The sequence below is a fragment of the Hemitrygon akajei genome, chromosome 9 (genome assembly GCF_048418815.1).
Source record: "Hemitrygon akajei chromosome 9, sHemAka1.3, whole genome shotgun sequence".
NCBI classification, from domain to species: domain Eukaryota; kingdom Metazoa; phylum Chordata; class Chondrichthyes; order Myliobatiformes; family Dasyatidae; genus Hemitrygon; species Hemitrygon akajei.
This window is the reverse complement of record NC_133132.1, coordinates 166912241-167034136: the sequence shown is the minus strand read 5'-3', so window position 1 is coordinate 167034136 and position 121896 is coordinate 166912241. Positions and strand designations below refer to the sequence as shown.

Genomic DNA, 121896 nt, shown 5'->3' with positions numbered 1-121896 from the left:
TAAGGGAGGTGCTTTACTATTTTAGCTACATTTTGGTTAATCCAAGTGCACTTTCCAGTACACTTACCATGTTACGACTTGCCTCCTCTTGTTGAAAAGTTTTTTTATGAAATTTATGGTCATTTTTCGAGGAACGTGACGGGCGGTGTGTGCGCGCTCCAGAGCCGGTTTCAGTATAATGTTCTGAAATTTACTTACTGCTAAATCCACCTTTAAGAAGTTTTTCATGCTTCTGTTCACGTGTTCTAGAAAGAGAATGTAGCCCATTTCTTCCCACTTCATTCGCTACACCTCGACCTGACGTATTGAGGGTAAAGGTCATTATGCTTACTGTTATGCCCTCATAGGGTGAGCTGACGACGGCGGTATATAGGCGGAAGGGGCAAGAAGTGGTGAGGTTAAACGTGGATTATCGGTTATAGAACAGGCTCCTCTAGGTGGGTTTGGAGCACCGCCAAGTCCTTTGGATTGTAAGCTAACGCTTGAAGAATTCAGGTGGTGTGTTAAGGTAAATTTATTTGTAACAATGTTTACGGTTAAGCCTAGTAGGGTATCTAATTCTAGTTTGGGTCTTAACTGTCGTGAGGTCAAAAACTCTGTTTATATAAAGTTACTTTCGTGAATGATGTTTTTAAGCATGAGAGCGTATGACAGCTTAATGGGGTCTTAACTTTATTTTGAGTAAGATATTTCTAATCACCTTTAACGCCGTGGAATATTAATTTGTGTCACTCGTATAACCGCGGTGGCTGGCACGAGATTGACCAACTCTTTGTAACTTTGACTGACTCAAGCTTGCGCTCAGGGAACAATGTTTATCACTGCTGAATTCCTTTGTGGGTGTGGCTGAGCGAGGTGTCCTGGGCTGCTTTGGAGTGTGCCTGATACCAGCTCCTAATCAGATGTGTGGGCTGATTAGGGCGTTCTCATCGGAATGTTGAGACTTGCCATCAGAAGCCTTGTTGAGACTTGTGTACTGTGGCTGTACACAAGTGTACGTGGCTCCAGTATCTATCATCATTGGTGTCAGTTGCCCTTCTAACATAACCTGAACAATGGGTTCCTCGTCTGCCTCCCTTGTTATCATTGGGTAATGTCCCTTCCCACTCGAGTTCTCGGGGCACCCCTAATACCTCGCATAGGGGTTCACAGGTCTGCTTGGGCCTGTGGGGGCTGGTCCTTGGCTAAACTTTAGTTCCCTTCTTATCGGTTCCTGCTGGTGTGTGACAGGCCATGATGTAAACGGACAATCTCTTCTCATGTGACCTGGCTGATTACATCCCCAGCACAATCTCTCTACCTCTCTTTCCCCCTGTTTCCTCACTGGTCCCCTCTGCCCATAGCTCCTCTGTCCCCCTCCTTGGGACTTCCAGTCCTGTCTGGGCTGTTTGAATTTAGTCTGTTCCTGATAGGGCATTTGTGGGAATGCTCCTCCAAAGACGTTGATTATTGGCATGGGGTTTTCCGGCCCTTGTCTTACAGTATGATCGGTTCCTCCGTATAGCGGTGCTTCATCCAGTTCGATGGCTGTACTTGCGGTGGTTGCTGGCAGCATCTTTTTGCTTTTCTCTTTTTCCTTCTTTTTGAGTTCTTCGAGCTGCATTTGTATTAACTTTCTTTGCACCTCTTCCTGCTGCTCAGCCAACCTTCATTTGTCTTTCCGGTATTTCTCAACCGCATGGACTACATGGTCTCTAAATTCTTGTGGGGTCATTGACGTCAGCCCAACCACTTCCTCCAGTTTGGATTTTACTTGCGGAGGCATTGCATCCAAAATGCTATGTCGGAACAGTGTGGTGATAAATAAGCTATTTTCCACCTCTTGCTCAGTCTCCAGTCTCCACCTTTTCAACTGGTTTTCTACGTAGGCTGCTGGGTTTTCAGTGTCTCCCAGTGGATCCCCCTTTAAGGCTTTGGGGTCCACTTTGGGTGGATAAAGCTTCCTGAGGGCCTGCCATACCCTCTGCCTCACTCTGACAAACCCGTCTCTATCAGTTCTCGGGTCGTTCGAGTTTACTATGCCAGCCATTTCCATTAGTTCGTTAAATTTGGAGGTTCCCATCAACCTTATCAATAGTGCCTTCAAATCTCCCAAAGCCAATAATCGTCCCACCGTTTCTTCTTCAAAGGCTCTAATCCATTTCCCTGCTCCTTCATGTAGATTTGGCAGAGTGTTTTTCAGCCCTTCTAGGTCCTGGGATCCCCAAGGGATATACTGCACTTGTCCTGATCCTTTAACTAACAACGGCATCATTCTTTCTCCTTCCCATCTGCCCTGGCTCTCCTCCTCGCCTGACTCCCCATCTGTCTCAGGGTATGTCTTTACTGCCTCCCACACAAATTTCTCCGGGGTCCTCTTCTTCCCTCGGTCTCCCTGTGGAGTCCTTCCTTTCTGTCCTGATTCAATACTTGGTTGGCCCCTGGAGTATTTTTCGCATCTCCTCTGGCAATCCTCTCTCAGTAACTTATCTAGCTCTCTCTCTACTTCCGCAAGTCGCTCCCCTACCGCCTCCTTCTGCTCTTCTAGGCTTCTGCCTCCTACCTCTTCCCCACAAATTCTCGCATCCTCTTTCTCTCCACTTAAATCTTGCTCCTCCAATGAGTCACCTTCTCTTTCTTCCTGTCCGTGTCTGTACACCTGCGGCAGGGACTCCTCATGATCCTTACTCATGCTTGATTCCCTTCTCTCTTGTGTTTCTCCAAGACTCTCATCTCCTATCTTTTTTCCACTTCCTCTTGAATGCCTGATCTCTTCCTGCCCTGATGAGCCGCTTTCTTTTCTAGTCTGTTTATTTCTATGGTATAACCGATACTCCTCATACTCCTTTTCCTCTCTCAAGTATTTCATCCGTTCAATCTCTTCTTTCATTTCTCTCTTTGCCTGTTCCACCTTTATCCTTTCTGCCTGTATCTCCTTCCATATCGCCGCTTTTTCCTTCTCGTATTGTCTTTTTTCCTCCTCATTATCCCAAACTTGTACTTCTCCCTGCATGTTTACTGTTCCCATCAGCAGGGGCACTGCTTAGGGGTTCCTTCCTCATTATAGGGAGGGGGCTTTTCTGTTTCTTTCGCATCCGGGTACGGAGCTGAAGCCAGCTTCTCACTGTACCTTCCTCTCTCTCTAACAGGCTGTTTCTCCAGCACCTTAGTGTCTTCCTCGCTTGTAATCAATATTCTACCTGTCCTCCTCAGCCTTTCTCCCTCCGTTCTGAAGAGTTTTAGCACTTCCATTTCTCGTTCTCTTTTTTGCCCTCTTTTCTTAGATTTATCTTTTGGTTTGTAATTTTTAATTAGTGCCTCCATTTCTTCGCACAAGCTTACATCAAACGTTCCTTCTCTTGGCCATTTTGTGACCAGGTTTTTGGTTCTCTTTTCCCATTTTTCTGAAGTTTTTGTGATCTCATATTTATTTACCGGGATTTTTTTGCTCAGAATCTCTACTGCCGTTCCTTTACCTGTCATGTTGTCCTCTCTTTTTAAGGTATTTCAGAGATTCACAGTTCGTTTACTGGATAATATTATTTACTCTAATTCTATGCCTAGTCTATCGACTATCTACCAGCGCTTTAAACTATATATTGGACTGTCCTTGTTTCCTATTCTGTTCTGCCTGTACAGACCTCTATTCAGAGGGGTATCCACAGAACTTTTCTCTTTGCACCTCGTCTATTCAGACCCTTATCTCTTAAGGCGGTATCCACAAGGATTTTCTCTATTTTCTTTTCCCTGCCCGTTCAGACTGTGGTGAACTAGATATACCTGTCTGACTGCTCCTGTGGCTCCTCCCAAGACCCTGCTGACTAACCCTGTGGCTCCTCCCACAGACCCCTGTATAAAGGTGACTGTGGCCTGCTGCTCTCCCTCATTTTCCCCAGGATGTAGTGTTGTTCTTCAGTCAATAAAAGCCGATATCTCACTTCCTAAGTCTCGGCGTGAGTTATAGATGGTGCATCAATTTTATTGACTGAAAGTTACAACATGGAAACCGCTTTACGCCCAGAACGCCTAGACTTGGACCCCCGAGACCCTGGAGCAGCTCTTGCCTTTGAACACTGGCTGGTGTGCTTCCAATCGTACTTAGAGGAGGTTCGTGCCACCGACTCGGCTGTTCGGCACAAACTTCTCTTCTCGAGGGTCGCCCCAAAAGTTTATTCGTTCATCAGGGACATATCCACCTACGAGGAGGCGCTTGCCGCCCTCCGAAGACAGTACCTGCGGCCAGTAAATCCAGTTTATGCACGGCACCGCTTGGCAACACGAAAACAGCGGCCTACGGAGTCGACTGCTGAATTTCTCCGCGAGCTACAGACACTCGCGCGGGCTTGTGACTGCCCAGCGCTCACAGCGGAACAGCATAAGGAACTCTTGGTCCGAGACGCTTTTGTGACTGGGGTTCGGTCAGTGTGTATCCGCCAGCGGCTGCTGGAAAAAGCTGATCTTACCTTACGCTCCGCGATAGAGACGGCCGATTCGATAGAGGCTGCGCAGTTGTACGCCGAAGAAGTCCAGCCGAGCGATTCCCCGGTTCCGAGCGAATTCGCCAACGCCGCTGCCAGTCGCGGTATCTCAAACCCCACGAATTCGCCAGGTATGAAACTCTGTTACTTTTGTGGGCTTCGGAAACATGCCCGGGAAAGCTGCCCGGCGCGCGAAGCGACGTGTTCCAGCTGCGGGAAGAAGGGCCATTTCGCCAAGGTCTGTAAATCTAAACCGCGCCCGGGGTCGAGCAGCGCCGCGTCTGAGACCTGGGGGCCGCCATTTTGCATGACCGGATGTGGACAACCATCTTTGCCGGTGTCACCAGGCCCCGCCCCCGCTTCGCCATCTTGCATGCCCGGATGTGAGCGGCCAACTTTGCCGGCGTCACCAGGCCCCACTCCCGACACGCCCCGTTCAACGCTGGCTTCCGTGACCCTCGATCAAAGCGCCCCACACCAGCTCGCAAGGTCGATGATGGACATCCTGGTGGAGGGGCACAGGACTAGCTGCCTGTTTGACACGGGCAGCACTGAGAGTTTTATTGACCCGGCCACAGTGAAACGCTGCGGACTCGTTACACGGCCGGTCCGTCAGAAGATCACCTTGGCTTCAGGGTCGCATTCCACAGACATCCGGGTGGGTTGTGTAGCGACATTGGTGGTGCAGGGCACAGAGTATCGGAACTTTGCGTTCCTGGTCATGCCTCGGCTGTGCGCACCTGTGCTATTGGGGCTGGACTTCCAGAGCCATCTCGAAAGTGTGACTATGGCATATGACGGGCCCCACCCACCACTCACTGTCAGGAATCCTCAGTTTGGTGGGACTTCGCCATATACTCCGTTACCACACGCACATACACCCCGAACCCCACATCCCGCCCAGCACCATGTCGATAGCTGTGCTGCTGACACTATTTGCAACCTCTCCACCCTCAAGATCCCTCCCCCATCGCTGTTCACCAACCTGACCCCCGACTGTAAACCTGTGGCAACTAAAAGTAGGAGGTACAGTGCGGGGGACAGGGCCTTTATTCATTCAGAGGTGCAGCGGCTGCTCAGGGAGGGGATCATTGAGCCGAGCACAAGCCCATGGCGGTCCCAGGTGGTCGTTGTTCGGACTGGGCAGAAAAATAGGATGGTTGTGGACTACAGCCAGACCATCAATAGATTCACGCAGCTTGACGCGTACCCCCTACCCCGCATCGCGGATATGGTCAACCAGATAGCTCAGTACAAGGTGTACTCGACAATTGATCTGAAATCCGCTTATCACCAGCTCCCCATCCGCCCAGAGGACCGCCCCTACACCGCCTTCGAGGCGGGTGGCAGGCTCTATCACTTTCTGCGCGTCCCGTTTGGTGTCACAAATGGGGTCTCGGTCTTCCAGAGGGAGATGGACCGGATGGTGGACCAGTACAAACTGACGGCCACATTTCCCTATCTAGATAACATCACCATCTGTGGTCGCGACTGGTCGGACCATGACGCCAACCTCCAACGTTTTTTCCAGGTGGCCGATGCTTTGAACCTCACTTATAACAAGGACAAGTGTGTGTTCAGAACCACACGGCTCGCTATCCTTGGGTATGTCGTGGAGAACGGGGTCATTGGCCCTGACCCCGACCGTATGCGCCCCCTGTTAGAACTCCCTCTTCCCACTACTCTCAAGGCCCTCCGGCGGTGCCTGGGTTTTTTTTCCTATTACGCCCAATGGGTTCCCCATTACGCAGACAAGGCCCGCCCCCTGGTCAAGTCTACCACCTTTCCCCTCTCTGCCGAGGCCCGCGCGGCCTTCAGCTGCATTAAAGGGGACATTGCCAAAGCAACGATGCATGCGGTGGATGAGACCATTCCCTTCCAGGTAGAGAGTGACGCCTCTGACGTCGCGCTGGCTGCTACCCTCAATCAGGAAGGCAGACCAGTGGCGTTTTTTTCTCGTACCCTTCAAGGCTCTGAACTTCGGCACTCCACGGTGGAGAAAGAAGCCCAAGCCATAGTGGAAGCTATTAGGCACTGGAGGCACTATCTCGCCGGCAGAAGGTTCACCTTGCTGACCGACCAGCGCTCGGTTGCGTTCATGTTCAGCAGCCAACAGCGGGGCAAAATCAAAAATGATAAAATTTTGCGATGGAGAATGGAACTCTCCACCTATACTTACGATATCCTGTACCGGCCTGGCAGGCTCAATGAACCGTCAGATGCCCTATCCCGGGGACCGTGTGCTAGTGCCCAGCTCGACCAGCTGTATGCCCTTCATGCCCAACTTTGCCACCCGGGGGTCACCCGGTTTTATCACTTCATTAAAGCCCGGAACCTGCCGTACTCCCTGGAGGACATCAGGACGATGACCAGGGACTGCCAGATCTGCGCTGAGTGCAAACCGCACTTCTACCGTCCTGACACTGCGCAGCTTGTCAAGGCCACCCGCCCTTTTGAGCGACTGAGTATTGACTTTAAGGGCCCCCTTCCCTCCACCGACCGCAATGTCTACTTTCTCAGTATTATTGACGAGTACTCGCGATTCCCCTTTGCCGTTCCCTGCCCCAACACTACTACCACGTCGGTCATAAAAGTCCTGCGCCAGCTCTTCACTCTGTTCGGATATCCCTGCTATGTCCACAGTGATAGAGGGTCCTCCTTTATGAGTGACGAGTTGCGCCGGTTCCTGCTTGCTAGGGGCATAGCTACTAGTCGCACCACGAGTTATAATCCCCGGGGGAATGGCCAGGTGGAGAGGGAGAATGCCACAGTGTGGAAGGCCATACTTTTAGCCCTTAAGTCACAAGGGTTGCCGGTCTCCCGATGGCAGGAAGTCCTCCCTGAGGCACTCCACTCCGCTCCCTGTTGTGTACGTCCACTAATGCCACCCCTCACGAACGCTTATTCTCTTTTCCCAGGAAGTCTGTCACTGGGACCACCCTGCCAGTTTGGCTGACGTCCCCGGGGCCAGTGCTGCTGCGTAAACATGCGAGGAGTAATAAGTACTCACCACTGGTCGAGAAGGTTCACCTCCTGCATGCTAATCCCCAGTATGCCTACGTGGTCTTGCCTGATGGGCGGGAGGACACGGTCTCTGTCCGCGACCTGGCGCCCGCCGGAGCAGCAGACCACTACCCCGAGCACTCCACGGTAACTATGCACCCTGTACCCGAGGTGACTCCGCACGCACCGTGCCCCACACAGACTCCGTATGCGTCTGTTCCAGGGCCCTCGCTCACACGCGAGGGATCCCTGACACCTCCTGTTGGGACAGAATTAACCCACTCTCCGCCTTCGGAGCACACACCACCTCCGGCACCTGTGCCGTCATCACCTCCGGCTCCTGTGCAATTGCAGCCGGAGCTACGTAGATCGCAGCGAACGATTCGACCACCTGATCGACTTAACCTGTAAATATGCTTGGGAATTTTTTTTAAACAAAGGGGGGGTGAATGTGGTGAACTAGATATACCTGTCTGACTGCTCCTGTGGCTCCTCCCAAGACCCTGCTGACTACCCCTGTGGCTCCTCCCACAGACCCCTGTATAAAGGCGACTGTGGCCTGCTGCTCTCCCTCATTTTCCCCAGGATGTAGTGTTGTTCTTCAGTCAATAAAAGCCGATATCTCACTTCCTAAGTCTCGGCGTGAGTTATTGATGGTGCATCACAGACCTTTGTTTCATACGAAGCGGTATCCACAGGGATTTTCTCTATTTTCCCTTTCCCTACCCGTTCAGACCTTCGTTTCATACGAAGCGGTATCCACAGGGATTTACCAACACAACGTGGAATTTTTCTTAACTTAACTTCTTATTATCTTATTTGTACTTACCCTCACTGCAGTGTTCTTGATCAATCCTCTGAGCCTCCTGTTAACCCCCAATTCTGCCAGATTCTCAGGAGCGGAGAGACCCTTCGGCAGTGGTACCACACTTCTGAGACTCCAAGACCTCCCCAAAACCAACAGAATTCTTAGTCCAAATTGTCGCAAAAAGCGCTTACCTTTTGTTTGGGTGCACCGTTAATTCTGTTAGCCTTGTGGGGGTCCCTAGAGGACTGGGAAGCGTCCCCAATCTGCCGTTTCCTTTCCGCGGGTCTCTTTCCGGTCCTGTCACGGTCGCCAATTTTGTCGTGGTTTCTCGTGCCCCACAAACGACCAGAAGACGCAGAAGATTCTTCAAGAAGTATTAAACTTTAATTTGCAAATCAAAGCTGAGAAAGTCATTGAGCTAGTCGCTGATTGCCCACCGATCCTTATACATAGCATTTTTTATAGCAATCTCCTGGTTTAGTTGCATTAGCATATCCAATTGGTCTACAGTTGCGTATCACAAGTACATCCGCCACTATTGTTTCTACCCATTGACTTAATCGTGTTCTAATCTACATCTCTTAGCTACCTCTCATTAACACACCAGTGTCTTCTACATTCAATTGGATACATGCATAGCAAATAGCAAACTCAGACTACATAATTCTGGTTACACAGCAAACAATGCAACTTTTATATTCCAATACCATCAGCCTGCAGAAGTCTTCAGTTCTACTTCAGCCCACACCCAACATCAACCCTGCAGAACCACAAATTGAGATTGAAGGCGAACAGCTCAGCAATGTTGATGGCTTCACCTGCCTGGGAAGCTGCCTCACCTCCTCCGGCAGTCTAGATGAAGAGGTCTCCAACAGACTTCCAAAAGATGGGGCATCCTTTGGCAGACAATGGACAAAGGCTGGGGAAGAAGGAATCTGACAGGAGAGGAGAGAGGGGAAGGAGGAGGGGACCCAGGGGTAGGTGATAGCAAGGTGAGGGCAGAGTGAGGAATAGAAGAAGAGGGAGAGGGGGGTGTTACTGGGAAGCGCTGTTGTAGACCCTCGCGTCGGAATGATGATCTAAAGGTTTGGATCTCTATTGGTGCTCCTCGGAGGGCTGTAGATCCACATATTCTGATACGTTATGAGCAAGAGTAAGTGGTGTCTGTGGTTAGTGATAGATCAGTTGATCGGTTTAGACTTTGCACTCGGATAAACGGTCTTCTGCCAACGTAAAGAAGGAAAAAGGCGGAGATAAAGCTGCCCAATAATCTGAGAAGGGAGGGAGCGGCAACCGGTATCCAAGTTCTATTTACTCACATCGTTCATTGCCGTCCGCCACCTCACGGGTTAGTTAGTAATTTAGGAGCGGTGCCACGGGTATCGTTCCCCTAACGAAGCAGGAGTGGAATTGGTGTACTTCGGCTAGGGAATTGGCTTTGGAGCGGAGGTGTATTTCACTTCGTCTGTTAACTAGTGAGTATTCTTACAAGAGCAAACTTTAGCATTGAACTCGTTTTTAATCCCTTAATATAGAAATGAGTTACCAAGACAAAACTCCAGCTGTTTTGATCTGCATGCTATTTGTATAAGGTTGTTTGTGATACCACGTAATCGAGAGGCACGCCACTTTGTATAATTACAGAGATGAGCGGGGGAAGGATTTGTTTTAAATTTCACCCCGCGGTGCATGGCAATGCCATCTAGTCCGATGACATAACCTGGTGAAGAGAAACGGGAATTAATCTAAATTTTACCAAGTTTCCATCTTACCTATGTTAGGAAGAAAACTTGGTTTAAATTTTTTAAACGAATTCCCGCTTTTCTAGGTGCACGCGCCGAAAATCAAAGAAAAATTGCCGGAAGCACTTTGTCATATACATTAATGATCTGGATGATAGGGTGGTAAATTGGATTAGTAAGTATGCAGATGATACTTGTAATGTTAAAATTGTACAAGGCATTGGTAAGGCCAAATTTGGAATATTGTGTACAGTTCTGGTCACCGAATTATAGGAAAGATATTAATAAATTAGAGAGAGTGCAGAGACGATTTACTAGGATGTTACCTGGGTTTCAGCACTTAAGTTACAGAGAAAGGTTGAACAAGTTAGGTCTCTATTCATTGGAGCGTAGAAGGTTGAGGGGGGATTTGATCGAGGTATTTAAAATTTTGAGAGGGATAGATAGAGTTGACGTGAATAGGCTGTTTCCATTGAGAGTAGGGGAGATTCAAACGAGAGGACATGATTTGAGAGTTAGGGGGCAAAAGTTTAAGGGAAACACGAGGGGGTATTTCTTTACTCAGAGAGTGATAGCTGTGTGGAATGAGCTTCCTGTAGAAGTAGTAGAAGCCAGTTCAGTTGTGTCATTTAAGGTAAAATTGGATAGGTATATGGACAGGAAAGGAGTGGAGGGTTATGGGCTGAGTGCGGGTAGGTGGGACTAGGTGAGATTAAGAGTTCGGCATGGACTAGGAGGGCCGGAATGGCCTGTTTCCGTGCTGTGATTGTTATATGGTTATATGGTTATACTAAGGTAAGTGGCATTGTGGATAATGAAGTAGGTTTTGAAAGCTTGTAGAGAGATTTTGACCAGTTAGAAGAGTGGGCTGAACGGTGGCAGATGGAATTTAAAGCTGATAAGTGTGAGGTGCTACATTTTGGTAGAAATATTCCAAATAGGACATACATGGTAAATGGTAGGGCATTGAAGAATGCAGTAGAACAGAGTGATCTAGGAATAATGGTGCATAGTTCCCTGAAGGTGGAATCTCATGTGGTTAGGGTGGTGAAGAAAGCTTTTGGTATGCTGGCCTTTATAAATCAATGCATTGAGTATAGGAGTTGGGATGTAATGTTAAAATTGTACAAGGAATTGGTGAAGCCAAATTTGGAGTATTGTGTACAGTTCTGATCACCAAATTATAGGAAAGACGTCAACAACTTAGAGAGAGTACTGAGGAGATTTACTAGAATGTTACCTGGGTTTTGGCACCTAAGTTACAGAGAAAGGTTGAACAAATTAGGTCTTTATTCTTTGAAGCGTAGAAGGTTGAGGGGGGATTTGATAGAGGTATTTAAAATTATGAGGGGGATAGATCGAGTTGACGTGGACAGGCTTTTTCCATTGAGAGTAGGGGAGATTCAAACAAGAGGACATGAGTTGAGAGTTAAGGGGGCAAAAGTTTAAGGGTAACATGAGGGGGAGCTTCTTTACTCAGAGAGTGGTAGCTGTGTGGAACGAGCTTCCAGTAGAAGTGGTAGAGGCAGGTTCGATTTTGTCATTTAAAAAAAATTGGATAGGTATATGGACAGGAAAGGAATGGAAGGTTATGGGCTGAGTGCAGGTAGGTGGGACTAGGTGAGAGTAAGTGTTCGGCATGGACTGGAAGGGCCGAGATGGCCTGTTTCCGTGATGTAATTGTTATATGGTTATATATAGTGGATCAGGCTGTGTCTGTGGAGAGTAAAATCCCATCATTCAGTTCTGGAAAAAATGGGTCGTTGGCATGTCTCCACTTTCGCCTTGACCTGCCGAGTTTCCCGTAACTTTTGCTCTTACTCGCATTTACTGGATACAGGAGCCGGTCTCAGAGCAGGCGGAACCAAAGTGTTCATGTGTCGCCCCGGAACGTGGACTGTTCATGCATTTCCTGACCTGCTGAGTTCCTCCAGCACCTTGTGTGATTTGCTGTTCTTTTTCCCTGGAATGTACGATCTACGATCCGCTTGGCCTTGTGGGCTTAGCTGTACGTTTTCCTAACCGCCCTTTCATCCCGCACGGCAAGCACTGGTTATTAGCCGGTGTCAAAATACGGCATAGGTGATCACGGTCTTTCCGTGACCGTGATTGCTCTTGGCAATTTTTTTCTACAGAAGTCGTGTGCCATTAACAAGTGGAAATTTGCAGACGCTGGAAATCCAAGCAACACACACAAAATGCTGGAGGAACTCAGCAGGCTGGGCAGCATCAATGAGAGAGGGGAAAAAAGTACAGTCGACGTTTCCGGCCAAGAAACGGGCTTAAACCAGAAACCAAGAAATTGTAGGGCAGTGAGTCTGATATCAGTTGTGGGAAAGTTATTATGGACAATAAAAGCAGGAGCAGGCCATTTGGCCCTTCAAGCCAGCATCGCCATTCACTGTGATCATGGCTGATCATCCACAATCAGTACCCCGTTCCTGCCCTCTCCCCATATCCCTTAACTCCACTATCTTTAAGAGTTCTATCTAACTCTTTCTTGAAAGCATCTAGAGATTTGGCCTCCACTGCCTTCTGAGGCAGAGCATTCCATAGATCCAGAATTCTCTGGGTGAAAAAGTTTTTCCTCAACTCTGTTCTAAATAGCCTACCCCTTATTCTTAAACTGTGGCCTCTGGTTCTGGACTTCCCCAACATCGGAATATGTTTCCTGCCTCTAGCGTGTCCAATCCCTTAATAATCTTATATGTTTCAATCAGATCCCCTCTCATTCTTTTAAATTCCAGTGTATACAAGGCCTGTTGCTCCAAACTGTCAACATATGACAGTCCCGCCATCCCGGGAATTAACCTCGTGAACCTACGCTGCACTCCCTCAATAGCAAGAATGTCCTTCCTCAAATTTGGAGACCAAATCTGCACACAATACTCCAGGTGTGGTTTCACCAGGGCCCTGTACAAGTGCAGAAGGACCTCATTGCTCCTATGCTCAACTCCCCTTGTTCTGAAGGCCAACATGCCATTAGCTATCTTCACTGCCTGCTGTACCTGCATACTTACTTTCAGTGACTGATGAACAAGGACACCTAGATCTCATTGTACTTCCCCTTTTCCTAACTGGACACCATTCAGATAGTAATCTGCCTTCCTGTTCTTGCCACCAAAGTGGATAACCTCACATTTATCCACATTAAACTGCATCTGCCATGCATCTGCCCACTCACCCAACCTGTCCAAGTCACCCCGCATTCTCATAACTTCCTCCTGACATTTCACACTGCCACCCAGCTTTGTGTCATCTGCAAATTTGCTAATGTTACTTTCAATCCCTTCATCTAAATCATTAATGTATATTGTAAATAGCTGCGGTCCCAGCACCGAGCCTTGCAGTACCCCACTAGTCTGTCTGCCATTCTGAAAAGGATCCGTTAATCCCTACTCTTTGTTTCCTGTCTGCCAACCAATTTTCTATCCATGTCAGTACCCTATCCCCAATACCATGTGCTCTAATCTTGCCCACTGATCTATGTGGGACCTTATTGGGATGTCTTCTGAGGGACTGGCTATATAAGTATTTGGATAGACATGGACTGATTAAGGATGGTCAGCATTGCTTCCTGTATGGGTAAAGCACCTGGTCCAGATGGCTACACAGTACAATTTCTTAAATCCTCCTCTACTATACTTTCTCCCTGGTTATGTAGAATGTGTAAGTATACTTTATTTATAGGCAAATTACCACAATCTTTTTATGGTGCCTCTATTTCCTTAATTCTTAAAAAAGATAAAGATCCCACTGAATGCACCTCATATAGGCCTATATCCTTCTTGAATGTGGATATGTGGAGTGGTGTATATGTGGAATGCTGTGCCCCAGAAGGCAGTGGAGGCCAAGTCTCTGGATGCATTCAAGAGAGAGTTAGATAGAGCTCTTATAGATAGTGGGGTCAAGGGATACGGGGAGAGGGCAGGAACGGGGTACTGATTGTGTATGATCAGCCATGATCACAGTGAATGGCGGTGCTGGCTAGAAGGGCCGAATGGCCTACTCCTGCTCCTATTGTCTATTGTCTATTGATTCTAAGATTTTTTCTAAAATATTGGCAACTAGATTGGAGAATGTACTACCTCAAATTATTTCTGTTGATCAGACTGGATTTAATAAAAATCGCTATTTGTCCTTTAATATTAGGAGATTAATGAATATTGTTTTTACTCCCTCATCTAGAATTTCAGAATGTGCCAGTTGTTTTGTGGCACTAGGCAAGGCTGTCCTCTTAGCCCATTGCTATTTGATATTGCCCTGGAACCTTTAGCTATTGCTATTCGTGACTCACATACTATACTTGGCATTTCCCGTGGGAAAGTGATACACAAGTTATCATTATATGCAGGTGACTTGTTACTATATATTTTGAATCCTGAAAAATCCATTCCTGCTGTTATATCCCTGTTCGCTCAGTTTAGTAACTTTTCTGGTTACAAACTGAATCTTAATAAGAATGAACTTTTCCCTTTAAATATGCAAGTTCCAATTTATAGACATTTACCATTTAGATTGGTTACGGATTATTTTACTTATCTAGTTGTTAAAATTACTAAAAAACATTTATTTATTTAACGTCAATTTTTTACCTTTAATTGACCAGGTTAAACAATCGCTTACCAAATGGTCCTCACTGTCTATATCACTGATTAGTTGAATTAGTGCTATTAAGATGATTAATTCTTATATCTTTTCCAAGCAGTACCAATCTTTATTCCTAAATCCTTTTTTGATACTATTGACTCTAAAATTTCATCTAACATATGGCAGAATAAAAATCCTAGGTTAAGTAAAAAATACTTGCAGAAATCCAAAAAGAACGGCAGCCTGGCACTACCGAATTTAAGATTTTATTTTACTGGGCAATTAATATTTGATATTTAATATTTTGGACACAAGATGTGGATATTAATATAAGTCCACAATGGGTTAACCTTGAATGTAATTCTGTAGAAGGATTTTCATTGGTTTCCATCTTAGGGTCTTCGCTTCCCTTTGTTCTTTCCAAACTGAATAAACAAATGGTTAATCCAGTAAGTAAACATACGTTATGAAGATGGTTTCAGTTTCATAAATTTTTTGGTGTATAGATAGGGTAAATGCAAGCAGGCTTTCTCCACTGAGGTTGGTTGGAACTACAACCAGTGGTCATGGGTTAAGCATGAAAGTTGAGAAGTTTAAGGAGGACATTAGGGAAACTAGGAAACTTCCTTCTCCTCCCCCTCCCCGTCCTCATTTTATATGTACTTGGATAATAAATTTTACTTTGAACTTTGTATTTTTAGTCAAATTGAATATCTTTCTGCCACAGTCAATCTTCGTGTCAGTGTCTCTGGGAACAGCCCATAGATACTGTTTGAGCATATTATTTTAAGCTGAGACTTTTAAGACCATAAGACATAGGTGTAGAAATAAGCCATTTGGCCCATCAAGTCTGCTTTTCCATTCAATCATGGCTGATTCTTTGTTCCCCCTCCTCAATGCTATAACCTGGCCTTCTCCCCGTAACCTTTGATGCCATGTCCAATTAAGAACCTGTCAATCTCTGCCTTAAATACACCCAACAACCTGGCCTCCACAGCTGCATGTGGTAACAAATTCCACAAATTCACCATCCTCTGGCTAAAGAAATTTCTCTGCATCTCTGTTTTAAATGGACACCCCTCTATCCTGAGGCTGTGCCCTCTTGTCTTGGACTCCGTTGAACATCCTTTCCACATGTACTCTGTCTAGGCCTTTCAACATTTGAAAAGTTTCAATGAGATCCCCCCCTCATCCTTCTGAATTCCAGCGAGTACAGACCCAGAGCCATCAAACGTTCCTTGTATGATAACCCTTTGATTCCCGGAATCATCCTTTGTGAACCTTCTCTGAACCCTCTCCAATGCCGTCACACCTTTTCTTAGATGAGGAGCTCAAAGCTGTTCACAATACTCAAGGTGACGTTCCAGCAGTGCCTTATAAAGCCTCAACATCACATCCCTTCTCTTGTTCAAGACCTCTTGAAATGTATGCTAACATTGTGTTTGCCTTCCACACCACTAACTCAACCTGCAAGTTATCGTTTAGGGGGTTCTGCACAAGGACTCCCAAGATCCTTTGCATCTCAGATTTTTGGATCTTCTCTCCATTTAGAAAATAGTCTGCACATTTATTTCTATTACCAAAATGCATGAACATGCATTTTTCAACATTGTATTTCATTTGCCACTCTCTTGCCATTCTCCAAATCTGTCTAAGTCCTTCTGCAGCCTACCTGTTTCCTCAACACTACCTGCTCCTCCACCTGTCTTTGTAACATCTGCAAAATTGGCAACAAAGCCATCTGTTCCATCATCTAAATTATTAATATACAGTACTAAAAGAAGTGGTCCCAACACTGACCCCTGCGGAACATCACTAGTCACTGGCAGCCAACCGGACAAGGATCCTTTTTTATTCCCACTGGCTGCCTCCTACCAATCAGCCATGCCAGTAACTTTCTTGTAATACCATGGGCTCTTAACTTGGTAAGCAGCCTCATGTGTGACACCTTGTCAACGGCCTTCTGAAAGTCCAAACATCCACTGCATCCCCTTTATCTATCCTACATGTAATCTCCTCAAACAGGTTCATTAGGCAAGATTTTCCCTTAAGCAAATCATACTGACTTTGGCCTATCTTGTCCTGTCACCAAGTACTCCATAACCATAAAGCAAAAGAGAATAAACTTGGGGCTTAAATGGACCACAAAGAGCTGGATGCACATCTCAGTGGCACCCCGGTTACTATTGGAGTAGGATTGAGACTTCAGTTGTGCCTTCAAAGACTTGACAGTCCATTATCAAAGCCGGGTCTTATTCTTAAGCACAAGATTCTGCAGATGCTGGAAATCATGATCAACATACACAAAATATGGATGAACAGCAGGTCATGCAGCTTCTTTGGAAATGAATATATAGCCAATGATTCAGGCTGGGACCATCGGGACTAGAAAGGAAAGGGGAAGATGGCAGAATTAAATAGTTGTGGGGAGGAGAAAGAGGATAGCTAAAAGGTAATAGGTGAAGCCAGGTGGGTGGGAAAGGTAAAGGGCTGGAGGGGAAGGAATCTGATAGGAGAGGAGAGTGGACCATGGGGAAAAAGGGAAGAAGGAGGGTGCACAGGGGAGATGATAGGCAGGTGATATCACCTTATCACCTCAAGAGTGATAAGGTGATATCACTCACTATCACAAGTGGCGTGAGTGGGGAATAGAAGAAGAGGGAAGGGGTGGGAAAAAGAGGAAATGAGAGAATAAAAAGATTACTGGGAGGAGAAATTGATGTTCATGCCATCAAGTTGGAGGCCACCTAGATGGAATATGAGGTGTTGCTCCTCCACCCTGAGAGTGACCTCGTCATGGTAGAAAAGGAAGCCACGGACTGTTATGTTGGAACAGTAATGTCAGAGCCACTGGGTGGTAGTCTTTAAGGCACCCTGTTTTTCTTTGGGTGGAGGAATGATAGTGGTCTTAATCCAGGGATGACATGTGTCTGGCCTGGATGACAGGGGTGATAGTTTTGGACAGAATCTTGTACTTTATGTACAACAGAGAGGAGGGTCTTCAGTTTCTTATCTCTGCTCCCTTTCCTCCTCTTGAGGGCTCTGACACTCTTCCTCCTGGACTCTGATGCTGTCAGTCAGAAGCTTCGCCCATGCTGAAAGTGTGTGAGTGCTGTCCTGAAGCACAGGCCTGATCTGCCCCTAGGGGCTGAGGTTCATTGCGATAAAGTTGATGGGGCTACCGAGGGAAGAACAGCCTGGTTCATGACCATTTTTGTCTCTGTCTACTTCCGGTCTAATGAGTTCATGCTCTGGACCTCAGAGCTAGGCTGCATTGCTATTGAAATTGAACTATTTCCTTCCCTTCTGGGCTGTGGTTTTCCCTCCATTCTGTCCCTCTTTGCTTTCCTCTTCCCCTTCCCTCTTCTATTCCCCAGTCTGACCTTGCCTCTTCTCACCAGCCCATCAACTCCCCCTGGATCCCCTCCTCCTTCCCTTTCTCCTATGGTCCATCCAAGGGGTCAGTGTGGACATAGTGGAGGATTACAAATACCTGGGGATACGAATTGACAATAAACTGGACTGGTCAAAGAACACTGAGCCTGTCTACAAGAAGAGTCAGAGCCGTCTCTATTTCCTGAGGAGACTGAGGTCCTTTAACATCTGCCGGACGATGCTGAGGATGTTTTACGAGGATGTGGTGGCCAGTGCTATCATGTTTGCTGTTGTGTGCTGGGGTAGCAGGCTGAGGGTAGCAGACACCAACAGAATCAACAAACTCATTGGTAAGGCCAGTGATGTTGTGGGGGTGGAACTGGACTCTCTGACGGTGGTGTCTGAAAAGAGGATGCTGTCCAAGTTGCATGCCATCTTGGACAATGACTCCCATCCACTCCATAATGTACTGGTTAGGCACAGGAGTACGTTCAGCCAGAGACTCATTCCACCGAGATGTAACACTGAGCGTCATAGGAAGTCATTCCTGCCTGTGGCCATCAAACTTTACAACTCCTCCCTCGGAGTGTCAGACACCCTGAGCCAATAGGCTGGTCCTGGACTTATTTCCACTTGGCATGATTAACTTATTATTATTTAATTATTTATGGTTTTATATTGCTATATTTCTTCACTATTCTTGGTTGGTGTGGTTGTAACGAAACCCAATTTCCCTCGGGATCAATAAAGTATGCCTGTCTGTCTGTCTGGTCCACTCTCCTCTCCTATCAGCTTCCTTCTTCTCCAGCCCTTGACTTTCCCACCCACCTGGCTTCACCTATCACCTCATAATTCACATCTTTCCCTCCACCCTTTCCTTTCCTTTCCAGTCTTGAAGAAGGGTCACGGCCCAAACATTGTCTATCTATTCCTTTCCATAGATGTTGCCTGACCTGCTGAGTTCAACCAGCATATTGTGTGTGTCCTCTTTATTTTGAAGCTGTTTCTCTCTGCGCCCTGTGGGCCTTAAGTGTTGGAGAAGTTACTGATATACAATAGGAAATACACTGCTTTTATCCCCACTCATCTCAGATGAAAAGAGTTGTGAGGTGTTCCTACCCTCCACTAGCCTGCAGGTCACCCTTGGGCAAGGGGTAGCACCTGCTTAGTCCCCCACCACCCCCGGGCAGGGTCACGTGAAGCCATGGGAGCAGGTGGTGGGTGGTCGTATGAGCAGCCGGTGCAAATCACAAGTCCTGGTTATGTAACCACTGACGTCAGTCACACAATCCCTGAAGAGTATTGATAATGGCTGGGGTCACTCGTCTCATAAAGACACTGCCCAGAAGGCAGCAATAGCAAAACACTTCTGTAGAAAAAATTGCCAAGAACAATGATGTTCATGGAATGACCATGATCACCCATGTCATATGACATGTTTTAATAATGAATGGATGATACTTCCTTAAATATTTTATATAATCACCTAGATACAGTGCCTATAAAAATATTCATGCCCCATGGAAGTTTTCCTAATTTATTGTTTTACAACATTTAATCACGGTGGATTTAATTTGGCTTTATAGACACTAATACACAGAAAAGGACTCATTTGTGTCAAAGTGAAAACAAATCTCTACAAAGTAATCAAAATTATTACAAAAATAAAGCACAAAATAATTGATTGCATAAGTATTCACCCCCTTCAAGTCAGTATTTAGTAGATGCACCTTTGGCAGCAATTACAATCTGTGTGGATAGGTCTCTATCAACTTTGCACATCTGGACAATGCAACTTTTCCCCATTCTTCTTTACAAAACTGCTCAACTGCTGTCAGATTGCATGGGGATCATGAGTGAACAGCCCTTTTCAAGGCCAGCCACAAATTCTCAATTAGATTGATCTAAACTCTGACTTGGCAAATCAAGGACATTAACTTTGTTTTTAAGCCATTACTGTGTAGCTTTGGTTTTGTGCTTGGGGTCATTGTCTTGCTGGAAAACAAATTTTCTCCCAAGTCGCAGTTCTCTTGCAGACTGCATCAGGTTTTCCTCCAGAATTTCCCTGTATTTTGCTGCATTCTCTTTGCCCTCTACCTTCACACGCCTTCCAGGGCCTGCTGCAGTGAAGCATCCCCACAGCATGATGCAGCCACCACCATGCTTCACAGCAGGATGGTGTGTTTTTGATGATGTGCAGTGTTTGGCTTACACCAAACATAATGTTTAGTCTGATGGCCACAAAGCTCAATTTTGGTTTCATGAATCTTCCAGCTGACTTCAGAGTCTCCCACATGCCTTCTGGCAAACTCTAGCTGAAATTTCATGTGAGTATTTTCAACAGTGACTTTCTCTTTGCCACTCTCCCATAAAGCTGTGACTGGTGAAGCTCCCGGGTAACAGTTGTTGTATGTACAGTCTCTCCCATCTCAGACACTGAAGCTTGTAACTTCTCCAGAGTTGTCATAGGTCTCTTTGTGGCCTCCCTCACTAGTCCCCTTCTTGCACGGTCACTCAGTTTTAGAGGCTGGCCTGCTCTAGACAGATTTACAGCTGTGCCATATTCTTTCCCTTTCTTATTGATTGACTTAACTCCAAGAGATATTCAGTGCCTTGGAATTTTTCTTGTACCCATCTCCTGACTTGTGCTTTTCAATAACATTTTGTGGAGTTGCTTGGAGTGTTCTTTTGTCTTCATGGTGTAGATTTTGCCAGGATGCTGACTCACCAGCAGTTGGACCTCCCAGATACAGGTGTATTTTTACTACAATCAGTTGAAACACATTGACTGCACGCACAGGTCTCCAAAAACAGATCTCTATTTAACTAAATATTTTCAAGATTCAAGATTCAAAAACTTTATTGTCATTCTAACTGTACATCAGCTCAGCAGGGCAGAATGAGACAGCATTTCCCAGGGGCAGTGCAATCATAATATAACAAACGCAACACTAAATAATTAACAACAATAAATAGTAAAACACAACAGCCACATGTCAGTTAAAAACAAGTTATAAGTGTCCAATTCAAGTTAAAAGTGTCCAAAGCAGAGTCAGGTAGAGCAGCTATTTAGCAGTCTGACTGCCTGTGGGAGGAAGCTGTTTAGTAGCCTTGTGGTTTTAGTTTTGATGCTCCTGTAACGTTTGCTTGATGGCAGAATAACAAACAGTTCATGGAGAGGGTGTGAGGGGTCTTTAATGATGTACCGTGTCTTCTGGAGGCATCGACTCTGAAAGTCTTGGACAGATGGTAGGGAGACCCTAATAACTTTCTCTGCTCCCCTAACCACCCTCTGCAAGGCTTTTTTGTCGGCAGCACTGCAGCTGGAGTACCAGGTTGTGATGCAAAAGGTCAGCACACTCTCAACCACGCCTCTGTAAAATGTAGTTAAGATGTTAGTGGGGAGTGATGCTTGTTTGTTTCCTCAGAAAGTGCAATCTCTGCTGGGCTTGTTTCACAATCCCAGTGGTGTTCCTGGACCAGGTGAGATTGTCCGAGATCTGCACCCCAAGGAACTTGATGTTTTCCACTCTCTCCACTGTGGAGCCGCTGATGCTGAGGGGTGCTCAGGCTGAGACTGTCTGAAATCGACGATCATCTCCTTGGTTTTGGTGACATTAAGCATCAAGTTGTTGTCACTACATCAGCTCTCTAAGTGTTTGACCTCTTCCCTTTACATTATTTCATCATTTTTGCTGATGAGCCCCACCACTGTGGTATCATCAGCAAATTTAATGATCAGGTTCCCCTTGAATCTGGCTGCACAGTCATGTGTTAGCAGTGTAAACAGCAATGGGCTAAGCACACAGCCTTGTGGGGATCCAGTGCTCAGTGTGATGGAGTCAGAGATGTTCCTGCCAACACGGACTGACTGTGGTCTCTCTGTCAAGAAATCCAGAATCCAGCGACACATGGCAGTGTTAAGGCCAAGCAGCGACAGTTTCTCCACTAGTCTCTGCGGGATGATGGTATTGAACGCTGAACTGAAATCAATGTGCAGGATTCTGGCATAAATGTCTTTGTTGTCCAAGTGAGAGAGAACTGTGTGCAGTGTGGTGGATATTGTGTCCTCCGTAAAGTGAGTTGGACGATAAGCAAACTGTAGAGGATCCAGCGATGAGGGGAGGCTGGCTGTGATATGACGCTTGACAAGCCGTTCAAAACATTTCATCACTATGACGGGACGGTAATCATTCAGACAGGCTACAACTGATTTCTTTGCTACAGGGATGATAGTGGAAGTTTTGAAGCATCTGGGGACAATCGCTTGACTAAGTGAGATGTTGAAAATGTCCATCAGGACATCTGCTAATATATCGGCACATTCCTTGAGCACACATCCAGGGATGTTGTAGGGACCTCCCGCTTTTCGTGGGTTAACCCTGGTAAGTGTCCTCCGTGTTTGCTCTGAATCAATGATTGGAGCCGGCTGGTCAGATGGTAAGAAGGGACTGGCTCTCCCCCTTGCTGTAGTGTTTGATGCTTCAAAGCGTGCAAAGAAATTGTTGAGCCTGTTAGGAAGAGAGGCGTCACTGTCATCAGTTTTCTGCCTGATCTTGGTAGTCTGTCAGAGCTTGAATTCCCTGCCACATCCGTCTGGTGTCACCTGTGTCACAGAAGTGTCCATGTATTTTGCCTGCGTAGGCCCTTTTCACTTTCCTGATCCCTAGTGAAAGCGCAGACCAGGCTGAGCGAAGCGGACTCCTGTCCCCCGATCTGTAGGCTGTGTCACGGGCCTTCAGTAGTGAACGCACCTCTGTTGTCATCCATGGCTTTTGATTAACACATGCGGTGAAGGTTTTCATCACAGTGACATCCTCCGTGCATTTGGCTCTGTAGCTGATTACTGCCTCCGCATACTCCTCAATGTCTGTATGGTCATCATAGGAGGCTGCTGTTTTGAATATGTCCCAGTCTGTGTGCAAAAAACAGTCTTTCAGTGCTGAGGCTGCTCCTTTTGGCCAGACCCTTATCTGTCTTTTCTCTGCTCTCACACGTTTAAGCAGTGGTTTATATGCTGGTGTTAACATGACAGATATGTGGTCAGAGTGGCCAAGATGGGGGCAGGGGACTGCTTTGTATGCCTGTGGGGTGTTGGTATAAACCAAGTCCAGTGTGTTGTCTGCCCTGGTTTTGAAATCCACATATTGCAGGAATTTGGGGAACACAGTCTTTAAGCTGGTGTGGTTAAAGTCCCCAGCAATCACCACAAAGCTGTCAGGATGTGTAGTCAATAGCTCACTGATGGCGTCATGTCGGCCTCCCAGTGCTTCATTAGCATTAGCCTCAGCATTGGCACTGGGAGCTACGTAAACAGCTCCTACAAGCATGATGGTGAAATCCCTTGGCAGACAGAACGGCCGGCATTTCACAATGAGAAATTCAGCCAGCGTGAGCAGTGTTTAGCAGCTACTGTAGCGTTTACACACCATCTTTGTTGATGTAGATACACAGACCCCCTCCCCGGCTCTTCCGGAGCTAGCTGCCTCACTGACTGCACGAAACGATGTAATTCCCTCCAGCTGTATTGCCACGTCCGGTATGTTGTCGCGGAGCCATACACACAGCAGTCTTTAAACTCCTTGCGTGTTTCTCTCAGCAGACGCAGCTCTACAGCTTGTTGTCGATGGAGCGGACATTTGAGAGCAGGAGGGACAGTACCCCTGGCCTGGTGGGGTTAGCTTTTAGCCTAGCATGGATGCCGGCCCTCTTACCCCTCCTCTGACTTCTCTCACAGTGCTTTCGATTCCTCCTCCCTCAGGAAGCAACCGGCTGGGTAGTGGATAGTAGTCCGTAGCGGCATAAACTGTCCATGTCACACCAGAACTTGTCAGTTAACGAGATGTTAACCTGATGTTGACGAGCATATTCCGACTGTATGTTATGCGTCTAGGACAAACAGAGCAAACACTAGATACACTTATCGCTCCCCGAGGGGCCGCTGCGTCCATGCGCACCTCCATTTTCATTTCAATACGTGACTTCTAAAACCAATTGGCTGCACCAGTGATGATTTGTTGTGTCATATTAAAGGGGGTGAACCTTATGCAATCAATTGTTTTGTTTTATATTTGTAATTAATTTATATCACTTTGTAAAGATCTGTTTTCACTTTGACACTAAAGAGTCTTTTTGTTGGTCAGATTTAACAAAGGCATGTTCAGTCCACTGTGATTCAATGTTGTAAAACAATAAAACATGAAAACTTCCAATGGGGGGGGGGGATTATTGAATTATTGTTCAATAACTTTTCCTAGAATTGTCATATACCTGACTTTGTACTTCGCAATATTTTCTCAACTTTACTGCAGCAAGTTTTATACCACTTGAATCTGGCTATTTTATTGGTTAATTTTTATCATAGGAATGTTGTTATCTCTTATCTGATTATGAGATGACTAATTATTTATTCTTTCCTTTGTTCTTGTAACATTTCATGTTACAAGAACATAAAAGAGCATAGGAGAATCGTGGGAGATTTGCTAGAGGTATACAGAATTGAAAGGTATAAATAAGGTAAATGCAAGCAGGCTTTTTCTGCTGAGGTAGGGTGGGACTCCAACCAGATGTCATGGTTTAAGGGTGAAAGATGAAAAGTTTAAGGGGAACATGGGGGGTGGGGGGGGGAGTCTTCTTCATTCAGAAGATGGAGCCAGTTGTGGAACTAGCTGCCAATGCAAGTGGTGGATGAAGGGACTATTTCAACATTTAGGAGTGATTTGGATAGGTACATGGGATGGGAAGCTTGGCTGGGGGGTGCAGTGGCATCTGCACTGGACTTCAATGTGAGTGGTTCTGGGTTCGAATCCGGCCAGCACCTTGTGCACTTTCTATCCATGCTGGGTTGAGCTTTGAACTAGCAATTTGGCCTCATTTAAAAAAAAAAGACAAAAAATGCTAATGAAGCAGCAAGGTTGCCGACCAATGTGCCACAGGGTGTGGAAAGGAACAACAGCATGGATGGGATAGGATGGATATGGGGGTATGGAGGTCTATGATCTAGCTACAGGTCAATGGGGCTATACAAAATAATTGTTTGTTAGACTAGATGGGCCAATGAGTCTAGTTCTGTTCTGTGGTTCTCTATGACTTAATAAAATGGCTGTAACCACCAATTTTTATACCTCCATGAAGAACCTCTGGATCAATATTACTAAATCCAAAAGCCCCCTGTATTTGGGGTTGTAGTCACTCTTACGGCCATGCAATTCTTATCTGACAGGTCACTTTGAGTGTAGAAGATCGTGTTGTTCATCCTTCACATTTGGAAAGCAGGTATGTGGGTGAGATATCTGAGTGAAGGTCAGGACTTGCACAAGCTGGCCCAAAGGATAACCGGTACTGCGACTGCTGTTAGAGATCTGGGGGACCTCCCTATATGGGCAGTTCAAGCTTGTGCAGGATCCTGGTTGCTGCAACATTCAACCAAATCATCTTCCTATCCTTGGAGTGAATTGGGGGTCTGGTTACCAGAAGTTAGAAAAATCAATGTTCATACCATCAGGTTGGAGTCTACCTAAACAGAATATAAGATGTTATGTTAAAGTTGTACAAGGCATTGGTGAAGGCTACTTTGGAATATTGTGTGCAGTTTTGGTCTCCTATGTACAGGAAAGATGCAAATAAGGTTGATAGAGTTTAAGAGATAAATATTTAATGAATATTTGGTGGCTGGTAAAAAGACTCTGACTAGGAAATGGTTATCACAGGAGAGCCCAACTTTAAATACATGGATGGAAATTACAATGGACATTTACAAAATGGAGAAGATAACAGCATCTGTTAATCATAAGCTGGAACAATTTGATTCATACTGGGAAAATGGTTTAACTACATAATGACTCATAGGCCTGAATTTATTCTCACAAATCAATGAACCTGTTGTTAAAAAAAAAATCACTCCCTACTTGTACATAGTTCTTTCCTTTTGCTTGTTTTTTCTTTCCACTCTTTTCTATAAGTGTATACCTCAGATAAGTACTTTGTGGAGATTTGTGATATATATGATTATATGATATTTATGTACAATGTCTGAAATACATCTTATGGAAATGTTTGTTTAATGAACTTCAATAAAAAAATAAATTACAAAAAAAAAGAGTACCGTACAGATAAAATTTACAATGAAGTTGCTGGGACTTTAGTTACAAGGAGAGATTGAATAGATTAGGACATTCCTTGGAGTACAGAAGACTAAGGGAAGATTTAAAGAGATATACAAAATTGAGGGTTAGATGGGGTAAATGCAAGCAGACTTTTTTCCACTGAGGTTGGGTGGAACTACAACCAGAGGTTACAGGTTGAGGATGAAAGGTGAAAAGTTTAAGGGGAACATGGGGGGGGGGGGGAACTTCACTCGGAGGGTGGTGAGAGTGTGGACCAAACTTCTAGCACAAGTGGTCCATGTGAGCTCGATTTCAATGTTTATGAGAAGTTTGGATAGGTACATGGATGGTCAGGGTATGGAGGGCTATGGTCCCAGTGCAGGTTGATGGGAGTAGGCAGTTTAAATAGGTGGACATGGACTAGGTGTGCGGCGCGTGGCCAAGTGGTTGAGAAATTGGACTAGCAATCTGAAGGTAATGAGTTCAAGCCCCGAGCAAGGCACTTAACCACACATTGCTCCAGTCCACCCAACTGAAAATGGGTACCGGCTAAATGCTGGAGGTTAACCTCGCGATGGACTGGCGTCCTATCTGTAAGGGGGGGAAGTCTCGTACTCTCAGTCGCTTCACGCCACGGAAACCGGCATGAGCATCAGCCTGATGAGCCTATAAGGCTTGGGACAGACTTTAACTTTAACATGGACTAGATGGGTTGAAGGGCCTGCTTTGGTGATTCTGTGTTGCTTCTCAAGTGGCAGTAGAGGTGGCTGTGCACAGACATGTCAGAGTGGGAACGGAAGGTTGTATTGAAATGTATGATGATGAGAAACATTGATTGTGTGGATAGTCAGAGGCTTTTTCCCAGGGCTGAAGTGGCCAACACGAGAAGGCGTAGTTTTAAGGTGCTTGGAAGCAGGTACAGAGGGAATGTCAGGGGTCAGTTTTTTATGCAGAGAGTGGTGAGTGCGTGGAATGGGCTGCCAGCGACGGTGGTGGAGGCGGATACGATAGGGTCTTTTAAGAGACTCCTGGAGAGGTACATGGAGCTCAGAAAAATAGAGGGCTATGGGTAACCCTAGGTAATTTCTAAAGTAAGTACATGTTCGGCACAGCATTGTGGGCCGAAGGGCCTGTATTGTGCTGTAGGTTTTCTATGTTTCTATTACCAGGACACGATTGAGATGAAGATCTGTGAGAATAACTGGCTTTGTTTTATATATTGGAGCAAGTTAAACATTTTTCTGAAAATATCAAGAGTCATGTGATTAAAATCTTAACGCTAGAGTTGGCAGTGTCCCTGTGAGTTCTTCATTGTTCTTGATCTCTTTTGTAATGTGAAACTGGTAAACAGCTTTTCATACTGTTTGGGACTCTGATCAATTTTCTAGTAATTTCTTCTGTTACGGGTTTTATTGGTAAAACCATTGTTTGTCTTGTGTGACTGTGTTTTGCACCTTGGCCTGGAACTATACTGTTTCATTTTGCTGGATTCCTGCATGTTCAAGTATGACTCTGAACTTGTTGATCAGCACCTACCTTTGAATAGTTGTGAACCACCTCTTGAACTATTGTGGTGAAATGGCTTTATAGGGTATATAGTGGTGCTAGAAAGTTTGTGAACCCTGTAGAGTTTTTTCTAAATATGAACCAAACTGTGAATACTGCAAGTCCTAAAGCTAGATGAAGAGAATCCAATTAAATAAATGACACAAAAACCATTACGCTTGTTCATCTATGTATTGTGAAAAATGATCCAATATTATATGTATTTGTTGGATAAAGTATGTGAACCTCCAGGTTAATACCTTCTACAACAGCTATTTGGGGTCCAGTGTTCCAGTCAATGAGGTGAGATTGGAGCTATGGGTTGTAGAGGCGCCCTGCCTATAAAAAAGACACACAAAGTCAGGTTACTGACAGAGCCTGCTCTTCTCCAGATCTATTTATGTGCACCAAGCCTCGATCAAAACAACTTTCAGGGGACCTTAGAAGAATTAAGGAGATGCATGAAGCTGGAAAAGGCTACAAAAGAATTTCTAAAGACCTGAGCATTCATCAGTCCACAGTAAGAGAAATCGTCTACAAATGGAGGAAATCCAGTACTGTTGCTACTCTCCCTAGGAGAGGGCATCCTGCAAAGATCCCAACAAGAGCACAACGTGCAATGATGAAGGAGATGAAAAAGAACCGAAGGGTAACAGCAAAAGACCTGCAGAAATCTCTAGAACTTGCTAAAGTCTCTGTTCATGTGTCCACTATAACAAAAACACTGAACAGAAATGGTGCTTATGGAAGGACACCATGGAGGAAACCACTGCTCTCAAAAAAAATCATTGCTGCACATCTCAAGTTTGCAAAATACCACCTGGATGTTCTACAATGCTTCTGGGACAATGTTCTGTGGATAGATGAGACAAAAGTTGAAATATTGGGTTGAAATGAACATTGCTATTTGGAGGTAAAAGGGCACTGCACACCAACACCAAAACCTCATTCCAACTGTGAAGCACTGTGAAAGGAGCATCATGGTTTGAGGCTGCTTTGCTGCCTCAGGGCCTGGACAACTTGCAATCGTTGAAGTAACAATGAATTCAAAATTGTACCTGCAGGTCTTTTGCTGTTACCCTTGGGTTCTTTTTCACCTCCTTCAGCATTGCACGTTGTGCTCTTGCTGTGATCTTTGTGGGATGCCAACTCCTACGGAGAGTAGCAACAGTACCGAGAATCCTCCATTTGTAGACACTTTCGCTTACAGAGGACACTTGGGTCTTTAGAAATGCTTTTGTAGCCTTTTCTAGCTTCATGCACCTCTACAATTCTTCTTTTAAGGTCCCCTGAAAGTTGTTTTGATCGAGGCATGCTGTACACAAACACATCTTTCTTGAGAAGAGCAGGCCCTGTCAGTAACCTAACTTTGTGTGTCTTTTTTTTAATAGGCAGGGCACCTCTACAACCCACACCTCCAATTTCATCTCATTGACTGGAACACTGGACCCCAAATAGCTTTTGTAGAAGGCATTAACCCAGAGGTTCAGATACTTTTTCCAACAAACACATGTAATACTGGATCACTTTTCTCAATAAATAAATGAACAAGTATAATGTTTTTGTGTCATTTATTTAAATGGGTTCTATTTATCTAATTTTAGGACTTGCATGAAGATATGATCACATTTTAGGTAATATTTATGCAGAAATAGAGACAATTCTCCAGGGTTCACAAACTTCTGGCACCATGGTAGGTAAGGATTGTGAGCAGTTTCCCAAATGGAAGCTCTGGATGAACCGTCAGATCTGCATTCTGCTGAGGGGTGGATCAGAGTCTGGCGAGGTCCAGGTATGATCCCCAGAAAGCCATCTCACGGGCAAAGTGCCAATTCCGGACTAAACTTGAATCCATGAACGATGCTCAACAGCTGTGGCAGGGCTTGAATGCCATCATCACTTACAAAGCGAAATCAAGTGACATAGATGAGAGCAGGGCTTCGCTTCCAGATGAGTGCAATGCCTTTGATGTTCACTGACTGTTAGAATCAGGTTTACTATCACGGGCATGTGACGTGAAATTTGTTAACTTAGCAGCACCAGTTCAATGCAATACATAATCTAGCAGAGAGTGAGAAAAATATAAATAAAACATAATAATAAATAAACAAGTAAATCAATTATGTATATTGAATATATTATTAAAAATGTGCAAAAACAGAAATACTGCATATTAAAGAAGTGAGGTAGTGTCCAAGGGTTCAATGTCAATTGAGGAATTGGATGGCAGAGGGGAAGAAGCTGTTCCTGAATTGCTGAGTGTGTGCCTTTAGGCTTCTGTATCTCCTGCCTGATGGTAACAGTGAGAAAAGGGCATGCCCTGGGCGCTGGAAGTCCTTAATAATGGACCCTGCCTTTCTGAGACACCATTCCCTAAAGATGTCCTGGGTACTTTGTAGGCTAGTACCTAAGATAGAGCTGACTAGATTTACAAGCTTCTTCAGCTTCTTTCTGTCCTGTGCAGTAGCCCCTCCATACTGGACAGTGATGCAGCCTGTCAGAATGCTCTCCATGGTACAACTATAGAAGTTTTTGACCGTATTTGTTGACATGCCAAATTGCTTCAAACACCTAATAAAGTATAGCTGCTGTCTTGCCTTCTTTATGACTACATCAATATGTTGAGACCAGGTTAGATCTTGAAGCTGCTCACTCTCTCCACTTCTGATGCCTCTATAAGGATTGGTATATGTTCCTTCATCTTACATGGAGGAACCATCTCAAACTCCCACAACCCCTGATGACTCAGTGATTTCCATCCCTGAAGCTGATATGAAAGCATCCTTCAGGAGGGTAAACTCACAGGAAGCATCTGACCCAGATGGGGTACCTGGATGAATACAAAGACCAGTGCTGATGAGCTAGCTGGACTGTTCACTGAGATCTTTAACCTCTCACTTCAGCAGACTTCAATTATACCAGTGCCCAAGAAGCACGTGGTAACCTGCCTCAATGACTATTGTCCATAACACTTACATCCACAGTGATGAAGTGTTTTGAGAAGTTGGTGATGAAACATGAGAAGCAATTTAGATCTCCTCCAATTTGCCTACCATAGTTCCACAGCAAATGCCATCTCATTGGCTCTTCACTCAACCCCAGAACATTTCAACAACAGAGATGTACATATCAGGATGCTCTTTACTGACCACAGCTCAGCATTCAATACCATCACCTCCTCAAAACTAATCAATAAGCTCCAAGACTTTGGCCTTATTACCTCCTTGTGCAAGTGGATCTTCCATTTCCTTGCTTGTAGACCCCAGTCAGTTCATATTGGCAACAACATCTCCTTTACAATCTCCATCAGTGCAGGTATACCGTTTAAGGCTGTGTGCTTAGCCCCCTACTCTATACTGCATTATACTTACGAATGAGTGGCTAAGCACAGCTCCAATGCCATATATAAGTTTGCTGACAACGCCACTATCTTTGGCTGAATCAAAGATGGTGATGACTCAACGTATAGGAGGGAGATTGGAAGTCTGGCTGAGTGATGCCCCAACAACAATGTCTCACTTAATGTCAGCATGACCAAGGAGCTGATTATTGACCTCAGGAGGAGGCAACTGGAGGTTCATGAGCCAATCCTCATCAGAGGTGGGGAGGGTCAGCAACTTTAAACTCCATGGTGTTATTATTTCAGAGGACCTGTTCTGGACCCAGCAGGTAAGTGCAATGACAAAGAAAGCACAGCAGCATCTCTACCTAGAAGTTTGTAAAGATTCAACATGACATCTAAAACTTTGATAAACTCCAGTTGATTTGGTGGAGAGTAGATTGACTGGTTACATCACAACCTGGTATGGAAACACCAACGCCCTTGAATTGTACAAAAAGTAGTGGATATGGCCCAGTCCATCAGGGTAAAGCCCTCCCATCATTGAGCACATCTACATGGTCTGCTGTTGTAGGAAAGCAGGATCCACCATTAGGGATCCCCACCACCCAGGATATGCTCTCTTCTCACTGCTGCCATCAAGAAGAAGGTATGGGAGCCTCAGGACTCGCATCACCAAGTTCAGTGACAGTTATTACCCTTCAACCATCAGGCTCTTGAACCAGAGGGGATAACTTCACTCACCCTCAAAACTGAACTGTTTCAACAACCTATGGACTCATCTTCAAGAACTCTTCCATCTCATGTTCTTTATATCTATTGCTGCTTGCTTTTTTATTTATTTCTTAATTATTCATGTTGATATTGTGTACTGAGATTTTCAGAAGGCCTTTGACAAGGTGCTCCACATGAGGCTGCTTAGCAAGCTGTGAGTTGATGGCGTTACAGAAAAGATTCTAGCATGGATAAGGCCGTTGCTGATTAGCAGGAGGCAAAGAATGGGAATAAAGGGAGCCTTTTCTGGTTGGCTGCTGACGACTAATGGTATTCCACAGAGGTTTGTGTTGGGACTGATTCTCTTTACATATTATGTCAATGACTTGGATAATGGAGTTGATGGCTTTGCTACAAAGTTTGAAGATGATATGTTTGAAGAAGTTTGAAGAAGTCTCTACTTCCTGAGGAGACTGAGGTCATTTAACATCTGCCAGACGATGCTGAGGATGTTCTACAGGTCTGTGGTGGCCAGTGCTATCATGTTTGCTGTTGTGTGCTGGGGCAGCAGGCTGAGGGTAGCAGACACCAACAGAATCAACAAAATCATTTGCATAGGAAATCATTCCTACCTGTGCCCATCAAACTTTACAACTCCTCCCTTGGAGTGTCAGACACCCTGAGCCAATAGGCTGGTCCTGGACTTATTTCCACTTGGCATGATTAAATTATTATTATTTAATTATTTATTATTTTATATTGCTATATTTCTACTCTATTCTTGGTTGGTGCAACTGTAACGAAACCCAGTTTCCCTCGGAATCAATAAAGTATGTCTGTCTGTCTGTCTGAAAATAGGTGGAGGGGCAGAAAGTTTTGAGGAAGTAGAGAGATGGATTAGGAGAATAGGCAAAGAAGTGGCAGACGGCCTACAGTGTTGGGAAATGTATGGTCACGCACCTTGGGAGAAGAATTAAAAGTGTTGACTATTTTCTCAATGGAGGGAAAATACAAAAAACTGTGGCACAAAGGGACTTGGGAGTCCTTGTGGACAATTCCCTAAAGGTTGTGGAAAGTGGCCAGTGAGTGAGTGGGCCAGTGAAGGAGTGGAGATTTAAGGCTTTGACTCGAGAGATTCTGGCAGTTTTGGCAGTTGGACTGTGCAATCAAGTCTATCCAGATTTGAATAGCTCAGCAGATAGCTGTTGATTAGACAATCAAGATTTGAATAGCTCAGACTCGGCAGAAAGCAGCTGATTAGGCAATCGAGGTCAGGTGACCAAGCAATTTGAAAAGCTCAAAGAAATTTCAATCGAAGCAAGAAGCTGAGAGTGAAAGACTGAAGCATCACGGAGAGGAGGTCGGTTTTCTTTAACTGATCAGGGAAAAGAGGCTCTACTGCACAGGTGCTTGACGTAGCGCGCCAAGGTTTAAAAGAAAGACCGCCAGATACAGTGGCCATCTTTGGAGTGGACTGAGTCGGAGTGGGACAGCTTTGGCTTAGTCAGGCTTCGGTGAGAAACAGGCAATTAACTACTTTTCTTATAGGTCCTGATAAAAATTTACTGGACGATCTTTTAAATTTAAAACCTTTTGTTAATGGTTCTATTACTGATATCTATAACTTGTTGATTGATTCTAGACAAGACTTTTTAGATAAAATAAAAAAAGCTTGGGAGGATGACCTAAATTGTCAGAATTCTGATGAAAGATGGAATAAAATTCTTAAACAGGTTAATAAATCATCTTTCTGTGCTCGTCATTCTCTTCTACAATTTAAAGTGGTTCATAGAGCTTACATTTCTAAACAGAAGTTGTCCAGTTTTTATCCAAACGTTTCTCCACTTTGTAATAAATGCAACTCTGCTGATGCCTCTTTAATTCGTATGTTTTGGTTTTGCCCTAAAATTGAAAAGTTTTGTCGGGAAGTATTCCATATCTTCTCACAACTTTTTAGGGTCCAATTTAACCCAAATCCCCTTACTGCCTTGTTTGGTGTTATTGCAAATGAAGATATAACTTTAAATACTCCTAACCTACAGGTTTTAGTTTTTACCTCCCTTTTAGCAAGGAGAGCAATCTTGCTTAAATGGAAGGAGTCTACCCCTCCTACACATCTTCAATGGCTACATGATATTATGTCTTATTTAAATTTAGAGAAGATCCGCTGCTCAGTCTTAAATTCAAAACAATCTTTTTATGATATCTGGGGACCTTTCCTAAATTACTTTTCCAATTTATAAAGTTTAACAGTGCACAGACTTTTATGTATATTTCTATCTTCTCTTCTTGAGCGAATATGTTTTTTTTTCTAATTATCCATTATCATCCATCAGCTTTTTTCTTTGGTAGTTGGTAGGGGGTTGACTTTTTTTTATATAAAAAATTTCTTTTATGATGTATGACCTATCTCTAAATTTTTGATTACAGTGGTATACCTTTATGAGATATGCTATAACATTTTGATCAATTTTATTACAATATATGAACATGTTGAAATGTATCTATATGTTGCACTCTGTAAATCTTGTTTTTCTTCTGAATAAAAATATTGTAAAAAGAAAGAAAAGCACGGCTTTGTGCGTGGTGGGTCATGTTTAACCAGTCTATTAGAGTTTATCGAGGAAGATTGGAGGTGTAGTGGACAGTGAGGAAGGTTTTCAAAGGATTTGGACCAGTTGGAGGAATGGGCAGAAAAATGGCAGATAGAGTTTAATGCGGACAAGTGTGAGGTATTGCACTTTGGAAGGTCAAACCAAGGTAGAACTTACAAGGTAAATGGTAGGACACTGAGGAGTGCAGTAGAACAGAGGGATCTGGGAGTACAGATACATAATTCCCTAAAAGTGGCATCACAAGTAGATAGGGTTGTAAAGAGAGCTTTTGGTACATTGGCCTTTATAAATCAAAGTATTGAATATAAGAGTTGGAATGTAATGGTGAGGTTGTATAAGGCATTGGTGAGACTGAATTTGGAGTATTGTGTGCAGTTTTGGTCACTTAATTACAGGAAGGATATTAATAAGGTTGAAAGAGTGCAGAGAAGGTTTACAAGGATGTTGCCGGGACTTGAGAAACTGAGTTACAGAGAAAGGTTGAATAGGTTTATTCCCTGGAGCGTAGGAGAATGAGGGGTGATTTGATAGAGGTGTATAAAATTATGATGGGTATAGATAGAGTGAATGCAAGCAGGTTTTTTTCCACTGAAGCCAGGGGAGGAAAAAACCAGAGGTCATGGGTTAAGGGTGAAGGGAGAAAAGTTTAAAGGGAACATGGGGGGGGGGGCTTCTTCACACAGAGAGTGGTGAGAGTGTGAAATGAGCTGCTAGATGAAGTGGTGAATGCTTTTGACATTTAAGAAAAACTTGGAGAGGTATATGGACGAGAGGGGTTTGGAGGGATATGGCCCAGGTGCAGGTCAGTGGGACTAGGCAAAAAAAATGGTTCGGCCCAGCCAAGAAGGGCCAAAAGGCCTGTTTCTGTACTGTAATGTTCAATGGTTCTATGGTATGGTTAATTTTCAGAGTGAGTCTGTGGTGAGGAAGGCAACTGTGATGTTGGCATTAATCTCAAGAGGGCTAGAATTTAAAAGCAAGGGTGTGATGTTGAAGCTTTATAAAACACTGGTGAGGCCTCATTTGGAGTTTTGTGAGCAGTTTTGGGCCCCTTATCTTCAAAAGGATGTGTTGAAACTAGAGAAGGTTCAAAGGAGGTTCACAAAAATGACTCAGGGATTGAATGGCTTGTGATATGAAGAGCATTTGATGGCCCTGTGCCTGTATTCACTAGAATTTAGAAGAATAAGGAGTAACTTTATTGAAGCCTATCAAATGTTGAAAGGCTTCAATGGAGTGGATGTGGAGAGGACACTTCCTATGGTGGTGGAGTGTAAAACCAGAGGACACAGCCTCAGAGTAGAGAGATGTCCTTTTAGTATAGAGATGAGGAGGAATTTCATTAGCCAGAGAGTGGTGAATCTGTGGAATTCTTTGCCACAGTCAACTGCGGATGCTAGGTCTTTATGTATATTTAAGCAGAGGTTGATAGATTCTTGATTGGTCAGGGCATGAAAGGATACAGGGAGAAGGCAGGAGAGGGACTGAGAGGGAAATTGGATCCACCATGATGAAATGGCTGAGCAGATTCAATGGCATAATTGTGCTCCGATGTCTTACCTTGTGAAATTAATTTTTGTTACAGGAGACAGTGTGTGAAAAAATAAAGTCAAGATAACCATGGGAATCAGCAGGTTTATAAAAGATGTCAGCAGACAGTTTGTCTCCAGAGATAGAGACAGGGAGATCAAGAAAGGGGAGCGAGGTGTCAGAGATGAAGTAAGTGAATTTAAGAACAGGGTGGAAGTTGCAGGCAAAGTTGATGAAATTGACAAGCTCACTGTTGGTGGATGCAGCAGCACCATTGCAGTCATCAATATAGCACAGAAGATTTGGGGGACATTGGCAGGGAAGGTTTGGAGCATGGACTGCGCCACATAGCCAATGAAAAGGCGAGCATCGCTGGGGCCCGTGAGGCTGTTCATCGCTTGTCCGGAGAAAGTGGGAGAAGCTGAAGGAGAAATTGTTGAGGGTGAGGATCAGTTCTGCCAGATGGAAGAAGGTTGTGGTGGAGGGCAGCTTGTGTCGAGAGAAAGTTTTAAATCCTCCTTGATAGGGGACAGAAGTTTATGTCATGGTCCGGTCCGTGAAATCCGCATTCCGGTTCAGTTCCTTATTCCAGGTTTTCTAGGTTTCCCCAGTTTCTGTTGAGGCATCTAATTCTTGTTTGGGCTGGCTTCATAAATAGCTTCAGGATTCAGCCTTGGGCTGCTGGATTGTTCCTGTCCAGACCCCTTGTCTGTATCCCTTCTCTTCACCTTCCTGCCTGGAGCCTCGCCTTTCCTCGCCTCGCCCTGTTTGGAACTGTCTGTCTGTGTCCATGCCTTCGCTAGGTAGGTCCGGACATTTGCTGCTACCTAGCATTGGGAACTGTCTTGTTGTGTTCAGTGTTCTGAGTAATGAGTCCCGGCCCTACGTCCTGTACCCAAGGAGGGGTCCCGGCTCAGTGTTCCATGTTCCTGTTTCTCCCTTGACCAAGGCTCTGTGTTCTCGTCACATCCATGTGCCTCGCCCAGCACAGGAGTACCTTGCTCAGCCCGGTGCTGGGTTTCCCTCATCCTGTGCTGAGGTTCCCTTGTCCTGTCCAGGAGTCTCACGTCCAGCCCTGTGCCTCTCCTCATCCTGTAGCCATGTTTTGTCCTCACCGGGTTCTGGAGTCCGAGTCTGAGTCAAGACCCAGGTTCTGGGTCCTTGTCCAGTCTCTGGCTTGGAGTCCAAGCCCAGGCTCCTAGTTCCCAGTTCCATGTCCTGGTTCCCTATCCTAGTCAGGTCCTAGCCCAGGCCCAGAGTCCTTGTCTCGTCTGGGGCCGATGTCATGTCCAGCGTCCTTTCTTCCTCTCTTCCCTTGCTTCCTTCTCACGCCTAGTTCTGTTCCTGGTAGTTCAGTGTCTGTGTCTTGCATCTGGATCCACTCCCAACGACCCCCTTATGACAGTTTAGGAACCAGTTAAACAGTACCAGCTCTGCCACCTGGTTATTTGAATGGTTGAAGCTGGTATGTTAAAGCATTGTGCTGACCACCGGAATAAGGGATCTTTGTTAGCCAGGTGATTAATCTTTTCTTCGCCCAGCTTCTGGCATGGGAGTTCTTCCTTGCGATGATGGGTCTCTTAACAAAGTTATCGCTGACAGCACACTCGAATTGTCCACTTTTATACTCGTTCCTTATCAATTCAAATATTGCATTCCAGTGTCATTGGCTGTGGGTAATTTGATTGATCTTTAACTCCTTCTTATTGGTTCTGCTCCAGACCTGCATCCATTTACTGCCCTCTTCCCAGCAAGAGACATTCAGTAATTTATGGCTCTTTGTTCTCTTCAGTAACCAGCTCACATCACTCCAGACAGGCACCAGCCCCTGTATTCACAAACCTGCATGTTATGTTATATCAAAGGACACCTCACAAATAACTTCTTATTTGGAAATCATCTCTAGACACTCAGATTACCTGAAACATAATTGAGTCTACTTTAAAACACAGAAGGCAAAGCAACTCTGTCTCTCAAAATGGAGGATGTAAAATAGTTCCACAAAATGGCAGCCTCCATCTCCAAGCATGTGACAGGAACAAAGACAATTGAGCTGTCTGTTTCCACTGTCCTTGACCCATTCGAGTTCAACGTTTTAAATCTGCCATGGCCAAGAACTGCATTAGTCATTAATGCAAAGATGCATTTCACAGTAAGTTTTGATGCACATGTAACAAATAAAGCTAAATTTTAATCCACTTATTCAGGATTGGGGGTGTTTTCACAGGTGAATGTTGGTTGCCTTTCATGGATTTTGTGGATTCTTCCCCTGGATCTTGAGGCAATTTTTTTTTACTGTAACTGAGTTGACTTTCATTGATGTAATCTTCAGTTGTCATATCAATTGTATTACAGCCACATCACAACACATTTCACAACGTATGCCAAGGATATTAAACTTGATTCTGATGCATTGTGGGATGGGAAAGTGACTGCTATTGGCTTTAGTTGTTCATCAGAACTATCAAAGGATCAAAGGTCTATTTATTCTGAGATGACTTGAGGTGACTTTGGTGTTCAAGTGTTGGAGGCCAAGGTAGCAACTCCAGGAAGCCAGTCAGATAACGCATCCGATTATGGAATTAGCGATATTCTAATCATTCTTGAAAATCTTTTAGAATCTGTTAATTATTATCCCCACAGAGGAGCTATTTCAACATGTGAAGGAAAACCTTGACAAGTAATATGCTTAATTCTTTTCTTGTGGTCTTGCACGGAGATTGAGCTGAGCAAAGATTCTAACTAATAAAATAAATATTTGCTCTGGATTTGTCATTCTCAACCTCTGGGCAATGTGTAACAGAGTGAATAATTTGATGGGAATACCTGTGGTGAACTGCATATACCTGTCTGGACACGCCCCTCTGCTGACTGCTCCTGTGGCTCCTCCCACAGACCCCTGTATAAAGGCGGTTGGAGGCACTGCTCCCCCCTCAGTCTCCAGGATGTTGTGTGGTGGTTTCTTGCAGCTAATAAAAGCCTATCGTTTGCCTCCCGTCTCCGAGAGTTATTGATGGTGCATCAATATCAAAGTAAAATTATTATCAAAGTGCGTATATGTCACCGCCTGAGATTCATTTTTATTTGAGATACAGCATGAAACAGGCCCTTCCCGCCCTCTGAACTATGCCACCAATTTACCTCTATCCTAATCACAGGACAATTTACAATGACCAGTTAACCTTCCAACTGGTACATCTTTGGAAACAGGTCCACCCAGAGAAAATCCACACGGTCACGGGGAGAATGTACCAACTCATTGCAGACAGTGGTAAGAATTGGACCAGGATCACTGGCACTTGTGCTGATCACCATGCTACTGTGCTACTCTTTCTTGCGAGCATTCAAAGCAAATGCAAAGAAACACAATATAATCTATGAGAAAACACACACAACAAAGACAGACAAATGACCAATGTGCAAAAGACAAATTGTGCAAAGACAAAAGAAACTAAGTAAGTAATAAACATCGAGACGTGAGTTGCAGAGTCCTTGTAAGTGAGTCCATAGGTTGTAGAATCATTTCAGTGTTGGGCTGATTGACCTTATCCCCTCTGGTTCAGGAGCCAATGGTTGAGGGGTAAAATATGTTCCTGAACCTGGTCATGTGTGACCAAAACTCTTGGCCTCCTTCCTGATGGACCAGTGGAAGGAGAACGTGGTCGGGATGGTGGGGATTCCCGATGGATGCTGCTTTCCTGCAACAACGCTCCCTGTAGACTTCCTCAAAAGGGTGGATGGCTTTACCTGTGCGATACACACAAAATGCTGCAGGTCAGGCAGCATCTGTGAAATTGAATAAACAGTCGACGTTTAAGGCAGTGACCCTTCCTTCATCAGGGATCTACCTGTGATAAGTCTATGAAGAGTCACAATTTACTATAAGTGTTCCCTTGGTATCAAGTAGGGCAGAGAAGGGACTCAGGTGCCTGGAAGGTATATTTTGATTCCAAAGAAAGGCACGTTTGAGGAAGATTACTCTCTCAGTAATCTGCTTTACTAATGAGATTGATGCTGAAGGGCCTTACTCCTATGAGGACAAATCCAGGCACCGTTGGATCCGCTGGGGTGGCATCTTGTCTGAGGGTGACTGGTATAATTGGAATGAGGATACACCGAGCTGGTGACCATGTGAGATTGCTAGAAAAGATGAAACAGATTCTGTTACAGCGCAAGGGATTGTGGGCATGATAAGATATGAATCAGGCTTGTGTTTTTTTTATTGACGTGTGTTATAAAATTTGTGGTCTGTGGCAGCAGTAGTTCAAAGTGCATTTATTATCAAAGTATGTAGATATCACCATTTACAACCCTTGAGATTTGTGAATACACTAGAATCAATGACAAACTGCACATAGGCAAAGACCGACAAACAACCAACGTGCAAAGCACAACAAGCTGGTTTAAGATGGCACAATTGAAGATGAGTATCAGGTTATTGGTGGTTCATAAAGTAAGAAATACATCTAAATACTGATGACGCTTTTCCTGTGGAAAATTGTGGTAAATTATCACCACAGATAATGAATAGGTGAGCGAAGGTGAGGCTAACTGGAGGGTTATGGTGTGCATGTGTGATTCAAGGCTGGAGTGAGATCAAGGAGAAGTGATCAGAGCAAGGTTGAGGCATGTTCGAGACAGAGTTGGAGTGGAGGAGTTTCAAAGCCTATCTGCCTAAACTGAGAGTGAAGTTTGGAAAGGTTGAGTAAGGGCTGGAACATGGCAGCAGTGTCCAGACCCAGAGTGTACCGATGCAACAGGGCCTGGATCATAGTTCGGGGGACAACCCATTGTTTGGACAATTGAAACGCTGGGCCAGATGGACTGAAACAGCAGAGTGTGAGGATTGGACAGTTCTATTTGTTACTCCGTGATGTTTACTCCACTCCCAGGCTGAGGCCGTGGCCTGCTCCGGCTGCCCTGGGCTTTGTGTCTGCGAGCTTTGCCATAATTTTCTCCACTGTGTGATGAGCTGAGGCTATAGGCCTACTCCAGCTCGTGGTTGAACACACTAGGGGATCAGCATCAGCTATTCTTGATTGAGTTTTATGCATGTTGTGCAATGAACCAGTATTGATTAGGGAGCTTAAGGTACAAGAATCCTTAGGGGAAGGTGATCACAATAAGATTAAATTCACCCTGACATGTGAAAAGTAGAAGCTAAAGTCAGATGCATCATATTTACAGTGGAGTAAAGGGAATTACAGAGGCATGAGAGAGGAGTCGGCCAGAGTTTATTGGAAAACAACATTGGCAGGGATAACGGCAGAACAGCAATCACTGGAATTTCTGGAAGCAATTAGAAAGCCACAGGATATATATGTCCCAAAGAGGAGGAAGTATTTCAATGATGGGATGACACAACCGTGACAGATAAGAGAAGTCGAAGCCCACATAAAAGGAAAAGAGAGGGCACATAATAGTGCCAATATTAGTGGGAAGTTAGAAGATTGGAAAACTTTTAAAAAAACAACAGAGACAACTTAAAAAAGTCCTTAGGAAAGTAAAGATGGAATACAAAGTAAGCCAGCCAATGACATTGAAGAGGATACCAAAAGTTTCTCCAGATACATAAAGTGTAAAAGAGAGGCAAGAATGGATATCGGACTGATGGAAAACAATGCTGGAGAGGTAGTAATGGGGGACAAATTAAATAAGTATTTTGCATCAGTCTTCACTGTGAAGGCACTAGCAGTATGGTGTAAGTTCCAGAGTGTCAGGTGTCAAAATTGTGTGAAGTTGCCATTACCAAGAAGAAGGTTCTTGGCAAAATGAAAGGTCTGAAGGTAGATAAGTCACCTGGACCGGATGGTACACCCCAGAGTTCTGAAGGAGGTGGCTGAAGAAATTATGGAGGCATTAGTAATTATCTTTCAAGAATCACTAGATTCTGGAATGGTTCTGGAAGACTGGAAAATTGCAAGTGTCACTCCCCTCTTCAAGAATGCGGAGAGGTAGAAGTAAGGACAGTATAGGCCAGTTAATCTGACCTCAGTGGCTGGAAAGTTGTTGGAATCAATTATTAAGAATGAGGTCTCAGGGTACTTAGAGACACATGATAAAATAGGCCATAGTCAGCATGGTTTCCTCAAGGGAAAATCTTGCCTGACAAACCTTTTAGAATTCTTTGAAGAAATAACAAGCAGGGTTGTTCTTGCAACATCGCTTTAAGGACTGTAAGCTTCATTGCTTTAAGGACTGTTTAAGCTGCCGCACAGCAGCTGATTTCCGGTTACATTAGTGATTTGTTTACTTTAGGGGTTTATTTTCAGTGTTTAATAAACGTCTTTTTGTTATAAAAACCCTTGTCTAACTCATATATTTATTGTTGCCTGAATCCGTAACATAAATATGGGGGCTGCGTCCGGATTGGATCATTTGAGTTTAAATGCTTGTTAACTTTTGAGTCGGTGTATTGGAAACGGGGAATACTCGATTCTTTTGTTTGATTGGCTTGTGAATGGTATTCGGCAACGATGAATATTGATGAGTTTCTGGCTTCGCCAGGCGCAGCGTTGTTAGCAAAGGCGGAAAAAACTGAGGTGACTGAGACAGCTAGTAAATTGCAACTTAAAGGTATTTTGCAGACTACATCAAAGGCTGTAATACAGAGAAAAATCACGTCACACTTTGTGGATTCCGGTGTTTTTGATGAATCGATTTTAGAGTCGTTTCCAATAAGTAATATAGAGATGCAGTTGCAAATTGAACAAATGAAGTTGGAACAAAGTAAAGCAGGATTGGAGCATTGTAAGTTAGCAGCTGATCAAAAGAAAAGAGAATTTGATTATGCAATGGAGGAATTAAAGTCTGGGAATCAGTCTTCTGGTTCTAAAAAGCCGTTTGTTGCTAATCAAGAAATTAAATTGGTCCCTCTATTTAGCGAAACAGAGGTGGAAAGATATTTCCAACATTTTGAAACTATTGCTCGGATGTTAGAGTGGCCGAAAGATAAATGGTCAGTGTTGTTACAGAGTGTAATTAAAGGTAAAGCACAACAAGTTTACACAGCTTTAACTATAGACAATAGGTGCAGAAGTAGACCATTTGGCCCTTCGAGCCTGCACCGCCATTTTGAGATCATGGCTGATCAATTCCTTATCAATACCCGGTTCCTGCCTTGTCCCCATATCCCTTGATTCCCCTATCCATAAGATACCTATCTAGCTCCTTCTTGAAAGCATCCAGAGAATTGGCCTCCACTACCTTCCGAGGCAGTGCATTCCGGACCCCTACAACTCTCTGGGAGAAGAAGTTTTTCCTTAAGTCTGTCCTAAATGACCTACCCCTTCTTCTCAAACCATGCCCTCTGGTACTGGACTCTCCCAGGATCTGGAACATATTTCCTGCCTCTATCTTGTCCAATCCCTTAATAATCTTATATGTTTCAATCAGATCCCCTCTCAATCTCCTTAATTCCAGCGTGTACAAGCCCAGTCTCTCTAACCTCTCTGCGTAAGACAGTCCAGACATCCCAGGAATTAACCTCGTGAATCTACGCCGCACTTCCTCTACAGCCAGGATGTCCTTCCTTAACCCTGGAGACCAAAACTGTACACAATACTCCAGGTGTGGTCTCACCAGGGCCCTGTACAAATGCAAGAGGATTTCCTTGCTCTTGTACTCAATTCCCTTTGTAATAAAGGCCAACATTTCATTAGCCTTCTTCACTGCCTGCTGCACTTGCTCATTCACCTTCAGTGACTGATGAACAGGGACTCCTAGATCTCTTTGTATTTCTCCCTTACCTAACTTTACACCGTTCAGATAATAATCTGCCTTCCTGTTCTTACTCCCAAAGTGGATAACCTCACACTTATTCACATTAAATGCTATCTGTCAAGTATCTGCCCACTCACCCAGCCTATCCAAGTCACCCTGAATTCTCCTAACATCCTCATCACATGTCACACTGCCACCCAGCTTAGTATCATCAGCAAATTTGCTGATGTTATTTTCTATGCCTTCATCCAAATTGTTAACGTAAATGGTAAACAGCTGTGGTCCCAATACCGAGCCCTGTGACACCCCACTAGTCACCACCTGCCATTCCGAGAAACACCCATTCACTGCTACCCTTTGCTTTCTATCTGCCAACCAGTTTTCTATCCATGTCAATGCCTACCCCCCGATGCCCTGAGCTTTGATTTCTTCTATGTGGGACCTTATCAAATGCCTTCTGAAAATTGAGGTACAACACATCCACTGGATCTCCCCCGTCTAACTTCCTGGTTACATCCTCGAAAAACTCCAACAGATTAGTCAAGCTGCTGTGCAAGCACTTGATTATGATATTGTGAAAATGCATATTCTAAAATCATACGAATTAGTCCCAGAAGCGTATAGAGAAAGATTCAGAAGTTTGAAGAAGTCTGTGGAAAAGACTTATGTGGAATTTGCCTATGATAAAGCTGTGTGTTTTGAGAGATGGGTTTCTTCTAAAAATGTAAATGAGGACTATGATACATTGAGAGAGCTGATTTTAATGGAGGAATTTAAAAGAAGCATTCCTATTGAAGTAAGGACCTACTTAAATGAGAGGGATACTGATAAATTGCAGGACTGTGCTAGATTAGCTGATGAGTATGTTTTAATCCATAAGAATAAATTTCCTCAGGGCAGAATTTTTAAGAGGAAAGATAACATGGAGACTCAAGGTAAATCAGAAATTAAATCAGATGTTAATGAGAAAGGTAAGGAGGAAGGAAAACCTGTGAAGGAAAGACAGTTTGGTCTTATTTGTAACTATTGTAAGAAGCCTGGCCTTGTAATAGCTAACTGTTTCAGATTGAAAAAGAAAGAGAAGGAAGCAGTTCCAGATGCTTGTGTGCAACATTCTGAAGCACCTGTAAAATTACAGGGTTTGATAAACACAAATGAGGCTTTGTTAGAGTCTGACCAAGTTAAAAAGGGATATGATCATTTTATAACTGAAGGGTTTGTATCCTTGAAAGAAGGATCTACTCTGGTGCCAATAAAAATTCTTAGGGATACTGGAGCTTCTCAATCACTGATGTGAGACAGTGTATTGAAGTTTATTGAGGAGTCTGATACTGGTGAGGTAAATTATATAAGAGGTGTTGGGAGTGATTTTATGCCTGTACATTTACATAAAGTAAACTTAAAGTCAGGGTTAGTTACAGGATTTGTTAAAGTAGGATTACAGCATAGCTTACCTGTGAAGGGTATTTCTTTATTGTTAGGTAATGACTTGGCAGGTGTACAAGTTTTCCCTGAAGTGCATTTGACAATGGAGTCAGAGGAACCAGAGATGAATTCTAACACAGCTTCTTCCTGTGTTGTGACTAGAGCTATGGCTAAAAAGATTGATGTGCAGAATGAGGTTGTTACTCATGACTGTTCAACTCAGGATTCAAGTTTTGAGGATGTGTCAGAGATTTTCTTACCTTAGTTGTTTGAACAAGATTCTTGGAGTAAGTCTGACTATAAAGATTTATCTCTGTCTCAGAAGGAGATGATAGCAGAGCAGAATAGAGACCCTGAGATTATAAAATTAAGGGAAAAAGCTTTACTAGATAGTGAAATTGAGAAGGTGCCAGTAGGATATTACTTGGAAAAAGGAGTGTTGATGAGGAAGTGGAGGTCACCTACAATTCCTGCAAGTGAGGAATGGAATGTTGTTTACCAGGTAGTTGTCCCTAAAGTTTATCGAAATGAGATTTTGACTTTAGCTCATAGTGTGCCTTTAGGTGGACATCAAGGGGTAAGGAAAATTGTGGACAAGATTTTAAAACATTTTTACTGGCCTGGTCTAAGAAAAAATGTGGCGATGTTTTGTAAAACGTGCCATACTTGTCAAATTGTGGGTAAACCAATTCAAGTTACACCAGTAGCTCCATTACAGCCTATTCCAGCATTTGGTGAACCGTTTTCTAAAGTTATTGTAGATTGTGTTGGTCCATTACCAAGGACAAAAACTGGATATCAGTATTTGTTGACTATCATGTGTACTTCGTCTAGGTTTCCAGAGGCAGTACCACTTAGGAATATAAAAGCTAAAACTGTGACAAAGGCTCTTATAAAATTCTTTACTTATTTTGGATTGCCTAGGGAAATACAAACTGATCAAGGCAGTAATTTTATGTCTGGATTGTTTCAAGAGATAGTTTATAAATTGGGAGCTAAGCAAATCACTTCGTCTGCATACCATCCAGAATCGCAAGGTGCCTTGGAGAGGTTTCATTCTACCCTCAAGAATATGATTAGGACATATTGTGTGGAAAATGAAAGTGACTGGGATGATGGTATAAACTTACTTTTATTTGCAGTAAGGGAATTGGTACAGGAATCTTTAGGTTTTAGTCCATTTGAACTTGTGTTTGGGCATAGAATTAGAGGACCTTTAGCTTTATTAAAAGAACAGTGGATTAGTAAGGAAATACACACTAATTTGTTGGACTATGTTTTGAAATTTAAGGACAGGTTACATAAAGCTTGTAGCTTAGCCAAGGAAAATTTAAAGTTGGCCCAGGAGAAAATGAAAACTTGGTATGATAAAGAAGCTAGGATGAGGATGTTTAAGCCTGGAGATAAGGTGTTGGTTCTTTTCCCAGTGCAGACAAATCCTTTACAAGCTAGATTTCATGGTCCTTATGAAATTGTGTCTAAAATCAATTATGTGGATTACGTAATAAAAACTCCAGATCGTAGAAGGTCAACACAACTTTGCCATATAAATATGATAAAACCATATTTTGGGAAACAATCTGATACTGTGACTGTTGTGGTTAGTGAGAATGAGTTTGATTTAACTAGGAACATGATAGATGATTCATCTGAATTTCATTCTAAATCCAACATTGTTTCTGTTAGGTTACCAAATTCAACCATTCTGGAAAATATTGATGAGAAATTAGCACATTTATAGCTAGAGCAGAAACAGCAGATGAAGGAATTAATTTTTAAATATAAGGATTTGTTTCCAGATGTTCCGAGAAGGACTACTATAGCTTCTCATGATGTAGATGTTGGAGATGCCAAACCTATTAAACAACACTCATATAGGATGAACATAGAAAAATGTGAACTTGCTGAGAAAGAAATTAAATATATGTTAGAGAATAATATTATTAGACATTCTATCTTGAATTGGAGTTCACCATGTGTTATGGTGCCAAAACCAGATGGTAGTATTAGGTTTTGTACGGACTATAGGAAGGCGAATGCTGTAACGAAAACAGATGCATATCCAATTCCTAGAGTAGATGATTGTGTAGATAAAGTTGGAAAAGCAAAGTTCCTTACAAAGATTGATTTATTGAAAGGGTATTGGTGTGTTCCATTAACAGACAGAGGTAGAGAGATTTCTGCATTTGTAACTCCATCTGGGCTATATAAATATAATGTTCTTCCATTTGGGATGAAGAATGCCCAAGGTACTTTCCAGAGGATGAATAACTCTGTGACTCAGGGATTGAAAGATACTGATGCTTATATTGATGATTTAGTGACAGGAAATGATACTTGGGAAGCACACATTATTGTGGTGGAGAAATTGTTTGAAAGACTTTCAAAAGCTAACTTAACTATTAATTTAGCTAAGAGTGAATTTGGACATGCCACTGTGACTTACCTTGGTTATGTTGTGGGTCAAGGTAAGGTAGCTCCTGTTCAGGCAAAGGTTCGGGCAATTTTAGAGATTCCCACTCCAACGGGGAAAAAAACTCTCAGAAGATTCTTGGGAATGGTAGGATATTATCAAAAATTTTGTAAGAATTTTGCTAATGTTGCCCTTCCATTAACTAACCTTTTGCAGAAGAATGTGAAGTTTGTGTGGACAGTGCCTTGTCAAGAAGCATTTGAAAAATTGAAAACAATGATATGTCAACAACCTGTGCTTAAGGCACCTGACTTTGAAAAACCTTCTTCATTTGCTGTAGATGCTAGTGATGAGGCTGCAGGAGCAGTATTGATGCAAAGGAATGAGGGTGATGAGGTTGACCATCCAGTAGCTTACTTTTCTAAGAAATTTAATAAGCATCAAAGAAACTATTCGACAATAGAGAAGGAATTGTTATCTCTTGTTTTAGCTTTGGAATATTTTGAGGTATATGTTGGTACAACTCAAAAACCACTTATTGTTTACACTGATCATAATCCGTTAGTTTTTTTGAGTAAAATGAAAAACAAAAACAGAAGATTATTAAATTGGAGTTTGATGTTACAATAGTACAATATTGTGATAACTCACATTAAAGGTAAAGATAATGTGGTTGCTGATTGTCTATCTCGATGTTGAATGTACAATGTAATTTTTTTTATGGAGTGGTTTTTTTTACAATTGTAACACTCCTATTGTATTGTGAGTTGTAAGATGTTATATGATGGTATTGTATATTGTGTATGTTATAATATTTATACATTTGTTTTTCTTGTAAATAATTTTTGAAATTTTTGTTCTTGTCAGACCAAAAATGTTTTTTTGGAGGGAGGTGTTACGTACTCGTGACACGTGACAGTGGTACCCTTGTCCCGTGACTGGGGTTGAAGCTATACTGGACTTGAGGTAATGGTCTTGTGATGGTGGAGTGATGTCATTTTCCCACCAGTAGAGATCATGTGACAGGTTTTTTTTACAGGGTATAAAAGGAGGACCCCTCCCTGTGAGGAGGGGCAGTTCGTGGCTGGATTTGCCATGTTGATTTCATGCCACTGCATGATTTAATGTTATGACGCAGTTTAGTTGAAAGATGAAGTTTTATCTAATGCCTAAAGTTTAAAAGGTCATTGCCAGTAGTTTCTTTACAATACTGCTAGTTGAGAATCAGTGGAGAGTGAAGGTTGGAGTTTGGGAGTTAAAGATCAAGGAGAATCGATTTTGATGGTGAAACGGGTTCGACCTTGTTTGATCCTTATTCGGAAGGATTTCATTGACTATTCTCGTGTTAATCCCTGGGAAATACCAGAAAGGATTGAGAATGGTGGTAAAGGAAAGGTCAGTGCCTTTAAGCCGTTTTGTTCCGTAAATTCTTCGTGGGAAAAGTTCGACTTTGGGGAACCGAAACAAAACGACGTGAAAGAGAATTTAAATCGTCTTAAAAAGTCTCTCCTTTAAATGGACTGTGAGCATTTTGAACTTTTGGCAATACTACTTTAAAGAACTGTTCTTGCAACATCGCTTTAAGGACTGTAAGCTTCATTGCTTTAAGGACTGTTTAAGCTGCCGCACAGCAGCTGATTTCCGGTTACGTTAGTGATTTGTTTACTTTAGGGGGGTTTGTTTTCAGTGTTTAATAAACGTGTTATTTGTTACAAAAACCCTTGCCTAACTCATATATTTATTGTTGCCTGAATCCGTAACTATATATATATATATACAATGTCTGAAATACATCTTATGGAAATGTTTGTTTGATGATGAACTTCAATTAAAAAAAAACAAAATAAAAGCAGAGATTACAAACGCACAGTACTGCCTGCTCAGCGTCAGCTGCTATCCCACCGTATGGGGCTAGCTGCTGAAGAGATGGGGTCTGAAAAGTGAAGTTACCAGGAAGTTCTCATTTGCATCATCTAAACATAAGACAATGGAGTATGTTGAATCAGATGATCAGAATCAGATTATACCAAAACAACGTAAAGATGCAAACAAAGGACTCAAGGACAACACTGAATACTGGATAGTCGTTTTGCTAATTCTCAAGTATTATGGGCCTTTAATACATAGATTTAGTTGGTTACTAATACCAGATACTGGGTGCACAAGTGCATAAAGATTCTATTGGGTCAACATCTGTATCCAAGCAATCAGTTAATGTATAAAAACTGCATTTCTGTGTTCAAACTTTAGAACAGTTTTGTTCTAGATTTGAGCATCTTGAGTCTCCAGTAACCTCAACACCATTTCTATTGTTATGTGCTCAGGCTTTCTAGTATCTGCAGAACCTCTCATGTTTATTGTGTTGTTATATTTTTATCTGACAATTGGATGAGTATTTTTGATCATCTTTTGTAGGTTTCTCAGTTGTGCAAGCAAGAAAATGTCCTCGACTGATGATTATTATTTTCAGTACAAAGGTTGTACCTTTGTTTCATCGATCTACAAAAAAGAACACTTGGAGCAACTGGAACATTTTGAAATAAATGATTCTGATGTCTTCATTGTGACGTACCCCAAATCTGGTAAGAAACTTGTGTGTAATGTTGTGAACTACATATACCTGTCTGTACACGCCCCTCCTGCTGACTCCTCCCACAGACCCCGGTATAAAGGCGATTGGAGCCTGAGCCCTGCCCTCAGTCTCCAGGATGTAGTATGGTGGTCAATTGCTGCTTGTTCTTTCTTCCAGCCAATAAAAGCCTACATCTCGCCTCACGTCTCAGAGAGTTATTGATGGTGCATCAGGTAATTTCTATTGTCACGTACCCCGTGACCGGGTTACCAAACCAGCAGAAATGGAATGATACGTTGGAGTCTGGTGGTACTGCAACTAAAGGTGTTTATTAGTAAACTGAGTAATACAGTATCAAAAATGTAAATATACATATAAAACAGGTTAGCAATGATAAATACAGAAGGGTAGAACTAAGAATCAAAACCAAGCTCTATCGTAGTCTAGGGGTAAATGAATAGTCTTAAGGTAATGCAGAGTTCAGTTTAGTTTAAGTCGAGGTAGTTGCTGTTGTGACATTGGAGAGAGAGAGAGTGTGTGAGTGAGATGGGAGCAGCTGCAGCAGGCAAACCTTCTGTTGTCTTCTTGTTCCATTGTACTGATGTGGTCATTCGGTTATGACCCCTCCGTTCCCGACTAGACCGTTCTTCCGTGGTGGACTCGTCACTCTGGCGTGAGTGGACACACACAAGCCCCTCCCGGTCCTGCCGTCACACTGTGAGCTTTGTGACCGATCTCCTGATTCAGTCCTGTAAGCCCCCACCTTCCTGTGGGTGCACAACACTCTTGCAGCGTCTCGTGGCGTGTCTGCCGGTGTCTCAGCAGACCCATCTTTTATCTCCCCAGCTGGGGTACCAGCCATCCATCAACTCCATGTCTATCAAACTGGCCCCTCCCTCCTCTCTCAGCAGGAACCTGGCATCACTCTGCTGTGTCAGCAGAGATCCACACAGACAGGCCAAATGTCCTTGGCGTTAAAGTCAACAATTAGCAAAGAAGCCATAATACTAAATCATCCATTTTAATTCTTGTCTCTCTCTCTCCCATCTGTATCAGATGCTTCTCCCTCTGTTCTTCATCCCTCTCTCTCATTAGCAGCATAGCTCACGGGGGTTCATCTCTGGACCCCATCTCCATCTGGTTTTCTCATCACACATAACACTATACGTACAGAAAACTCTCGTTTTCTGTTGATATTTATCTCTCCAGCATTCCTTTCTGCCAGCATTCAACAATGGATTTTGTTTTAAGCCACATGCCCCCAGCTCACAGGAACTGGTGTGGTCAAAGAAAACTCTAGGCTAGCTGTTAAACATTAAAGTTTACTCAGTTACAGAGTGTGGCACAGTAGTGTAGTGGTTAGCACAGTACAGAAAGAGCAAAGCGGGTTCCTTCCCTGCCGCTGTCAGTAAAGAATTTGTATGTTCTCTCTATGACTGTCTCGGTTTCCCCTGGGGTGCTCTGGTTTTCTCCCACAGTCCAAAGACATACCAAAGACACTGGCTAATTAGTCATTGTGAAATCCCTCTTTGCCAGGTTTCGCCAGAGATGCAGCTTGTTAGCTCCTCACTAACAGCACTGAGAAAACCACCTTTCTCAAACTCCATACATCTAGGGTCCTTATGACTTGGGTCCCACCAAAACCATGAAGTTGGGATATCTTGACCACCTGAACCCCGATCTGTGCAACTGTGTAAGTACTACCCCCATTCAATTAACCATCAGCAAGAACTAACATTGTACACTGCATACAATCATAACGAGAGTATGTTTTCAAACGTCAGCTGTATCGAACAGTTAATAGGAAAAAGTAAAGGGGAAAAAATGAAAAGAGATCATTACAGTTAACGGAGTCCAAATGTGCACATAAGCTGGAGCTCATCTTGACGTTGTCTTTAACTCATGCACTGGACCCTCGGTCTGCGTGAAAGCACACACCACCCCCTCCGGTCTTCTCCCATCATTTCGCATTTCCCCCTCCCCCCACTACTTTCAAATCTCTAAGTATCTGTCTCTTCAGTTAGTTCTGACGAAGGGTCTCGGCCCGAATCGTCGACAGTGCTTCTCCTTATAGATGCTGCCTGGCCTGCTGTGTTCCACCAGCATTTTGTGTGTGTTGTTTGAATTTCCAGTATCTGCAGATTTCCTCATGATTACCACCTTCCAAATGTCACTCGAAATCCATCTCGAACAGGTTCCCTCAAGGAAAATTGGTCCTTCCTCCTTGAAGCCATTCAACTGCACAAAACACCTTGTCCAACAGGGATCATCCTCAGCCATCTTCCCTCCCGTCTTCTCCCAGGTTCTGTCAAAAAGACCTCGACCCACATCAGTGTCCATCCCAAAAACTTCTCCGCCCTGTGTTCTCTAGAACCTGCTCCCAATTCTACCATCCTGACTGGCTGACACAACATTCCTAAGTTGAACATCATAGCTCCTTATCTTTAGCTTAAACCCAAACATGCTGAAAGCAGTACAGATTGCTCTTACAGAACTGCTAAAATGAAATACCTACGGCACAGCAGTAACAATCTTAACCAGGGCTTTACATTTGTAAATTGTCCTTTGACTCAGCTAGGGTTAAATAGGTGGGTTCCTGGACAGCGTGGCTCGAAGGCTGGAAGGGACTATTCTGTGATTCATCTCAATAAAATAATTTCATGAGCAATATTTTTTAAATTGCCTCAGATCCTTTGAGTAATTGGGACAAAATAACAGGTAAACCAGAGTTAGTACATTTTAAAAAATCTGAGGGAATTTGTCCAACATTGGTGGTTATCACTTTTGTTGCTTGAGCCATGGTCATGATGGACCGATGAAACCAGAAAATGGCCAGGAAGCCAAATTTGGTACACCGGAATGGAGCAAAACAGCCAATGAGAAAGAGATTTTGATAACTAGGATGAAATAATTTAAAATTTGGTAAAAATCTTGTAGCTATATCCCAGTATAAATTGGCAAGCTTGAAAGTTGTATGGTAATTTATATTACGTGGAGCAAGTTTATAGTTTAGAATGGGGGAGACTAGGAGTGTGTTGGAAGAGGTATGGGTTTCTTCAGCTGTGATGCTGTGGTAAGAGTGGGGTTGAATATTATAGAGGTGGCAGCAGGTAGTTTCATTGTAGAACAAGTAAGTAGTCACAGAAGCTTCTGCAGATGTTGGAGATCCAGAGGCTAAAAACTGTTAAGTGTATTTGCTAATGATAGAAACAAATGGGTTGGTGAGAGGGCTAAAGGAGTCTGAATGGGGTCGTTTTTTTTTTGCCCATTACATCTCTGGCGTTTAGGGCAGCTATGAAGATCCTCCATCTTCAGATTCAGTTTATTGTCATTTAGAAACCACAAATGCAATGCAGTTAAAAAATGAGACAACGTTCCTCCAGAATGATATCACAAGAGCATATGACAAAACAGACTACACCAGAAAATCCACGTAACGTTGGGCATCCCCAATCCAGAGTCCGGAGAGGCTGCTGCGTATTAATATCATGCTACCGTCTAGCGCGTTCCCCGGAAAGGAGCTCCAAATCCACCAGACAAAAACAAAACCAAAAACTAAAGCTACAAGACCTGCACAAAACCACAAAACAATAGCATAATTGATAAAAAAAAAACAGACTATGGGCACAGTAAAAATAGTCCAAGGACGTCCTGACAAAGGGTCTCGGCCCAAAACATCGACAGTGCTTCTTCCTATAGACGCTGCCTGGCCTGCTGCGTTCCACCCGCATTTTGTGTGTGTTGCTAGGATTATTCATTGCAGTTTCTGTAACAGTTTTGTTGTACCAGTAAGGATTGTTAGTCCTGAGCTGAACCCCTTAGTCTGGTCTCTACCCTTTGGCATGGGTGACCCTATCAAGAGTCAAAGCAAAAAGCCTCGACTCCAGCCAGCACAGCGCTCTGGATCATTGCGGCATTAAGCCTCTAAATTACAACAAGGCTGGGTCCTCTTAGAGGCCCAATTGGGTCTTCAGTGCAAAATGGGCTTGGAGAAGGTGCAGCAGCTAAAATTCTCTGCCACAGCCATTCAAGTCCACCCTGAGATATACATGATGAGATTTATCTCCCTGAGATATACATGATGAGATTTATCTCCCTGAGATATACATGAATGGAATTTGGGTTGGAAAGAAAGCTAGTGTGGAATACAATTATGAAGAAATAATCAGAGATTTGTGATTAAGACTGGGGAAAATTTCTAAGGCTGTGTGAGATGGCAAATGCTGTGAATGTGGTTGGATATAATTCAAGAAATTAATGAAAGAAAGGTAACAGCTGAGGGAGAAGCATGACTTGAGATAAATTTCAAACTACTGCGAATAAGCATTTACCCAGAGGCAGAAGGAAAAAGACTTTTAAGATGTCTCAGTAAGAAATCGTTTGATGTAGTATCTGAAGAGGTGGTAGAAGACAAACTTTCCCATGATTATAATAATATTGCCCCTTTGACATGCCTTTTCTATTTCCTATTGTAATCTGTGGTCCACATCCCAGCCACTGTTAGGAGGCCTGTATGTAACTGCCATCAGGATTGGAGGAACAGAGGCACAATAGAGTCACCCAGATGGCATCTTCCCTCTCTGGTGCCAGGGTCAGGGATGTCTCAGATCGGGTCCATGACATCCTCAAGGGGAAACCTGAGCAGACAGAAGTCTTGGTTCATATTGGCACCAATGTCATTGGTAGAAAAGGTGAGGAGGTCCTGAAGAAAGATTTCAGGGAGCTAGGTGGGAAGCTAAAAACCAGGACCTCCAGAGTAGTAATCTCTGGATTTCTGACCGTACCACATGCCACTGAGGGTAAGAATAGGAAGATTTGGCAGGGTAATGTGTGACTGAGGAACTGGTGCAGGGGGCAGGGGGCAGATTTATTGGGATCTCTTCTTGGGAAGGTACAACCTGTCCAAAAGGGACGTGTTACACCTGAATCCGAGGGGGGCCAATATCCTTGCAGGCAGGTTTCCAAGAGATGTCCGAGAGGGTTTAAACTAATTTGGCAGGGGGATGGGAACTGGAATGATACTGCTGAGGATGAGGTAGTTGGTTTACAAACAGACGCAGTGTGCAGTGAGACTGCTAGCAAGGAGAGGCTGTTGACAGGGCAAAACTGCAGTCAACAGGATGAGTTGCAACATAAAAGGTGGACAAAATTGAAAAGGGTGAATACAGGACTGAAGGTCTTATATTTGAATGCAGGCCTAATGTAGTAAATGGCTTTGTGTGTTCTTCATACCGGATGTTGGAGTCCTGGGAGACCCAGAGTCTCCCGGGGAACGACACCTACATGAAGTGCATCCGGCTGCAGCTCCTTGAAGACCGTGTTAGGGATCTGGAGCAGCAGCTCGATGACCTTTGGCTTGTACGGGAGAGTGAGGAGATAATTGATCAGAGTTACAGGGAAGTAGTCACCCCGAAGCTGCAGGAGGTGAATAGCTGGGTGACTGTCAGGAGAAATGGAAATTTAGTGCAGAGCAGCCCTGTGGCCATTCCCCTCAATAATAACCATACGATTTTGGATACAGTTGTGGGGGATGACCTCCCAGGGAAATGTAATGGATACTGGGTTACTGCCACTGAGTAATAGGTCCATGGTGCAGAAAGGACCACGGACCTACACCTGGAGTGGGAATGGAGACAAGCTCCCATTACCTATTAAATGCTCCCAATGGCATGCACTTCATACAGCCTCTGACAACCAAGTCCAGCTCCTGGCCTTCATGTATAGCTTAGCTACTAAGCCAAGCGGAACCATTTCTACTGACTGGCACTGTAAAGCAGTCGCTTCAGGCAGATGGGGCTGGTCAGCCGTGGTTGGCAGCTCTTCTAGGAGAAGGAAATCCCTGATCTCAAACCTTGCGGCTGTACCCACTCAAGGGGAAGACTTCAGGAGTAAACCCCGAGGAAAAAATCCAGAGCTGGAGTCCCTACGGCAGTCCTACGTTGAGTTCAAAGCTGACTGGCAACTCCTGCGACACTGCTGGTGCCATTGGTTTCATCAGCAGGGTGGAGAGCAGGTGCTTGCTACGTGGGCAACAGCTTGCTCTCCATATCGTACTGCCTTGGCATGTGTATCTAGACAACTAGGATGCAACATCCATGGTCAACCCTGACCAACGGTGGCCTCAGCAGTATGAAAAGAGGGAGAAGAGGTAGTGATAGGGACTCAATAGTCAGAGAAACAGGAGATTTTGTAGATGTGAATGGGACATTCAAATACTATGTTGCCTCCCTGGTGCCAGGGTCAGGGACATCTTGGATCACATCCATAATGTTTTGGAGAGGGAGGAAGAGCAGCCAGATGTCTTGGCACATATTGGTATAGGAAGGAAAAGCAAAGAGGTCCTGAAGAGAGAATTTAGAGAGCTAGGCAGAAAGCTGAGAAGCAGGACTTCCAGGGTTGTAATTTCTGGATTGCTACCTGTGCCACGAGCCAGTGAGGGTAGAAACAGGATGATCTGGCAGATAAATGTGTGGCTGAGTCGCTGGTGCAGGGGCAGGACTTCAGGTACTTCGATCATTGGGATCTCTTCTGGAGGAATGACCTGTTCAAAAGAGGCTGGTTGCACCTAAACATGAGTAGGATCAATATTCTCATGGGTAGGTTTGTTAGAGCTGTTGGGAGGATTTAAACTAATTTGGCAGGGAGTGGGACCAAGAGTGAAGGGACTCAGGATAGGACAGATGGTTAAAAAAAGCAAAGATAGCATACAGTCAGACTGTCAGGAAGGGCAGATGATAGGACATAATTGCAGCCAGTAGGGTGAGTATCAGTGGATTAGGGATGCAGAATCAAAAAGGGTAGCAAACACAATACTCAGAGTGTTGTATCTCAATGCATGGAGAATAGATGTAAGGTGGATGATCTTGTTGCACTATTACAGATTGCCAGGTATGATGTTGTGGCCATCACTGGATCGTGGTTGAAGGATGGTTGCAGTTGGGAGCTGAACGTCCAAGGTTACACATTGCATCAGAGGGACAGGAAGGTAGCCAGAGGGGGTGGTGTGGCTCTGCTGGTAAAGAATGGCATCAAATCAGTAGTAAGATGTGACATAGGATCAGAAGGTGTTGAATCCTGGTGGGTTGAGTTAAGAAACTGCAAGATAATAGGACCCTGATGGCAATTATATACAGGCCTCCAAACAGTAGCTAGGATGTGGACCACAGATTACAATAGGAAATAGAAAAGGCACGTCAAAAGGACAATATTATGATAATCATGGGAGATTTCAACACGCACATGTCGGGAGGATGAGACTGGCTTTTGGACACTGTTTGAGCTGTTACAGAGAGAGAGAGGGAGGTGTCCAATGCAGTGAGAGAGAGAGACAGAAACTGTTCGAAAGATTGATGTTATGGTTTCTCTGCAAATTGTTTACCTTTCTGCAAGGACACTTGCCTGCTTGTAAAGTTCTTACAGAGTGAGGAGGGCGGAGCAGGCTGATGGACAGCTGGTGTCCAACATGTGGAGATAAAAACCAGGTCCGCTGATACACAGACAGACACACGGTTTTGGACACTGGATGAACTTTGTTGTACCCACAGGAAGGTGGGGGTTTTGGAGGATCGATTTGGGGAAATCGATCAGTGGCTCTCGCAGTGCAGAAAAGGTGTGACCGGTGGGGAGTTATTTGTGTGTGCAACCCTGGCCTGGGTTGATAACTTTACCACAGAAGAACGGTCACTTTTGTTTGTGGTCACATTCGGTAACTTTAAAGGAAGAGAAGAGGGGGAGAAGAAGGTTTGAAACAGAAGAAACCTAGTGACAAAGAGATCACTGTTTGGACTCTCTCCTCTGTAGCCCGTAAGGGTGAGTTTGAGTTCCATTCGAATACGAAGGTGAGACTGTCATGTAGTTAATCCACAAGAGTGGGTTCTCTGGTGAGGGGGAAACCTTTGTGAATACCACTTGTGTGTTACCCTTGTTTGGGTGTGGTAGTTCACTGAAGAAAGGCACCCCTGTGGCAAATCACTGTAGGAGTTATTTCGTATGTCATGGAACTGGATAAGTGGCTATCACAGTTGTGTGTTTGAGGTAACCTTGTGGAATCTACCTGTGTGTGATAATCCTGTCTTGGGTTGGTAGTTTTACCATTTGAAGACGGTACCTCAGTGATAAGCTACTGCTGGTGATAATCCATATGTGGATTTTGTTTGAGTATCCCGTGGCCATCACTTTGGGGTGACCCGTAGCTGAATTTGGGTGTGGTACCACTTATGTTGAAAGGATATTCATTGAAGTTCACTGTCGGTGATACTTCGTGTGTGGAGTGGATCAACTTCGGAAGATAAAACCTACAGCTATTGTTATTTTGGAATATCGACATAATTGCCTTCTCACAACATACGTCTTTGGATTACAAATCTCTCTCTCTTACAACAACAGCAACTTCGTGCATTGAACTGATCTTTCTTACATATCATCATAAGACTGTACCCATTTACCCCTAGGTTTGAAAGAGCCTAGTTTTGTTCCTATTTCCACACTTATGTATATGTATATCATTGCTAACCTGTTTGATATATTTGCATTTATAGTACTGTATTGCGTAGTCTAATAATAAACACTATTAGTTTATAGCAATACCAGACTCCAATGCGTTTGACCACAGCATCTGCAGTGTACTTTGTGTTTCCAATGCGTTTGCCATTTCTGTTGGTTCTTTAACCAGGTCACGGGATACGTGACATTGAATACCTACAAGATGGTTTTCTACACCAGCTTGGTGTTGAGCCTGCTAGGGGATCAGCTGTACTGGATTGGGTGTTATGTAATGAACTGGAGGTGATCAGGGAGCATAAGGTAAAAGAACCCTTAGGATGAAGTGATCACAATATGGTTGAGTTCAACTTAAAATTTGACAGGGAGAAAGTGAAGTCTGATGTAGCAGTGTTTCAGTGAAGTAAAGGAAATTACAGTGGTATGAGAAAGGAGTTGGCCAAAGTAAATTGGAAGGAGATGCTGACAGGGATGTCAGCAGAGTAGCAAAGTCATGAGTTTCTGGGGAAAATGAGGAAGGTGCAGGATAGATGTATTCCAGAAAAAAAGAAATACTCAAAAGGCAAAATAATACAACTGTGGCTGACAAGGGAAGTCAAAACTAATGTAAAAACAAAAGCCAGGGCATACAACTGTAAAGGGGATTTCTTCTTTTTCTTTGTTACTGTGTATGTAATCAAAATGGCTTCTTTGTTTTGTTAAAAGTAGGAATGCTTCTTTGTTGCGAGAGAGTGCTGGAAGCTTGTTTGGGTTAAAATTTACTGATAATGAGAATTGTATTCATTTGTAAACCAATTAGGATTGATGTTGTTCTTTCTTCTGAGTCTGTAAGTGATTGTTGGCGGGCTTTTGGGGAGGTTGGCGCGAGGGGGTGAGAGAGAGAGGACGCGATGCTGTAAACTGGGCAAGGAATGGACCCCAAGCAGGGGTCCAAGGCCAGGAGGTACCCCGAGGAGAGGAGATGAAGCTAGATGTGCTTGGTTGACCACTTCGGATGGTCCTAAGCTGCTAGTCGAGGAGTTCGGAGGGGATCGAATGGTGGCCAGAAGACTTCAGTAATTGAGCTCCAACGGTTGTGCACAAAGTGGTTTGGACTTTGATAAGTTTGGCGCCTTTTCTTTATTTTTTTCCCTTTATATATACTGTATCGTTATTAATCACTTAGTTATAGTAACCTTTATAAATTGTACTCATTTAATCGCATATGGTGTACTGTCTGTTTTTGGGCGAGGCGGGGACATCACACAGCATCCACACCAGCTGGTTACCCAGTTTGGCGGGGCCGACATTGAGGACACTGGAGATTTGGGGTACCAGTGCCGGTGCTAATCCAGACGACGGTTGTTGGTCAGTGAAAATGGAGTTCTTAGAGGTAAATGTGGAGGTGACTGAGGTTTGTGAATCGTTAATGCTGATGTGTCCAGACACTGTTGAGACGGGTAGCGTTTCGGTTCTGGAGAGAACCAATATCCTGCTGGTGTGCTTGGGGGCCTGCCCGGAGGAGGCGGGTGAGCGCTGTTTGGAGGCATTGTCAATGCACCCAGAGTTTCGAGCTGTTTGTGCGGACGTGTGTAGCAGCATTGGGCCGATACCGAATTCAAACAAGAGCCGGTGGTGGTACGGCCTGGGGGAAGTATCTGAGGGTGAGACCCTCTTCGTGGACGCTGCGAAATACCACGAGGGAGGGGAGTTGACCGCTGAAGACACCTCGGTGAGAGAGAGGTTGCGGCGACTGGCCCCTGAAGCCGTGGAAGACGTAGGCAGCGTGCGTGTGGATTATATTGCACTGAAGAGGCGCACTGTCAGTGACCAGAATATGGCCCCGAGGGCCGAAGAGGCGATGGCCTATCTGAGCGGTGCGAAGTGGTTTAAGGTGCTGGATCTGAGGAGTGGATGTTGCCAGATCCTGATGAGTGGGGCCGACAAGGAGAAGACGGCCGTTATAAGTTCCCTAGGAGTCTTCCAGTCCGAAAAGATGCCACAGGGCATATCCGGAGCCCTTGCAACCTTCCCGCAGGGCATGTGGAAGACCATGGGGGATGTGGGGGTGTTTGGAATTTTGGTATGTGTGGATGATCTCTTGGTATTTGGATTTGCCTCAGGAGAATATGAAGTGGGGTCGTTGCAGGAGCGGCTGAGAACTACAGAGTTAAAGTGTTTTCTGGACACGTGCCAGGGCTGGCGAAGGTCGCAGCTCGTGAGTGACTGTCTCTACAGAATCAGGTTTGAAATGAAGACGGAGAGACTGGAGAGAGTGATCTGGAAGAAGTCATGAGGAAGAAAAAGCTGGAGAGAAGTGCAGTGAATACTGAACTGGAGGCTGACCAATCTTTAACTGCTGCTTTTCAGGTCGGGGTGGAAGAAGCTGTTGGAGTAACTGCGTCCCAGATTGAGATGGCCGGGATGTGTGAGTCAGAACTGCTGAGCCTGTGGTGAGAGTTGCAGGGGCCAGAGAAGAAGCTGATCTCTCGATTGCAGGAGGCTGTAGAGACTGCAGGAGCCGTGAAGGTCACGTGTTTCCGTTTGGAGAAGATCAAACAGCAGCTACCGATCGCAGAAATGAGGAAGAATACGGATTTGAAGGATGATGTGCTGGATGTGTGGTACATGCTGCCTTTTGCTGACTTTCCCTCGATTGAGGAAGAGACCTTTGGCCCTTCTCCCGCTGAGTCAGGTGTAGTGGGGAGGGTTAGCTGTGTGCAGTGTGGGGCATGAGTGAGAGGTTGAGAGAGGAGTTGGTAGCGGGCCCGAGATATCCCCAGTTGTGTCCGAGCCTGAAGGGTTTAGGTGAGGGGGTACGGAGGTCTCAGAAGGGTTAGGGAACTCCCAGATAGTTGGCTTATGTAGCGCCTGAGGAACAGGGCGTGAGGTTTACTCTGTGGGGAGGAGATGTCACTGTGCTTGGGTTAGGGTGTGTTGGCAGGAAAGGTGGCGAGTTATTTAATAGTCATGAGGACATGACTTTTATTTGGTGGGGGGAGAGTGTAAAGGGGATTTCTTCTTTTTCTTTGTTACTGTGTATGTAATCAAAATGGCTTCTTTGTTTTGTTAATAGGAATGCTTCTTTGTTGCGAGAGAGTGCTGGAAGCTTGTTTGGGTTAAAATTTACTGATAACGAGAATTGTATTCCTTTGTAAACCAATTGGGATTAATGTTGTTCTTTCTTCTGAGTCTGTAATCTATGGTTGGCGGGCTTTTGGGGAGGTTGGCGCGAGGGGGTGAGAGAGAGAGGATGCGATGCTGTAAACTGGGTGAGGAACGAACCCCAAGCGGGGGTCCAAGGCCAGGAGGTACCCCGAGGAGAGGAGATGAAGCTAGATGTGCTTGGTTGACCACTTCGGATGGTCCTAAGCTGCGAGTCGAGGAGTTCGGAGGGGATCGAATGGTGGCCAGAAGACTTCAGTAATTGAGCTCCAACAGTTGTGCATGAAGTGGTTTGGACTTTGATAAGTTTGGCGTCTTTTCTTTATTTTTTTTCCTTTATATATACTGTATCGTTATTAATCACTTAGTTATAGTAACCTTTATAAATTGTACTCATTTAATCGCATATGGTGTACTGTCTGTTTTTGGGCGAGGCGGGGACATCACACAGCATCCACACCAGCTGATTACCCAGTTTGGCGGGGCCGAAGGCTGCTCCCCCTAGACGAGAACGAGCTGAGCGAGCCTGAGGTGACCCAGGGCGTTACACAACAAACCAAAAATTAGTGGGAAGACAGAGGATTGGTAAGATTTTAAAACCGTACGGAGAGCAGCTGAAAGAATCATTAGGAGTGAAAAGATAAAATATGAAAGCAAGTTAGCAAATACTGTGGTAGCAAAGTGGATAGTAAAAACTTCTTTAAGAATGTGAAAAATAAAGAGAGATGAGAGTGGATATAGAGCTGCTAGAAAATGAGACCGGAGAAATAATAACAGGGGACAAGGAGATAGCAGATAAACTAAATGAATATTTTTCAATGTGGAAGACACCAGCAGTATGCCAGATATTGAATGGTATGAGGAAAGAGAAGTGAGTACAGTTACTACTACAAAGGAAAATATGCTCAAAAAGCTGAAAGACCTAAGGGTACATTAGTCACCCAGGCTAGGTAAATTGCACCCTAGGGTTCTGAAAGAGGTAGCAGTGGAGATAGTGGAGGCATTAGGAATGATCTTTCAAAAATCATTGGACTCTGATATGGTGCCAAAGGACTGGAAAATTGCAAATGTCACTCCACTCTTTAAGAAAGTAGGAAGGTAGCAGAAAGGAAATTATAGATCAGTTAGCCTGACCTCAGTGGGTGGGAAGATGTTGGAGTCAATTCCTAAGGATGAGCTTATGGAGTACTTGGTGACACAGGACAAGATAGAGATTGATAGTTAGCATGGTTTCATTAAGGGAAAATCCTGCCTGACAAACCTGTTGGAATTCTTTGAGGAGATTACACACAGGATAGATAAAGGGGATGCAGTGGATGTTGTATATTTGGATTTTCAGAAGGCCTTAATAAGGTGTCACATATGAGGCTGCTTACCAAGTTAAGGGTCCATGCTGTTACAGGAAAGTTACTAACATGATTAGAGCATTAGCTGATTGGTAGGAGGCAGCGAGTGGGAATAAAAGGATCCTTTTCTGGTTGGCTGCCAGTGACTAGTGGTGTTCCGCAAGGGTCGGTGTTGGGACCATTTGTTTTTATGCTGTATATCAATGATATAGAAGATGGAATAGATGGCTTTGTTGCCTCGTTTGCAAATGATATGAAGATTGGTGGAGGGGCAGGTAGTGTTGAGGAAACGAGTAGGCTGCAAAAGGAATTAGACAGATTAGGAGATTGGGCAAGAGAGTGTCAAATGAAATACAATGTTGGAAAATGCATGGTCATGTGTTTTGGTAGTAGAAATAAATGTGCTGACTATTTTCTTAAATGAATCCAAAATTCTAAAATGCAAAGGGACTTGGGAGTCCTTGTGCAGAACGCCCTAAAGGTTAACATGCAGGTTGAGTCAGTGGTGAGGAAGGCAAATGCTATGTTAGCATTCATTTCAAGAGGTCTAGAATACAAGAGTCGGAATGTGATACTGAGGCTTTATAAGACACTGGCGAGTCCTCACCTCGAGTATTATGAACAGTTTGGGCTCCTCGTCTAAGTAAGGAGTGCTGACTTTGGAGAGGGTCCAGAGGAGCATCACAAGGATGATTCCAGGAATGAAAGGGTTATCAGACAAGGAACGTTTGATAGCTCCAGGTCTGTACTCGCTGGAATTTAGAAGGATGAGTGAGGATCTCATTGAAACCTTTTGAATGTTGAAAGGCCTAGACAGAGTAGATGTGAAAAGGATGTTTCTCATGGTGGGGGAGTCTAGGACAAGAGGGCACAGCCTCAGGAAAGAGGGGCATCCATTTAAAACAGAGATACGGAAAATTTTCTTTAGCCAGAGGGTGGTGAATTTGTGGAATTTATTACCTCAGGCGGCTGTGGAGGCCAGGTTGTTGGGTGTATTCAAGGCAGAGATTGATAGGTTCATGATTGGACATGGCATCAAAGGTTATGGGGAGAAGGCTGGGCAGTAGGGCTGAAGAGTGGAATAAAAGATCAGCCATGATTGAATGGTGGAGCAGACTCGATGGGCCAAATGACCTAATTCTGCTCCTCTGTCTTATGGTCTTATGGTCTATATGGAATAAGGTCGATGAACTTGTAGCACAGTTACAGATTGGCAGGAATGACGATATTGACATCACTGAATCATGGCTGAAAGCAGATTATAGCTGGGAGCTTAATGTCCAAGGATACAAAAGGACAGGGAGGAAGGCAGAGGGGGCAGGTTTGCTCTGTTGGTAAAATATGAAATCAAATCATTGGAAAGAGGTGACATAGGTTTGGAAGGTGTTGAATCATTGTGGGTAGAGTAAAAAGACCCTGATGGGAGTTATTTACAGACCAACAGTAGTAAGGATGTGGTCTACAAATTACAATGGGGGGGGGGGGGATGCATGCCAAAAGGGTAATGTTAGAATAATCATGGAGGATTTCAATATGCAGGTAGATTGAAAAAAATCAGGTTGGTGCTGAATTCTAGAAGGGGGAAAGCCTGTGAGGTGACTTCTTAGAGCAGATCGTGGTTGAGCCCTCTAGGAGATCAGATATTCTGGATTGGTTGTTGTGGAATGGACCAGAATTGATTAGAGAGCTTAAAGTAGAGGATCCTTTCGGGCAAGTAATCATATGATTTTATGGTCTTAAAAACAGTGGCAGGGATGGCGGAAGAGAACAATAGCTGGAATTTCTGGAAGCAATTCCAAAGGCGCAGGATCTATACATACTAAAGAGGAAGAATTATTCTGAAGGCAAGATGACACAACTGTGGTTAATAAGAGAAGTCAAATCCAACATAAAAGCCAAAGAGAGGCCATATAATAGAGCAAAGATTAGTGAGATATTAGAGGATTAGGAAGCGTTTAAAAACCAGCAGAAGGCAACAAAAAAAAGTTATTAAGAAGGAAAAGATGGAATATGAAAGAAAGTTAACCAATAATATTAACGAGGATACCAAAAGTTTCTTCAGATACATAAAGAGTAAAAGGGAGGCAAGAGTGGATATTGGACTGCTAGAAAATAATGCTGGAGAGGTAGTAATGGTGGCAAGGAAATAGTGGACGAACTGAATAAGTATTTTGCATCAGTCAGCATTATAGAAGATTCTAGCGGTATGGTGGAAGTTCCGGGTGTTGGGGTCAGACATCAAAGAAGTGGTTTTGGGATACTTGGAGACACACGATAGAGTAGGCAATAATCAGCATAGTTCCTTCAATGGAAAATTTGTCTGACAAACCTGTTGGGACTTTTTGAAGAAATAACAACCAGAATAGACAAACAAGAGGGTGTTGTGTACTTGGATTATCAGAAGCCCATTGCAAGGTGCCACACATAAGGCTGCTTAACAAGTTGCGAGCCCATAGTATTCTAGGAAAGTTACTAGCATAGAGCAATCGCTGATTAGCAGGAGGTAAAGAGAGGGAATAAAGAGAGCCTTCACTGGTTGGCTGCCTGTGATTAGTGTTCCACAGGGGTCAGTGTTGGGACCAATTCTTTTTATATTATTTATCATTGATATGGATGATGGAATTGATGGCTTTGTTGCAAAGATAGGATGAAAGGCGGGTAGTTCTGAGGAAGTAGAAAAGCTACAGAAAGACTTGGAGCCATAGAGAAATACAGCACAGAAACAAGCCCTTTGGCCAATCTAGTCCATGCCAAATCATTTAAGTTATCTACTCCCATTAACCTCCCATTATCATAGCTCTCCATATCCCCACTATCCATGTACTTATTCAAACTTCTTTTAAATGTTGAGATCAGACTCGCATGCAGCACTAGTGAAGAAGTTTCCCCTTATGTTTCCCTTAAACTTCTCACCTTTCACCATTAACCCACAACCTCTGGTTCTAGTCCCACCCAAAACAGTGGAAAAAGCCTGTTTATGTTTACCCTGTCTATACCCTTCATATTTTTGTATACCTCTATCAAATTTCCTCTCAATCTTTTACATTCTAAGGAATAAAGTCCTAACCTATTCAAACTTCCCATATGCTGAAACTCAGGTCCTCCTGACCCAACAACATCCTTGTCAATTTACTCTGTACTCTTTCAGTCTTGTTTACATCTTTCCTGTAAGTAGGGGACCAAAACTGCACACAATATTCCAGGTGTGGTCTCACCAAGGCCTTGTACAACTGCAGTAGAACCTCCCTGCTCCTGTACTCAAATCCTTTTGCTATGAATGCCAACATACCATTTGCCTTTTTCACCGCCTGCTGTACCTGCATGCCCACCTTCAATGACTGGTGTACAATGACACATAGGTCTCGTTGCATCTTCCCTTTTCCTAATCGGCCACCGTTCAGATAATAATTTGTTTTCCTGTTCTTGCCACCAAAGTGGATAACCTCACATTTATCCACATTAAATTGCATCTGCCATGAATTTGTCCACTCACCTAACCTATCCAAGTCACCCTGCATCCTCTTAGCATCCTCCTCACAGCTAACATCGCCGCCCAGCTTCATGTCATCCACAAACTTGGAGATGCTGCATTTAATTCCCTCGTCTAAATCATTAATATATATTGTAAACAACTGGGGTCCCAGCACTGAGCCTTGCGGTACCCCACTAGTCATTGCCTGCCATTCTGAAAAGGTCCCGTTTACTCCCACACTTTGCTTCCTGTCTGCCAACCAATTCTCTATCCACATCAATACCATACCCCTAATACCATGTGCTTTAAGTTTGCACACTAATCTCCTGTGTGGGACCTTGTCAAAAGCCTTTTGAAAATCTAAATATACCACATCCACTGGCTCTCCCCTATCCACTCTACTAGTTACATCTTCAAAAAATTCTATAAGATTTGTCAGACATGATTTTCCTTTCACAAATCCATGCTGACTTTGTCCGATGATTTCACCTCTTTCCAAATGTGCTGTTATCACATCTTTGATAACCGACTCTAGCATTTTCCCCACCACCGATGACAGGCTAACCGGTCTATAATTCCCCAGTTTCCCTCTCCCTCCTTTTTTAAAAAGTGGGGTTACATTAGCCACCCTCCAATCCTCAGGAACTAATCCAGAATCTAAGGAGTTTTGAAAAATTATCACTAATGCATCCACTATTTCTTGGGCTACTTCCTTAAGCACTCAGGGATGCAGACCATCTGGCCCTGGGGATTTATCTGCCTTTAATCCCTTCAATTTACCTAACACCACTTCCCTACTAACATGTATTTCCCTCAGTTCCTCCATCTCACTAGACCCTCGGTCCCTTACTATTTCCGGAAGATTATTTATGTCCTCCTTAGTGAAGACAGAACCAAAGTAGTTATTCAATTGGTCTGCCATGTCTTTGTTCCCTAGGATCAATTCACCTGTTTCTGACTGTAAAGGACCTACATTTGTCTTGACCAATCTTTTTCTTTTCACGTATCTATAAAAGCTTTTACAGTCAGTTTTTATGTTCCCTGCCAGCTTTCTCTCATAATCTTTTTTCCCTTTACTAATTAAGCCCTTTGTCCTCCTCTGCTGGTCTCTGAATTTCTTCCAGTCCTCAGGTGTGCCGCTTTTTTTTGCTAATTTATATGTTTCTTCTTTGGACTTGATACTATTCCTAATTTCCCTTGTCAGCCACGGGTGCACTACCTTCCCTGGTTTATTCTTTTGCCAAACTGGGATGAACAATTGTTGTAGTTCATCCATGCGATCTTTAAATGCTTGCCATTGCATATCCACTGTCAACCCTTTAAGTATCATTTGCCAGTCTATCTTAGCTAATTCACCTCTCATACCTTCAAAGTTACCCTTTAAGTTCAGAACCTTTGTTTCTGAATTAACTATGTCACTCTCCATCTTAATGAAGAATTCCACCATATTATGGTCACTCTTACCCAAGGGGCCTCACACGACAAGATTGCTAACTAACCCTTCCTCATTACTCAATACCCAATCTAGAATGGCCTGCTCTCTAGTTGGTTCTTCAACATGTTGGTTCAGAAAACCATCCCGCATACATTCCAAGAAATCCTCTTCCTCAGCACCCTTACCAATTTGGTTCACCCAATCTATATGTAGATTGAAGTCACCCATTATAACTACTGTTCCTTTATTGCACGCATTTCTAATTTCCTGTTTAATGCCATCCCCAACCTCACAACTCCCACCAGCGTTTTCTGCCCCTTAGTGTTATGCAGCTCTACCCATATCGATTCCACATCCTCCAGGCTAATGTCCTTCCTTTCTATTGCATTAATCTCCTCTCTAACAAGCAATGCTACCCCACCTCCTTTTCTTTCCTGTCTATCCCTCCTGAATATTGAATATCCCTGGATGTTGAGCTCCCATCCTTGGTCACCCTGGAGCCATGTCTCTGTGATCCCAACTATATCATATTCATTAATAACTATCTGCACATTCAATTCATCCACCTTGTTACGAATGCTCCTCGCATTGACACACAAAGCCTTCAGGCTTGTTTTTACAACACTCATAGCCCTTATACAATTATGTTGAAAAGTGGCTCTTTTTGCTTTTTGCCCTGGATTTGCCTGCCTGCCACTTTTACTTTTCACCTTACTACTTTTTGCTTCTACCCTTATTTTACACCCCTCTGTCTCTCTGCACTTGTTTCCAGCCCCCTGCCACATTAGTTTAAATCCTCCTGAACAGCAGTAGCAAACGCTCCCCCTAGGACATTGGTTCCAGTCCAGCCCAGGTGCAGACCGTCCTGTTTATACCGGTCCCACCTCCCCCAGAACTAGTTCCAATGCCCCAGAAATTTGAATCCCTCCCCCCTGCACCATTTTTCAAGCCATGTATTCATCTGAAATATCCTCCTATTTCTACTCTAATAGTACGTGGCACTGGTAGTAATCCAGAGATTATTACCTTTGTGGTCCTACTTTTTAGTTGATCTCCTAACTCCCTAAATTCACCTTGTAGGACCTTATCCCATTTTTTACCTATATCGTTGGTACCTTTGTGCACCACGACCACTGGCTGTTCACCCTCCCATTCCAGAATGTCCTGCAGCCGCTCAGAGACATCCTTGACCCTTGCACCAGGGAGGCAACATACCATCCTGGAGTCAAGTTTGCTGCCGCAGAAATGCCTATCTATTCCCCTTACAATCGAATCCCCTATCACTATAGCTCTCCCACTCCTTTTCTTTCCCTCCTGTGCCACAGAGCCACCCATGGTGCAATGAACTCGGCTGCTGCTGCCTTCCCCTGATGAGACATCTCCCCCAACAGTATCCAAAACAGTATCTCTGTTTAGGAGGGAGATGACCCCAGGGGACTCCTGCACTACCTGCCTACTGCTACGCTGTCTAGTGGCCACCCCTTCCCTTTCTGCCTGTGTAGCCTTTACCTGCGGTGTAGCCAACTCACTGAACGTGCTATTCACGACTTTCTCAACATCGCGGATGCTCCAGTATGAATCCAATCGCAGCTCCAGACGCTCAATGCGGTCTGCCAGAAGCTGCAGTTGGACACACTTCCTGCACACATAGTCGTCAGGGACACTGGAAGTATTCCTGATTTCCCACACGCTGCAGGATGAACAAACCACGGGGCCAATCTCAGCTGCCATGACCTACCCAATACTTGCCTCAACTTTTGAAACTTTCTCCTTTGAAAGGAACTTACCCGGCCTTACCTCACTTGGAGTGAAGCTCGTCCTCTGCCTCTTCTCGTCGAAGCCTCAAATCTCCACTCCTTCACTGGCCCACTCACTCACTGGCCGCTTTACACAGGCCACTCCACTTGAGGTAACCCTCTATAAACCAAAGGGAAGGAGGGGGCTTATGTGTGCAGGATCAGTTTGAGAAAAGTTTTCATTCTACGCACTAAGAAACATCATAGAAGCAACATCGTAAGTTCATAAGACAATCGATATGTTGGAGTAAAAATTCTGTTGGAGCTGATTCTGTTAAAAGTAATGACGGTTGATAAAGTTATTTTCTTGTGCTATTGAAAGCATTGTTGTATAGTTTGTGTGAGGTGCATTTACAGTTGTTGATGGCGTAGGTAGATTCTGACTGTATGTTGTACTTTAATGTAATATAGTTTGTTGTAGTTTTACTTTTACAAGTATTTATGATGTAAATATGATGCCAAGAAGGAAACAAATACTGTATATATTTTGTATTGTTTTATCAACAGTTTTCACCACACGTTAATGTGGAAGAGTGAACAGTAAATAGTTAATCTTACTGCGATTGTGCCTTCATTGACTACGGTTTACCTCGGTGTTTAGTTCAGAGTTTCTACACCTGTACGAGAACACTACAGTGAAAAGGCGGCATTACCAGGTGATCAAGTGTCAAATGGTTGCCATTCAGCTCTAGGAGCAGCAGGGCATCAGCAAATAAGGCTGCCCACGCAAGAGCTAAAGCAGAAACCGCCAAGGTGCGAGCGTCATACACGGAACAGGAAGTAAAACTGAAAAATGAAGCGGCTGCCAGAGAAGCCGAAAACCAGTTGGAAAGGGTAAGGATAGAAGCAGAGTTAGAAGTGCTGGCGCTACGCCGAGAAGCCGATGCTGCCAGGGTGGAAGCAGAAATATTAGAAAGCGCTGAAGAAATTTACATTCTAGATGAAGTAAAATCGACTTCAGAAAGGACCAGATTGGAGCGCACTAGGGAATACGTCCGATCTCAAATGGATCTGAAGATTCGTTCTTCCTCTCCATACTTATTTGCTAACATCCCATTTCATGAAGAGTCAAAGAGAAGCCCAATTGCATCGCATCCACCTGAGGAAGACAATTTACGCTTGCAACTTTGCGATGAAATTGAGAACGAAAGGGCTGACGACAAATACTTCTCGACACCAAACTTACCAGATTTGGCGAGAGAAGAGGCAAAGGCTGAAGTCAGAACAGCAAATCCCATAAAGAACGTACATGCTCAGTCATATGCCTGCCAACATATTCCCCCAGCCAGCATGCCACTGGCAGTTGAACCCATAGCACGGTATTTAGCACGACAAGATCTCATCACTTCAGGACTATACCAGTTTGATGATAAGCCTGAAAATTACCATGGATGGTACTCCTCATTCACCATCGCTACTGGCAGAGTCCAGCTCGAAGCAACCCAAGAGTTGGATCTTATGACAAAATGGCTGGGAAAAGAATCATGCGAACAGGTGAGACGCATACGTTCAGGGTACATCAACAACCCCAAGCTAGCCTGATGCAAAGCACGGGAGAGACTTTGGGAGTGCTCTGCGGCCCCTGAAATTATTGAAATGGCACTATTTTGACAGCTGGAAATTTTTCCTAAGGTGTCAGCCAAGGACCACACTAAGCTAAGAGAGCTCGGAGATCTACTCATGGAGATTGAAGGCGCTAAAGAAGATGGTGATTTAACTGGCCTGTCATACCTAAATACTTAATACTTTATTAGACCAATCGTGTACAAACTTCCATTTGGGCTGCAGGAGAGGTGGGTGTCTGTTGGCTCAGAGTATAAGAGAACGGTGGTCGATTTCCTCCCTTTAAGTATTTCACTAGGTTTGTGTGCAAGGAGGCGAAGAAGCGAAACGACTCTAGCTTCATGAGTCAAGGTAGCAGTACAATTCACACCAAGCCAGTCAAATCCACTTCGAATAATTTTAACATCAATAAACCTGTCTCAGTGCGTAAAACTGGAGTCTCCACAACTAACAATGACCCTAGCAAGAATTGTCCATTACACAACAAACCCCACCCGCTCAAAAAATGCAGAACGTTTAGAAAAAAACCCTTTGATGAGAGAATGGCCCTTCTCAAGGAGAAAAAAAAATGTTTTAAATGTTGTTCCTTTACCTCTCACCTCGCTAGAGAGTGTACGTTCCCTGTAAAGTGCTCGGAATGTAACAGCACTAATCACGATGGGGCCATGTATCACGGCCTGTTACCGCAAACTGACAAAGCTCCTTCACCCTCACAAGAGGACAGCTGGGAGGGAGAGGATCACCCCAAGACAACTGTTGTTAGCTCGAGCTGCACAGAAGTTTGCGGTCAAGGTCAGTCAAGTCGTTCTTGTTCAAAGATCTGCCTCACTAAGGTATACCCTAAGGGAGCCAAAGACAAGGCCATCAAAGCCTATGTAATTCTGGACAACCAGAGCAATCGCTCACTAGTCAGACCAGAGTTCTTCGACTTGTTCAACGTAGAGAGTATTCAGTTCCCATACTACCTTAGAACTTGCTCAGGCAGCGTAGAAACATATGGCAGGAAGGCAGAAGGCTTCCAGCTCAAGTCACAGGATGGTAAAGTTGTCATCTGTCTCCCTCCTCTCTTAGGGTGCAATGAAATTTTGAATAACCGCACCGAGATCCCGACGCCAAGCGCAGTGCGACACCAGCCGCACCTCCACCACATCGCCAAGCACATCCCAGAACTGGATCCAAAAGCAGAAATACTCCTGCTACTCAGAAGAGACGTCCTCGAGGTGCACAAGGTCAGGCAGCAGGTCAATGGACCACACGACGCCCCCTTTGCCCAATGCCTGGATCTGGGCTGGGTGGTGATAGGAGAGGTGTACCCTGGCAACGTACACAAACCGACAGTTAATACACTCAAGACCAAAGTGCTAGAGAGTGGCCGCCATTCCATTTTTCAACCCTGCACAAGCTTCATGTGTTTCAAGGAAGCACGACAAGGCTTTAACAAGGGTAGTAAAGTAACCGAGAAGACACTGGGACAGTCAGTCTTTGCTCAACCTAAGCATGATAATAAACCTGCTCCATCAGTGGAAAAAACTCAAACGAGCAAGACATTTGAGCTGATCGAACCCGAAAGAGACTCGGAAATTCGGCCACAAATACAAACCGGTGTCACCTACCTGGAAGAATCAATACGTACCACTGACCACTTTCAGCGGTCCTCCACTTTGAATTCCTTAGTGAGAGGACTTGTGTTCCTCATTCACATGGCCAGATCCTACAAACACTCATCCCGAAATAGTAAATGCAAGGGATGGCACAAATGTGACTTACCTCGCACTGCGGACGAATTGGCCCAGGCAAAGGACGTTATCCTTAAAGCAACTTAGAGCAGCTTTTGCAAGGGAGTTTTCGGTCCTCCAAGCTAATAAACCAATACCAGCCCTTTGAGGAAACTCAACCCGATCCTGAAGAACGATCTCATTTGCATTGGAGGCTGGTTAATACACTCTCACCTTTCAGCTGCAGAAAAGAGCCCAGTAATCCTGCCCAAAGACAGCCACATGTCCTTACTGTTCATGCACCATCACCATGAACAGGTAAGGCATCAGGGCCGTCACCTGATGGAAGGAGCAATCAGGGCAGCGGGACTGTGGATCTTGGGAGGGAAACACTGATCAATTCAGTACTCCACAGATGTGTAACCTGCAGGAAACTGTGAGAGAAGCTGGAAGCTCAACGTAAGGCGGATCTCCCACCAGAATGCCTCAATGCCTGCCCTCCTTTTACATATGTGGGGCTCGATGTATTTGGTCCCTGGACCACCATCACTAGACGCACCAGAGGAGGACAAGCAGAGAGCAAGCGGTGGGCCATCATATTCAGCTGCATGAGTTTGAGAGCGGTACACATTGAAGTCATCGAATCTTTGGATACATCCAGCTGCATTAACGCTCTCAGGCGCTTCTTTGCACTAAGAGGCACTGCAAAACAGTTAAGGTCTGATTGCGGCACAAACTTTGTTGGAGCGTCCAAGGAGCTCAGGATGGACAAAACAGTGCAAAGGTACCTCAGTGAGCAGGGATGCAACTGGGAATTCAGCACACCACACGCCTCTCACATGGGAGGCTCATGGGAGCGGAAGATTGGTATTGGCAGAAGGATCCTTGATTCAATGTTTCTGCAGCAACGCACCCAACTGACCCACGAAGTACTGTGCACACTGATGGCAGAGGTCACAGCCATTATAAATGCACGACCACTCCTACCTGTGTCTTCTGACCCGGAAAGCCCTTTCATACTCTCGCCATCAATGCTCCTTATGCAGAAGGCAGGAGTTTCCCCCCTCCACCTGGGGACTTCTCAGATAAGGACTTGTATACAAAGTAATGGAGATAGGTTCAGGCTCTCGCAAATCAGTTCTGGTCCCGTTGGAGCCATGAATATCTACCTTTGTTGCAACACAGACAAAAGTGGACAGAACCTCGCAGGAATCTTCAAGTTGGAGTTTTAGTCCTGCTCAGGGACAAGCAGATTGCCCGTAACTGCTGGCCAATGGCCAGAATCACTGCCACATTCCCTGGTAGGGATGGACATGTCAGGAAGGTTGAATTGAAAACTTGTGACCAAGGTGATGTGAAAACTTTCCAAAGGCCAGTTGCAGATGTCATTCTACTTCTACCTAAAGACTGATTTAGAGACTAAAGTTCTGTATCATGTTCATAGTGACCTTACAAAGGTCAGGTGGGGAGTGTGTTGCCTTAAGGCATTTGTTTAGCTTTATTACATTTTCGCTGTAGTAATTCATTTGTAATTATTTTCTAGTTAAAGTTACGGTTGTTGAAAGTAAATTCATTGTCTGTGATGTATCACGGCATGTGATGACGTCACATCCGGTTTCACCGCGTCTTGTGGGAAAATACCGGTTTGGAGAAACGGGAAGGCGGGGGCTTGTGTGTGCAGGATCAGCGCGAGAAAAGTTTTCATTCTACGCACTAAGAAACATCATAGAAGCAATGCTGTAAGTTCATAAGACAATCGATATGTTGGAGTAAAAATGTTAACACTGATTCTGTTAAAAGTAATGACGGTTAATAAAGTTATTTTCTTGTGCTATTGAAAGCATTGCTGTATAGTTTGTGTGAGGTGTATTTAAAGTTGTTGATGGCGTAGGTAGATTCTGACTATGTTGTACTTTAATGTAATATAGCTTGTTGTAGTTTTACTTTTATGATTATTTATGATGTAAATGTGATAACAAGAAGGATACAAATACTGTATATATTTTGTATTGTTTTATCAATAGTTTTCACCATACGTTAATGTGGAAGAGTGAACAGTAAACGGTTAATTTTACTGCGATTGTGCCTTCATTAACTACGGTTTACCTCGGTGTTTAGTTCAGAGTTTCTACACCTGTACAAGAACACTACATTTATATCTGTGTGCTGTAGCCCTTACTTTTTATTCGCAGTTATTTTGTAAATAACACTATTCTTTGCATTTCTGGTTAGATGCTAACTGCATTTCATTTGGCATTGTGTCTGTACTCGACTCAATGAAAATAAAGTTGAATCTAATCTAATCTATCCTGGATGGGCTTCCCAAAGTGCAACAAACAACAAAGGATGAGCACCGATCCCTGTGGCACAGCTTTAGTACCAGGCCTCCAGTCAGACTAGTACCACTCTCTGGCTTCTCCCACAAAGCCAGTGCCTTATCATCCTGAATGCCAAGTGACTGAACCTTCTGAACCAGCCTCTTACTGGATTTAGACAGATTAGGAGATTGGACAAGGAAGTGGCAGATGGGATAACAGTGTCAGGAAGTGTATGGTCATGTACTTTGATAGAAGAAATTAAAAAAATAGACTATTTTCTAAATGGAGAGAAAAATCAAAAATCTGAGGTGCAAAGAGACTTGGGAGTCCTCGTGCAGAGAATTCCCTCGAGGTTAATTTGCAGGTTGAGTCTGAGGTGAGGAAGGCAAATGCAATATTAGCATTCATTTCAAGAAGACTAGAATATAAAAGCAAGGATGTGATGTTGAGGCTTTATAAAGCACTGGTGAGGCCTCACTTGGAGTATTGTGAGCAGGTTTGGGCCCGTTACCAAGGAAAGGATGTGCTGACATTGGAGAGGGATCAAAGGAGGTCCACAAAAATTATTTTGGAATTGAAAGGCTTGTTATATGAAGAGCATTTGATGGCTCTGGGGCTGTACTCACTGGAATTCAGAAGAATGAAGGATGACCTCATTAAAAACTATTGAATATTGAAAGGCCTCCAGAGAGTGGATGTGGTGAGGATGTTTCCTATGTGGGGGAGTCTAGGACCAGAGGACAAAGCCTCAGAATAGAGGGGCATCCTTTTAGGATGGATTTGAGAAGGAACTACTTCGGCCAGAGAGTGGTGAATCTGTGGAACTTGTTGCCACAGGTGACTCTGGAGGCCAAGTATTTGAGGCAGAAGGTGATAGATTCTTGATTGATCAGGCTGTGAAGAGATATGGCGAGAAGGCAGAAGATTGTGGCTGAGAGGTAAATCAATCATCCATGATGAAATGGCAGAGTGGAATTGATGGGCCAAATGGCCTAGTTCTGCTCTTAAATCTTATGGTCTAATTTTTCTAGACTCCATCATTAGTCCATTCCCCTACACGTCTCTGCATGGGAACATCCATTGAAATAGTTAACATCTCTAAACCATACAAAGGATCGTGAAGAGTGCTGAGAGGGTCATTGGGCTCTCTCTTCCACACATCCGAGAAATTTATCAGGAGTGCTTTGTATGCAGAGCCCTTGTCAACGATCCCTATATGCAATAATATATAACAGCAGCTATGGAAAAAGAAGCATTGTTTCGGATCTGAAATCCTTCTTCAAAACTTGATCTGTTCTGGAGAAAGCTCTGGAGAAACCCCTATGGAGAACCTTGCACCACCTTTGGTAGAGATGTATCTTCACCTCTACACTCCTATGGCGTGCTTCTTTATCGATAGCTGCTGCTTGACCTGCTTGTTTAAACAGCGGTCTTCTTCTGATTTCTAATATCTGCTGATTCACCTTACAGGAGTTAGTTTCCTCACTGTCCATCGAAATTTCGTACAAGGTGTATGATGAGAATGCGTTATCTCGCTCGATGCGGAGAAAGCGTTTGATCGTATAGAGTGGAACTAACTCTTTGTGGTTTTAGAAAGATTTGACCTCGGTCAAAGTTTTATCTCTTGGATCAAATTACTATATCTATGTCCTACCACCTCTGTTTTGACTAATTCTCAGCAATCCCAGTTGTTTAACCTTAAACGTGGCACCCGTCAAGGATGCCCCTTAAGTCCCTTTCTTTTTGATTTGGTTGTAGAGCCTCTGGCGATTGCATTTCGAAGTTGTCCTGAATTGATGGGGATCTGGACGGTGGGGTGGGGGGGTGCTGAGCACAAAGTTTCTCTTTATGCTGATGATCTATTACTTTTTCTTTCAAATCCGTCCACATCCTTACCTCCAATGTTTTCACTTCTTGATCAATTTAGCCAGTTCTCTGGCTATAAACTTAATTTACATAAGAGTGAACTTTTTCCAGTTAATAAAGAAGCACAAGTATTAGTATTTCGTGACCTCCCCTTTAAAGTAGTTGATAATAAATTTACCTATCTTGGTATTACAGTTACAAGGAATTTTAAGGATCTCTTACGTGAAAATTTTGCCAATCTTTTGTACTCTACAAAACAGAGTTTGTCACAATGGTCACCTTTATCTATGTCCTTGGTAGGTCGTGTTCATGTTATTAAAATGTATGTTCTCCCTAAATTTTTATACTTATTTCAATCTATTCCAATTTTTATTTCTAAAACCTTTTTTGATTCCTTAGACTCTATTATTTTGTCCTATCTGTGGAAGAGTAAGCGTTCCAGAATTAACAAAACTTACCTTCAAAAATCTAAAAAAGAGGGCGGCATGGCCTTACCTAATTTCCGTCTATACTACTGGGCAGCTAACATTCGTTGTCTTATCTTCTGGTCTTTTTTCCATCGCCAGTCTGACCGCCCTAAATGGGTAGCAATGGAGCTCAAGTCCACTAAGGATCTATCTATCTCTGTACTTCCTAGTAGTTTGCCTAGACTAATTGTTAATCCTCTTGTTAGACATACTCTGCGAATATGGGCCCAGTTTAGGAAATTTTATGGTTTCTATGGTTTTTCCCTTTCTAGTCCTATTTTACATAATCATCTTTTTCTACCTTCTATGCATGATTCAACATTTTATGATTGGTATAGAAAGGGCATTAGGTATTTTGAAGATCTTTTCATTGATAGTCGCTTCGTATCTTTTCAACAGTTCTCTGCTAAGTTTAATCTACCTAATGCCCATTTCTTTAGATATTAAAAAAAAAGGTGTATGATGAGCAATCTTGTGTGTGTTTTTCTTATTACTGTTCTCTCTTGCGTGCAGGTACCATCTGGATGCAACAAATAGTGAGTTTAATTTATTCTGGTGGTGATATATCTGCAATCCAGGGTAAATCCGCAATAGAGCGTGTTCCTTGGATTGAAGTGCCAAGCTCAAAATTTCCAGAACGCCCATCACCTCGACTGAATACCATGCATTTGCCCTACCATCTCGCTCCTAAGGGTCTGAAGGAAAAGAAGGGAAAAGTGAGTTTTTTTTTCCCCCTATAACTTATTGGATAAGCATGCCCAAATTCTAAACACTGCACCAGCTATAAACATGCCGCTTTATATCCCTAAGCTCTGGAATCCATGACTGAACCTTTCCAAGTCAATGTCTATTTCCTCCCTCCCTATTTCTTTGACTTGAGTTTCATCATCTTCTGGGACATTTCCTTGTATTCTATCATAGAACATATTCCAACTTATCGGCCTAAACTGCCTGTATGGTAGTTGCTAATTGCATGCACCATGAGGCATGAACTGAGACTTGGCCAGGGTTGCTAGGCAACGCCTCCAAGCTACACTCAAAAGTGGATGCATTGTAATAATCTGTGGGCCACTAGCCCGGACAAGTGCACAGAGACACAGTCACAGCAGAGAGGTCAGTCAATCTCTCAGGGAGAGAAAAATAAGATTTTCGTAGTCCTAATAAGCACAATAACAGATATCAAACAGGAAAATGGAGCAAATGCCTGCCGTACCTACATCCTACTTACATAATAAAACCCCCTGAGACATTTGATTTCTCTAAATCAGAGGACAAAAGCAAATCAAAAGTTTCAATCTGCTTTTTGCAGAGAAATGTAACGTTACTTTGGTTCCAGGTTGTTCTCGAGTGTGCAATTTTCAGCCTGCAGATTTAGATTAGTTTAAGATCTAATTTTGAAAGCCAAAAAAAAAAATGACGTGTAGAATTTGTCTCAGATTTTTTTTTGTGAGGGGTGAAAGGTGCATCTGTTTTCGCTATGGAAAATGGATATTGAAGGTATTAATGAATTGAAAAATAATTAAGAGGGACTGACTGTGTTATTCAGCCTCTGTGTTAAAATTTGATTGGGGGGATATAGGAAAGGATGCTTGGATTCATGGGAAGGTGATGGAAAAGATGGTGGTGGGGCAAGTAATGTAACATCTATGAGGGTAATCATTGAAGAAGGATCTTGACTCAAAACATCAACTGCTTATTCTTTTCCATGGATGCTGCCTGATCTGCTGATTTCCTCCGCTATTTTGTGTATGTTGCTGAAGGGTTCAAAGACTTAGACCACAAGACATAAGAGCAGAATTAGGCCATTCAGCCCATTCAGTCTGCTCCACCATTCCCCCATGGCTGATCCTGGATCCCACACACCTGCCTCCTCACTGTAACCTTTGTTTCCCTCACCAATCAGGAAACCATCGATTTCCACCTTAAATATACCCACAGACTTGGCCTCCACCACAGTCTCTGCCAGAGCATTCCACAGATTCACTACTCACTGGTTAAAAAAAAATTCCTCCTTACCTCTGTTCTAAATGGTCGCCTCCTCAATTTTGAGGCTGTACCCTGTAGTTCTCGACCCCCCCCCCCCCCCATAGGAAACATCCTCTCCACATCCACCCTATTTAGTCCTTTCAATATTCGGTAGATTACAATAAGATTTCCCCCCTTCCATTCTTTTGAATTCCAGTGAGTACAGGCCCAAAGCTGCCAAAGGATCCTCATATGTAACCCTTTCATTCCTGGAATCATCGTTGTGAACCTCCTCTGGACTCTCTTCAATGACTACACATCCTTTCTGAGATATGGGGCTCGAAACTGTTGCTGATACACCAAGTGTGGCCTGACTAGCTTCTTATAAAGCCTCAGCATTATCTCCTTGCTTTTATATTCTATTGCTCATGAAATCAGTGCCTTTGCACCTCTGATGTTTGAATTTTCTCCCCATTTAGATCATAGTCTGCACTTTCATTCCTTTTACCAAAATGTACTTCCCAAGACTGTCTTCCATCTGCCACTTTTTTGCCGGTTCTTCCAATGTGTCCTGCTGCAATCACATTGCTTCCTCAGCACTACCTACCCCCCCCCCCCCCTTACCTTCATATCATCTGCAAACGTTGCCACAAGCAATCAATTCCATTATTTTAATCACTGACAAACAATTTGAAAAGTCGGGATCCCAATACTGATCCCTGAGGAACACCACTAGCCACTGGCAGCCGACTAGAAAAGGCTTCCTTTATTCCTGTTGTGGAGAAATCTCAGGAACAGCAGACAGAACCAATCAGGCCAACTCAGAGAATTGTTTCAAACTAAAGGATTTTATTACATGATATCATGGAGCGCCTCCTTCCATCTAAGAGTGGCATTTCAGGGCTCTCCTTAGCTTTCAGACACACTTCATTATATGGACACAGCATACGTAACTAAAAGCACTTAACAATAACATTGCTTGACTGTAAACATAGAACTGGTGGTGGCATCCGTCGGTCTCAAGAGACCATGGATTTGCGCCTTGGAAGGCTTCCAGGGCGCAGGCCTGGGCAGGGTAGTATGGGAGACCGGCAGTTGCCCAAGCTGCAGGCCTTCCCCTCTCCACGCCACCGATGTTGTCCAAGGGAAGGGCACTAGGACTTGACACCGGTGACGTCACAGAGCAATGTGTTGTTAAATGCCTTAAGGACACAAACACACTGCCTCAGCTGAGGCTCGAACCAGTGACCATCACATTACTAGTCTGATGCCTTGCCCACTAGGCCACGCGCCAAACATAGAACTAGATTGTAACAAACAACGTGACTGAACTTAGAACTAGATTTCAACAAACAAGAGCATTACGTAAATGCGGTGCCACAATATTTTTCTTTAGTCTTTAGCAAGGACTCGGTGAAGGGGTATTCTTTGGCCTTTTTACTGAGAGCTCCTCTTCCTTTTTTGCTTTCTAAGATTGGTAGACAAGAACTCAATCCCATTATTAAACATACATTAAGAATTTGGTTTCAGTTTCGCAGATTTTTTGAGTTAAATAATTTTGTTCTTTCTAGTAAAATTCATCTTAACTATTTTTTTAAACCATCAATTTTAGATCAGGCCTTTTCAATTTGGAAAGCCAAAGGAATAATAACTTTTTCAGATTTATTTATAGGGGATTGTTTAATGTATTTCACTCAGCGGATAATTATGACTTACCTAATGCACACTTTTTTAGATATTTACAAATTAGGAATTTTTTTTTACATATTTTGCTTCCAAGTTACCCCTATGCTTATCCACCTAATATGATAGATACCCTTTTTCAGGTTAAATCACTTCAAAAAGGACTGATACCTACAATTTATAAATGGTTATTGAATTTATGAATGATATCTAATGATAAAATCAAAGGTGCTTGGGAACTGGAATTTCAAGAGTTGCTGTCAGATAATCAATGGAGTAAAATTTTTCATTTGGTAAATATTCAATCTATTTGTGCCCGTCATTCCTTGATACAGTTCAAGGTAGTGCATCAGCACATATGTCAAAGGATAAGTTAGCCTGTATTTTTCCCAATATCAATCCTATTTGTGATAGATGTAATATTGAGGTGGCCACTTTAACTCACATGTTTTGGTCTTGCATAAAGGTGGACAATTTTTGGAAAGATGTCTTTAAAACTTTATCAAAAGTCTTGGATCTGGACCTACAACCAAATTTACTTACAGCTACTTTTGGGATCATTCCATCGGAAGCAGGAGATGTTCCTGTTTCCGCTCAACGGATGATAGCATTTTCAACTTTATTGTCTAGGAGAGCCATTTTGCTTAAATGGAAGGATTCTAATCCACCTACTGCTCTTTATTGGCTTTCCTCCATCATGTCCTGTTTAAGTTTAGAGAAAATAAGAAGTCGGACATTTGATACGTCCTTTAAATTTGAAGAAATCTGGCGACCTTTTATTCAATATTTTCATATGAATTGATTTATTGATTTTTGTACTGACTCTCTTCCAGTTATTTTTTCGAAGTTTTGGATTTGATCAGAAAGCCTTTCTTAGTTTTACTCTCAGGATGGACTGCCCAGTCCTTTTTTTCTCCTTTTTGTTTTTGTTTTGTAGAGAATAGTAGGGGTTTTTTCATATAAAAAATTCAAAAAGTCTTTTTTTCTTTTTATGAATTGATAAGAATTGATAACCACATTAATAGGGTTGTATTATAGACCACCCAATAGTCAGCGAGAATTGGAGGAACAAATCTGCAGAGAGATAACAGAGAACTGCAGGAGATGGAAAGTTGTGATTGTAGGGGATTTTAATTTTCCACACATTGATTGGGACTCCCATACTGTTAAAGGTCTAGATGGGTTAGAGTTTGTGAAATGTGTTCAGGAAAGTTTTCTAAATCAATATATAGATGTAACAACTAGGGAGGATGCAATATTAGATCTCCTATTTGGAAATGAGTTAGGACAGGTGACGGAAATGTGTGTAGGGGAACACTTTGGTTCCAGTCATCATAACGTCATTAGTTTCAACTTGATCATGGATAAAGATAGATCTGGTCCTTGGGTTGAAGTTCTAAACTGGAAAAAGGCCAAATTTGAAGAAATGAGAAAGTATCTAAAAAGCATAGATTGGGACAGGTTGTTCTCTGGCAAGGATGTGATTGGTAAGTGGGAGGCCTTCAAAGGAGAAATTTTGAGAGTGCAGAATTTGTATGTTCCTGTCAGGGTTAAAGGCAAAATGAACAAGAATAAGGAACCTTGATTCTCGAGGGTTATTGGAACTCTGATAAAGAAGAGAGAGATGTATAACATGTATAGGCAACAGGGAGGAAATAAGATGCTTGAGGAGAACAAAAAGAGTAAGAAAATACTTAAAAAAGAAATCAGGAGGGCTAAAAGAAGACATGAGGTTGCTTTGGCAGTCTGGGTGAAGGATAATCCTAAGAGCTTTTACAGGTATGTTAAGAGCAAAAGGATAGTAAGGGATAAAATTGGTCCTCTTGAAGATCAGAGTGGTCGGCTATGTATGGAACCAAAAGAAATGGGAGAGATATTAAATGGGTTTTTTGCATCTGTATTTACTAAGGAAACTGGAATGGAGTCTATGGAAACAAGGCAAACAAGTAGGGAAGTCATGGAACTTATACAGATTAAAGAGGAGGAGATGCTTGCTGTCTTCAGGCAGATCAGAGTAGATGAATCCCCAGGGCCTGACAGGGCATTCCCTCGGACATTGAAGGAGACTAGTGTTGAAATTGCAGGGGCCCTGGTAGAAATATTTAAAATGTCGATATCCACGGGTTAGGTGCCAGAGGATTGGAGGATAGCTCATGTAGTTCCGTTGTTTAAAAATGGCTCAAAAAGTAAGCCGGGAAATTATAGGCCGGTAAGTTTGACATCAGTAGTAGGTAAATTATTGGAAGGAGTACTGAGAGATAGGATCTACAAGTATTTGGATAGACAGGGACTTATTAGAAAAAGTCAGCACGGCTTTGTGCGTGGTAGGTCATGTTTAAACAATCTATTAGAGTGTTTCGAGGAGGTTACCAGGAAAGTGGATGAAGGGAAGGCAGCGGATGCTGTCTACATGGACTTCAGTAAGGCCTTTGACAAGGTCCTGCATGGGAGGTTAGTTAGGAAGGTTCAGTCGCTAGGTATACATGGAGAGGTAGTAAATTGGATTAGACATTGGCTCAATGGGAGAAGCCAGAGAGTGATAGTGGAGGATTGCTACTCTGAGTGGAGGCCTGTGACTAGTGGTGTGCCACAGGGATCAGTGCTGGGTCCATTGTTATTTGTCATCTATATCTATGATCTGGATGATAATGTGGCAAATTGGATCAGCAAATTTGCTGATGATACAAAGATTGGAGGTGTAGTGGACAGTGAGGAAGGTTTTCAAAGCTTGTAGAGGGATTTGGACCAGTTGGAGGAATGGGCTGAAAATTAACAGATGGAGTTCAATGCGGACAAGTGTGAGGTATTGCACTTCGGAAGGTCAAATCAAGATAGAATATACAAGGTTAATGGTAGGACACTGAGGAGTGCAGTAGAACGGAGGGATCTGGGAGTACAGATACATAATTCCCTAAAAGTGGCGTCACAAGTAGATAGGGTCGTAAAGAGAGCTTTGGCCTTTATGTCAAAGTATTGAGTATAAGAGTTGGAATGTAATGGTGAGGTTGTATAAGACATTGGTGAGACCGAATTTGGAGTATTGTATGCAAGTTTTGGTCACCTAATTACAGGAAGGGTATTAATAAGGTTGAAAGAGTGCAGAGAAGGTTTACAAGGATGTTGCTGAGATTTGAGAAACTGAGTTACAGAGAAAGGTTGAATAGGTTAGGACTTTATTCCCTGGAGCATAGGAGAATGAGGGGTGATTTGATAGAGGTGGATAAAATTATGATGGGTATAGATAGAGTGAATGCAAGCAGTCTTTTTCCACTGAGGCTAGGGGAGAAAAAAAAAACAGAGGTCATGGGTTAAGGGTGAAGGGAGAAAAGTTTAAAGGGAACATTAGGGGGGCTTCTTCATGCAGAGAGTGGTGGAAGTGTGGAATGAGCTGCCAGATGAAGTGGTGAATGTGGGCTCACTTTTGACATTTAAGAAAAACTTGGACAGGTACATGGATGAGAGGTGTATGGAGGGATATGGCCCAGGTGCAGGTCAGTGGGATTAGGCAGAAAAATGGTTCGGCACAGCCAAGAAGGGCCAAAAGGCCTGTTTCTGTGCTGTAATGTTCTATGGTTCTAAAAGGAGATTTAATTATCTTTTTCCCTATTATACATTCTATATCAGATTAATACTATGTATGATTTTGATGTTTATTTCACCTTCTGTATGAATTGTTATTGATATATATATTTGAGATAATTCTCCTCTTGCTTGTATATATGCTCTTTTAAAATCAATAAAAAGATTGATAAAGAAAGAAAGACTTTTGCTAAATTCTAAGACTTGCAAGGACTTTTCAGCTAAATTCTAAGAGCATTCACTAGCGATTAGATTAAACCTTACATATCCAAAGAGTGTTAAATTCTTCCACAATTCCCACTCACTGCCTTCTACATGCCAGCTACTCCTCTATCCATGTTAGTATCTTTCCTGTAATGCTCTAATACAGCTGGCTGCCCATTGGTTGACATATGACTGAGTTTCATCGCGTTGGTTAGAAACTATTTTTCCCCTGAAGCACATAAGGAGATTCAACTCAATCATTGTAGAATCTAAAATTGAGTGGTTAATTAAGATTATTAAGACATAGGGGCAGAATTAGGTCATACAGAATAGCAAATCCTCCAGGAGGACACAACTTTGTCATGCTTTGGAGGCTTGTGTGCCTCAATGACCCAGAGAGCGATGTTGGCTGGAGTCAGGACTTTATGCTTTGGCTCTCGGGAGGGTCACCCATGCCAAACAGGTCAAAGTGCAGACGCCAAACTAAGAGTGGTTCATCAGTTCTCCAGGTTGGGTGGGGGGTGGGGGTGCAGATTCAGCTCAGGACTAACAACCCTGACTCGCCAAACAAAACTGTTACAGAAACACCAATGAAGAATCCTTCTACATCTGAGTGTGACGGCATTCCTGAGACTCCACCTGGGACTTGCATGACTGACAGTAGTGAAAACCGAGAGGAAGCTACTGACATGATGAACACTGCCAGGAGCTTCATTGCTGGCCTAAATGTCAGCAGAATAACGAGCAGTAGAGGGAACAGCAAATGGGCTCCTATTAATAAAGAGCAAAGTTAACCAATTTGCTACAGCATATAATTCATCTGCTCGATCATCTTTCATGTTCTGTGTAAATTTAGTTGTTCTGTTCATGTTCTTTCCTTGTAGGTTATTTATGTTGTACGGAATCCTAAGGACACCATGGTCTCTTCATATTATTTCCATAAATATTTTGCCATGTTTGAAGCACCAAAGGATTTCACGGACTTCTTTGAAAAATTCGTTGATGGTAGAGGTAAATTGGTCAGCTTCGTGTAATTGTCAGTTTGTTCGGTAAACCTTCTGCATAGTAGTGACCTGGTCTTATTATATTTAGTAACTGAAAGGGTGCTGGGGGCGTTGAATGAGGTTGTAATAGCCGGGAGTGGTAATGATGTCGCCGCTGAATGAGCCTTTGACAACTGAGTCCAGCTCCTAGCTTTCATGTGTGGCTTAGCTATGAAGCCTGCTGGAACCATTTCTACTGACAGGAGAATGGGCAAAGATGGGTTATTGGCACCTTAAAACCAGTTACTTCAGGTGAATGGGGATCATCAGCATAGTTGGCAGCTCATCTAGGGGAAAGAAAACTCTTATCTCAAACTTCTGCTGCCTCGTATCAATAGCCACTCATGGGGAAGGCTTCTGAAGTAAATCCCGAGGGTAATATCCGGAGGTGGAGTCCCTGAGGCAGTCCTATGTTTGAGTTCATTGCTGTTGGTGCCAAACTGTATCGGTCTCTGCCGTTCCTTTGGGTTCATCAGATGTGAGGAGAGGGGGAGCTTGCTACGTGGGCAACAGATTGCTCTCCATATTGTACTGCCCTGGCTTGCGTATCTAGACAGCTTAGACACAATATCCATGGTTCACCCTGACCGATGGAGATCTCTGACCCTCTCCCCTCGTCCCTCTCCCCTCCTGTCCCTCTCCTTCCCCCTCGCCCCTCTCCACATCCCTCTCCACCACCCCCCGAACCTCTCCATACTCCCCATCCCTCTCTGCGCCCCCCTCCCGTCCCTCTCTGCCCCACCAACCCTCTCCACCCCCTCCCCTCCCCCTGTCCTTCTGGCTTCACATCACCTTCCTCCTTCCCTTACCCCCACCTTTTTATTCTGGCATCTTTCCCATTTTTTCAGTTCTGAGAAGGGTCTCAGTCTGAAACGTCGACTATTTCTTCACTTCCAAGATGCAGCCTGACCTGTTGAGGTCCCCCAGCATTTTGTGTGTGTTGCATCTGCCAAATTTCTTGTGACTATCTAACTTTTTTATGATCCATTCCAGCTTTACATTGCATCCTGGAATTTGGTGGCCCAGTTACCGGCAACTGTACTTGGTTGCAGGATTTTGAGGGATACTTTCCCAGACTTCATAGTGTTGTCCTGTTAAGAGTAATTAACATTTTTAGTGGGGCAAGTACACTCAGAAGCCACTTTATTACACACCCCCTGTACTTTTTTTAAAAAGTAGCCACGGAGTGAACGTTCATGGCCTTCTGCTGCTGTAGCCCATCCTCTTCAAGGTTCGATGTGTTGTGCGTTCAGAGATGCTCTTCCGCACACCGCTGTGGTAATGTGTGGTTATTTGAGTTACTGTTGCCTTCCTGTCCGCTTGCACCAGCATTCTTCTCTCACCTCTCTCATTAACAAGCTATTTTCACCCACAGAACTGTCCTCACTGGATTAGTTTGCTTTTCACAAAATTTCACAACATTCTCTGTAAATTAAAAACTGCTGTGCATGAAAACCCCAGGAGATCAGCAGTTTCTGAGATACACAAACCATCTCGTCTGGTACCAACAATCATTCCACAGTCAAAGTCATTCTGATACTTGGTCTAAACAGCAACTGAACCTCTTGATCATGTAAGAATGCTTTTAGATATTGAGTTGCTGCCACATGATTGGCTGATTAGATTTTGCATTAACCTAATAAAGTGTCCACTGAGTGTATTTAATTAATGACTCATTCATTAAAAATGCTTGGAAGGTTTTAGTCAAGGAAAGCATTTTTTCACACCAAACTGTTCTAGGCAAGGCCATGAACATAAATTTATGTCCCTCCAGCTGCATTCTTTGTATGTAATGTGGGACAATAAATAACACAGGTACTTTTATAGCAGAGGGTAATAGATTATTGATTAGTCAGGGCATCAAAAGTTGCAGGGAGAAGGCAGGAGAATGGGGTTGAGAGGGATAATAAATTAGTCAAGATGGAATGGCAGAGAAGACTCAATGGGCTGAATGGCCTACTTCTGCTTCTATGGTCTTATAGTTTTATAAGCTGAAATCACCCAGATTCATCATCATCAATACTTCATAGTTGTTCTATAAAAATTATGTACAGTTTTCACCTAAAATCATTTGAACGGCCTAAACCACATGAACTTCTACAGATGTACTGTGAGAGTATTCTAACTGGCTGCATCACCATATGGAATGGTAGGGGTGGGGGGTACTACACATGATCACAGCAAGCGGCAGAGAGTTATAAAGTTAGTCAGCTCCACCACGGGTACCAGCCTCCATAGTATCTACGACATCTTCAAGGAGTGATGCCTCAGAAAAGTGGGGTCCATCATTAAGGACCCCAACCACCCAGGACATGCCCTGTTCTCATTGATACCGTTAAGGAGAGAGAGGCATGAAGGCACACACTCAGCAATGCAGGAACAGTTCTTTACCCCTCTGCCGTCAGATTTCCAGACACACGTTGAACTCAAGAACTATACCTCACTGCTTTTTTAAAGTGCGTTTTTGCTCTATATGTCTTAATGTAACTATTTAGAATATATGTATATATATATATATTACTTGCTGTAATTCAGGTTCTTTTTTATTTATCATGTTCTGCTGCCACAAAATTAACAAATTACACAACATTTGTCGGAGATATTAAACCTGATTCTAATTCTGAGTCAGTTTTATATTCTTCAGAGAAGAAATCTGATTGCTTTCATCTTACTGAATTCCTGTCTCATCAAGAATGTTTTAATAATTATTAAAATAGACAAAATTAAGTGTAATTTTATGTTTTCATTCTCCAACAGTGATATTCAGCTGTTGGTTTGACCACGTCAGGGACTGGTATGTTCACAAGGATGAATTCAACTTTTTGCTGATATCCTATGAGCAATTGAAGAAGGTAGGGCAATTATTCAAGTATTGCATTATTTATTAATTTGTAATAACTAAATAGTAGCAATGTAACCAAAGTAATCAAATATCCATTATACAGTATCTTTAGTTTCTACCAAGTGCTTCACTTCTCATGGGGCAGCCGTACGGTGATGTAGAGGTTATCATGACACTTAACAGCGTCAGCCCTAAGATTGGTTTCAATCCTTGCTGAGTTTGGTAAGGAATTTGAATTGTCACCATGTGGGTTTCTTCAGGGTGGTCTGGTTCTTCGTAAAGAGAAAAGGGTTAGTGATTTGTGGGTGTGCTATGTTGGTGCTGTAATCATGGTGACACTTGGGGGCTGCCCAGCACAGTCCTTGACTGATTTGACTTGACACCAAATTACACATTTCTCCCTTCCCCTCCTCCCGCCCTCCACTTCCTCTTCCAATGACACCCGTGTGACCAATTAACTTACTTCTCCATATGTCTTTGGACTGTGGGAGGAAACCTGAGCACCTAGAGGTAAAACTCTGGTGGTCATGGGGAGAGCATACAAACTCCTTACAGAGAGAGGTGGATAGAACATTAAATCTTCCAAGAACATTAAATTATTAGCCATATTTCCCATAATTCCTAAAAGCATTTTTCACTCACCAAGATGCTGCTACTAAGTCGCAATCTTTGTTCAATATTTCACTGCACGTGACAAATAAAGTTAATCTTTAAAATTTTACCGTGTAAGCTCAGATGATGCTGTGCCTGTCCTTTTCGCTTTTTTCCTTCCCGCCAGCCAGGGACCCACACAGTCATTCCAAATGAAACGGCAATCCATTGGCAGCGGTAGTCGAGTGGACTACATTCAGTGTTCAGAGTGTACCCTCCTCTATATTAGTGAGACCAAATGCAGGTTAGATTGGAAACGAGAGAATCTGCAGATGCTGGAAACCTAGGCAACACACACAAAATGCTGGAGGATCTCAGCATTTCAGGCAGCATCAGTGGAAAAGAGTACAGTCAACGTATACATAGACACACAGTGGATTCCAATCGAATGGGCCATTGGTTAACTGGGCCAGTTGTTTATTTGGGACAACTCTTAAAGAACAAAAATTGACAAAATAGCTGTGGTTCCCTTTGTTTCATCAGGACACTATGCTGCTCAACTGGGACAGGGGATTGCTGTTGAACATTTCTATCTCGCATCAGTTGCCTCCACTTATGTGGCTGTTAGACACTACACCATGCTTAGAACAATCAGTTTAGCATCAGTTGTATGGTAGGTCAAATATGATGACAGAATATAGTATTAATGATAAGACTCTTAGCAGTGTGGAGGATCAGAGGAATCTTGGGGTCTAAGTCCATAGGACACTCAAAGCTGCTGCGTAGGTTGATTTTGATTAAGAAGGCATATGGTGCAATGGCCTTTATCAATCATGGGATTGAGTTTAGGGGCCAAGAGGTAATGTTGCAGCTATATAGGACCCTGGTCAGACCCCACTTGGAGTACTGTGCTCAGTTCTGGTCGCCTCACTACAGGAAGGATGTGGAAACCATAGAAAGGGTGCAGAGGAGACTTACAAGGATGTTGCCTGGATTGGGGAGCATGCCTTACGAGAATAGATTAAGTGAATTTGACCTTTTCTCCTTGGAGTGACGGAGGTAACCTCATAGAGATGTATAAGATGATGAGAGGCATTGATCATGTGGATAGTCAGAGGCTTTTTCCCAGGGCTGAAATGGTTGCCACAAGAGGACACAGGTTTAAGGTGCTGGGGTGTAGGTACAGAGGAGATGTCAGGGGTAAGGTTTTTATGCAGAGAGTGGTGAGTGTGTGGAATGGGCTGCTGGTGACGGTGGTGGAGGCGGATACGATAGGGTATTTTAAGAGACTCGTGGACAGGTACATGGAGCTCAAAAAAATAGAGGGCTATGGGTAAGCCTAGATAATTTCTGAGGTAGGGACATATTCAGCACAACTTTTTGGGCCAAAGGGCCTGTATTGTGCTGGAGGTTTTCTATGTTTCTATGTATGTGTTTGCGTTCAAAAAGCAGTGATTCTTGTCACGGATAACTGGTGAGAACTAAGCAGTAAGACAATTTGGAACTGTTTTGCTCACTGCGGTTGAAGTATTCAGACCTAGAGATGCCAAAACCAGCCAGGAGTGAAAATGAAATTATTTCACCATTTTGACAAATTGGAAGCCACAAAGAATTTGAAGGGATTGGCAATTATCTTGAATGTTACAATCAAAATGAAGATTTGGAGGATGCAGTTGTCGGAAGTATTGTATGAACTAGTCTAGGTGTCTGTGTTGATTTTGTCCATTTGGTGATGCTCGTCCATTGTGTCCGATGATGACGGGAAAACCTGTGCACAAGAGTTTTTAAAGTGGACTGTGTCAGTTCCACTCTCTCAACCTCAGAATTCTGGGTCCAGGGCTACAAGTAAACATCAGAACTGTGGTCTCCCTAAGTTGCGGTGGATCATCATGACTTCTCTACCTTGTCATGTCCTTCACTCTCCACGGAGTGTTGCAGTGCCACCTTCCTGACCACTGGATCTCACTGTAGATCTCATCCGCCCAGTCCACCGGAGCTGACTTCATTTCCCGTCAACCAAAAGAACATGGAACATGGTAATGTACACTGGATGAATTCCTTTGTCAACGACGCTGAGGAACTAATACACAGTTTTATTGTACTGTAGAGGTAATCTGATCTGTGTTTCATTTAAATACATGAATTGTTACTCTGTTAAATGGTAGTTTGTCCTTTTATACTGCATACCTTTTCAACTATTTCCATGAAACTTTGGCTAATTGGGACAGAGGCTTAATTGGGCCAAAATGTACTGGTCTCGATGCGTCCTAATTAACTGGAATCCACTGTATATATATTTATATATTACTTTGTAAATAATCAGTGTAAAAAGAGCAAAAAAATTTGGGCTGGTGTTCATGGGTTCATTGCCCACTCAGAAATCTGACAGTGGAGAGAAAGAAGCTGTGCTTCTTCAGGCTCCCGTACCTCCTCCTCAAAGCTAACAAAGAGAAGAGGGCACGCCCTGGGTGATGGAGGTCCTTCATGCTGGTTGCTTCCTTTTTGAGGCATTTGCCTTTTGAAGGTGTCCTCAACGCTGGGAAAGGTAGTGCCCACAATGGAACTGGCTGAGTTTACAACTTTCCGTAGCTTTTACCGATCCTGTGCATTGGCTCCTCGTACCAGACAGTGATGCAGCCAGTTAGAATACTCTCCACGTTACCGCTGTAGAAACTTGCGAGAGTCTTTAGTGTCATTTCAAGTCCCCTCAAGCTCCTAATGCAATATAGCCTCTGTTGTGCCTTCTGTGTAATTCCATCAATATGTTGAGCCCAGGATAGATCTTCATAGCTGTTGACACCCAGGAACTGGAAGCTGCTTCTACTGATCCCTTAGAGAGGACTGATGTGTGTTCCCTTGACTTCTCCACAATCAATTCCTTGTGTCACTTGCATTAACAATAACGACATGTGTAGGGCAGTGCGAGGTTACAGTGGCATCATATAACCATATAACAATTACAGCACGGAAACAGGCCATCTTGGCCCTTCTAGTCCATGCTAAATGCTTACTCTCACCTAGTCCCACCTACCTGCACTCAGACCATAACCCTCCATTCCTTTCCTGTCCATATACCTATATAATTTTTTTTAAATGACAAAATCGAACCTGCCTCTACCACTTCTACTGGAAGCTCGTTCCACACAGCTACCACTCTCTGAGTAAAGAAGTTCCCCCCTCATGTTACCCCTAAATTTTTGCCCCTTAACTCTCAACTCATGTCCTCTCATTTGAATCTCCCCCACTCTCAATGGAAAAAGCCTATCCACATCAACTCTGTCTTCCCCCTCATAATTTTAAATACCTCTATCAAGAACCCCCTCAACCTTCTACACTCCAAAGAATAAAGACCTAACTTGTTCAACCTTTCTCTGTAACTTAGGTGCTGAAACCCAGGTAACATTCTGGTAAATCTCCTCTGTACTCTCTCTATTTTGTTAACATCTTTCCTATAATTCGGTGACCAGAACTGAACACAATACTTCAAATTTGGCCTCACCAATGCCTTGTACAATTTTAACATTACATCCCAACTCCTATACTTAATGCACTGATTTATAAAGGCCAGCATACTTTCTTCACCACCCTATCCACATGAGATTCCACCTTCAGGGAACTATGCACCATTATTCCTAGATCACTCTGTTCTACTGCATTCTTCAATGCCCTACCATTTACCATGTATGTCCTATTTGGATTATTCCTACCAAAATGTAGCACCTCACACTTATCAGCATTAAACTCCATCTGCCATCTTTCAGCCCACTCTTCTAATTGGCATAAATCTCTGCAAGCTTTGAAAACCTACTTCATTATCCACAACACCACCTATCTTAGTATCATCTGCATACTTACTAATCCAATTTACCACCCCATCATTCAGATCATCATCAACACAGGTTCAATTCCCCCCAGTGTCTGCAAAGAGCTTGTACGTTCTTCCTTTGTCCGTGTTTTTTTTCTCCAGATGCTCCAGTTTCCTCCCAAATTCCAAAGACATGCCGGTTGGTAGATCAATTGAGCAATACAGTCTTGGGTGGCCTGTAGGGCCTGTTACCATGCTGTATCTCTAAAAGTTAAAAAACAATCTGAGAAAGTGCTGGGGACAGGCCGCGAATGTTACCATGCATTCCATTGCCAATGTAGTATGCCCACATTGTTCAGCAAAGCGATGGAAGCAGCCAACAAACCCCACCAAACACCGAAACAAAGCACTCTACCAACCCCCTCCTTCCATTAGTAAGCCTCCAACTTGAGGACAGGGTAATTGCTTGGTTCAGCACCTTCATTCAATCTAAAGATGTGTCACCCTGAGCTTCTCATACAATGAGACCCAAAGCAAACTGAAGGAGCCACAGCAATAATACATATAAACACGAGGGAAACTGCAGATGCTAGAATTCAAAGACACGCACGCACGCACGCACGCACACACACACGCACACACACACGCGCACACGAACATGCACGCACACACGCGCGCACACACGCGCACACACACGCGCACACGGGCACACGCGCGCGCACACACACGCACACACACACACACACACACACACACACACACACACACACACACACACACACACACACACACACACACACACACACACACACACACACACACACACACACACACACACACACACACACACACACACACACACGTCTATGGAGAAGAGTAAACAGTCGGCATCTTGGGCCAAGACTTCTTCAGGACTGGAAGGAAAGGGGGGAATGCCAGAATGAGAAGGTGGAGATTGGGGAAGGAGGACAAGTTAGAAAGTGATAGGTGAAGCCAGGTGAGTGTTGGGTGAGGAATTAAGAAGCTGGGAGGTGATAGTTGTAAAGGCAAAGAGCTGCAGAGGAGCAGAGGAGAGTGGACTATGGCAGAAAGGGAAGAATGAGGGGCACCAGGGATGTGATAGACAACAGAGCAGAAGAGATAAGAGGTCAGAGTGGGGAATTGAAGAAGAGGGAAGTGGGAGGGGGGAGAAATTAGCAGAAGTTGGAGAAATCAATGTCCATGCCAGCAGCTTAGAGGCAACCTAGATAGAATATGAGGTGTTGCTCCTGCAGCTTGAGTGTGGCCTCATCTTGGCAGAAGAGCACTCCATATTTTCTGTCTGGGTACGTTTCAGTCTTCTGGTCCTTTTAAGGGGTTTGGCCTTGAAATGGGGAAGGAAACTGGAGCACTTGAGGACATTCTCAAAGGTTTCAAAGGTGCATTTAACGTCAGAAAGGTATACAGTATACATCCTGAAATGCTTTTCCTTCGCAACCATACACAAAAACAGAGTGCCCCCAAAGAATGAATGACAGTTAAATGTTAGAACCTCAAAGTGTCCCCCCAGCTCCCCTCCCTCCCATGCAGAAGAGGCAGCAAACAATGACCCTGCTCCCCCCACTAGCAAGAAAAAAGTATCAGCACCTGCCATCGAGCACTCAAGCGTGCAGCAAAGCATCAATAAAGATACAGACTTGCAGTACCCCAAAGACTACTCGTTCACCGAGTATTCAACATACCACAGGCTCACTCTCTCCCTAATAAGGGGAAAAGGGGTGTCTCCGTTTCACAGCGAGAGGGGAGACATAACAAACGAATCGCTGGTTTATGATGTTAAAAGTCCGTTGCTTCACTTTTTCTGAGCTCTGTGCCCAAAGATCTCAGGCCTCTGGGCACACAGCCAGAGATCTTCCAACTCCCACAACACACTGATCTTCTGCTGGGACATCGATCCACCCGTCTCCAGCGCCACGGGATCTTGGACCGCCGAAGGCAAGCGGAGCTCTTAGGCCGAGCTCTTGGCGTGTCAAAAAAGTGCAGTGATTTTGATTCAGTGAACACACAGCACTCGTTCAAGACAAAATCTGCCAATGTAACTCTGAGGGAGCAACACTATCTCCTGCGTCTCTGAAATAAATTTGTTTTGGATTGTAGGTGAAGGTGTGACACAGGAGAGGGGTGAATAAAAAGAATAGAGATAAAGATTACCTTAGTGTCACATGTACATTGAAATGGGGTAAACATAGAAACAGAAAATAGGTGCAGGAGTAGGCCATTCGGCCCTTCGAGCCTGCACCGCCGTTCAGTATGATCATGGCTGATCGTCCAACTCAGAACCCTGTACCTGCTTTCTCTCCATACCCCCTGATCCCTTTAGCCACAAGGGCCATATCTAACTCCCCCTTAAATATAGCCAATGAACTGGCCTCAACTGTTTCCTGTGGCAGACAATTCCACAGATTCACCACTCTCTGTGTGAAGAAGTTTTTCCTCATCTCGGTCCTAAAAGGATTCCCCTTTATCCTTAAACTGTGACCCCTTGTTCTGGACTTCCCCAACATCAGGAACAATCTTCCTGTATCTAGTCTGTCCAATCCCTTTAGAATTTTATACGTTTCAATAAGATCCCCCCTCAATCTTCTAAATTCCAGCAAGTATAAGCCCAGTCGATCCAGTCTTTCTTCATATAAAAGTCCTGGCATCCCAGGAATCAATCTGGTGAACCTTCTCTGTACTCCCTCTATGGCAAGAATGTCTTTCCTCAGATTAGGGGACCAAAACTGCACACAGTACTCCAGGTGTGGTCTCGCCAAGGCCTTGTACAACTGCAGTAGAACCTCCCTGCTCTTGTACTCGAATCCCCTTGCTATGAATGCCAACATACCATTTGTCTTTTTCACTGCCTGCTGTTACCTGCATGCCCACTTTCAATGACTGGTGTACAATGACACCCAGGTCTCATTGCACCTCCCCTTTTCCTAATCGGCCACCATTCAGATAATAATCTGTTTTCCTGTTCTTGCCACCAAAGTGGATAACCTCACATTTATCCACATTAAATTGTATCTGCCATGAATTTGCCCACTCACCTAACCTATCCAAGTCACCCTGCATCCTCTTAGCATCCTCCTCACAGCTAACACAGCCGCCCAGCTTCGTGTCATCCACAAACTTGGAGATGCTGCATTTAATTCCCTCGTCTAAATCATTAATATATATTGTAAACAACTGGGGTCCCAGCACTGAGCTTTGCGGTACCCCACTAGTCACTTGGGAGTCCTCGTGCAGGATACCCTAAAGGTTAACCTCCAGGTTGAGTCGGTGGTGAAGAAGGCGAATGCAATGTTGGCATTCATTTCTAGAGGAATAGAGTATCGGAGCAGGGATGTGATGTTGAGGCTCGATAAGGCACTGGTAAGACCTCACTTGGAATACTGTGTGCAGTTTTGGGCTCCTTATTTAAGAAAGGATGTGCTGACATTGGAGAGGGTTCAGAGAAGATTCACTAGAATGATTCCAGGAATGAGAGGGTTGACATATGAGAAACGTTTGACCGCTCTTGGACTGTACTCCTTGGAGTTTAGAATAATGAGGGGGGGGGACCTCATAGAAACATTTCAAATATTGAAAGGCATGGACAGAGTGTATGTGGCAAAGTTGTTTCCCATGGTGGGGGGAGTCTAGTACGAGAGGACATGACTTGAGGATTGCAGGGCGCCCATTCAAAACAGAGATGCAAAAGAATTTTTTTAGCCAGAGGGTGGTGAATCTGTGGAATTTGTTGCCACGGGCGGAGTGGAGGCCAAGTCATTGGGTGTATTTAAGGCAGAGATTGATAGGTATCTGAGTAGTCAGGGCATCAAAGGTTATGGTGAGAAGGTGGGGGGATGGGACTAAAGAGGAGATTGGATCAGCTCATGATGAAATGCCGGAGCAGACTCGATGGGCCGAATGGCCGACTTCTGCTCCTTTGTCATATGGTCTTTTATTAGTAATGTGATCAAATGATACATTACTTGTGAATGGCAGGGAAGATGTAACTTGAGGGAGTGTTACAGAAGCTGTTGTTAATCTTACATTTAATCTGTGTTAACAGGATCTTCGAGCAACAATACAAAAAATATGCAACTTCGTTGGAAGACAGTTGGATGACGAACAACTTGAGAATGTGATGAAGTACAGCTCGTTCAATGAAATGAAAACAAATCCAAAGGCTAACTATGAAGACATCCCCAAAAAAGAGAAGGGTACATTTCTTCGTAAAGGTACAGAAAATTTTATAATTCAGTGTTGATGATTTCAGGTGCAACACATTTCATTGTGAAGCACAGACACAATAGTCACTTTATAAGGTATCTCCTATATCTAATATCTGAGTGGATGCTCGTGGTCTCCTGCTGCTGTAGTCCATCCACCTCAAGGTTCAAAGTCTTGTGCATTCAGAGATGCTCTTCTGTACAGCACGGTTGTAACACGTGGTTATTTGAGTTACTGTCTCCTTCCTGTCAGCTGGAACCCGTCTGGCCGTTCTCCTCTGAACTCTCTCACTAACGAGCTGGTCTTGCCCGCAGGTTGCTGCTCACTGGATTTTTTTTCTTTGTTTTGGTTTCTGCACCTGTATAAGCTCTAGGGACTGTTGTGCGTGAAAATCCCAGGAGATCAGCATTTTCTGAGATTCTCAAACCACCCCGTCTGACATCAACAATCATCCCACGGTTGAAGTCACTTATTTATTTATCGAGACACTGCACAGTACAGGCTCTCCCAGCTCCTCGAGCTGCACTGCCTGGCAGGCTTCGATCTAACCCTAACCTAATCATGGGACAATTTACAATGAACCTTACTAGCGGTACATCTTTGGACTGTGCAAGGAAACCCAGGTACAAACTCCTTACAGACAGCAGTCGAAATTGAAACTGGGTTACTGGTACTGTAAAACGTTGTGATAACCACTACACTACCAAGCCATCCCTGTTCTTCCCCCTTCTGACGTTCGGGCTCAACAACAACTGACCCTCTTGACCGTAGCTGCATGCTTCTATGCATTGAGTTGGTGCCATGTGACTGTCTGATGAGGTATTTACTCTGACAAGCAAGTGTGCAGGTGTACCTAATGAAGTGGCTACTGAGCATAAAGTGTACGCGATTGGAAGAAAAATAAACTGATTGGTTCCCTGTAAGTTCTGGAATAGAAAGAGCCACTCAGCTCAGAGTCCATGCCAGCCAGTCCCATTCGCTGCTCTCAGTCTCTGGCCTTGACCCTGAAGGTTTTGCTGAATAGTTGTTGATTAAGTTACCTTTTACGTGGTGAGGTTCTCTGCCTGCCCTGCGCAGTGAGACAGAGGTCCAGACCCACAGGTGATTTTTTTCTTCTCACCTGGTTCTTCAAGCAATCAGTTTAAATCTGATCCATATTTATTGACCTCTCTGCCAAGTAAAATAGATCCTCTGTCTTTACACAAAAGACTCTGCAGATGCTGGAAATCCAGGGTAATGCACACAAAATACTGGAGGAGCTTAGCAGGTCAGGCAGCAGCTACGGAAATGAATAAATAGTCAATGTTTTGGGCCGAGACCTTTCAACATTGTAAAGGAAGGGGAAAGAAGCTAGAATAAAAAGGTGGGAGACTGGTAAGTAGGAAAAGTTAGTAGGTTGTAAGTGAAGCTTGTTGGGTGGGGAATGGGGATGAAGTATGAAGCTGGGAGGTGATAGGTGGAAAAGGTAAAGGGCTGTAGAAGAAGGAATCTGATAAGAGAGAAGAGTAGACAATGAGAGAAAGGAAAAGAGGAGGTGCACCAGGGCAAGGTGAAGAGAAGAGGTAAAAAGTGGGCCAGAATGGGGAATTAAAGAAGGGGGGAGTTACTGGAAGTTGGAAAAATTGATGTTCCTGCCATCAGGTTGGAGACCAGCCAGACAGAATATGAAGTGTTACTCTTCCAACCTGAGGGTGGCCACATTCTGTTAGTAGAGGAGGCCATGGACCATGTTGTAATGTGAGTATTATTATTAAAAGTAAGTTAATACTAACCCGGAAGCTGTTGGTAACGAGAGGCGGGATCCGGGGTTGGCAGGGTTTTTACTTCCGTTCTTTTTACTCCCAGTATGCATTGTATATAGACAATAGACAGTAGGTGCAGGAGTAGGCCATTTGGCCCTTCTAGCCAGCACCGCCATTCACTGTGATCATGGCTGATCATACACAATCAGTACCCCGTTCCTCCCCTCTCCCCATATTCCCTGACCCCGCTATCTATAAGAGCTCTATCTAACTCTCTCTTGAATGCATCCAGAGACTTGGCTTCCACTGCCTTCTGGGGCAGTGCATTCCACATATCCACCACTCTCTGGGTGAAAAGGTTTTTCCGCATCTTTGTTCTAAATGGCCTACCCCTTATTCTTAAACTGTGGCCTCTAGTTCTGGACTCACCCATCAGTGGGAACATGCTTCCCTCCTCCAGTGTGTCCAATCCCTTAATAATCTTATATATTTCAATCAGATCCCCTCTCATCCTTCTAAATTCCAGTGTATACAAGCCCAGTCGCTCCAATCTTTCAACATATGACAGTCCCGCCGTTAAAGGAATTAACCTTGTGAACCTACGCTGCACTCCCTCAATAGCAAGAATGTCCTTCCTCAAATTTGGAGACCAAAACTGCATACAATACTCCTGGTGGGGTCTCACCAGGGCCCTGTACAGCTGCAGAAGGACCTCTTTACTCCTATACTCAATTCCTCTTGTTATAAAAGCCAGCATGCCATTAGCTTTCTTCACTGCCTGCTGTACCTGCATGCTTGCTTTCATTGACTGATGTACAAGAACACCTAGATCTCGTACTTCCCCTTTTCCTAACTTGACTCCATTTAGATAGTAATCTGCCTTCCTGTTCTTGCCACCAAAGTGGATAACCTCACATTTATCCACATTAAACTGCATCTGCCATACATTTGCCCACTCACCCAACCTGTCCAAGTCACCCTGCATTTTCATAACATCCTCCTGACATTTCACACTGCCACCCAGCTTTGTTTCATCAGCAAATTTGCTAATGTTACTTTTAATCCCTTCATCTAAATCATTAATGTATATTGTAAACAGCAGCAGTCCCAGCACCAAACCTTGCAGTACCCCACTGGTCACAGCCCGCCATTCCAAAAGGGACCTGTTAATCGCTACTCTTTGTTTCCTGTCAGCCAGCCAATTTTCAATCCATGTCAGTACTCTGCCCCCAATACAATGTGCCCTAATTTTGCCCACTAATTTCCTATGTGGGACTTTATCAAAAGCTTTCTGGAAGTCCAGGTACACTACATCCACTGGCTCTCCCTTGTCCATTTTCATAGTTACATCCTCAAAAAACTCCAGAAGATTAGTCAAGCATGATTTTCCCTTCATAAATCCATGCTGACTCGGACTGATCCTTCTACTGCTATCCAAATGTGTCATAATTTCCTCTTTTATAATTGACTCCAGCATCTTTCCCACCACTGATGTCAGGCTAACCGGTCTATAATTCCCTGTTTTCTCTCTGCCTCCTTTCTTGAAAAGTGGGACAACATTAGCCACCCTCCAATCAGCAGGAACTGTTCCTGAATCTATAGCACATTGGAAAATGATTACCAATGCGTCCACGATTTCTAAAGCCACCTCTTTAAGTACCCTGGGATGCAGACCATCAGGTCCCGGGGACTTATCAGCCTTCAGACTCAACAGTCTATCCAACACTGTTTCTTGCCTAATATATAATTTCCTTCAGTTCATCCTTTACCCTAGTTCCTTTGGCCACTATTACATCTGGGAGATTGTTTGTGTCTAGTGAAGACAGATCCAAAGTACCTGTTCAACTCATCTGCCATTTCCTTGTTCCCCATCATAAATTCACCCGTTTCTGTCTTCAATGGCCCAATTTTGGTCAACTATTTTTTTGCTATTCACATGCCTAAAGAAGCTTTTACTATCCTCCTTTATATTCTTGGCTAGTTTACCTTCGTACCTAATTTTTTCTTGGCGTATTGTCTTTTTTGTTATCTTCTGTTGCTCTTTAAAAGCTTCTCAGTCCTCCGATTTCCTGCTCATCTTTGCTATGTTATATTTCTCTTTTATTTTTATACTGTCCTTTACTTCCCTCATCAGCCACGGCCGCCCTTTACTCCCCTTAGGATCTTTCTTCCTCTTTGGAATGAACCGATCCTGCACCTTCTGCGTTATTCCCAGAAATACCTGCCATTTTTGTTCCACTGTCTTCCCTGCTAGGGTATTGTTCCATTGAACTCTGGCCAGCTCCTCCCTCATAGCTCCATAGTTCCCTTTGTTCAACTGTAATACTGACACATCCAATTTTCCCTTCTCCTTCTCAAATTGTAGGTTAAAACATATCATATTATGGTCACTACCTCCTATTGGTTCCTTTACCTCGAGGTCTCTGATCAAATCCGGTTCATTGCACAACACTAAATCTAGAATTGCCTTCTCCCTGGTAGGCTCCAGTACAAGCTGTTCTAAGAATCCATCTTGGAGGCACTCCACAAACTCCCTTTCTTGGGGTCCAGTACCATTCTGATTCTCCCAGTCTAGCTGCATGTTGAAATCCCCCATGACAACTGTATCATTACCTTTGCGACATGCCAATTTTAACTCTTCATTCAACTTACACCCTACATCCAGACTGCTGTTTGGGGGCCTGTAGATAACTCCCATTAGGATCTTTCTACCCTTAGAATTTCTCAGTTCTATCCATACTGACTCTACATCCCCAGATTCTATGTCCCCCCTCGCAAGGGACTGAATATCATTCCTCACCAACAGAGCCACCCCACCCCCTCTACCAGTCAGTCTGTCCTTTCGATAAGATGTATATCCTTGAATATTCATTTCCCAGGCCCTGTCCGCTTGAAGCCATGTCTCAGTTATTCCCACAACATCGTACTTGCCAGTTTCCAACTGAGCCTTAAGCTCATCTACTTTATTTCTTATACTTCATGCATTCATATATAATACTTTTAATTCGGTACTCCCCTCTCCTTTCATATCAATTTCTATTTCACTTGGCCATGCTGTATGATCTCTTCATGAGCTTTCTACTCCATTGATTCTGTTGTCCTTTTTAACTTTTCTTATTTTCACTTTCCCTTTAACTCCATCCTTATATTTCCAGTTCATCCCCTCCCATGTTATATAGTTCCTCCACCAATGCCACATGAGGTACCTGGATGCCTCTATATTGTAAATATCATTTACCATCCCCGATAAAGATGTTCTTTTGGCCAGCAAATTGTCAAGTCGTCTTTTTGTAAAGTAGAAGTTACCACAGACCGACATGTTGGAATGGGAATGGGGATTAGAATTAAAATGCCTGGCCATCTGGACAACCTGCTTTTTATATCTTCGCCCTCGATATTTATCTTCAATGTTAATTTATCCTCTATAAATATTGCCCTCTCTATTTATTTCCATCTTGGTAGAGGGATGGGAGCCAGAGTGACAGGGCTCGGGTTGGGGCAGGTGGTATACAATTAGATACAGTACACAGTCAGTCTGTCAGGAAGAACAAGCAGCTGATAAGGCAAAATTGCAGTCAGTGGCTCCAACACCTCTGTCCCGGGCTGTAAACAAGTGACACCACGGCTTGAGGCCTAGTCCTTGCTATGACCAAGGCCACACTGCTCCCCCACCGTCCACCCTTGCTCACAGTCAATAAATAAGTGAATCAAACTTGTGGCACACCAGTTTAACAATGTCCAAAAGCATCTTGCCCTAAGGATAGTGACCAAGATGGTCAATCGTTATTAGCCTGTACGCCTCCTTCAACTCGGGCAGCAGCACGATGTGCAGCTCCTTCACTTTCTCCACCAGTGAGCAACTCACTGATGGCATAGACCTGCAGAACTTTAAGTTCTTCATGTATAGCAGGATCATGCCATCATTAAAAATACATTTAAATATGGCAGTAGCACCTTTTGTTGGCCCAGTAAAAGCCACTGCTACCAAATGCATGTCATCTTACCTGGAAGCTTCCTCCCACAGTCCAACAATGTACCAGTTAATAGATTGATTGGTTGTAAATTGTCATGTGATTAAAGTAGGTAGGTTACTGGGTGGTACAGGTCATTGGGTCCGAAAGGCTGGGTCTGCAATAGATCTCTAAATAAAATAAAATTGCTTTCGAATTGACAAATCCAAGTCGATGCAAGTTGATAAAAATACCCAATCTGAAACATTAACTGATTCTCTTCCCACAATTCTGTCTGACTTGATGGATTTTTCCAATATTTTCTGTTTTTATTGACGTAGGTACATTGCTGTAGGTGCTATCTTGAACAATTGGCTTCCCTCAATTTCCCAATTTTGTTGTTGTGTTTGACATGATTCTTCATTTCTTTTTTTTTCTTTCAGGGATGATTGGTGACTGGAAAAATCATTTCACAGTTGCTCAGTCTGAGAGGTTTGACAAAATTTTCCAAGAAAGAATGAAGGATATTCCATTGGAGTTCATCTGGGATGAAAAATAACTTCTTTAAAAAAAAAAGGAATAAGAAGAAGTAAAAAGCAATAACTTGTAGATGGTGATATTTTAGAAATAATAGAAAATATTTTCAGACCATTCTTATCATCATCATTATGTGCCATGATGTATGGCATGGGCAATCATGGTCTTCCATCTGTTTTTAACCTGAGAAGTTCTAATAAGCTCTTCCAAACTTTTGCCTGTCTGTCTCTTGATGTAACTCATGAATGTGAGTTATTCATGTTGATCATGACTTTGTCTTCCATCAGTTTTTCCTATCACTGCAAGATATTCGAGCTTCTCTTTCCTCAGTATGTGTCCCAGACATTCTGGTTGCTGTTTCCTCATTGATGACATTGGCTCCCATCTTATTCAAGCTTTTCGCAACACTTCCTCATTTGTTAGATATGGCCTTTGTGGCTAAAGGGATCAGGGGGTATGGAGAGAAAGCAGGTACAGGGTTTTGAGTTGGATGATCAGCCATGATCATACTGAATGGTGGTGCAGGCTCGAAGGGCCGAATGGCCTACTCCTGCCCCTATTTTCTATGTTTCTATGTTTCTATGTCACTCTGTCCTTCCATGATATTGCCATCATTCTTCTCAAAAACCACATTTCCGCAGCTTCAAATCTACCCTCACTTTGCTCTGATGTTGTCCAACATTCACTTCCATATGTTAGTGTGGAATTAATGTAGCACCACAGCACTCTTGAGTTTTGTACCCACAGAACTTATGTTATTCTTTAGTATCTTGCTCAAACACTTGAATATGCATGTCGCGGTCCCAATCCTTATTTATACTGTTACGTATTCAGGCAACAATAAATATATATGAGTTAGGCAAGGGTTTTTATAACAAATAACACGTTTATTAAACACTGAAAACAAACCCCACAAAAGTAAACAAACACTAGCTTAACCGGAATTCAGCTGTTGTGCGGCAGATTCACAGTTCTTAATAGCGTTGCAGTTCAAACAGTTCTTAAAGCGGTATTGAAAAAAAACAGTTCTTTAAAGCGGTATGCTGAAAGTTCAAAAGCTCACAGTCCATTTAAGAGGGAGAGACTTTTTAAAAGGCAATTTAACTTCTCTTCCACGTCTTTGTCCTTCGATCCTCGGCGTCGAACTTTCCCACGAAGAATTTTATGAAATATAACGGCTTAAAGGCACTGACCTTCCTTCCACACTATTCTCAATCTCCCGCTATCCCAGCGGAGATTAACACGAGAACAGTCAACGAAATTCTTCCGAATGAGGATCACACAAGGTCGAACTTTCCACCGTCGAAAATCGATTCTCCTCGATCTTTATCTTCCAAATTCTTATCTTCACTCTCCACCAGCAAAGAAACCACTGGCAATGACCTTTTAAACTTTAGGCATTATATAAAACTTCATTTTTCAACTAAACTGCGTCATCACATTAAATCATGCAGTGACATGAAGTCAGCTTGGCAAATCTAGCCACGAACTGCCCCCCCCTGACAGGGTGGGTCTTCCTTTTATAACCTGTAAAAAAAACCTGTCACATGACCTCTACTGGCGGGAAAATGACATCACTCCACCATTACAAGACCATTACCTCAAGTCCAGTATAACTTCAACCCCAGTCACGTGACAAGGGTACCACTGTCACGTGTCACGGGTACGTAACAATACATAACTTTAAACTGTTTATTGTGAACTTATGGATACTAAACTAGTGAATATCAGTATCACTCAATGTGTTCCCAACTGTTTTTTTTTGCCATGGACCCCTGCCATTAACCAAGGTAGTGGTCCATGGAATAGACTCTAGATTGGGAGCCTCTGTTCTAGAATATGGTTGTGGGTGTATCCATTCAGTTAAGTGCTGATCATTCATTTAAGTTGTGAATATATTATTGCTGCTGCTTCTTAAGCCCAGTACCCCTGCAGGAAGCTTGTTGCCGGCAGAAGCCTTTCAGAGTCTGTCCTGGTCCTGGACCACTGGAAGGTTGATCCGCCCTGAGGCTTCCACTTTCACTACACAACTTCGTAGCTGAAGACCTTTCCTCTCCCAGGGCTGAAGTCCTTGGAGCTTCTGTTGGCGATTTTGTAGCTCTGGGGTTACTAGCCCAATGCCCAAGCCTCCTCCTTTCACAGCTGGGCTTGTGACTGTCCATAGCAAAGTTCTATACTGTAGAACTAAACTTCAATATTTGATGATGTTTGAGGGAAATTTGAGGGTGAGAGCGAGAGAAGGATAAATGAACACTTGTCAGAAAGTATTTATTGCCCAAGCACACTACTGAGTAATGAAATCAATAGATGCTGGTTAAAGGGACTGTGCACTGAAGAAGTGGTGTTTAAGCACTTGAATGTTGGATGTAATTAGCTAACTAGAACTTAATTGATGCAATTGTTAACATTTGGCTGAAGTGAGGCTGTTGTGGGCTGAGCTATTTCACCCTAGAGGTGAGGGATGTTGGTGAGTGATGCATTACTTGAACCCAACCTTGGGACGGGAAGAAATAAACAAAATCAATTAAATTACTGATCTGTTTATTTTCATATGAGATTTTCTGCCTCAGCTGGCATCTTTATTGATTGCATTTTTACATTTGGCAAGAGTATATTTTCTTTTATGCTGAAACAGACAATAAATGTGATAGATAATGAGATTAATTGAAAAAAGGTATATTTAGATTTACAAAATACACTAATTATTCTAATAATCAAGACTCTTATTTTACATATAAGTGTTTCCATATTTTTGTACGAAATAGCCATACTTTATTTTGTGATGGTTGGGCATTTTTGTATTTATCCCGATTCAATTAAAATGTATTTGTTTATTGCATGTTTAAATTGAATTGTATTCGAATATTAACATATGGTCTTGTCTTGATTGAAACTGATTAAAATTAGATGTTGCACTTGATATACTGATGCTGATGTCTTGAATTATTAACTATTTTAGACCATAAGACATGGGAGCAGAATTAGGCCATTCAGCCCATTGAGACAGCTCTAATATTTGATCATGTCAGATTCACTTTTTTTCCTTCTCAATATTATTCAAAGAGCCAAAGTACATTTATTATCAAAGTGTATATGCAGTATGCAACCCTGGAATTCGTCTTCCCCACAGACGGTCACAAAACAAAGAACTGTGGAACCAACCCGTTCAAAGAAAAACATCAACCCCCCCCCCCACCACGCACAAAAATTTGCACAAATGGCAAAGAAAGAAACTGAGCAAAAACACAGAAAATGGAACAAAATCAAAAGGCATATTTTATGCTCAGTTCAGCTCAGTGTTCATTATCTTCAGGCCGCCCCAGTTCAAAAATCGCCCGCCCAGAAGTTGTAACAAAAAAGGAGCGACCAGAACTGGACCTAGAACTAGAAATGGAACACATCATAGAAACCAAATTAGAGTCCAAATCCACAATCCACATTGATTTTCTCTGGCACGGTCTGCCAACAGTATCGAGGGAAAGAGAGATCACACGAATTCAAGGACCCTCCCTTGGGAGCAGCAAGAGAGGGGGTGACAGACCACCACAAGCAAACATCTTATTCTGCTTTTTACCCATAACTTTTGACACTCTTACTACTCAAGAAGCTATCTGCTTTACATATATCCAACAACTTGGCCTCCACAGCCATCTGTGGCAATGAATTCCACAGATTCACCACTGTCTGCCTGTTGAAATTCCTCCTCATCTCTATTCTAAAGGGGCACCTTTCTGTTCTAAGATTGTGCCCTCTTGTCCACGAGTAGCAATTACATGCCAAACATTGTTCACATATATCAAATTGTGCTGCTGCTCGATTCTTTCCCAAAATCTTCACCGCTAAATGAAAAAGTGCATGATTTTTTTAACGTAAGAGGAATGAGATGTTTTCACAGGAAATGTCTCACACCGCAGTGCTTGATGGCTGCAACAAGATGTAACATCGGGGAATACATTTTGAGATCATGGTGTACACGTCAGTATTTCGATATTAAATGATTGGGCCAGTTGGCATTGACTTAGTTCTACTTGGATGAGCTAGCCTCACTAGTAAGGAATGTTAAAGCATACAAGGAATGCAGTTTCATGTGTTTTTCTGAAACATGGCTGACGGCTAACATCCCGGATGTAAATGTAGAATTACCTGGTTTTACTACGGTAAGATTTGACAGAGATGCCAAAAAGTCTGGGAAGAAGAAAGGAGGGGGACTCGCTGTCTACATTAACGAAAGATGGTGTAACCCCGGGCATGTGAGTACAAAGATCTCCGTTTGTGAAAGAGATATTGAGCTGATCGCCGTGAGTATGAGGCCATATTACCTGCCTCGAGAATTCGCAAGCGTCATTGTTGTGAATGTGTATGTCCCGCCGCGTGCCGACGCAACGGTAGCGTGTGACGTCATCAGCTCCGCTGTTGCTAGGCTTCAGACACAGCACCCTGAGGCACTGGTGATAATTACAGGGGACTTCAACCATGTGACTTTGGACAAGACACTACCTGCTTTCTCCCAGTACGTGGATTGCTACACCAGGGGTAATAGGACTATTGACCTACTGTATGCAAACGTAGAGGAGGCATATAGTGCATCCCCACTGCCTTCATTGGGGAAAGCTGATCACAACCTGGTTTTGTTACAGCCCAGATATAAATCAATTGTGATGAGGCATCCCACTACCACACGCTCTTTTAGGAAGTGGACTCCTGAAGCTGAACAGGCCCTGAGAGACTGCTTCGGTACTACTAACTGGGATGTACTGCAAGGGGGGCTCTGTGGGGGCATTGAGGAGGTCACTGAATGCACAACGGACTATATTAACTTTTGTGTGGATGCAGTTGTCCCTGTTAGAACTGTTCGCTGCTATCCCAATAATAAGCCCTGGATCACTAGTCACATCAAAGGCCTCCTAAACCAGAAGAAGAGGGCCTTTAAAGATGGTGATCGGTTGGAGCTTAAAAGAGTTCAGAAGGAACTCAGAGTACAGATAAGGGGGGCAAAGGAGCAGTATAGGAGGAAGCTAGAACTAAAGCTGCAGAAAAAAAGCATGAAGGAGGTGTGGGATGGGATGAAGATCATCACCGGATGCGGTGCAAAGCGGAGGGCGAACATAAGTGGAGATGTGGAGAAAGCGAACCAGCTGAACAACTTCTTCAACAGGTTCGACAGCTCAATCTCATCCTCACCGCAGAAATCCACACCAGGCTTACTTCCCTCACAGGAGAATAGCCACTCACAGGAGACCTTGCCAAAGCCCAGGATTACGGCTGCACAGGTGGAAGGTCAACTGAGGAAGATCTGTACCAGCAAGGCGGCTGGACCGGATGGAGTTTCCCCACGATTACTGAGGGCCTGTGCTACTGAGCTGGGAGAACCACTACAGCGCATCTTCAACATGAGCCTGGAGCAGAGAAGAGTACCCAGACAGTGGAAGACATCCTGTATTGTCCCGGTACCGAAGAAACCACAACCAAAGGAGTTGAATGACTTCAGACCTGTTGCCTTGACGTCGCACGTGATGAAGACCATGGAGCGGCTGATAATACAGAATCTGAGGCCACAAACCAGGCACGCCCAGAATCCTCTTCAGTTTGCATATAAGGAGAAGGTGGGAGTGGAGGATGCTATTACGTATTTGCTGCACAAATCACTCTCTCACCTAGAGGGGGTCAGTTGTGCTGTGAGGATTACATTCTTTGACTTCTCTAGTGCCTTTAACACCATCCAGCCCAAGATCTTAAGGCACAAACTAACGGAGATGGGAGTAGACCCTCACATGGTGGATTGGATAGTGGACTACTTGACAGATAGACCTCAGTATGTGCGGTTGGGAGACTGTAGGTCTGACACGGTGGTCAGCAGCACAGGGGCGCCGCAGGGAACCGTACTCTCTCCGGTCCTGTTCACCCTGTACACATCAGACTTCCAATATAACTCAGAGTCCTGCCATGTGCAGAAGTTCGCTGATGACACGGCCATAGTGGGGTGTGTCAGGAATGGACAGGAGGAGGAGTATAGGAAACTGATACAGGACTTTGTGATATGGTGCAACTCAAACTACCTGCGTCTCAATATCACCAAGACCAAGGAGATGGTGGTGGACTTTAGGAGATCTAGGCCCCATATGGAGCCAGTGATCATTAATGGAGAACGTGTGGAGCAGGTTAAGACCTACAAGTATCTGGGAGTACAGTTAGACGAGAAGCTAGACTGGACTGCCAACACAGATGCCTTGTGCAGGAAGGCACAGAGTCGAATGTACTTCCTAAGAAGGTTGGCGTCATTCAATGTCTTTAGTGAGATGCTGAAGATGTTCTATAGGTCAGTTGTGGAGAGCGCCCTCTTCTTTGTGGTGGCGTGTTGGGGAGGAAGCATTAAGAAGAGGGACGCCTCACGTCTTAATAAGCTGGTAAGGAAGGCGGGCTCTGTCGTGGGCAAAGTACTGGAGAGTTTAACATCGGTAGCTGAGCGAAGGGCGCTGAGTAGGCTACGGTCAATTATGGATAACTCTGAACATCCTCTACATAGCACCATCCAGAGACAGAGAAGCAGTTTCAGTGACAGGTTACTATCGATGCAATGCTCCTCAGACAGGATGAAGAGGTCAATACTCCCCAATGCCATTAGGCTTTACAATTCTACCGCCAGGACTTAAGAACTTTTTAAAAGCTATTATTAATGCTTTTTGAGACGGTGATTTAGATGCATATCATATTTTTTTTTACTGAGTTAAGTATTGTATGTAATTAGTTTTGCTACAATAAGTGTATGGGACATTGGAAAAAAAGTTGAATTTCCCCATGGGGATGAATAAAGTATCTATCTATCTATCTATCTATCTATCTATCTATCTATCTATCTACGTATATTTTTCTTCTGTCATTTGTGTGTGAACACTGGATAGTCAATGATAACCATGGTAAACCCATGTAGCTGACAATGAATATTCATGAGTCATTGTTTTCAGTCATCAACTTCAAGTCAAATCAAGTCAAGTCAACTTTTATTGTCATTTCGACCATAACTGCTGGTACAGTGCATAGTAAAAATGAGACAACGTTTTTCAGGACCATGGTTTACATGACACAGTACAAAAACTAGACCGAACTACGTAATAAAAAAAAAACACAGAGAAAGCTACACTAGACTACAGACCTACACTGGACTGCATAAAGTGCACAAAAACAGTACCGGCATTACAATAAATAATAAACAGGACAGTAGGGCAAGGTGTCAGTCCAGGCTTCAGGTATTGAGGAGTCTGATAGCTTGGGGGAAGAAACTGTTATATAGTCTGGTCGTAAGAGCCAGAATGCTTCGGAGCCTTTTCCCAGATGGCAGGAGGGAGAAGAGATTGTATGATGGGTGCATGGGGTCCTTCATAATGCTGTTTCCTTTACGGATACAGCGTGTAGTGTAAATGTTCGTAATAGCAGGAAGAGAGACCCCGATGATCTTCTCAGCTGACCTCACTATCTGCTGCAGGGTCTTGCGATCCAAGATGGTACAATTTCCAAACCAGGCAGTGATGCAGTTGCTCAGGATGCTCTCAATACAACCCCTGTAGAATGTGATGAGGATGGGGGGTGGGAGATGGACTTTCCTCAGCCTTCGCAAAAAGTAGAGACGCTGCTGGGCTTTCTTTGCTATGGAGCTGGTGTTGAGGGACCAGGTGAGATTCTCTGTCAGGTGAACACCAAGAAATTTGGTGCTCTTTACTTATTGCCTGTTATGCTGCTCACGTTTAGGGCAATAACAAAGATCCTCCATCTCTCTCTGTCCTTGACCATCTTCTCTGTTGTGCCCTGGGTGTGGTTCAGGGTCCTCATTTCTTCCTCAATGGTATGGCGCCAAGTTGTCTTTAGTCTCATATCTTTCCTCGGCCCTTCGGGAGTCCAATGAAGTGCTGTTTTGATGATGGAGTTGGCCCCTCATCACGTGCTCTTCCCATCTCCAGTGTTGCCTCAAGATGATTGTGGCCATGTCCCCTTGATGACACTGAAAGAGTAGGTCGTAGTTGGATATCCTTCTTGGCGAGAAAATTAATTGTCTAAATATAGGACAAGGAAAGCACAGGAACATTTACACGACCGCTTTGAATTAGTGGTCTGGACTGTATTCAGGGATTCATCTTCAAACCTGGATGTGTATGCTGCAGTTGTTACTGACTTCATTTAAACCTGTGAGAATGAGTGTGTGCCTATGAAAACTTACTGTACATTCCCAAACCAAAAGCCGTGGGTGAACCAGGAGGTACGTCGTCTGCTGAAGGCTAGATCTGCGGCATTCAAGTCTGGCGACCCAGGCCGGTACCAGAAAACCAGGTATGATTTGTGGAGGGCTATTTCAAGAGCGAAGAGACAATTTTAAATTAAGTTAGAGGTGACATTGGATGCACGACAACTCTGGCAGGGTTTGCAAGACATTACTTCCTACAAAATGAAACCCAATAGCATGAAAGGCAGTGATGCTTCATTACCAGATGAACTCAATGCCTTCTATGCGCGCTTTGAAAGGGAGAATATAACCATAGCTGTGAAGATCCCTACTGCACCAGGTGACCCTGTGATCTCTGTCTCAGAGGCCGATGTTAGACCATCTTTAAAGAGGTGAATCCTCATAAGGCGAAAGGCCCCGACAGAGTACCTGGCAGGCTTTGAAAACTTGTGCCAACCAATCGGCGGGACTATACAAAGACATTTTCAACCTCTCACTGCTACAGGTGGAAGTTCCCACTTGCTTCAAAAAGGCAATAATTATACCAGTGTCTAAGAAGAGTGTGTGGAACGCCTTAGTGACCATCGCCCAGCAGCACTCACATCGACAGTGATGAAACGCTTTGAGAGGTTGGTGCAAGGACCTGGACCCACTGCGATTTGCCTATTGCCACAATAGGTCAAAGGCAGACACAATCTCAATGGCTCTTCACATGGCCTTAGACCACCTGGCCAACTCAAACACCTACGTCAGGATGCTGTTCATTGACTATAGCTCAGCATTTAATACCATCATTCCCACAATCCTGATTGATAAGTCACAGAACCTGGGCCTCTGTACCTCCCTCTGCAGTTCTCAACTTCCTAACCAGAAAACCACAAATCAATGGATTGGTGATAATATCTCCTCCTCACTGACGATCAACACTGGTGCACCTCAGGGGTGTGTGCTTAGCCCACTGCTCTACTCTCTCTATACCCATGACAGTGTGGCTAGGCATAACTTAAGTACCATCTATAACTTTACTGATGATACAACCATTGTTGATAGGATCTCAGATAGAGATGAGAGAGCGTACAGGAGTGAGATATACCAACTAGTGGAGTGGTGTTGCAGCAACAACCTTGCACTCAATGTCAGTAAGACAAAAGAGCTGATTGTGGCCTTTAGGAAGGGTAGGATGAAGGAACACACACCAATCTTCATAGAGGGATCAAAAGAGTGGAGATCAGCAGTTTCAAGTCCCTGGGTGTCCAGATCTCTGAGGATCTAACCTGGTCTCAACATAAAGAAGGTAAGACAGCAACTATACTTCATTAGGAGTTTGAAGGGATTTTGAATGTCAACAAAAACTTCTATAGCTGTACTATGGAGAGCATTTTGACAGACTGCATCACTGTCTGGTATGGGGTGGGTCTAACACACAGGATCAAATGAAGCTGCAGAAGGTTATAAATTTAGCCAGCTCCATCTTAGGTACTAGCCTACAAAGTACCCAGGATATCTTCAGGGAGCAGTGTCTCAGAAAGGCTGCGTCCATTATTAAGGACCTCCAGCACCCAGGGCATGCCCTTTTCTCACTGTTACCATCAGGTAGGAGGTACAGAAGCCTGAAGGCACACACTCAGCGATTCAGGAACAGCTTCTTCCTCTCTGCCTTCCAATTCCTGAATGGACATTAAACTCATGAACACTACCTCACTTCTGTAATACATATTATTTCTGTTTTTGCACAATTTTTAATCTATTCAATATACATATACCGTAATTTATTTATTTATTATTTTCTTCCTCTTCTATATTTTGTATTGCATTGAACTGCTAAGTTAACAAATGTCACGATGCATGCCGGTGATAATAAACCTGATTCTGATTCCCGATGAAACTAGTGCTATATGCATAGTTCTCAGAATGACCAAGTACAAGCCAGATATTATTTTCCTCTCCTTAATCTTTTATAAATATAAACCAAAGCTCAGAATTTCACATTCTCATTTCTGTTATGTGGTACAATAACAATACTATTTAGAAATTCTGTTATATTTCAATTGTCTTTTTAAAAGATACACAGCTTTTCAACAGGTTGTGAAAATGCTTCCTTTGTTTCAATCTGTCTCTGTTATATTTTATTAATAGTGAAACAATGGATACACAAATAAAGAACAGGTCTCATCCTTTTTCCTGAGCGTCTCACATGGTTGATCTCTGCTTAAAATTACCATGACACGCGAGAGAATTTTTTTGGACGTTATTACCAATGTGGACGCGTTCTCTAAAAGGTTCACCACCCTGAGTGAGTTTCTCCAAACTACTGGAAATGTCCTCTCCATACTCACTCCATCCAGGCCTTTCAATATTCGATAGGTTTCAGTGAGATCCCCCACCCTCTTCTTTTAAGCTCCAGTGAGTACAAGCTGAGAGCCATAAAATGCTCCTCATATGCTAACCCTTTCATCCCTTGGATTATTCTTGTAAACCTTTCCTAGACCCTCCCTGACACCAGCACATTCTTCATTAAATTGGGTCCAGTACTCCAAATGTTCCCCGTCCAGCATTACATACTTGCTTTTACGTTCTAGTCCCCTGAAAGGAATGCTAACATTGCATTTGCTTTCCTCACTACCAACTCAACCTGCAAGTTCACATTTAGGGAATCCTGCACGAGGACTCCCAAGTCCATTTGCACATACGTGTACTTTGATAATAAATTTACTTTTTACTTCTGATTTCTGAATTCACTTCCATTTAGAAAATAATCCATTGTGTTATTCCTTCTACCAAAGTGCATAACCATACACTTCCCTGCACTATATTCCGCCTGCCACTTCTTTGTCCATTGTCCCAACCTGTTCAAATCCTTCTGCAGATTCCCTGCTTTCTCAGCACTATCAGCCCCTTACCTATCATCTCAAATTTGGGCCACAAAGCCAACAATTCCATCATTCAGGCCATTAAGATAAAACATGAAACGATGCAGTCCCAACAGAGGCTCCTTTGGAACACCACTAGTCACTGGCAGCCAACCAGAAAAGGCTTCCTTTATTCCCAGTCTTTGCTTCCTGCCAATCAGCCAATTTTCTATCCCTGCTAGCATCTGTTCTGTATCCCCACGGGTTCCTAAGTTGCTTAGCAGCCTCATGTTCTGCAGCTTGTCAAAAGCCTTCTGAAAATCCAGGTAAATAACATCCACTGCCTCTCCTCTGTCTATCCTGCCTGTTATTGCCACAAATAATTCCATCAGATCCGGCAGGCAAGAATTCCCCTTAAGGAAACCATGCTGACTTCAGCCATTTAGTGCCTTCAAGTACTACAAAACCACATCCTTAGTAATAAACTCTAAATTCTTTCTAGCCAATTCTTTCAAGCTCCCCCGTCCATAATTTCCTGCCTTTTTGCCCCCCCACCCCCGAAGAGTAAAGTGACATTTGTGATTTTCTAGTCGTTCAGAACCATTCTAGAATCTAGTGATTCTTGGAAGATCATTGCTAATGCCTCTCCTGCCACCTCTTCTCTACCCTGGAGTGTAGACCATCTGATCCAGGTGACTTACCCACCTTCAGACCTTTCAGTTTCCCAAGCATCGACTCTTTAGCAACCATGTCTACACTCACTTCTGCCCCCCTCCAATTTTGCTTCATCTTACATTGGAATCCATAGAAACTGTAATAAGGAAACGTTCAGTATAAGGGAACATAACAGCTCTGTGTGCAACCATCAGAAACTGCAGAGAGTAGTAGAGATTTCTCCTTCCGGTAAACAAATCCCACAATCCCACCTCTCTACACCCCATTCCCCACTGACCATTTACTTCTTCTCACCTGCTTATTACTTCCCCCAGGTCTCCTCTCTTGCCCTTGCTCCTATGGTCCATTCTCCTCTCCTATCAGATTCTTCCTTCTCCAGCCCTTTATCTTTCCCACCCACCAGGTAACCGTCCCCCTTCACCTTCCAGCTAGCCTCTTTCTCCTCCGCCTCCTTTTTATTCTTGCATCTTCCCCCTTTCTCCTCAGTCCTGAAGAAGGGGCTCGGCCTGAAACGTCAACTGGTTATTCATTTCCATGGCTGCTGCCTGACCTGCCGAGTCTCTTCAGCATTTTGTGTGTGTTCTGGTAGTGGACACAGTTCAGCATGGAAACCAACCTCCCCTCCGAGGACTCTATCTACACCTCTTGTTGCCTTATTATAGCAGCCAGCATAATCAAAGACCCCACCCACTCTGGACATTCTCTCGTCCCATTGGGAAGAAAATAGAAAAGCCTGAAGGCATGTACCAGGCTCAAAGTCAATTTTTACCCCAGTGAGATAAAACAATCAAATGATTCCCCTGGTACAAAAAGATGAACTCCAGACCTCTCAATCTACCTCATTATAATCTTGAACCTTATTGTTAACCAGCACTGCACTTCTCTGTAGCGGTTACACTTTATTCTGCAATGTTATTACTTTACCTTCAATGCTCTGTGTAGTGATCTGATCTGTATGGACAGTATGCAAGACAAGGCTTTCACTGTACCTTGGTCTGTGTGAGAATAATAAACCAATGCCATTAGTAAGCTAGCACTTATTAATTTCAGCAGCTGCAAATCCTTTTGCTGCTAAGTGCACCAGATGACACACCAGAGAAGCAGATGTACAAGACAAAAAGTTGCTTTCAAAACTTGATATTATTCTAAGGAGCTCTTTGCAGACAATTTTAATATGCTTGTAATGATCATGTTGTGGTGACTCACTTTCCAGCGCACCGGAGCCAAGATCAGCGTCTCACCTCCGACGAGTTACGACACCCACAACAGAGAACCGGGACCCACCTGAGAGCCACAAATGGCAGCACAATACGGACCTACGGCACCCGCACGGTGCAGCTACAGTTCGGCTCCAGCCGGTTCACGTGGGACTTCACACTGGCTGCCGTGGTCAAACCACTCCTGGGGGCGGATTTTTTGCTAGCTCACAGCCTGCTGGTCGACCTGCAAGGGAAGAGACTAGTCTACGCCAGGACTTTCCAGACGTTCTCCCTGGGTGAAGCCAAATTGCCAGCCCCACACCTGGACTCTATCACACTGTCCGACAACGAATTCGCCAGAGTCCTGGCGGACTTCCCATCAGTTCTGGCACCGCAGTTCACGGCAGCCATGCCCAGACATGGAGTACAGCACCACATTCCGACCCAGGGACCACCCCTCCACGCCCGTGCTCGATGGCTTCCCCCGGACAAGCTCCGACTGGTGAAGGAGGAGTTTAAGAGAATGGAGGAATTGGGGATCATACGGCGGTCCGACAGCCCATGGGCCTCCCCCCTGCACATGGTGCCCAAAGCAACAGGGGGCTGGAGACCATGCGGCGACTACTGCAGACCGAACGAGGCTACAACACCAGACCACTACCCTGTGCCGCACATTCAGGACTTTGCAGCAAACCTGCACGGCACAAAGATCTTTTCCGAGGTGGACCTCATCCGGGGATACCATCAAATCCCAATGCATCCAGACGACGTCCCCAAAACGGCACTCATCACCCCGTTCGGCCTTTTCAAATTCCTTTGAATGTCATTCGGCCTAAAGAATGCTATACAGACATTCCAGCGGCTCATGGACGGGGTGGGATGCGACCTGGACTTTGCATTAATCTATTTGGATGACATCCTTACAGCCAGCAGTTGTCGCCAGGAGCATCTGTCCCACCTCCGTCAACTCTACGTCCGACTGAGTGAATACGGCCTAACAATCAACCCAGCCAAATGCCAGTTCAGACTCGACACCATCGACTTCCTGGGCCACAGGATTACCAAAGACGGGGCAACCCCTCTGCCCACCAAGGTAGACGCGGTCCGCCATTTCCCCTGACCCAACACACTCAAAGGCCTGCAGGAATTCATGGGTATGGTGAATTTCTACCACCGCTTCCTCCCCTCAGCAGCCCGAATCATGCGCCCCCTGTTCACCCTGATGTCGGGTAAGGGCAAGGACATTACCTGGGACGAAGAGGCCGCAGCCGCTTTCGTTAAAACCAAAGAAGTCTTGGCAAACGCCGCGATGCTAGTACAGCCCAGAATGGACGTCCCTACCGCCCTCACACTGGATGCATCCAACACAGCAGTCGGTGGAGTGCTGGAACAACTCATCGAGGGTCGTTGGCAACCCCTGGCGTTCTTCAGCAAACACCTACGACCACCCGAACTCAAATACAGTGCTTTCGACCAGGAGCTGTTGGCGCTATACCTGGCAATCTAGCATTTCCGGTACTTCTTAGAAGGTAGGCCCTTCACCGCATTCACGGACCACAAACCGCTTAACTTTGAGTTCACGAAGGCATCCAATTCCTGGTCATCCTGCCAGCAGCGACATCTGTCCTACATCCCGAATACATGACGGACATCCGGCATGTCTCGGTAAAGGACAATGTTGTGGCGGACGCACCATCCAGACCTACCATCCAAGCCCTGACCCAGGGGGTAGACTATGCAGCACTGGCAGAGGCGCAACAGGCAGACGAGGAGATCCCTAGTTACAGAACTGCAGTCTCCGGTTTGCAGCTCCAAGACTTCCCCGTCGGCCCAGGTGAGAGGACCCTACTGTGTGACGTAGCTACCGGCCAACCCCGCCCCATCGTCCCCGCAGCCTGGCGGTGGCGAGTTTTCAACTCCATTCACAACTTAGCGCACCCTTCCACCAGGACAACCGTCCGGATGGTCTCCAACAGGTTCGTTTGGCACGGACTCCGCAAGCAGGTCAGTGAATGGGCCAGAACATGCGCGCAGTGCCAAACAGCCAAGGTGCAGCGGCACACCAAAGCCCTGCCGCAGCAGTTCCACCCCACTCACCGGCGTTTCGACCACATTCATGTGGATATCGTGGGCCCCCTGGCAGTGTCGCGAGGAGCGCGGCACCTCCTAACTATCGTGGACTGGTTCACAAGATGGCCAGAGGCGATCCCGCTCACCGACACCACCTCCGAATCCTGCGCCCGAGCACTGATTGCAACCTGGGTATCTCGCTTTGGTGTACCGGCCCACATTACCTCCGACAGAGGCGCCCAGATCACCTCCAGCCTGTGGTCAGCGTTGGCCAGCCTGTTGGGAACAGAGCTGCACCACAAAACTGTCTACCACCCACAGTCGAACGGACTGGTGGAGCGTTTCCACCATCACCTGAAGTCGGCTCTCATGGCCCGCCTCAAAGGGCCTAACTGGGTGGACGAGCTTCCCTGGGTCCTGCTCGGAATCCGTACGGCGCCCAAAGAGGATCTGCACACCTTGTCGGCCGAGTTGGTGTACGGCGCACCCCTGGTCATCCCAGGAGAGTTCATACCAGCCTCAAGGGGGCAAGAGGAAGAACCCGCAGCAGTCCTGGACAGACTACGTGAGAGGCTCGGTAACGTGGCCGCCATACCCACTTCACAGCATGGGCCGAGCCCGACCTGCGTACCCAAAGCCCTGCAGCATTCTAAGTTTGTTTTTGTACAACGGTGCGGACATTGGGCACCACTACAGTGGCCCTACGAGGGGCCGTTTAAGGTGATCAGGAACAATGGGTCCACGTTCGTGCTGGACATTGGGGGGAAAGAGGAGGTTTTCACAGTGGACTGACTCAAACTGGCCCATGTGGACTTGGCGCAGCCGGTCGGAGCTCAGGCACCACGACACAGAGGCAGACCTCCCAAACAGAGGCCGACTCAGACTGTGGACATTGGGGGGTGTATCGCCGGTTCTGGGGGGTGGTTATGTGGTGACCCACTTTCCAGCGCACTCGAACCGGCTCACAAAGTGGCACGCGCCGGCAGAGAGGCCGGCCCCAAAAAGGGCGCCAGGCCTTCTTCACCAGCAAGGGGAAAAGCCCGCGCGCGGGAAGGGAGTGTGAATATGCGCCCCCTACTGCATTCCCACCCGGGGAGGGCGGAATCAGGAAGGCTTAAAAGCGAGGCCGCGAAGTTTGAATAAATCTTTTACGCAACTGCAACTCGCCGTCTGCGTGTCGTTATTCCAGCGCTGAGTGTAGCACACCGCTACAATGTCTTCATTTTAATCCCAATTTTTATCTTTGTGAAGAGGGACAGAGAGTTTAAAAGAAGCAAGAAGGAGCAGTCAGCCCTTTTTTGCGTGCCACAGTGCCGAGGAGACACCAGATTGCGCAGAGGGAAGGAGAGTATAGAAGCGAGCGGGGACAATCAGCACTTTCTTTGCACACCAGTCTCGAGGAGACAACGGATTGCATGGCGTAAAAGAGAGAGAGCGCTTAAAGGAAATGAGCAGGAACAGTCGGCATGTTTGCCCACAGAGTCTGGATTGTAGAGAGGGAGGGAGAGAATTTAAAAGAAGTGAGTGGAGTCAGTTGGGAAGTTCAGCAGGCCACAGTTCCAGAGGAGATGTGGGATTGTGCATAATTAGACCAATAAAAAGAAGTTAGGTTTAAGTGGAGCGGCCACCGTGGGATTGTGCCAGTGTTAGTGGAGAGCTGAGGCTTTGGCTCATCAAAGCCTCAACAAGGAGAGGCATAGCCTTAGGCAGATTCTTTTCATGATTTAATCTATCTTTCTTATTGCACGTTTGGAGCAGTGGGGATGCCAGACAGGATACTGGAATGCTCCTCTTGCGGGATGTGAGAAGCCAGGGAGACCTTCAGGGTCCCTGATGACTACAGCAGCAAGAGGTGCATCCAGCTACAGCTTCTAACAGACCGTGTCAAGTAGTTGAAGCTGGAGCTGGGTGAATTCTGGGTCATTTGGGAAGCTGAAGGTTGAGAGACAGGACACACAGGGAGGTAGTTACCCCCGAGGTGCAGAAAACAGTTAACAGGTTGATCATCAACTGGGGGGAGGACAGAAAGAGGATAGGCAGCCAGTACAGGGCACATATGTGGCCATTCCTCTCAATGAAAGGAATACTATTTTGGATACTGTTGGGTGTGTTGGAAAGGAGAGGAGAGAGATACCGCTTCTACCTCTTCCAACGATTCTGAGTGTGGCACAGAGAGATCTTTATTTACTGACAATTACCTTTATTGTTCAAACTAACAAATACGTGAATTCATACATTAAATACCTTGTGCGCACAACTGCTAAGTACCCCTGACTCTCCTGGATAGTCAAAGAATAGCAAAGGTATTACCCGGTCGGAGGAATTTACGCTGGCCAGGCGCTCCTTGTTCCTCATGGTCCCGACTCACTCTCCACGTGCTTCACGCAGGGTTTTTCTCGTTTGTGTCTGCGATGGTTATTCTTCGAAGTTACCGCCACCAGCGCACACAAAGCATCCACTTTTATATCCATTGCTTATCAATTCAAATGTCGCATTCCCATGTCATTGGCCGCAGGTCATGTGTCTGGCCTTTAACACCTGGTCATTGGCTCTGGTCCAAGCAGCCTCCATCTATTGTCCTCTTCCCATCAAGGGACAGTTGCTGACTCATGGCTCTTTGTTCTCAGTCAGCAATGAGCTTGAATCACCTCAGGCATTCACAAGTCTGCATGTTATAGCCAACCAAAGAACACCTCACAAACAACTCCTTATTTGGAAATGACCTCCAGTCCAGCAGATTACCTGGTCTTTGTGTCTTCTTTAAAACACTAATCAAGTCCAGCATGTCAAGCTCACAAAATGGAGAATCGAGAGTCTTCACAAAATGGCAGCCTCCATCCCCCAAGCACACAGCAAGAACAAAGACTGTTTCCACTGTCCTTGATTCATTTGCATTCACTGATTTGAAGATTGTCATTCTTTCTGGCCAACAAGTGAATGACCTAGCAGAAGAAAGCCACAGCATTCATGTTTCTGGCACTGAGTCTAGCTCTGTGGCTCAGAAGGGAAGGTGGGGTCACGTGTGAAGAAGAGGTGAGCTGTGGTGATAGGAGATTCATTAACCAAAAAGTGGAACAGAAGGGAAGTTCTGTGGATGAGAACAAGATTTTTGGATGGTTTGTTGCCTCCCGGGT

General features: G+C 44.0%; 1 protein-coding gene across 2 annotated transcripts; it reads left to right on the top strand.

The window, feature by feature from the left end:
- The first annotated feature begins 365 nt into the window (after nt 1–365).
- Nucleotides 366–106677, top strand: LOC140733734 (amine sulfotransferase-like). 2 transcript variants are annotated; one of them, XM_073057450.1, is made up of 7 exons: nt 366–508; nt 49800–49966; nt 78091–78293; nt 85893–86019; nt 88809–88903; nt 97368–97536; nt 103664–106677. In XM_073057450.1, the coding sequence occupies exons 2-7, from the start codon at nt 49825–49827 to the stop codon at nt 103777–103779; spliced, it is 852 nt and encodes a 283-aa protein (XP_072913551.1). In that variant the 5' UTR covers nt 366–508; nt 49800–49824; the 3' UTR covers nt 103780–106677. The 2 variants fall into 2 exon arrangements, with proteins under 2 accessions (XP_072913551.1, XP_072913550.1); XM_073057449.1 differs by lacking the exon at nt 366–508 and adding an exon at nt 9609–9743.
- Nucleotides 106678–121896: the final 15219 nt, after the last annotated feature.

Excerpts from the sequence above, each read along its gene's own strand:
- LOC140733734 (XM_073057450.1), top strand. The coding sequence starts at position 49,825 with ATGTCCTCGACTGATGATTATTATTTTCAGTACAAAGGTTGTACCTTT. Across the intron at positions 86,020-88,808 it reads AAAATTCGTTGATGGTAGAG|TGATATTCAGCTGTTGGTTT; the intron begins GTAAATTGGTCA and ends ATTCTCCAACAG. Across the intron at positions 97,537-103,663 it reads GGGTACATTTCTTCGTAAAG|GGATGATTGGTGACTGGAAA; the intron begins GTACAGAAAATT and ends TTTTTCTTTCAG.